The following is a 144,179-nucleotide window of genomic DNA, read 5'->3' as shown; positions in this document are numbered from 1 at the left end:
TTGGCGTACACCCACCAGCACTTTGCTTGTTTCGTCTGCTTCTCGAGACCATAGCAGAACATATCCAGAAAGGCGGAGAGCAGCCGGCATGTTGAGCTCACAGATCACTATCACAGGAAAGCGGTACTTCTGTACCCGCTGTCGGAAGTCACTCAGCCGACCACGCAGGCTTCGGGTATTTCATTGCATTACTACACTGCGGCGCAAGTGCATCGTCACAGAGGTGGCGGTAGTTTGTTTCGCCATTGTGAATTATTGCAATGCAGCCAAGAGCGGCTCAAATGCGTCTAAAAACTGAACAGCAAACTTCGCTGTTTGCGTGGTGATTCTAGAGAGCAGCACCCGCATTGAACGAACAAGCTGTTTCAGCATTTCATTGAATTGTTGCCTGTCGGGGTGGTCGGACGTTTCAGCACGTGCGGCAACTAAACTGGGATGAGGCCTGAGGATGGTCTTTGGTGGTAGAGTAGACCACTCAGCATCAGAGGCGGCAGGTAATACAACAGCTTCTGTCTGATCCTTAGCCTGTGATTTTGCCTGTGACATCACAGCCAGAGTATTTTTAACGGGTATAAGCTCAGTCTGCCGTGGCACCTGAGCTGACGCTAACTGTAAAGTTGTCTTATCCAGGCTAGGCTTGCCTTCCGATTCTTCGTGTCGGCGTCGGGAACGGTACTTGCAAAGACGAATAGACGCAGCCGCTTCTTGATGAGTCGAATTCTCTCGCACCATCTTCTTTAGTATACGTCTTTCGTTCTGAATTTAGGACAGTCCTTAGCCGTCGCTTCATGGGCACCCGAGCAGTTCTCACACTTGACAGTCTCCGTCTGGCATGTGTCATGAGGGTGCGTACCGCCGCATCGACGGCAGGATACCTCGTTTCGACATACGGCACTAACATGCCCGATCTTGTGGCATTTGTGGCACTGAACAGATCTTGAAACATACATCCGACCTGGATGTCTCACAGAGCCCAATTTAACGTGGGATGGTAGGGATTCAGCTTCAAAAACTAGCTTACAGCCCTTTGAGCGGCCGAAACGATCAACATCTACAATGCGCGCCGTAGATTTGATCAGTGTGCAGAGATCGCTTTCACTTAGCTCGGGGTCAACGTCAGTGATTACACCTACAGTAGTCTTTTTTCATGTGCAAGAAGGAACGTACCGGGATGTTGCCAAGCGCACCAATTCCTTTCAGCTTTTTCACTGTAGCCTGGGACTTGACAACCACGGTGAGGAGATTCTTCCAGGGATTAATTCTGACCTCGTCAACTTAACCGGGAACCAGCTAGTCGAAAAACTGGGTCAGGTGCTGTCTGTTTATAACATTCAAATTTGCCGTTGCCGTTGTTGGAACGAAGGCCACGGAAAAGATCCTTTGCTTGTCAGCATTCTTCTTTTGTGACTCACTCGTTGTTGATGTTCGGCGCAGCTTCCTTTTCAGGCGACGCGACTGTACACGCATCTAGCTGTTGTCAGAATCCATCTCAGTCACTGTGCAGTCATCCGCCGAGTATGGAAGCTCCACGTCTGCGACGTTGAGGTGACCCGTCGAGTATGCCGCAGCCTGTTCGACTGTGGCGGGTGGGCGCAGGGGTCATGCGCCCGCCGTCCCGAAGGATGACGAGATCACAAAAAGCTTACAGCGACAAAAAACCCAGAAAGGTGGAAGAGCGTTAGCTTCAGACGTTCGAAAACCTCCACTTCTTCTTCCTTACCCAATTAATTAAACAAAATTATTCCTGGGCGAAAGGCTTACAAATACATCAGGACCTTTCTCAGCACTCGGTGGAACTGCGAATTCTCTGAATAATATTATTCATTATGAATAGCGGTCGGTCGGAGCGGTCCTGTCCATTGGGCCACAGCGGCAGGTTTAATGTTGTGGTCTCCTGAGCTCAGTAGCATTTGCGAGCGAGACTCTGCGTTCTCGTCAAGTAGATGATCGCGTTTATAGTGTATCATCTGCGAGCTTCAGCGCAGTGTGCTGGCTGTATGACTGTCTTATTTTATCGCGCCTTGCTCTGTGATACTCTCCTAGTGCACTCGCTTGTTCTTAGATTAAAATGCGTTGTATTGTATATTTATTCAGTTATTTGCTGATTTTTCCAGTTTTGTATGTTGTGTGTCATCTGCATAAAAAGTAAAAAGGATTGAGGGAGAGACTTATTTCGCAAGCCGAGCCAACGTTTCGGTAGGGGAGGCGTCTTCGTCTGGCCCAGACGAAGAAAAGTGCCCCTTGTTGAAACTTTGGCTCGGTTTGCGAAATGAGGCTCCCCTTCGAGCCTTTTCATTGCTACCCACTTCTTTCACTCGTACTAGCACAGATCTACATATAATTGTATGTTTGCTTTGCATGGACCATAAATTACACCCCAGTGGCTCAATAGGTGTCCAAGTCCATACATAAATACTGCCACACATTAGTGTTCGCGCATATATGCGTTTCATTTTTACTTGGCTCCTAGAGCGTAATATTTCATCATTTAGAAAGTAAGAAAAGACCTATTGTGACGTCTAAAGTACTTTATAGGGTGTCTTGTTCTAATGGTACAGTGCACATCTAAGAATACAACAATACTGTTCATATCAACACAACGCCCTTGAATTCGAAATAGGTGCGAAATATGTACCTGTTTTATATAGGGCCGGAAGAGTTTAAATAAGTTTCACCAACCTATCAAAGGCGAACCTCATATACATGTTAGCAAACATAGCCTTGGTTATTAAGCTCTGCTATGAGGGTTGCTGCAACGAGGCCTTCTTATGCATCTTTCTTAGCATTATTATTCAAACAATCAGAGCTCGTTCATATGATTAGGTTTTGGGGTTTCAAGTCGAGAAGCGATTAAGGCTATAAGAAACACCAAGACTCCAACAATATCGCATACCTGGAATTGCTTAATGTGTAGTGACATCGTGCAGTAAGTGGCTCATTACTTCTCGCCTCCATCAAAAAGCGGCCGCCACGATCATTATTTATCCGCGCGTCCTTGGATTCAGTTGTCGAACACCCGACCCATTGAGCCACTGAGGCGGGTTAATCGATCTTTGCGAGTTACCTTTAGCATTGTATTTATTTGTAATGCTGTTATGACCATGTACTGTATGATTTCTCATTTATAAGCTAGTGACAGGCGTAGTTGTCTTAGCTTTAGACTGTACAGACTGCAGCCTCCATTTTTCTAAGGGGTATACATTGTGTAAGTAAAGCTACTTTGAACCAAATGATTCCAATCTCTTCTTGCTCCACGTATATGCCAGTCTCCAAAAAAAAAAAAAAAACTAATCTTCCGGCTGTATGCTTTATCCCTTTACTTCTAATTTGTTGTTTTTCGTCTGTCGCTAGTACACCCTACGTGCCCATTTCTTTTTTTCTTCAAATTGAAATAGATGTTGATCATGCTACTATAATCATATTTAGGTGTTACCGTAATCATATCTGAACTTATAATCTCAAGGTAATTTTATGATACCATAATTATTTAAACGATAGCAGTATTATTGCACACCGTCTTTTGGAGTAGCCTGTACTAACGTGTTTACTGCTGCTGCTAACGTCTTTCTACATAGTGCAAATGTCTTTAAGGGCTGTTGTATGTAGCAATACGTAGACGGCAGCGTCCAAGAATTTTATCGTATTCCAACTATGGATGAAGCTCATCACTGCCGTCGTTTGAATCCCGTCAATATTAACTACCATCGGCGTTTCATTTATCATTACAGGGCCGGCTTGCACGATAAAGTCCGAGCTAAGTCTGGACTTAAGCGGTGTCTTTAGTAAGACCAGACTTTTAAGATAGCTCGGGTTCCGAACGCTTCTTTTCGGCTCCTGTTCACCAGAGTGGCTTCCCTGAACGCCCTCAGCAACCACTTTGGTCATTTTACCTCATGACACAATCTTAAGCCGCAAAAAATCAATGGCACGGTTTTTACGCAGCGCAAGACTGACGGAATGTTTACATCTTACAGTGGGGACAGGGCCAGCGTATCCCTGTATTTCACCAAATTTTCTACTTAGGTACCTGGCGTCCTTGTGTCTTAAGTAAGAAGGCACTAGAGTCGTAATCGGACAAGCAACTTATTCAAGTCAGGACTGAAGCGCAGTCTCGACATCAGTCTTAAGTGGCCATGCTAGCGGCCTATCCTTTAGACTCAGTTAAGCCTGGACTTAGCTAAGACAGTCTTAAGATCGTTTCGTGCAAGCCGGCCCAGGTCTTCTTGACATCGGCTCGTGAAAACCAACGGCATGGCGCATTAAATACCACTAGCTTCATGAGCCAAATTAGCGATCACGATTTCACACGCACTGTATACCTAATCGAAATCGCCCTTAGGGTATCATTTATTTTACTGCAGATTTAGAGAAGTCTTCCGTTTTTACAGGGCGCTGAAACAAAACGCTTTTGTCACGCATTGTGGAATCCTCGTTATAGGCATAGCACAACACTGCAAGCAGTCGCAAAGGTCTTCGTTTGATCCACAGGGCTTCAAGTGCAATCCTCCTATGCTGCTCTCAGTGTTCTCCCTGGGTATACAAACACTACGCAATCTCATGTGCCTTCTACGGTGTATAGTATAGTCTATAGTAATATTGTGTGTATAGTGTAGTATAGTGTATAATTAAGTGTATAATAGTGTATAGTATAGTGTATAGTAATGTATAGTAGGTAGATTTTCTTTACGACAACCAAAGCAACGAAAATTTACGACATTTCGGCGTCGTCCAAATTAGCATGACGCATCAAGAATTACACGTAGGTGGCATTTTACATAGAAACTGTTTAGTCTCGTACATCTGTTGCGGTATACGGGGTTACCTACACATTTAAATGTGCATGGTATTTGGCTCGCGCCTCCTTCGTTATTAATTAGTTCATAGTTGGTTGAACACAAACCAAAGCTATTGGATGCCGTTTTCAGCAACCGCAAAAATTAACGATGGTGAACAAGCGCCTAAAACAATGTATCTGAATAACTCCAGCGCGAAATCTTGACCTTTTAGAAAAAAAAAGAGATGCTATGCTTTAATTTAACAAGATATACGTGTTCTTCACCAAATCAGCAATCAATGAATTCTGTGCGGGCGAAAAAACACGGTCATGGCTCCACGGGCATCTGGCTCTGCCAGGTAGTGCAAAGACGGGGACATCGCCATTCTGTCTCTGACTGTCGGGTTGTAGGACCTAACGGACCACGTGACATGGCCGAGTTGGCAGGCGATGCCAAATCAGTCTCTGCAATGGGAGCTTAAGATCGGCACCCAGGTAATAACGAGCTACCATTGCATGCCCAGGTACATTCATATAACCAAAGAAACGGCACAACGACACGATCATAGGAAAAGAGGAGCGATAGAAAGAGCGCCCTTCGTTTCCTGTGATCGTGTCCTTGCGACGTTCGTTTGTCAGTCATCATCATCATCATCATCATCAGCCTGATTATACCCACTGCAGGGCGAAGGCCTCTCCCATATCTCTCCACTTAACCCGGTTCTGTGCTTGTCAGTACGAACGGACTAACCCGACAGCAAGTACTTCTACAGTCGTATAACAAGACTAAGGCAGAAATTTATACGTATGGCGAAGAAGTGTTCAGATAACATTTCATCTATGACTGCAGGGTATTGAGTATTAGTGGGACAGCAAAGGTATAGAAAATACTGTTTACGACAGTGGAGAAGTGAATGAACGCTAAGCAAGATCAAGTGCCGCCAGCAAAGAGGTAACCGTAACGCTTTCGTATAATAGCTCCAAATGTTGAGCTTCTCTTTTCTTCCAGGTTTTTAGTTGCACAGGTCCTTTCTTTAAAAGCGCTAGCAGAGCAAGGGATTTTTTCCTTAGCTTGGAAGGAAGCTGATTGCTTTGCATGTCGTATGTACTTCAAGGTATATAGATTTGTTGTATTGTACCGTTACGGGCACGTGCAGCACATTCATTGGCTTTTACATTCCGTCTAACACCCACATGACTAGGGACCCAGCAAGACTTCATTACCTGTCCTTTCTTGCAAGCTTTAACTGAGTTGTTTATATCTCCACTTAAGGGCTTTTTTTTACGCAAGCAAGCCATAAGGCATATTGTAACGGGTATTGCGCAGACGTCCAGACAATGCCCTGAGCCTAGAAGACTGCCGAAGCCCGAGAGCGGTCCGAGCAGCGGTGTGATCGCGGTTCCAGGCAACCAACTTCGTCGTCTATACCAACCAGCAACCACTTCATCGTCTACGCCAACTAGCCACTGACTATCTCCGCTTCGTCGTCGACTATAGCTTGTATCACTGCCCCCCTCCTCTGTAGCATCGACTCGATGCGACGCGGTGCTACCAGGAAGAAGTTAGGCAAAGGGTGCACTAAAGTGTCACAAGGACTCAGCGGCGTTGACGAAAAGTTCAGTCATGCACGATCATGATAGGGCTTCAGCCGAACCACGTGCACGACTTCAGGGCGCTGTGGCCTGCGGGATGGAGCTGAAGCGGCGGGAACAACGGCGTAGGTGACGTCAATGATACGGCGAACAATCTCGTAAGGGCCGAAGTATCGGCGTTATTTTTTCAGATAGGCCGCGATGACGAACAGGTGTCCACACCCAGACGAAGTCGCCCGGCTCGTAAGTGACGACTTTTCGGCTGAGGTTATACCGAGCAGCATCATAGGCCTGTTGTCGGTGGATTCTGAGGCGTGCTAGTTGCCGCGCTTCCTCAGCACGCTCAGCAGACTACCGTGTTAGGTAGTCTGAACTCGACGACTACCCAACGGTTGCCAGACGAGGACGTCGAAAAAGGACCGAGAAGATCCATGCACACTTGATGGAAAGGGGTCTTCGGCAGAGAAATAGGCTGAAGAAATATAGCGGGTTTCAATGGTGGAGACTTCTGACGTTGGCAGTCACGACATGAGCGTACATAGGCCCGCACCGATGGGAGTAACCTGGGCCAATAATACTTTTGACGAATTCGTGCAAGTGTACGGCTCACCCCCAGGTGGCCGGCGGTTGGTTCATCATGACAGGCACTCAATATATCTCGGCGCGACTCGGAGGGCACAACAAGAATAAACGTCTCTTCACTGTTAGCAAAATTTTGCTTGTAGAGCACGTTACCACGCAGAGTGAACATTTGAAGCCCACGATGAAAAACACGGGGAATACTGGCGTCGACGCCCTGCTGATAGTCGATAAGTGACGCTAACTCTAGGTACATTCTCTGCAGCTGCGCCATTTGGGTTGTATTAATAGCCCCCAGAAAGGGAAAATCATCGGCCGTTTCTTCTGGACATATGGCGATGGGCGAGCGCGACAGACAGTCAGCATCCTGATGCTTCCGTTCTGATTTGTATACGACTGTTACATCATACTCTTGTAATCTAAGGCTCCATCTAGCCAATCGTCCTGAGGGGTCTCTGAGGCTCGCGAGCCAGCATAATGAATGGTGGTCGCTTATAACGCGGAAAGGTCGGCCGTAGAGGTATGGTCGGAACTTGGTGAGGGCCAATATTACCGCCAGACATTCTTTCTCAGTTGTTGAATAGTTGGTTTCGGAGCGGGTAAGTGTTCGGCTCGCGTAAGCAATGACCCGTTCTGCACCATCTTGCCACTGAATTAGTACTGCACCAACCCCAACGTTGCTGGCATCAGTGTGAACGTCAGTTGCGGCGTTTTCGTCAAAATAGCCTAGTATAGGGGATGCTGTAGGCGGCTGCGAAGCTCAAGGAAAGCGGCCTCTTGTTCACTTCCCCACAGGAACGGCGTGTCATCTCGAGTCAGCGTGGTTAGCGGTTCCGCGATGTGCGAAAAGTCTCGTACAAAGCGTTTGTAATAGGAGCACGAACCTAAGAACCGTCGAACAGCTTTCTTGTCAGTAGGGTGCGGAAAACCAGAAACGGCAGCTGTTTTTTCAGGGTCCGGGCAAACACCTTTTACACTGACCACGTCACCAAGGAAGCGAAGTTCCTCAAAGCCGAAGTCACATTTCTCCGGTTTGATTGTCGGGTTGGCGTCTCGGAGAGCTTTTAACACAAGGCGTAACCTTTCTAGGTGTTGGTCGAAGGTGGTCGAAAATATGACCACGTCGTCCAGGTAAACCAAACAGGACAGCCACTTCAAACCGGACAGAAAAATGTCCATCATGCATTGGAATGTGGCCGGTGCCGAACATAGGCCGAACGGTAGCACCTTAAACTCATACGAGCCATCGGGTGTCACGAAAGACGTCTTCTCCCGGTCTCTCTTATCCACTTCTGTTTGCCAGTACCCATTTTTTAGGTCTAGCGACGAGAAGTACCAGGCATCTCGCAGTCGATCGAGTGCGTCGTCTATGCGGAGAAGTCGGTAAACGTCCCTTTTAGTGACGAGATTAAGCTTACTGTAAGGGACACAGAACCGCAGAGTGTTGTCCTTCTTTCTGACGAGAACAACCGGCGAAACCCACGGCCTTGTAGACGGCTGAATGACATCGTCGGAAAGCATTTCGGTGACCTGTCTTTGAATCGCTGCTCGTTCCGTTGGAGAAACGCGGTATGGACGTTGGCATACGGGTCGCATGGTCTCGTCTGTTATTATACGGTACTTGGCGACCGGAGTTCGGCCCACTTTGGAAGACGTTGCAAAATCGTTGCAGTCTGCAAAATCTGCCAAGACATCCGAAAGCAGATCCTTCTGAGCCGGCGATAACTCGGTGTTTATTTCGACAGTTGGCAGAACGTGGCGAGGTCCAGTGTCGTCTTGAAGGGCTTCTTCCACGGTGCACAAATATGGTCACTCCGCGACGTCTTGGAGGAAGGAGATCACCGTGCCTTTCACGAGGTGATGAAATTCGTTCGAAAAGTTGGTGAGCAGAATGGTAGTGCAGCCATTCCGTAGGTGGACGAGACCTGGGGCAACAATGAGGCCCCTCTCAAGCAGCAGCGAGATATGACCCTCCACCGTGCCCTCAAAGTCATGAAATAGGTCATTCTGCACGTGAATTACGACACTGCACAGTGATGGCACCGTGACGTCATCCTCCACAATACGCAGAGCATGGCTACATGGATCGCGGGTGTCGAAGCGTGCCACTGCCCGTTTAGCCGAGAATGTGACTCGTGCCTCGTGTATGTCGATCACAGCACCGTTTGCCTGCAGAAAGTCGAGCCCCAGTATCAAATCTCTCGAACATTCGCGCAAGACAGCGAATTCCCTGACGTAGACGAAACCGCGGTTGCCAATTCGGGCTGTGCACCTTCCGGCCGCGCTAATAAGTTGACCTCCAGCCGTGCGAATGCTAGGGCCCAACCATGGCGTCACAACTTTGCTCAATTCCTGGGCGAGGGCGTGGCTCATTACTGAATAGTCTGCACCGGCGTCAAGTAAAGCAGTCGTGTCAGTTCCGTCAAGTGTCACGCACAAATCAAAAGTAGCGCGTCTAATGCTGTCGCTACCCTGCCCCTGTGAGAAATCAGCGTATCGGTGCATCGGCGAATCTTGAATTTTTCCGACAGCAGCGGCCCTGCCTGCGGAGACCGCTGGAATTAGTTTTCCCGGTGTGGACTGCGAGAACGCCGCTCAGTATTGTTGGAGTCTCTGCGAGGGCTTGGGGAACGGTGCCGCAGCGGAGATGACGATCCTGTGTCATAGCGCCTGTATCTCCCAGGCCTCTGACGGGCCAACAGATGAGCTTCAATTTCGAGCAGCCGTTCACCGTTCCATGGGCAGGGCGCATCGGGTTCGAAGCCGCGAAGTCTCACTCGGCGATACGGGCATGCACGGTAAAGGTGGCCGGCCTCCCCGTAGTGGTAGCAGATTGGCCTGCGGTCCCGCGTGCGCCACACGTCCGACTTGCGAGGGCGTGGAACAGGCACCATAGCTTGAGCCGATGCGTCATACGGACTGATGTGGCTCACCACCGGTGTCGAGTCAATAGTACCACAGACAGCTGCTTGACATGCAACGAACGCGTACGTTCGTTTGTCGTCGACCCGTGGAGGCATGGTAGCGACAGGATCGTAGGCAGCTGCCTGACGAGCAACGGATGTCTGCGTGGGCATTTCATCGACGCGCTGCAGAAAGTTGGTGACGGGAATTCACGAGCAGCCTGGCGTACTTCATCTCTGACGACTTCGGTCAGTGATGCCACTGGCGCACTCTGAGGCAGACTGAAACGTTGCAGTTCCTCTCGAATAACCGACCGAATGAGGTCACATAAAGCGTCTGCATCGCCTCCATGGCACGACAAAAAAACATCTGGGGCCAGGCTGCTGACATCTCGATTGTACTGCCGGGGCCGTTGTTGCAGCGTCGTTTCCATGGTCGTTGCCTCCACGAGGAATTCAGCAACCCTACGCGGTGGACTGCGAACGAGGCCCGCAAACAGCTCCTGCTTAACTCCACGCATGAGGTGGCGAAGCTTCTTCTCCTCCTTCATATTGGGGCCGGCGCGCAGGAAAAGACGGGTCATGTCTTCACAGAACATGCGCACACTTTCATTTCGCCGCTGGTTTCTGGACTGAAGTGCAGCTTCAGCTTTCTCGCGGCGGTCGGCGTTGGGGAAGGTGGTCAGAAGTTCACGGCAAAATACTTGCCAGGTGGTAAGGGCGCCCTCGTGGTTTTCGAACCACGTACGCGCAGACTCTTCTAGGGCGAGGTAAACATTACTGAGCTTTCGCTCGTCACTCCAGCCGTTGTACCGAGCCACTCGCTCGAAGGTCGCCAGCCAATCCTCAGCGTCTTCGAAGACGTCGCCGTGAAAAGATGGTGGTGTTCGCGGCGGGTGGCAAAGGATCGCAGCTGAGAGCCTGGGATCAGTGGCCATGTCGACGTGGCTCGAGAGTTGCGGCTGCGTGATCCTCGTAGGGGTGGAAAAGGACCCAACCTCAGGTGACTGTCCGCGGAGGCGGCGATTGAGTCGCTGGTGGACCGGAGTCAGATCCGTCCTGAAGCGTGTAAAAGTGGGAAAGCCTGCCCAGCGCACTCCACCAGACTGTAACGGGTATTGCGCCGACGTCCAGGCTATGTCCTGAGCCTAGAAGACTGTCGAAGTCCGAGAGCGGTCCGAGCAGCGATGTGAGTGCAGCTCCAGGCAACCAACTTCGTCATCTACGCCCACCAGTAACCACTTCACCGTATACGCCAACTAGCAACTGACTGTCTCCGCTTCGTCCTCGACTATAGCTTGTATCAATATTATAAAAAACCGTGTAAGTTATTATCTGTAAAGAACCGAAGAAGGCTCCTCTTATTGTTGTCGGTGAGCCATTTAGAGAAGTCCTCTTCCCTTGTTGTGGTTAGTCCCACCTCCTGCAGAATCTTTATCCTTGATGCCCTCGTCCCTGCACAAGTCCACAGTAGGTGGCGAACATCCACTTTTGTAGCTGGCGAGGAACACTTGGGGCATGTTGTGGGTCCGATGCCTGTTTCAGAATCCCATTGGCATGTTACCGACGGGGTAAAGGCTGCCCCAGCTCTTATCTTTCTAAGGGAAACCTTCATCAATCTGGTTAAGTTATGAGGGAGGGGGAAAGTGGACGGGGGAATAAGAACACGTGTGTTTTTCCTTAAAGAGGATGCCAAGATAGGAATAGCGGAGCGGGCATAAAAAAAAGCCTGGTGGGGGGTGCATTGGTGTTTGGAACTTCGTGTGTGAGGTGGTCAACTTTTTTGCTTTTCTGCTCAGCGTTCTGAGCATCGTCTTGTGTCTAGTGCATCTTTTTTTTTATTCAGTGCGCGGATTTTCTGGGTTACACATAGAGTCTTTGTCACTTTCTTCAGTTGTTTTACGGCGTCTAAGGAGTCTGTATAGAAAATTAAGGGCTCCGCTGCAATTCGCAGTGCAGCGCTGTGATTACACATAAACAGTTAGAATATATAAAACCGTATTTAATAGTATCTATTAGCTGTTTTTCTACGGCTACTGAGACGGCATAACTTTCAGCGCTAAATATTGAAAAGAACTGAGGCAATGTCACTATTTTCTCACACCTTTATTAGATTGCCGCACTTCAAACGTAGTCTGCCATCTTTGATCAACCTGTATAAAATGCCTTGTGTTTTCGTATTTTTCATTCGGTGAAAGAAATTCTTGCAATATGTGTTCTCGAGAAGTTTGCTTTTTATGAAAGCCTACTGGAGCAAGGTCACACATAGGCGGGAAAATGTCCCGTGGTGGCAGCGAATTCGCTCCTAGGGCAATATTTGGAAGGACATTTATTAAGTCTAATTATCGACTACTTTCATCAAATCGAAGAATTGGTTTGATTTCTCTAGTTTTATTACTTAATAGAGTTCTGGATAATGAAGCATTAACGGTAGGATGACAGACGTGTTTCGGAAGAGAGCTTGTTTTCTGAATGTATGCAGTTTTTCTCAAATACCCAAGTAGCACACATTACGTGGCCCACTCGGGGCCCGTATGGGCAAGTTGGGCTTGGGTAACCACGATAACACCCATGAGGGACCAATTTAGGGATCAAGTGGGCAAGCCCAATTTGGGTTTGCCTTTGCTTTTCCATGTGGGCATCGTATAGGTAGGTAAAGAGCTAACTGAGTACATTTTCCCACATCTGGCCCTCAAGGGTCCCGCTCGAGAAATTTTAGGACCGAAGCAAAGAAAATTTGGGCTTTGTGTAGAAAGCGCCTGGTCTAATCTAATTGAGGCTTCCCATTCAAAAGCGCAATAGGTCCCACATGGTCCGCTGCGGGGCTAAATACGGGTATGCCCGCGCATTTCCTATATGGGACCCTTGAGGGGTTCTCGAGGGAAGGTCAAACGGAAATTTAGGCATCATGCAGAAAATTCCTGGGCTGCCCCAAATGGGGCTGCCCATCAAAAACCTAGATAATTTCCGCATGGCCTGTAGTGGGGCAGGAAAGTGGTCCTTACCGCTTCTGCCCGCATCGGTCTCTTGCGGGACACTTTTGGGCACATCCGATGCAAATGTGGGCCTAAAGCGAATAGCAGACGGGCTAGCCCAAATGGGGTTGCCCACTCAAACACTGAATAGGTCCCGCGTGGTTTGCATCCGAGCTGAAAAGCGGGCATGCCTCCGCGCCACCCACATGGGTATTTCGTGGGTTAAATGGGGAAAAGGCAACATATATTCGTACTCCATGCGCTAAAATAAGATAAGCCCAATTGCGGCTGCCCATAGAAGGCCGCAGTGGGCCCCAAAGTGGCCTTAGGCGGGCTTACCGCTCTGAAACGTATTCACCTTATTTTTCAGGCACCATTTTATTCAAGTAATTCATCTTATACCGGGCGGTAATTGCATCTTCTGGATTTTTCACAAAACCATTCTATGCATATCCGTGGCATGAATAAATACTATCCAATTTTACTCTAAAAACTACAATAATTATGCAGTATTGGCAGCAAGTATGCAGCTGTAGCTGTTCCGCTTTATGAGTATGTACTGAACTACCTAAACATATTTCCTGCGCCAATATTATTCTACATACACCACCGAAATAAATATTAAGACCAACATTTGGGGGGTGATGTGGGCCAGCCCACATAATTCTAGTGAATTGGGAATCAATTTCTTTTATGTTACTGAGTGCCGACTACAAGATAAATAAATTGTGCTCAAAGTTTCACACTTGATTAATGGAACTTGGACAGCCCCGAAAATACCAGATTCAACACATGAGGGCCGCCCAGGGGCGAGACCGAAACGGAATGGCCTCCGCAAAGCCCGCGCCGGAACAATTGAGGTATTGGAGGGATTAATCGACATAAAAATTAAAACATTGATCAATGGGGCGGCACTGCCTTCATAAACGTAGGACTCAATAATGATTCTGGTATGCTGCCCATATTCAGCTATCTGGGCTGAATGCGGGCAACCCTATTTGGGCTGCCCACACGGGTACAGATTGGGAACAATAGCAGCAATATTGAGCAGCCCACGCGGGCTGCTCAATATTGCTGCCCCCCACGGGTAGTCGCTTCGAGCAGCTCGAAGCGACTGGACGTGCCAGCTCGGCGCTCCCGGGACTCGCGCAGCGCTCCCCGTGCCTGGCTCTGCTTCATCTTCTTTCGCAGGTAATCTGTTCCACCCCTAGGCCTACCGGTCGCCTTCTACGACTCCTCGGCCGCTCCAGGGCCAGCGGATTCCACCTCTACGTGTGACGGCGGCCTCCGCGGGCGGACCGCTAGGTCCGCTAGCGGTTTTTGGCCGCTTTTTGCGGCTTGGGACTTTGTCACCAGCGACCAACCCTACGAACATCATCTGTGCCGGCCCTTCAAGGGGCTCTCGTGCGGACTGAACAGCCTCGACACTTGAACTGGGTGGGTTGTGCGCCTTCCAACCAGCGGACGCACCCGGTTCTCGGGGGTGACCTACGCGGGTCACTCCCGATTTTGCGGCCGCTTTCCGCGGCCTTCGGACTTAGCACCAGGCTGGCCTCGCTGACCTTTGGCGAGGCCTAACTCCGGCCGCACCCTGCAACGGTGGTGGCCGGGTAGGCGGTCCCCCGCCAACGCGGACATGGACAACGCTAACCCGTCCCCCGCGGGGTCGCCTGCGGGAGCTGCATCAGGTGCGTCATCGCCACGCGGATTATCGCCCGACCACACATCGCAGCCGGGCCCTTCGGTGGCTCGAACGCTGCCATCCCGGTCACCGTTCTCGTAGTACGGTGATGCGGTCATGGCTCAGGTGCCTCAAGGGGCTTCAGATTCGAGTCAGAGTGCGGCGCCTGACACAGACAAAGCAGAATCATCAACCACCTTGCGGCAATCGACCTCGTCGTCACGAGACCGCGGTCTTGACGAACGCGTCTCGGACGAGACGCGCCTTCGCGACCCGGAGTCAACGACACCTCCTGCGGCGGGTTCGTTCCCGCAAAACATCTTGAACTTGGGCTTCGATGCGATGCCCCCTTTCACTACTGCCACGAATCTCCACGAGTCCTTGGTCGGCTACTTGAATGCGCCGGAACATAAGATCGGCGTCCAAGCCAGGGTATTTATCATTAACCCTTTTTCCAAAATGCTTGACTGCTGCGCTACTTACCAGGCACTGGCGTCCGACGCCCGAGGCCGTACGGAGATACTCCGAGCCATGTGGTACTCCGAGAAGGACTCCGCCGACGCCAGGTCTCGAGCGGAATCTGCGGAGGCCCGACTCAGGGCTATGTCGCCTAACGCGTCTCAACCCACGTTTGCGGACGCAATGCGCTCCGGCACTGCTATCACCGACACCCGGCTTCCGACACACCAACCGACGATGACGCAAGTTCCACCTGTGCGGCAAGTTAATCACGTCGCATACTTAACATCCGCGGCACCGGACTCTGTGACGCCAGCTCAGTTAATTCAAACATTAAAATCGAACATAGTTCCCGAGGATGCTGGCATCGGGCCAGTAACACTGCGACAAACCGCTGCTGGCGTCACAGTTTTAGCGCGCGACCGCCAGACGGCAGACAATCTGCGAGTGACCGTTCAGTCTAACGAGGTCACTAGAAACGCATTAACCATTCGCGTAGTAGACCGGCGACGACCTCACGTGAGAGTCTGGGGTGTTGACCCCGATGTCGCCGATGACAACATCATTGCTAACATAAATACTAAAAATCCCGGCATTGACCTCAATCCAGAAACGACCACTCGCAGATACACGTTCCGGTCGCGCGACGGAACAAAAACACACGTCTTGTGCATGGCGCCAGGCGCCTTTACTAGAGTTATCACGAAAGGTAGACTAACAATCGGTTGGTCGTCAGCATTAGTAGCAGAGGACTTGCACATACCAATGTGCACCTTTTGCGCCACTTACGGGCACTCTAGGCGCAATTGCAGAGTTAGTGCGGATGCGACGCACGCTGTCTGCACGCGATGTGCGGGTGCGCACACAGTCAATGACTGCATCGCGCGCGACGACTCGGCAACGGCCTGTGCGGTGTGTCGTAGGGCGGGACGTGAGGGACGGCCGCATAGGGCGGGTTCTTCTGACTGCCCTATCCTAGCTGCACGTCTTGCCCGTTTGCGGTCCCGAACAGATTATGGACAACCTTAGCTGCTTACCTAAGGGAAGGGGGGACCGGGGAGCTGCTCCGTTTTCCATTCTTAGCCTCAAAGACGGGTGCTTTGCAGGCGATTGCATGCACTCGTCGGAGAGCCTCTTAAATACTGTATTCTATGAGATACCTTGCGTTAACAGCACTATCTTGTCTGATTACTCTTCCTAATCTACCTTTCCTATACCCTACCGTAAGCCTTTTGACAGCTTCTTGTTTCCTAACACAGCACTGTGCTGTTACATTCTCCCTCTCGCACTCATATCAAACTTTTTTCAAAGGGCGGCTCCCACGTTTCCCCCACTTAGGCTTTTCCTTCATTTTCCTTGTTCACAGTTTATTAAGAAATGAGTATGGGTATGGTTGTGATGGCGCATCGTGGTATTCCTGGTTGCCTTTTAGTTTAGGTTATTGGTGCGCGACTATGGGCGGTTCGGCTGGAAGGGGTTATTTCTTTTCTTTTAATTTTTTCTCTTCAGGTTTTGGCGCGTCCAATTTGACGGCCACATTTATTTTTAGTGCATTCACCTGGGAGGGTATAGCCAAAAGTGAGGGGAAACTAAAACTTCAAGCTGATCATTCGACCCAGTCGTACATAGCCTTGGCACGCCCAGAGGCCATTCTTCTTTCTTTTTTTTTTTGGGGGGGGGCGGTATATTTGTTTCATTTTTACATGCAGAGGGTCGCTTCAGATGTTCAAAATTTTGATTCTTCATTCCGGTTCCGTTAAACAAAAATGAGAGCTAATCTTTTATTCTCATTCATTCAAGCTAACTGAGACCATAGTAAAAACGCGACCCCTGTATTAATAGACAGCATGATCAATGGTAATTACGATTATGCACTAATATCAGATCCATATATCGTTGCAGACAAAATTACGGGTATTCCTACAAATTGGATTACATTTGCATCACCATCTAAGCCACGCTGCGCCATCATTGCTACGCACATGACCTTCAACATGTTTCCCATACTCATTACACGTAGAGTTGTTGCGTTAGTATGTAACACAACTACCGCATCATTCCTCTTTGTAAGTGCCTATGCGCCACCTCATTTCCCAATGTCTCCAACATTACACGACATTACACACGCACTAACACTAACGGAGGATATGCCGATGATAGTGGCAGGAGAATTTAATGCTAAACATGTAGTATGGGGCCCAAGCCAATCCGATGCGCGCGGAGGCGAATTATTGCAATTCGCTATGGCTTCTGCTTTAGTGATCATGAATAACCCGGCATCTCCTCCAACATACACAAACGACTACACTGACAGCTGGATTGACGTCACCATGGAACCTCCGGCGTTGATGCTTTTGGGGGCGTCATGGCAGGTGTCAGACACAATATTTTCTGAACATAAACACATAACAGTGACATTGGGAAACACACGTCGTAACACAAAACCTCGACTAACAAACTTGGGATTAACAAGATTACTGAAATCAATATCCAAATTGCACTTTTTCGATGCGGTAGTTGGCGCTTATTTGGGTTCGCCTGTGTCACTGGAATTAGTTGTCACTAAATTTTATGACATTTTTGAACGCCTAAGACGGAAGAATTTATCATCACGATCAAACAAACCAAATTAAACTACAAATTTCAATAATTGGTGGACACAAGAATTGGCATTAGAAAAGTCAAAAGTCAGGGCGTTGCGCCGCAGATACCAAAGAACAAAGGATTACTTACTGAGACAACAATTTGGCAAGGATTATTATCAGGCTTTAAGAATGTATAGAATCAACGTCGCACATGCTCGAACCTCCGAAATGAAAAACATTGCCAAGGATTTATTAAGATCAAATATATTCGGTCATACGTTCAAAATCGCGTTTTCCAAATTACAGGCCCCTCTCATCCTTCCTCCCATACAAAGGGAGGACGGATCATTAACAACGTCCACATTGGAAACCGCACAATTATTATTGAACAATCAGGTACCTTCAGATAATTTTAACATTGATACTCCATCTCATTCGGAGATTCGAGCACTTCGGCCGATCCAAATTTTGGAGGACCCGATGACGTTCCTTTCACGTATGGGGAGATTCATTTAGCAGTCTCCAGAGTGAAACAAGGTACAGCATCGGGACTAGACGGCGTAACTCCACGATTTGTCCAAGAGATATGGAAATTAAAACCCGATTTTTTATTATTCATATTTTCTTCCGCCTTGCGTTCGGGACATTTCCCTCTAATTTGGAGAAAAGGCCACATAAATTTTCTCCTAAAGCCAGGCAGGCCGTCAGAGGCAACATCTTCCTACAGACCCATAGTGATGAATTCAACACTGGGCAAAGTGTTGGAGCGCCTCATGTATGGGAGGTTATATCATTTCATGGCGAGAAGAAATCTCTTGCACACAAACCAATTCGGCTTCACAAAGCAAAGAGGAGCAGTCAATGCTCTTCACACCCTAATTTCCAAGGCTAGAGAGATAAGGGCAGAAGGACTCCACGCCTTGCCGATATGTATTGATTTCAGAGGAGCTTTTGACAGTGTCTGGCATCCCCTAATCCTTGCATCGCTTCAACAATGGGGATGCCCGAGAAATCTCTGTGCACTGCTCAGGTTATTTCTATCCGACCGTGAGGTGGTGTACCGCTCTAAAGCGGGCGACGCGGTTGCGCGTCCCACCTTAGGCAGCCCACAGGGTTCTCCTCTGTCACAGCTCCTCTGGAATATAGGGGTGCATGGACTGCTGGAGCAGCCGATGCCGGATGGAGTGTCGCTCCAGGCCTATGCAGACGATGTTGTCGTCATTGTGCCTGGGCCTAGCAGGAGAGTTTTACAGACTTTGGCGGAGGATACACTCAGACGAGTGACGACATGGGCGAAGACGACAAGAGTCACTATCTGCGCACAGAAGGCGGTGTGCGTCCTGATCTCACCCCCTAAGGGAGGCATGGGGCGCACTCCACCAACCGTTCGCCTGGACGGCGTCTGTCTTAAGTTCAGACCAGCTATTGGGGTGCTCGGCGTCTTCATTGATCGCACCTTGTCGTTCATAGCCCATGGCGAATATCACAAGGAGCGTTCTGAGATGCTTGCCGAGCGTCTTGCAACTCTTTTGCGCATGAGCGGCACTCTCCCACCGGAACAGCTCAGAGCATTGTATAAACAAGTCATTCTGCCCACTCTCACTTATGCGTCCCCTGTGTGGTGGACCGAGGACTTCGTGCTATATTAATATCTGTGCAGCGGGCTCCGCTAATGGCGTTGGCGGGAGCCTACTCCACAACGAGCACACGGGCGCTCCAAATTTTAATGCATGCCGCTCCTCTGCAGTTTGACCTAGACAGGTTAAACGCAGAGTTTAGATTATTCGTAATAAGATCAGATACCACATTCGGACAAAAAACATTCCTTGCTTCTGAAATGGCATCACCTTTTGACGAGGCTCTTCAGCATCCGTCGGAGGTAATTTCTTTTGAGCACGTTCGTTTGGACATGGCTGCGGCGGCGGCGATGGCGTTGCGGCCGGCGCTTCATGTCTTCACGGACGGCTCATATACCTCCACGGCTGCAGGTGCTGCATTCGTGGCTCTTACGCAAACCGGCCGAATATTAACAGTAGGCCAGTTTCGGGTCGAATTGGCTAATAGCGCGTATTGCGCCGAAAAAATAGCACTCGAAGAGGCATTGCGGTATTCGAAACATCAGAGAGGAACATCACCTGTATATATTTATACAGATTCTCTCTCGGTACTGAATGCCCTTTCGAATTATCTCATATCGGACCCAAAAATCTATACCATTAAAACACTTTTAAGAACTGTTGCCTCTGACCGCCCCGTAAAACTATTTCATGTTCCTGCCCACAAGGGAATTTTAGGAAATGAGATAGCTGATACCATTGCCTCTCAGGCGTATAAATCTACTAGAATTAGATATTCTTCTACATCCAAAATTTCTGTACGCAACACCTTTAAACATTCTGTAAAAGCGCAATGGCAGTCCTGGTGGCGGGAGAACAATCAGGGCTCTGTAATTTATGATTGGATTCCGAATGTTTTTAACATTCCTAAAACATTTCCTCCGGCGAAACCACTGGCGACACTCCTGTCAGGGCACGGCCGATTTCCGGCTTACTTCCATAGTTTCGGAATTACCACTTCGTCTCAATGTCCATGCGGTCATCCTGATGGTACCGTCCATCATTACATCACACATTGTCCACTCACATCTGATATAACATCACGTTTACCACACAACCGTGCTGACGACCAACCGCCATTGCATTGGAGAGGCTGGCTAGACGATAAAAAATGCTGCGCCCTTCTACTAAGAGTGGTCGCAGTCATAAGTGCAAAATTACAAGATTACAGGCGCACGAGAAGGAATTAACGAATCTACATTTTCTTTTTCTGGGAGGGGCCACTCAGGCCAATTGAGGCGGACATTCGTGTCAGCCCCTTCCAGAATGGAAATGTAGTTTAGCTTGCAGTATCTGAAAACGTCGTTTTCCTTTCTACATTTCTGCTTTATTCAATTTTGTTCTTTCCTCTCTCTTCCTTCTCTTTCTGTACATAACCGTTCTTTCATTCTCTGTATATAGCTAAAATGTACATAATGTTTATAATTTGTATATATACGCCAAACCTTTTGTATTGTATAATTGTAAAATATCAATGCATGCACTAATTCTGCTATTAGATATTGACACAGCTCTTTCTGCACAGTTGCTTCATACCTATATACCACTACTCATTTCATGACAAATAAAGGCACACCTTGTTTCGTTTTTTTTCTTTTTTTCTTATTTCTTTTATAATTTGTAATTTTTTTTATGTTCACCTATTTATTTACTATTTTTATTATTTTTTCTTTCTTCTTTTTTCTTTTTTTCCCCTATTTGTCTCTGTGTGATTTATTCCTTTACTTTCCTTCAAGATGTGTACATAAGAAGGCCACCAATTGGGCACCTCTACTGCCTTTCACCTATACGATGAACAATAAACCAGCTCTGCGAGGCTCAGCCACCCTCTGTGCTCGTTGAGCCCTTAGGATGCAGATGTGTTACCATGCTCACTTTTTATTTTTTCAATTGGCTCTTTCCACTAAATCAAACATTTTGGATGACTGGGCCCTTTTCATTTATTTGTGATTGGTTTAAGGCTGATAAAGCTCAGCAGGTGCAGGCTCTTTCTCATTCCGCTTTATTTTTGATTTTATTTTCCAACATTGTCAGGAATGAGACTTTGGATTCGATTGGATTGGATTGGGATTGGGGTAAAGGCTGCCCCAGCTCTTATCTTTCTAAGGGAAACCTCCTTCAATCTGATTAAGTTATGAGGGAGGGGGAAAGTGGACGGGGGAATAAGAACACGTGTGTTTTTCCTTAAAGAGGATGCTAAGATAGGAATAGCGGAGCGGGCATAAAAAAAAGCCTGGTGGGGGGTGCATTGGTGTTTGGAACTTCGTGTGTGAGGTGGTCAACTTTTTTTGCTTTTTTGCTCAGCGTTCTGAGCATCGTCTTGTGTCTAGTGTATCTTTTTTTTTTATTCAGTGCGCGGATTTTCTGGGTTACACATCGAGTTTTTGTCACTTTCTTCAGTTGTTTTACGGCGTCTAAGGAGTCTATATAGAAAATTAAGGGCTCCGCTGCGATTCGGTTTGCAGCGCTGTGATTACACATAAACAATTAGAATATATAAGACCGCATTTAATAGCACCTATTAGCTTTTTTTCTACGGCTACTGAGACGGCATAACTTTCAGCGGTAAATATTGAAAAGAACTGAGGCAATGTCCCTATTTTCTCAGACCTTTATTAGATTGCCGCGCTTCAAACGTAGTCTGCCGTCTTTGATCAACCTGTATAAAATCCCTTGTTTTTTCGTATTTTTCATCCAGTGAAAGAAATTCTTGCAATATGTGTTCTCGAGAAGTTTGCTTTTTATGAAAGCCTACTGGTGCAAGGTCACACATAGGCGGGAAACTGTCCCGTGGTGGCAGTGAATTCGCTCCATGGGCAATATTGGGAAGGACATTTATTAAGTCTATCTACTTTCTTCAAATCGAAGAAGAATTGGTTTGATTTCTCTGGTTTTATTACTTAATATAGTTCTGGATAATAAAGAAGTAACGGTAGAATGACAGACGTGTTTCGGAAGAAGCTTGTTTTCTGAATGTATGTAGTTTTTCTCAAATACCCAAGTAGCACACATTACGTGGCCCACCTGGGGCCCGTATGGGCAAGTTGGGCTTGGGTAACCATGATAACACACCCATGAGGGATCAATTTAGGGATCAAATGGGCAAGCCCAATTTGGGTTTGACCTTGATTTTTCCATCTGGGCACCATATAGGTATGTAAAGGGCTAACTGAGTACATTTTCCCACATCTGGCCCTCATGGGTCCCGCTCGGGAAATTTTAGGACCGATGCAAAGAAAATTTGGGCTTTGTGTAGAAAACGCCTGGGCTAATCTAATTGAGGCTGCCCACTCAAAAGCACAATAGGTCCAGCATAGTCCGCTGCGGGGCTAAATACGGGTATGCCCGCGCATTTCCTACATGGGACCCTTGAGGGGTTCTCGAGGGAAGGTCAAACGGAAATTTAGGCTTCATGCAGAAGATTCCTGGGCTGTCCCGAATGGGGCTGCCCATCAAAAACCTAGATAATTTCCGCATGGCCTGTAGCGGGGCAGGAAAGTGGTCCTTACCGCTTCTGCCAGCATCGGTCTCTTGCGGGACACTTTTGGGCACATCCGATGCAAATGTGGGCCTAAAGCAAATAGCAGACGGGCTAGCCCAAATGGGGTTGCCCACTCAAACACTGAATAGGTCCCGCGTGGTTTGCATCCGGGCTGAAAAGCGGGCATGCCTCCACGCCGCCCACATGGGTATTTCGTGGGTTAAATGGGGAAAGGCAACATATATTCGTACTCCATGCGGTAAAAATAAGATAAGCACAATTGAGGCTGCCCGTAGAAGGCCGCAGTGGGCCCCAAAGTGGCCTTAGGTGGGCTTACCGCTCTGAAACGTCTTCACCTTATATTTCAGGCACCATTTAATTTATATAATTCATCTTATACCGGCCGGTAATTGCACCTTCTGGATTTTTCAAATAACCATTCTATGCATATCCGTGCCATGAATAAATACTATCCAATTTTACTCTAAAAACTACATTAATTATGCAGAATTGGAAGCAAGTATGCAGCTGTAGCTGTTCCGCTTTATGAGTATGTACTGAACTACCTCAACATATTTCCTGCGCCATTATTATTCTACATACACCACCGAAATAAATATTTAGACCAACATTTGGGGGGTGATGTGGGCCAGCCCAAATAATTCTAGTGAATTGGGAATCAATTTCTTTTATGTTACTGAGTGTCGACTACAAGATAAAAAAATTGTGCTCAATGTTTCACACTTGATTATTGGAACTTGGGCAGCCCCGAAAATACCAGATTCAACACATGAGGGCCGCCCAGGGGCGAGACCGAAACGGAATGGCCTCCGCAAAGCCCGCGTCGGAACAATTGAGGTATTGGAGGGATTAATCGACATAAAAATTAAAACCTGTATCAATGGGGCGGCACTGCCTTCATAAACGTAGGACGCAATATTGATTCTGGTATGCTGCCCATATTCAGCTATCTGCGCTGAATGCGGGCAGCCCTATTGGGGCTGCCCACACGGGTGCAGATTGGGAACAATAGCGGCAATATTGAGCAGCCCACGCGGGCGCCCTCTGGGTACGTATTGCAAATCCCCCATGGGGCCCGTATGGGCTGCCCCCACGGGGCCAACGTGGGCCCCCACGTCATAGCCCATTTTGTGCTACCTGGGTATATACACCCTTTTAAGCACTCTAACTAGGCTCCTGGAAGCAATACTGGTATGATAAGTTAATCATAGAAAAGATTAAAGACGCCATTTCTCGTCTACGAGATTTCGAGAGCTAGAGGTATGTAACTAGCCTCGTTATGAGGCTTAGAAGCATGATGGTTCTTATGTCGCGGAGGGGCGGTTCATTCGTTTCGAAATAGAGACTATTTATGGGTGATTTTCTGTAAGCCACTGTGGAGAGACAGAGGCATGTGTTGTGTATTGGGTATAGTCGTTTCAAGTACGATAGTCTGGCTTAGTCGTACACTATGCTGTATTACTCTAAAAGGAAAGTGCCAATGAGCGATGCTTCCGAAGATGACTTGTGCTGTCAGATATCCACCTTTTCCGTGAGAGCAGTTGAAGAATATTTAATGCTCGCCATGCTTTCTCTTTATGTCATTTATATGGAGTAAGATTGTAACGATTTTATCAAATATCAGGCCTAGAAGTTTTGTTCCTGTTTTACCTGGCAGTTTAGATGTAAGTAGGTAAGGTGTGGCGTAAGCTTTAGACCTCTTTTAAGGAGAAAAGTATGGCTACTTATTTTGTGGAGGACATATAAAACCATTACTGTCTGCCGAAGCCGCGAGTTTGTTTAATGCATTTGCATTTGCCTCTCAAACACTGGTATGCTTGATGCCGTGCAGGCTATTTGAGGGAGGTCGACAGATATTGAATACATGATGAACTTTGGGATTATTCTTGCCGTAGAATTTATTTGTAAATTGAAAAGCGTAGTGTTTAAGATACACACCCGATGTACCCCATTATCCAGAATGAAAGCATGGACATGTGAATATCGAACGCTGAATTAGCGGTTGGCAAGAAAGCCGCTAAAAATGTTCAGCTTCCTGCACGGATGCCAACGTGTGCTAGGTCACATAGTATGTCACGCCTCCAAGTGGTGTCGTAAGCCATATCGAAATCAAAGAATAATGCGAGACAGTGCTGTGATGTATACATGCCTCTCGGGCTACAATCTCGCGACAGACGAGATGATAGGTTGTTGAACGTGCTTTCTAAAAGCCACACTGATGTAGTGAAGGAGGTCTCGTGATTCCAGAACAAACAATAGAATAATATTGCGTTTGCTCTCAAACGATTTACAAAGGCAGCTCTTCATGGCTACTGATATATAACTCCGTGGAGTAGTTCGTGAGTTTCCTGTTTTGAGGAATGGTACGACAGTAGTGTTTTTTTATGCATTGAGTGTTTGTCCCAATGCCCATAGTTTGCTAAAACTAAAAGTGGCTCTACAGATAGTTATGATGAGCCAGCATTTTATCATTTTTCTCTTCGTGGCCTGGTTCTGTCTGTTTGCCAGCCAACAGTGCCGGACAAATTTCTTGTAATTAAGCTATTAAAAGGTTCGTTATCTCACTCACTTGTTTGATGTAGTTTTTTAGCTATTTTCTTATATTTCAAAAATATTTCTGTGTAACGTAACAAACTGAAAACTCTTCATCAGTGCTCTCCAAGTATTTCCGCCGACTCCTCTCTACTAGTCTGCATGCCCGGGATGGTTAGAAGAGGAATAGTGAAGAGAGAAAATGTCTCATTTAATTTATGAGCTTTCTCCCATAGGTTTTGGACGTGAAAAAGCTCGTTATCGATGAAACGTAACGTTCCCATGAGGTCTTTTGCATGAGGTTTTTAGGGTTTTGTTAAGCATATCGTGTTTAAGCTCTTGTTTTAAAACTCACAATTCCTCTTATGTTTGGTATCTGCGACACAGACACCATGGTTTATTTTGCTGGTTCTTGCCATCCTACATTTAAAATGGCATATAAAATGGTGTGTTATTTTTCCACGCCATTCCTGAGGTGCGACAGATGGCAAAATGCGCGGAAGAAAACATACATTCTGTAAACAATTAATTTTGGTCGGTCGTCATGAGGCCTCAGAATATATATTGTTCAGACTGACTTCCGAACTAAATAGATACCAGTCAACTAAGTGTAACCTCCAAAGAAGTGGCTTAATATGAGTAATTGATGGAGAAGGTAAAACACAGATAATACCGGGCAGATGGTCACTTTCATGCGGGTTATCCAAGACGTCCCTTCTAAAGTGGGTAAACCTTGGTGGTGACCAGAGGAATAATTCTAAGGAACTCGTAGTTCCAGAGCTTCGACAGCAGTATGTCTGATTGCCTGTGTTAAGCAGACATAAATTATGCCTACAGTAAAATCTTCTAAAATGCACCCTCTCGTTCTAGTTAGTCTGCTTTGCCAAAATGAGTAGTGGACATGAATATCGCCAATTAGCAGATATAGTACTTGTAGTTCTTCTATGTTTTTTTTATGTCAAAACAATTTTTGTTAGGCTCCAGATAAACAGAACATACAGTGATCGTTTTAAAATTCATAATCGTGAATGAAGTGGCTTCTAATTTAGGTTTCAGTACCACCTTCGAAATTGCAATGTAAATTTGCACTATTATTTTTACATTTCCTGTTACCCTGTTTGTCTGCTCACGATCACATAGAAACACTTGATATTTTCTTGAAATATTTAAACGTCTAGGACCTAAACTTGTTTATACTAAACAAAGAACTGTAGCGGAAAGTGTATTTAGGAGATATTTTACATCAGTGTAGTGTGTGTGTAATTCCCGACAGCTCCAACGTATGAGGAATACCATGTTTGATACTTTCGGGGATATTGTATAAACCAACTTCTAGGTCCGTGCCATTTGAGGGCCTGCAACTGGATTTTATCCTCCCTTTTTCATTCAAGAAAGGTTTGCGTCCGTTGCAGAGGAGGCAGACTGGAAGATCAGTACATCCCCTATTCGACGGGGCTCTATGTCCGCGACATGGCTAGCATATGCGTTTCAGACCCCTGCGGAGGAACTGCCTTGTGGCAGTGAGCTCGGGAGCTGGCGGGTCCTTTTTCACAGATGACAGGGCCGCTTTAGCAGCGTCTGAGAGGGGCGCGGATGGCCTTGTCTGAGAGGTGACCTCAGCTCGATGCGCTGCACCGCCCCTGGGCACCGCATCAGAAAAGTATGCAAAGCCCGTTTTTGGTGTGTAGAACATTTGGGCTTTGTTAGATGTTTTCGTGCTTCTTGGCAAGTAATTCTCTTTTTTCCTGAAGTTTTATTACTTTTTTTATTTTCTTTTTTTGTTTTTAAACGCACTTGAGGATTCGGCATGGTCCTGTTAGCACTTTTCGCAATTTGGCACAGTACTGCTGTCTTCGGACTGGTGATCATTTGCTGCACATATCACCCAAATATCCTGCACGGCAGCCAAGAACCATAGCCAAATTTCTGGCAGTTAAAACATCGAAGGGGATTGGCAATGTAAAGTCGGACGTCTACGTGATGTAGCCAACCTCACTTGCGTCCGGTAGCTTACTAGAATTGAACGTCAGTCAGCACAAGGTCCTTCTTGGGACTTTTCTTGTTTTCCGTCTTGATATTGTAGCCAAAGCTACAAAACCGTCGGAATTGTTCCGTGGAAGACGAAGAAGTAAAATTAAAAGAAAAGGAAGAGGAAGAAAAAGAAGAGGAGGAGGGAGAAGAAGTAGACGAAGAAGACAGATAACTTGGTGGAGGCGAATGACCACAGCGAGTTTTTATGACAGAATGTTTGTTCGAGCGTTGTGACGGCGGCACAATAAATCCAGGTTTCCGAAGAAAAATTCGCTTCGAAAAATTCTAAACATTCTTGGTAAGACTCTCATACTGATACCAGTGAAGCTTTATAACCAAGAAAATTATTTTAAATATTTTATCCTTCTGACATCGAAATGGTGAATACAATTCAGTAGGGTTCACTGTCAACATTGTTTGTTATGAAAGCCACATTAGTTCCCTTTTTCTATGTAGCAAGTGGAACTGATGTGCGGACTTCAATTCTCAATTCATTTGGGCAGCTTGCACCTAATGTTTCTACGCATGTCATCTGCTTTCCATGATGACACAACTATGCACAGCTATATTCGCATCTTGTAGGTGTCTGGGTGTCACATGTAAATGCTGTCCCAGAATGGTTAATGATAAAGATGTCCTAAATATTTTTTGAAACTTTGCATGATCGATGGTGATCAGTACAGGAGATAGCTATGGATTTAAACTTTTTTAAAAGGTCTCCAAGCTGGAAAAACAGCAAGGCAAGTTCTGAAAAGTAGGGCGCCCGTATACAATGCGATGTCAGTTCACGCTAAACAATGCCAGTTGGTCGAAATTTCAGAACTTCACGCTACTCATTCGTAATAACGATAGGCGTGTTGTGTGAAAATTTAAAAACAAGAAATATTTTCAAGGTTGTTTTATAGCTATGCATTCAATAAGATCACATCACAAAAGAAAAGTTTTGTATTGGGCAGTTTTTCTAGAGCTAATTGAACTGCGATTTTAATCCCGTCATTCTTTATTATCTGCTGAAAGCTCCACTATAAGGTGTAACAATATATGATTGACGAATTTATTCATTTTCTAACATTCAATATGCCGCTTGTCTTTTGGCTAATGTGGATGCTTGTGCATCCAAGTTAAGCTAAATATTTCAGGGCTGTGCAGCTCTATTTTAGAGGATGTATAATATTTTACAGTATTCTCCTAATTCTTCTTACCAAGAGCAGGAGTGTTGCAACATGATCTCTGTTCTCATTAAATTGTCTCATGAACTATGCAACCTGCAACAGTCAGCTTTCTTTTTCAATGTAATGCGAATAAGCGTTATGTTGATAAGCTACCAGAGGAGAGCCAACCAATTAAAGATAGGTGTACATTGGAGGAGAGGCCGGCGCTATCACATTGCGATACAAAACGCGCTACACCTTTCTAGTCAAAAGGTGTCCGAGTCGTTCTCCTCACTCCACACTCGATTACACTAGTTCACAACACGACAACAGAGCAACATGAGCCAGAGGGAACAATGTCAGAACACAAGTGGCAAAGGCGCATGGAAGCAGGAAGGAAGGAAGATGAGGAGAAGGAAAGGCAGAGAGGGTAACCGGTAAAAGAAGCCGGTTTGCTACCGTACATTGAGGGAAGGAGTTTAGTCGGTATAAAAGTGGTGGGTAAGAGAGGGATGGTTGATGTCAATATAGTCACATCAAAGCCATGTCACCTCAAATTACATCACGTCTCATAACAGCAAAATGACAGCCTATCAATTAGGCCCATGGTTTTCATGAAGCAGAGCAGTGCCTGGGAGGCCTTCACCGCCGATGATCGTCAGGCCCTTGAATCTCGATTTCAATCAGTGTGCGCCCATCTATATGCTCGAGCGCACGCCAGAGACACTGCATTTCCTCCCTGTATATGGGATGAAATACAGTGTTTATGAGAAATTTGTATGAGGTTTTGTGACTCGTACGGATTTTTCGCTAGGGTGTAGTCTCGTCACACCCGTAGTTTCCACATGCAGGGATTTTCGCCATACCTATCACAAAAGAATAAGAGTTTGTGATTGCTACCCCAGCCAACAGGAGGCACAGCAAAGTTTCTTCACGTCAGAGTAGACCAGGTGGAAGCCGGCGCTTCAGGACAGGGTCCAGGGAATTTAATTAAGCGGCAGGGTGCATTGATCTACGCATTAAACCTACTCAACGTGCTTTGGCGTGAAACTCTAAATCTCTAACTGGCTTCCAGCTTGTGTTCGCAGTTTCTGTCGTCACTCGCCGCCATGTTATCAAAAATATTCAACATATTCTATTACGGCGCCCTTCATAGCCTCAAATAGTTTGTGCCTTCAACCTAACATTATAATACGAACAACGCCAAAAGGATACCATACTCATCGCTAACATTAAAATTCTTTTAAACATCTGGCTCAGTGCCAAGCCTCACAAATTAAAATTTTGTAGGCACAAACTTGGAGTGTATAATTTCTGAGCAGCTGCATCTTCCGGGACTTATGCCTGACAGTGCAAAAAATGCCACGCACAGCTTGCCTATTAATATGCGCTCTTGTCGATTTTTATTTACGCTCAAATTATGCACTTGTATTCTTCATTAGATTTTAACACCTGAAATACATGCCCTATGATAGTACCCTGAAGCAGCGCAGTTGATACTTTCTCTAGACTTCACGAACAGATGTCTCCATTACCTATACTGTCTGTTAGCAATATATATTATTTAGAATAATATTGTATCCCTTCATACTCACTAACTATATATATATATATACTCTGAGCCGTGTGCGCCCGTCCTTCATATGACGTTCACCTGTATTAAAACCCTTTCATTCGTTACATTTTGTGCTAGGCGCTCAGTACAAACGTTCTGGATCCGCCATCGTCGCAGCCGTCGTGTAGCAGGTTTACCACCTTTATCTCCTCAACTGTACCTTTCAAGGGCTGCCACCCTGCACCTTCACCAAATGTAACGAATGCAATGGTTTTAATACAGGTTCTTCAAGTGGTGCAGCGCAACGGCACGAAGTCTAGACAAGAGAATTGGACAGACACAACGCTGAACTGACAACATAAGTTTATTAAGTGTGCCAACGCTATATATACCCTGGCGCCGCAGAAATAACATGAAATGGAAACATGGGACAGCACCGTCAACCCGTATCACTCTTGCATGCAGATATTTTTTCAAGTCCGGCGATTATAGGATAGCAGATAGTTGAGGTCTTTAGCTGATATGGCAACAGATGTGCTGACACATTTCGCACCAAGCTGCTTAATTTCCGATGCGTCAGTATCTCCCTTGTCAGCTTATCTTTGTGGGTGGTGACAACCTGGCTATTGTTCAATAAAGGATAACACGAGCAGTCACGACAGTGAATTCCTATGTGGCAAACAGCATCCTTAACATTAGTGCGATGTTCCCTAAGTCTGTCATTCAGACAATGGCCAGTCTGGCCGATCTACGAAGAACCGCAGGAGAGGGGGATCCAGTTAACAACATTATTCATACAAGACACATATTTGCTGAGATGATATTTCTTGCAATTGTTAACATCATCTTCTCTATTCTTACCAGTTCTATTCATACGCGAGCACATGTAACTTAATCTGACAGGGGCTTAAAACACCACATCAGCACCAGCGCACTTTCCTATTCTTTTTAAATTATGGGACAGAACATTGATATTTGTTATAATGGCCACATTCCTTTCGACGTTACTTTGTTTGACCCTGTCACCAACTTTTAGCTTTTTCAATATTCCTTCTGCGACTGAAGCAAGCATCTCAAGAGGGTATCCTGCCTGAACAAGCCTCTCTACTTTACCTGAAAAGCTGCAGGTAACTTTGTGGGTGCAGGATGTTTTCACACCATTGCTTAAGCATGACGTCACTATGCCCCTTTTAAGAAATTATGAGTGAGCTGAGCTGCATGGAAGCAATGGCGTTTTACTTCTGGGCTCAAATGACCAGCAACAGTGAAGAGCGGTAAAATGTAATGTCAGGTCCAGAAACTTTATAAGGCCGTTTGCTGGTACTTCGTCCGTTATTTCAAGTGGCGCCATAAGATCAGAAAAATCATAACAAAGCTAATACACGTAGTTGGTCAAACCTGCCGAGTCACATTCTACTAAAACAAGATAATCATCAACCTAAACACACGTTTAACATTTATACCCACAAGACGTTTTTCGAGTGCCTTGTCAATCATTGCAAGATAAAAGTCGCTGAGCAATGGCGCGATGCATGAACCAATGCATATCCCTTTTTTTGTATAAAAATTTTTCCTTCCCATTTGGCATAGGTAGATTGAAGGTAAGCAAGTAGTAGACCTAAAAAGTTATCTGCCGCAATGTTAGAGGCATTCTGAAATGCTATCACTCCAATATAAGAAAATTGTTGCAGGAAGTTTATAACAAAACTGCAATAAATGTATTTTGCCGACACTGCTACTTCCTTTTTATGGTGCTTGTCACATTTCTTTTTAGTAAATGTTTAGTATTCTTCCCCGCAGAAGAGGACTTAAAGTTTTAGACACGGTGTTTAAATGCCACAGTTGAAAACTGAGCGGACAATAAAAGAAATTGAAGAATATAAACGATCCATAGCACGTTTAAAAAAGCGGATACCAAAACATTACTCTGTGCGAGTAATTATGTTTAAAGTCCGAAAACGCAGCTCAGAAGAAACAGCTGGCGGTGGTCATGATTGCACTCATTTAGTATCTTTCTGTGTCTAGTAATGCAACCACACAACGAACGTCAGTTTCAAAGCACGAAGAGATTTTTTGAAATTTCAATTTCGTTCGCCGCAAACAAATTTATCCTGTGTGCGCTAAAACATATATTGATTTTTTTATTGCGCTACGCAATGTGGCTCGCTTAGCAACTGCAGGAAGGTTCAACGTAGTACTGGAAACGTTTTATTTATATCAATTTTCTTCTAATCGTACTGTACTTGCTCATATTTGCCATTAGAATCCCGGTTTTTAGGGATAAACGACTGTCTTCGAAGAAAAAAATTCAACTGAATTTCGATAAACCCATGATGCAAGACACTAAAGTACTGCATTATAATTAAACGAACTTACCGAAATCTTGCTCTACGACATTCTGTGTTGATTAGGGACTTCAAGCCTCGCATATCATATCATCCGCCGCTATTTAACAAGAGCCGACCTTTCCCGCATAAATAACTCTCCAGGAATGGCCTATTTTCGAAACCATATCCAACATTTCTTTTTTATACGTTACAAAATATTACGGCAACACCGATTTCCTTAATTCGAGAAAAACCAGAACTAAAATTGAACTTATCAATATGAGCGGTAACAGGAACCGGCTCGAGGTAATAAATAAAAAAAAAATAATTATATAGTCCGCCTATGGGCCCAATATGATCATTCGTATGAGGAAATTGCATACCTTGCGACATGTGTTTCATCTAAGCTGAAGGGGTGTCTTCGTTCTCTCGCTTTGTTGGAACTTGTTTACAGCAATGAACAGTCTGAAAAGTGACACTGTCTCGAAAATATGAAATTAATATGAAGGCAGCATTATATCGCTGGGCTGTCGATAGACCTGCAGCGTATTGGAGTTGTTATTTAAAAATATAATTTTTTGTTTACACCAAGACACAAAGATACAAATTTACCATTCAATTGCGTGAGAAGGGTTCATTTTTACCTCCTGGCTCTAAAGTTATAAGGGAAATGGTATTTTGAATATAGTGAATCTAGTTGCACAGCGCCCTTTGAAAAATTGAAGAGCAGTACAGAATCTATACTGGAGTAATGCGAAAGCACGGATGCTGCTGTTGGTTTCTTGTGGTTGCTTCTAGTGGCCTAATGCACTTCCTGTTTGAACATTTTAGTAATTGGTACTTTCAAATTGCGCGCCAATCTCTTCCTATTCCTTTTTTTCGACTCTGCTTCCGGTGGCATGACGTCACATCTTCTACCTCACAATAATTCACTTCCACATCCTCTACCTCACATTAATTCACTTCTTGTATACCTCGTTTAGTCTTTGGTACCTTCCAATTTCGCGCCAATCCCTTCCTTTCGCCTTTTTTCGCTCTACTTTAGGTTGCGTGACGTCAAAACCTTGACGTCATATCCCCTAGGACATTCGCTTCTCTCCGCTTTCACTCCCTCCTTCCACCATTCCCTTACGGCGCGGTTTAGGTACAGTGAACTGTTTAGGCGTCCACAGAAGCATTGTGCAGATACTGCGCCTTTCCTTTTCTGTGAACCAGTTATTCTAATTATTTACCTAAATAACCGATTGGCCTAATTATTTTTTCTCCAGACAAATAACGTCAGCCTCTATCTATGGACACCACTCATTAACCTCTACCATTTCTCAAAAACCCACAACTACTGCGGAAACGGTTTGCGGGCACGGTCTGCGGACAAAAATCTGTGAACATTGCAAAGTAATGCTTTCGCTTTAAAGGTGTTGTCAGTCCCTCTCATCTCAAACGCATCACTTCCTCAACAAAATATGTGTCTAATTTCATAGTCTTTTGATATATATGAGATATAGAAGGCCCAACCAGCAGCTTGCCCATTTCTTGGACATGCTCGGTGCTGATGGCGACACGCGGTACGGCTTTGGCCTATCGGATGGGCAGGTCCCATGTCAACCATATGGCGTGCGTGAGACAAAATGAAACGTTGCGACCCATCGGACAGCGTGAAATCAAAGGCGGCGGCCTGCTTTATCTTTCTCAATAATCCAGCGGTCGACGGTCTTGCACAGCTTGAGTATTTATTGCCTCGTTATAGGTGGCGAAAATTTTCTTTCTTGGCTGGGCTCTCTGAGCAAGTACCTGCTCGGCCTGTTTCTTCGCCGCTAGGTCGCCAAAACCTTCCTTAAAGACTTCGGAAAAACTCTCCCCTTCTCATACCACATCAAACCACACAGTGTGAAGACAACATTGCCAGCTTAGACACCGAATTTGAGCGGTTATAGCGGCTCACACGTTCATGAGTGAGCCAGTCATCACCATCTTCGCCTGCTTGACCGGCAAAGGAGCGAGGCTAACGAAACGGTAGCGTCGCATTCGTGGCGGTCGGCAGCAAATCCCCAGACGGGGCAGAAGGTTCCGCGTTGATGTTCGAGACTGCTGGGCAGACTTCTACATTTTTATTGAAACGGGAGGGACACCAGCGAGGCGACTGCTCCGACAAGGTTCCAGTGGATAAGGATGCGTCGTGAAGGTAGGCGTACCCCGTACCTGACCAACAGTGCGTTGCAATGGGTGCGTTTGACGTAGCAGCGCTTAACAGGTCGAGACTTTCGGTAGCTCAGCTGGTCAACGGCTGGGCATCCGGCACGAGAGTCTTTCCCCAAAGCCTTTCTTCTTGTATTTTGCTATCATCATCTTCTGTGCACTGTGCCAGTGTGCAGATGCAATAAAATTGATCAGAGGCGTTAAAGGAGTATACGTATGTTTTGAAGATGAAATAGCATAATTATTTATCTCCTCTCCATGTGTAAAAATAATGACAGAATTTGTAGGTATCATCATCATCATCAGCCTGATTATACCCACTGCAGGGCGAAAGCCTCTCCCATATTTCCCCACATAACCCGGTTCTGTGCTAGCTGCATCCACTTGACCCCTGCGAACTTCTTAATCTCATCCGCCCACCTAACTTTCTGCCGCCCCCTGCTACGCTTTCCTTCCCTTGGAATCCAGTTTGTTACCCTAAGCGACCATCGGTTATCCTCTCTTCGCACTACATGTCCTGCCCATGTCCATTTCTTCTTAATTTCTGCTAGAATGTCGGTAACTTGAGTTATTTCTCTGACCCACTCTGCACGCTTTTTATCTCTTAATGTTACCCCTACCATTTTTCGTTCCATAGCCTTCTGGGTTGTCCTCAACTTAAGTAGAACTCTCTTGGTTAGCCTCCACGTTTCAGTCCCATAGGTGAGTACAGGCAAGATGCTACTGTTGTATACTTTCCTCTTGAGCGATACCGGTAAGTTGGTAGTCATAATCTGCGAGTGCTTGCCAAATGCGCTCCATCCCAATCGTATTCTTCTTGTTATTTCCTTTTCGTGGTCCGGATCTGCGGTTACTACCTGTCCTAAGTAGACATATTCGCCTACTACTTCCAGTATTTCGCTACCTAATGTACACTGCTGTTCTTTCCCGAGGCTGTTGAACATTACCTTAGTCTTCTGCATATTGATTTTCAAGCCTACCTTTCTACTTTTCCTGTCTAGATCATCAATCATTATTTGCAGTTCATCCCCCGAGTTGCTTAGCAAGGCAATGTTATCGGCAAATCGCAGATTACTGAGGTATTCTCCATCTACCCTTATCCCTAACTGCTCCCATTCCAAGTCTCTGAATACTTCCTCTAAACAAGCTGTGAATAGTACTGGGGAGATTGTGTCTCCTTGCCTAACACCTTTCTTTATGGGAATTTTGTTACTTTCTTTATGCAGAACTATGGTTGCTGTGCTGCCACTATATATATCTTCCAGCACTTTCATGTACGGCTTGTCTACCCCCTGATTTCGCACTGCCTGCATCACCGCCGAGGTCTCAACTGAGTCAAATGCTTTTTCGTAATCAATGAATGCTATGTATAAGGGCTGGTTATATTCCGAGCATTTTTCTATCACCTGATTGATGGTATGGATATGATCGATAGTAGAGTACCGTTTCCGAAACCCTGCTTGATCCTTTGCTTGATTGCAGTCTAAGGTTGTCCTGATTCTATTAGCGATTACCTTAGTAAATACCTTATATGTAACAGAAAGTAAGCTGATTAGTCTGTAATTTTTAAGGTCCTTAGAGTCCCCTTTCTTGTGAATGAGGATAAAGTGTGCATTCTTCCATGGTTCCGGTACCGTCGATGACACCAGGCACTGCGTATACAGGGTGGACAGTTTTTCTAGCACGATATCCCCCCCGTCCTTCAGCAAATCTGTAGTTATCTGATCCTCTCCAGCTGATTTCCCCCTTTTCATAGTTTCTAGTGCTTTCTTGACCTCGTCCTTCGTCACTGGTGGAACGTCTGATTGTTTTTCCCTACCGTCAATCTCATTACGGGCGTGACTACTTTGGCTACTGTAGAGATCTGTATAGAACTCCTCGGCTACTTTGACTATCTTTTCCATATTAGTGATGACGTTGCCCGCCTTGTTCCTTATCGCATACATCTGGTTTTTGCCTATGCCCAATTTCTTCTTTACCGCTTTAAGGCTTCCCCCGTTCTTTACAGCATGCTGAATTTTCTCCATGTTATACTTCCTTATATGGGCCACCTTGCGCTTATTGATTAGCTTTGATATCTCGGCCAAATCGATCTGGTCTGTTGGATTGGAAGCTTTCATACTCTGGCGTTTCTTAAATTTTCGTCTCCTAAGACAGCTTGCCGGTATCCTCTCTAACTATCCTACCGCCTACTTCTACCGCGCACTTGTAGGTATGAATGGTATCAATACTCCATTCTCTTATTGGGTGGCGGAAAAGCTAGGTTATATTTCGCGGAGGTTCATAAACGAGAACAGTCACTATAAAAGCAAGGAATATATTTTGCGGTGCCTTTTATTGAAACCTAAGTATCAGCTATTCATGTACTTGTGCAGACCTTTCGAAGGAGACGATCGCCAATATATATTGATAACTTTAGGAAATGCTCGCCGCATTGATCGAACAAACCGGAAAAACCGTATTGTGGGAAATTGTGTTAACAAAAAAAAGCAAAAAAAAACATAAATATTTGTACCGAGAATAACCTAGGTCATCCTAGGAAATAAGTTTATATGAGAACTCGTTGAATTTTCACCGCGTTTTTTAAGCATATAACATTGCTCAAATTGACACAAAACAAACGGTAACAGAATTAGGTTGCACCAGACGATATCCCATCACAAACCTATTAAGTGGGAACTAAACAAATAGGCTTTACCTGGAAGCCACAACTCTGGCTGCATTATGTATCCATATTTTGTAATGTCATGTGTTTGCTAAGATATGCAATTTTTTACCTTCACTTTATTCAACAGAACGAGGAGCCGTCCCACTGCAAAGTCGTGACATTCCTCTCCGATGCTATTTTCTGCGATGGCTACTTCGGCTGCCAGAACGCTCCGAAGGTTTGTGACGAAGTGGCGTCCTTCTGCATCAAAGTGACGTCCCTTGGCCACCTCTGGTTTGGCCGCCAAGGCCCTGCGAAGATATCCCTCATGATTTCTAGGACCAAAGGTCGCCGCTGCGAGTCCCTCACATATGCTGGGTACTACCTTGCATAGTTTTTCGTGCTCCATATCATACCGAAGCGTCTACCACCTCTCCGACTCCAACCCTATGTGCCGAATGGATGGGTCACAATTTTAACCCCAATGATAGCTTTATGTGGCCCGGTCTCGGCACCACTCCAGCAGGCAATATATAGCGGAAAGACAGCATAGAAAGCAACTGCTGGTCCGGCGGCGAGCGCGCGTAACTCGTGGTGCCATCTTAACCAAGAATGCCCATGGGGTGGTCGCCATGACGTAGGGCAGGCCCTTAGGGTGGCGGCCATCTTGGGTGGCACTACGTCACATAGGGTGGACCTTATGGTGGAGGCTATCTTGGATTGATAGGGCGGCCAGCCACCATGGTGAAAATAGCTTCAGACTTGGGGAATTTTCTAACTCTAGAATTGAATTGCGACATAATCTATCAGCCATGGTAATTTCGAGCTACCGATGAACCGGCAGAAATCGCCAAACGTGTGAAGTAAAAGCTTACGCTCTTAAACGTCAGCAATCTCAAATATTGTTGTCAGACCTTATGAAGATGTGTTTATAATCGTGAATACTCCAAATGATGGGAGAGAAAAAAGGCGAAAGCAGCGCTGAAACGTTTTGATTCAAATTTAGTTTAGCCGACAAACACCATTCCTCCAAGTAAAAGTATCAGAAAGTCCCTGATCTCGCAAAACAATTTTTTTCGCATACCTAATCCTGCAAAAAAAAAAATGGATAAGCGCGATAACCTCTAATTTCTAAGAACCTAGAAGCCAGTGTTTTTGGCGCAATGTGGATTACTGGCACGCTAAACTTTCTCTACTCGCGGCTTATTCTGCTGACATCGCGCAAGTTTCCTAAGAAGCCAGCGGCCTGCCAGCGTTGCTGGCACAGCCTTGACCTTTATGCATAAGATCTTCGTTGTCGCGTGCAAAGCCGATAAATTTTCAGAATACGAGCCAAAATCTTGCTATCTCTGTGTTCTCCATAAAATATGCCAACATATCCTTTCTCTGTCTCAGAGTACATGCACGGCTAATGCAATGAAGAAATGTATTCCCGGATAATTAGTGATGTGCAAGTTATTGAAAAAAAAAAGCTTTGTGTAATAGGAACATCAGACTCTCACCCAGAAAAATTGTTGTCCTCCAAAGCTATAGAACAGAAACGGTATATACGTAAACGCGAGATGTGATTAAAATGATGTAGCAAATTATATTTTTAAATCAATATACAGCATTTACATATTTATGCAGGGGTCGTTTAATAATTATGCACATAATAGTATGATAATATATGGCCGATAATGCTGGTATATGCAAACATGCTAATATTCTCAGTATCTATGCCCGGGCAGGGAGGATATCGAAACCTACATTCTGCCTTGCGAAATGATTCAACTAAAGAAGACGACATCTTTTATATTCCGCACAGTTATAGCACAGAGATTACGATGTCTACTGAAACCATCAGATTCCAGTAGCGTGGAGGAATAAAACTATACCTTAACCGTTTTCTTTATTAGAATGCAGGCTATCGATAATATTCTTCACGAAAATGCACTGAAAGGAATACAAACAAAAATTGAGCTTAAAAACAATTGCCATAGTATTACACGACATCATTGCAAAAACAAAAGATGTATGCAGGAGCTAGTTCAACGTTTTTCTGTGAAGAAATGTTCCGTCCACAATAGGCATAGTGCTGTGATATGATGCGCTCAGTGAATTTGAGTCCTTAATTATTAAAGGCCACGTACGCACTTAGAGTTTGATGTCAACGAGCTATTCAGGATGAGTAGACTATCACAAATGCAACAATTCCGCTTGACACTCATGAACTTGGCCAGTGGTTCATGTAGAAGCGGCTGAAAATGGGGCCCTGTCAAGAGGCTTCTCATCGGTATTTGTGAAAAGGAGGCCGGGAGAACGTTAGATGGGGAGATTCGCTTAAGAATTTCGCAGGGATCGAGTAAATACAGCTAGCACAGGCCAGGGTTGATTGCGGAAAAGGGCAAAGATCTGCAGTCTTGTAGACAGGCTGATGATAATCGGTATTTGCCAATATCCAGAGCGCAGATCAACGGCCACGAAGAACGAAGCCGGGCGCAGCCAGTCGACAGTGTCGTCAATACGCGGGAGTGGGTACAGCAGTGGGTTTACGTCTTTGTTGTGACCGCATTCAAGAAACAATATTCAACGCAAAATCACCAATAATAGTCCGTCTTTCTCACTAGTATTACGGGCGTGGTCCATGGACTGGAAAACTCCCGAATCAATCCTTTCTGCAGCAAAGATTGGACTTTATCGTGGATTATTTTGCTCTCGCCTGATGAAATTCAAAACGATATCTGCCAGATGGAATTTGCTGCCCCAGTGTTAATTAGATGTGGCATGCGATAGTCTGGCACAGAAAAATACATCCTGTCCTGGCAAGGAAAACACACAAGCGTGAAACGCGAGAACGTCCTGCAGTGTACGTCGATCGGTCAAGGATAACGACTTGGTGATCATCGCTCCTAACGTATTAGAATAGTCCGGCAGCTTGTTGATTTCCGGGGGCAAACAGAAATGTCCGGGAGGAATGTAGCTTCGATAACGTAGGGTTCAAATGTTGTGAATTTGTAGCCAGCTGGCGATCGCACAGGTTGCACGAATAAGTTCAAGGACCACACTTGCGTGCGATCGTCTTCTGCATCGGCAACAACACGAAGCACCGACACATTTTTCTTGAACACATTGTAGGTGTCTGGTTACATGAAAAGTTGACAATGCCCCAGTGGAATCCCTTAAGATTCCACGGGGGACAAAATTAGCGATTGTCTGAGCAGAGAAGACCACATCTTGCGTGAGAAAAACAAATGATCGAGACTCTGGAACGGATTTTTGACTAAGGCTGATAAGATGCGTCGGCGAAATGAAATTTCGCCGACTCCGATGTCGAGTGTTGTTCTATACTCACGAAAAAATTGATGCCTAGAATGAGGTTATGAGTGGCACAAAGTAAGGTAACACAACCAATTCGATACTGAAACGTAGACCGCCTAATTCAGCAGAGGCCGAAAAAATACCGACGTGAGTTGAAGTTTCGCCGTCAACGCAGCAAAATCTAGTCGCTCGATCTCACTTAAACATTATTTCGGTCCGAGATGATTTCTAAATTAAAGTGTCATCACAGACGCCATGGAACCAGTGCCCGCCAAAGGAACTGTACAAACATTACTCATAAGCACACGCATTCCTTCTTGAGCATGACAACAGGAAGAGGCACTACAAAAATTAATGGGCCTACGACCTTACTACATCGGTGGCACCAGCTAGTTTCTCATGAGTGGTGGACTGTAGCGGTGACGTGCGAACAGTGAACGTCGCGGCCGGATAGGAGGCAGAGCTATACTGCGCTTGAAGGCAGGAGAGGTAGCGCGGCAGGTATGGAAATAAGAAGGTTGGCCAAGAGAAGCAGGCGACTGCCACAACGCGTCATCTTGAAATCGAGAAGAGCGTCATGAGGTAGCTCGCGTAGAGCCTTCAAAAATACTGTCACATGACTAGCTGTTATTTTAGATAATTTGCCATTATTTAGATCATATGCAAACGATCCATCAAAATAACAGGAAAATGTTGAGGATATAAAGATGAGCCGGGCAGTGGCGAACGTAGTCTATTCGCTCCCAAGCAGAAGTTGCACAATGATGATTGTGTGTCTTTCAAAGCTTGCTAAAAATAACAATGGCTATATTGAATTACTTATTTGCTTCTTCTATATCATTTATTCTGCAACGTGGCGAGTGCATTGGGCATGCTGAGCCTGTTCGATCAGAAAATTTTGTGATCGTCCCACCGGTTTTATCCACCTGTGCCGACACAATTTCCCACAACGTCAGTGCTCTTAGCCCACCTCGCTCCTCGTCTCCTTCATCGCCTTTGGCTACCTTCGACAAAGCCATCGACAGTGCTCTCGCTCCAGATCAACGCGCCAAGCTCCTCGACTTCCTGAACCGATTCCGAGCTTCCTTTGACATTCAGCAGCTATCCTTGGGTCGCACATCAACTGTTTCTCACCACATCTATACCGGTACGCACGCCCCACTACGCCAACGCCCTTATCGTGTATCAGCCTCAGAGCGCCGCATTATTGATGAACAAGTCGACGAGATGCTCAGTAGGGGTGTAATTCTGCCTTCCAGTAGCCCTTGGGCGTCCCCGGTCGTTTTAGTCAAGAAAGACGGGTCTATTCGGTTGTGTGTGGACTACCGATGCCTTAATGCGATCACACGAAAGGACGTCTATCCGCTACCACGCATAGACGACGCGCTGGACACTTTGCATGGAGCGGAATTTTTCTCTTCAATCGATTTACGTTCTGGCTACTGGCAAGTTCCGATGGCTGAGGACGATCGCCCCAAGACAGCTTTTGTCACCCCCGACGGGCTCTATGAGTTCAACGTCATGCCATTTGGCCTGTGTAATGCGCCCGCCACATTTGAACGCATGATGGACAATATTCTCCGCGGTTTGAAGTGGCACACATGTCTCTGCTGCTTGGGTGATATTGTTGTATTTTCATCCGACTTCGCGACCCACCTAACTCGCCTTGAAACTGTCTTGCAATGCCTTAGCAACGCCGGTCTGCAGCTCAATCTGAAAAAGTGCCATTTCGCCGCTCGCCAACTCACTATTTTAGGACATTTAGTGTCCAAAGATGGCATCCTTCCAGATCCATCTAAACTTCACGCTGTCGCTGAGTTCCCGAAGCCAACATCAATCAAGCAATTACGCAGCTTTATAGGCTTATGCTCCTATTTTAGGCGTTTCGTTCGGAACTTTGCGACCATCATTGCCCCTCTGACGCGAGTTCTCAGCGCTCACAAAGATCTTTCTGCCTGGTCGCCGGCTTGCGATGCTGCTTTTACGAAATTGCGCACGATACTTACCTCACCCCCCGTATTGCGCCATTTTGACCCGGCTGCTCCTATTGAAGTGCACACCGATGCCAGCGACGCCGGCCTCGGCGCTGTTCTTGCCCAACGAAAATCGGGTGTTGATGAATACGTTGTGGCATACGCAAGTCGAACTTTGACCAAGGCCGAGAACAACTATTCGGTGACAGAAAAGAAATGCTTAGCCATTGTTTGGGGGCTTCAGAAATTTCGGTCATACTTGCATGGGCGCCCATTCGATGTTGTTACAGATCACCACGCTTTGTGTTGGTTGTCTTCACTAAAATACCCCACCGGCCGTATCGCCCGCTGGTCGCTTAGACTGCAAGAGTATGCTATCCGAGTTATCCATCGTACAGAGCGCAAGCATTCCGACCGAGACGCTTTATCTAGCTCGCCGATGCCGCTTAACGCTCCGTTGACACCTGCCTCCAGCATTGTCCTGTCTTCTCTAACCATTGACGACATGCCATCAGAACAGCGCAAGGATCCGTGGCTAACATCACTAATCGATCTTCTTACGAACTCGTCACTTTCACCGGCTCCTCGCGCCCTTCGTCGTCAAGCGCAGCATTTCGCCCTTCGTGACCGCCTCCTCTATCGACGCAGTTATATGCCAGATGGCCGTAAGTGGCTGCTCGTCGTACCTCGCCACCTCCGTAGTGATATATGCGCTTCTTGCCATAATGATCCGCAGTGTGGTCATTTGGGTGTATTTAAGACTTATGAACGGTTGCGACAGCGGTTTTACTGGTGCGGTATGTACACCTTCGTCAATAAGTATGTGTGTTCATGCAATGCATCGATTGCCAGCGTCGCAATCCTTCTCTTCTCCATCAGCCGGCTCCGCTACAGCGTCTTCCGTGCCCGTACCGACCATTCAATTGTGCTGGCATCGATTTGTATGGACCTCTGCCATATACACCTGCAGGAAATCGTTGGATTATCGTGGCTGTCGATCACCTTACTCACTATGCGGAGACAGCAGCACTTCAGGATGCCACCGGACCCAACATCGCGTCCTTTCTTCTTCATCATTTCATTCTGCGGCACGGGGCCCCTCGTGAACTTCTAAGTGATCGAGGAACGTCTTTCCTATCCGAGGTTGTCGAAGCGCTCCTACGCGAATGTCAGACCATCCACCGGACAGCTAGCGCGTACCACCCTCAAACCAATGGCCTCACAGAGCGCTTCAACGGCACACTGGGTGACATGATGTCCAAGTACATCGCCTCCGACCACTCCGATTGGGACAAGATTCTCCCATTTATAACCTATGCCTATAACACCGCCGTTGAAGCAACTACCGGATTCTCACCATTTTTTCTGCTGTATGGACGTGAAACTTCGTCTCCACTCGACACCATTTTATCATTTTATTCGTCCCCTCAAACTGAGAAAAAAAAACAAAAAATTGAGGGGGAGCCCGGACCAGCAAAAGCTTTGCCAGGCTCGACACCATCCTCCCCTACCGTCCTGATATCACAGAGTACACATCACTTTCAGCAGCTGCCAGGCACGCTGAAGAATGTCACAAGCTGGCTCGCTCGCTTACTTAGGACGAGCAAGCCCAGAAGAAAGCCCACAGCGACAGCACCACCCTGTGCATCAATTCTCTCCCGGTGCTCACGTATCGCTCTGGGTCCCATCGACACCGCTAGGTCTGACCAGCAAGTTCACTGCCAAATACCACGGACCATATCTAGTGCTCCAACAGACGTCTCCCGTCAATTAACTAGTTGAACCGCTAGCCGCTTCCACCGACCTTCGTCGCCGTGGGCGTGAGATAGCTCACGTGGACCGTTTGAAACCCTAATACGATCCCGCTATCCTTTCGTCTCCTTGAGTCGCCAGGATGGCTCCTCTTTTCTGCGGGGGCAAGATTGTAAAGAGGAAGTTCCAATCAGGCGGATAGATCGCCGAGAAAGAGGAAGTGCCTTTTTGCGGACAAGCTGTCTACAAGCTGAGCCACCCCCGCTCCGGTCTTACTCGCTAACAGCGCCCACTACCAGTGCCTGGATTCCCGCTTAACAATTCATTTACAAACGGCAAGTTGTTTGAACACCAACATAATCAGCCGGGCTATAACCGCTGCAGGGAGAAGGCATTTCCCTTGTTACTTCAAAACACTATCCTGTGCTAGCTGCATTCACTTGACCCGCGCAAACCTCTGAACCTCATTCACAAACATAACTTTCGGCCGCCTCCTGCTACGCTTTCCTTTCCTTAAAATCCAATTTGTTACTTTTAGCCATCATCGTTTATCCTTCCTTCGCACTACATGTCCTTCCCACTCCCATTTCTTCTTGATTTACTCTAGACTGCCATTAACTTGAGTCATTTGTCAGACCCACTAGGCATGCTTCCTATTTCATAGCGATACACCGATCATTTTTCTTTCAGTGACTCTGCGTTGCCCACAACTTAAGTAGAACACTTTAGTTTTTTCAGTGAAAACCCGCAGCTATAATAAGGCATTATTACATGGGATAGAAGTCTCTATAAGCCAAATCTGCCCTGATTCGTCTCACTATTACACTTGGCTGCGCATTCCATTCCTTGATGCTTCGTAAAAAAAAAAAAGGAATACTGAAAAATATTTGTCATTGAGCTATATGGCCGCACTCTGTGACTATGATCAATGCGTGAACATACATAATACGGCGGGTGCAAATATGCAGTCGATGAAACTCTTGTTTGACCCTGATCGATTGTACAAAAGACATGTACACGTAGAGCCCTGCGGCGCTCACTGAATGAAAGCCAGCACAATTCCTTTTTCATTTTACTTTTGCTGATGGTGCGGTAGTAGAGGTCAAAGACAAATCGCGCAGCGCCAGTTTCCACGCGCTCAAGCATCTCTACATGAGTACTGTAAACCGTATTTCACACAGGGCAGGTATACTCTAAAATGGGCCTGACGTACCCTCCCTATGCGCATACCGTGAATTACTCCGGAGAAAACTGAGGTATCTACCTGCCTTTCTTGCTAAACTATTGGCATGCGCCGACCATGTTTCATCGCCGCGAAAAAAGAAAAAACGTCCATATACTTACACTTCGTTTCTGATTGAAAACAATTTTCCATAGAGGGAATGTTGATATAACATTTTATTTATATTTTTCTGGGCCGGCTTGCACGATAAAGTCCGAGCTAAGTCCAGACTTAAATGGTGTCTTTAGAAAGACCAAGCTTATTTAAGACGGCTCGTGTTCCGAACGTCGAACACTTCGGGTTCATGTTCACTAGAGTGGCTTCTCAGAACGGCCTCAGCAACCACTTGGGGCATTTTTCCTCGTAACACAATCTTAAGCCGCAAAAAGCAATGGCACGGATTTTACACAACGCAAAATTGACGGAATGTGTACATCTTACAGCAGGGACAGCGCCAGCGCATCCCTGTATTTCCCTAATTTCTCTACTTAGACACTTGGCGTCCTTGTGTCTTAACCAAAACAGCACTAGAGTCGTAATCATACAAGCGACTTATTCAAGTCAGGACTGTTGCCCAGTCTTGACTACAGTCTTAAGCAGCCATGCTAGTGGCCTATTCTTTAGACTCCAGTTAAGTCTGAACTTAGCTAAGACAGTCTTAAGATTGTTTTGTGCAAGCGGGCCCTGGTAAAGCAAACGTAAAGCATGTTTTAACATTTAGGGACATTTGATTGATGCTGGACGAACTCTCAATGCCTCTGAGGTCATCCTTGAGTTGTGTGGAATCAGTTTCACATGACACTCTGGTGTACAAGGCACAATAATCCGCGAACAAACGCACTCTGGACTTAGTCGCGTATTTAACATCATTTTTAAAATGAGAAACAAGAGTGGTCCCAGGACAGATTCTTGGGCACTCCCGACGTGACAGCCATAAGAGTAGAGCGCTTTCCATTTACCAATACCCGCTGTTTCCTGCATTTTAAGTAGTCTTTGATCCAATTATACACGGAAGGGTTGATATTTAGGCGACAAAGTTTTTGTATCCTTAGCCGCCACACTTGAGCCATATAGGTCAATAGAGACAAATTGAAACCATTATATATTTTCCTCTTGAGCGATCGCGACAAGATACTAGTTCATAATGCGGAAATACTTGCAAAATGCACTCAATCCCAATCTTATCTTTCTATCATAGTTTTCTTTGCAGTGCAATTATTATTATATTAATTAAAATATTATGCCGTCCTTTCGGACTTTTTTCTTTTGCTCAACTATTATTTTTAAAACTGATCACCCGGTTCACTCAGCAAAGCAATATCAATAACAAATCGCAGATCACCGAGACATTCACCAACAACTCGAACCCCTAGCTGCTTCGATTTGAGGTACGCATATTCCCTCTACGTAAACAGGAAATATACTAGGGGGATCGCGTCTCCTTGCCTGACACCATTTGCGATGGGAATTTATTGCTTTCTTCATGCAGAAGGACAGTTGCTGTGCAGCCATTACAGATACTGTCGCGTGGTGGTGACAAGGTCGATGACAGAAATAGTTTGTGAGTAGGCTGAAGAAACTAATTGGGCTGGCTTGCGCCCGCAAAAGAAATAAGCGTTTCGGTCGTGGCGATAGCAACAATTGTGCTAGGTGTTCGTCGCACAAAGAAGGCCCGTCGCCCTCATCAGCGCTCAGTTTAAAGGCTGCTCAAAACCATCTAGATAACGTCGCACCCTGTTTCTGGCACAACCTAGATCATTGCAGAAACATACGCTAGTGGCCGGAATCTTCGAGACAGATCTCGGCGCATCTTGCGGGACCAAGAAACTTATAAAGTTGTGTCTCGCGACATCGAGCATTAACAAAAAATACAAAATTGATATGCGTGCTAGAATCAGAGTAATTAGGCCGCATGCTGGCGGCAGGTAAAAAACAACAAAATTTTGAAGGCTTCGCGGCATTACTGCCCCCTTAAAAAACAAAGCCTTAATGTTCCAATATAAACAAAGCAACTTAAACATTACAAAGAAAAAACGCCGCGGATTCTTTACCGCGAGTAATAAGGCTTGACACGAACATTATGTACGATTTCTGGGCGCGCGCGTAGCCGTTATGATGCTGTCGGGAATGATATCATAGTCGAGTTGTCCGGCGCGGCGAAGGATTTTGTAGTGCCAAAAGTATCAACGCAGTAACTTTTCACTTAGGCCACAGCGGCGAATTGGGGTCCAAACTCACACTTGGTTTCCTGGCTTGTACTGCGCGTGGCGTCGTAAGGTGTATCGTCTGGTGTCGGTGCGCTGTTGGTCTTTTGATACGCAGCCATGCGAGTTGGCGGGCTTCCTCTGCAGTCTGCAGGTAGGCGGCGACGCCAAAGTTGTCCTCGTTGGTTAAGTGCGGCAGCATTGCGTCGAGCGTCATCGTGGGTTTCCTGCCGTACACAGGATTGAACGGGATCGCTCTGTTCGTCTCCTGGACTACCGTGTTATACGCGAAGATCACGTACGGCAGGATGGCGTCCCAGGTCTTGTGTTTCGCGTCCACGTACATGGCGATCATGTCTGCGATCGTTTGGTTCAGGAGCTCCGTAAATGCGTTTGTATGGGGATGGTAGGCAGCTGTCATACGGTGGATCGTTTGACTGCGGTGCAAGATGGCCCGCGTGAGCTAAGCTGTAATGCAGTTCCTCCGTCTGTGATGAGCACCTCAGTTGGGCCGTGTCGCAGGAGAATTCGTTCGACGAAAAACTTAGCAACCTCTGCTGCGGTACCCTAGTAAAGGGCTTTTGCTTCAGCGTAGCGGGTCATGTAATCGGCTGCCACGATGATCAGTTTCTTCCCCGCTGATGAAGTTGGAAAGGAGCCGAGGAGGTCCATCCCAATTTGTTAAAAGGGCTTAATCGGCGGCAGTATCGGGTTCAGCAGACCAGCAGGTCTTGTCAGTGGTGTTTTCAGTCACTAGCATTCACAGCACGTTCTCACATAGTGAGGAACGTCGCCAGGCAACCATGGCAAGTGATATCTTTCTTGTATCCTGTGCAGCGTGCGCGTAAACCCGAGACGCCCTCCTCTCGACTTATCGTGCAGCGCTTGCAGAATGTCCAGTTTGAGGTTTTTGGGCACAACAAGAAGCTGAGCGTTTGTGTTTGCTGCGAAGTTCTTCTCGACAACATTATTGTACAGGGTGAACATGATAAATGACGCCGGAACACAGCAGGAGGCGAAGCCATCTTTCCTTCTAGGTAGTCAGTCAGGCCTTTTAACTCAGGGTCCGAGAGCTACTACTATGCAAACGGGGGCTAGTGGCCAGCAATCTGCATCGGTGTGCTTGCGGCTAGACTTGTAGATGACTGTGATGAGCGAATTAGTAGTATGAACCTCAGTTTCCTCTGAGGTTGTCCTATGGTACTTCGTCCGGACACCAATAAATGATATCTCTGAATGTATCGTCCATTGCTTCTGCACTTCAGTCGTTGTTACGCCACTGCTCTCTTGTTGGTTGCGGAAAAAAGCAGCTATTAATTTTGTAAGGAGCTGCGCCCCGCAATAGAGGAAGCGATACTGTCTCTTAGCGAACCTTCTTTGCGCGTCACATGGGTCGGAAACGGGGCCGGGTAATTTTTCACAGCGGTGCGCACCTGCAGCAACAATTCGGGCGGCGCTTTATTGATGGCTGTGGAATGCTGCAGCAGTTGCTTTGTCTAGGAGGGGCTCCCGTTATGGAGGAAGCGACCGTGTCTCGTTGCAGAGATTAATGTTGTGTTCCCTACGTGGGAGACTGCACTGAATATTTTTTTTGCAGTAACCATAATTCAGTAGTGCTTACGAGGTTCCTCATTTCTGAATGAAATAAAGCGGCGCCCGCCAGAGCCATTTGATGCAAACAGATCCCCCCTCCTAACACAGACACGTGCGTTAAAGGAAAAAACGAAAACAGGTTTTGTTTACACGTGCCTAGTTTCTCTTTTGCTGTGGAGGGTGGGCGAGCGGGATCGAAGAGGTCTCTAGAATTTCGGGAGCCACAAAAGTGTAAAGTGGGCGTCGACATTGAAGTAGTAAGCTAGAAGAAGACCCAGACTGAGGCAGGGAGGAACCTTTCAACGGAGATAATATCATACCTATAATTTTGATAGATTGTTATTTTCAGCGCGGCCCCGACGGTGAAGCTGAGTTCATCTCAGGGGGTTGTGCCCGCCTTTAATGACAATTTTTATTTTTTAACTGACGCATGAGGCAGGGCACCGAAAACATCTGCCCCTGACTCGTTTTCTATGAAGTAATTAGGAGCAGAAGGACCAACGAAAGTTCGGACTGGATTGAGGCTCCGTGCTTAGCTAATAAGTCTGTAAGCACTTGAGCTCTGTAGATAAGTAAGGCTTTGTACACAGTATCTCTGTGTGAGATTGCTTTTCTTTTTAAGTTAGAGTCGTGAGTTCAATTGTGTGGCTGCTTCTGTAAATGGTAATTATAGCCTTTAGATTGTTTTCTATACAATTGTACTTTGACCATTATCAGCATCATTGTGTCATGTGTCGCCCCTGCCGAATCACCAATATTTGAAAAGGTCTCAACCCCTCTGGTAAGAAATAACAATCCTAAAAATTACGGTCGTCTTCCTCTGTAAAAGCTGAGTATCGATTTTATAGTGACATCCTCAATCTCTCTTTCTGTCGTACCGGTAATTCTTTACCACACTTCTTCCTTGCTTATCTGATTTGTACCCACTTTAAATCTAGGCTAATTTGATGCCTTACCATTTTGTAGTCGCCGCATTACACACCCATTGTCAAATGTTCAGAGACCAGGCGCCTACTTTTCAGCCATGTGGCTCATAATGCATCCCCAAGTTTCTCAAGTTGCTGAAGGAAAGAAGGCTTTTCATTCTAACCTCTCCAATATCTTTGACTTCCATGATTTTCAATGCAGTCGTAATATATGGCTTACAAGCAAATCCTCTGAGCTTTAAACTTTTGTCACAGGCTGTCCCTTTCTGATTACCTCTGCGTCCTGCATAATTCCAGGATTAGAGAACAGTAGAAAGTCAATTTTATTTTATTGCAGGAATGGTTTAATTGGTACATTTCACCTGTTTTCCGTTAATGTTTTGTCCGCTAAGACATAATGAAATCTAATGGGGACCTAGTGATTATTGCGGGACTTTCAAATGTCTCCTGTGTTCTTGTAGTGACTTCTAAATAACATAAACGGATACGAACTGTGAACAGCCTTTTTAACTCACTACAATCAAAAATCGTAACTCGAAGGCACAAGATTGTTATTTTTGTATAACTTCTTGTCCGTGCTCCCCGACGACATTACCTTAACAAGAGGTGCAACTGGAGCAGCCTCCGCGCACATATTCTTGTTTTAATTGCCCTCATGAATTCTAGATGGCAGCGCTTGCCCATCAAATGAACAGTGGCTTATTCAAAAGAAGAAAATGGTTGTTCACGCGCGAGCTGAGTATCCGGCCACGATGCCAATATGAATATTGTCACTCAGCTCTTACTGAATGACCATTTCCACCTCTTTAATATTCCATTCGCCAAACTGTGGAACCCTGCACGTGTGCTACTCCCGATCACAGAAAACGTTATCGGCTTCGGAAGCGGCCAGCAACAAAACTAACCACTGAAGAAGACAGACAATGCATGCCCCCATCTGTAAAAAACAGAAATAAAATTAAAACACGGGTCTTACTAGGCCACATACAATTCCGGCTGATGGTTGAAATATAGATAGAGAAAGCGGAAAGAGAGAGATACATCACAGTTCGCACAATAAGCCCCGTATTGGAAGCAATATACATAGGTCAAATATTGATTTCAGAAAGTGATAAAGGTCATTTTATAACAAGCTGCGTTCAGCTATTGCCATGACATTGTGGGGATCATCAATAAGGTAGATTGTTTCACTGGTTGAGCATGCTGTCTTGTCCTCATGCTAGAAAAGTGTGTCTACACGGAAGCTGCTGTATTTGCTGGCTAATCATAGCCCCCCCCCCCCCCCCCCCCGCATTGTAGGTTTTCCTGCTGCTCACGCTTTTTATTTTTTAGCCTACAGGATCACCGGATTCGTGCTGAGAATGACATAACAAAGAAAATTTTTTTCACTCCATGACCTACTTTCTTCTTTCCTCACCCTCCTCTCTCCTCCCTAGCTTTTCTTCTTTGGAAGCAAAAGCGTATTTAAATACCTCTAAGTGATTATCACACTTGCCAGACGTAGACCAGTTCTTTTGTCAAAACGGTGGCTCGACTTGCAAACTAAGGATACCACCCTCTGCCTTTGTTCAATGCTCTTTAATAACATGTAGCCATCTTCTTTCATTCGATCTACCATTGATTGATATAATAGAGCTTTACGAACTGCATCATATAATGAATCTTGCTGAAAGATTCAGTGACAACACGGAGACGCGTTCGTTAACACAAACAGCAAAAGCTGTAATTTTTGAATTGCAAAAACGAAATATACGCACAGTAAAAAATGGCCGGAGCGTTTCGGTGTTTAAATACATTTCACTTTATGTCAAGCCCCGCAGCCGACATTGTGCAATTAATCTAGCAATCATTCATGACGACTGCCACCATTAAATTGTCGAGAGTTGTGATTAGCCGGCACAGTCTAAGAGCACTTAACTAGAATTTAAAGGCCCATGGTTTATTCCCGGGTTTCGGCTCCAATAGATATAGAGGAAGCAAAGAACACAAACTGGTCTTTGGCCTATAACACGTACGAAAGCACCTGCCCGAGCCCATGCGGGAGCGTCGCGTTAGCTGGTGCTAAGGCAGCGAGTCGTCTTTATTTTCAACATATGTATAAAGAACGAGTACCACTGCTCCAGAATAGCTTCGGCTGAGTGACGCCATGGCTGTCACTTGATTAGGCAGAGGCTAGCGGACAGTTACCATGGCGTTAGTCTCGGACGAGTGACGTCATAGCTGCCACGTGGTTTCTCATCGTTTCAATGTGGAAAGCGCGCACGGCTCAGACTGCAAAGAAGCTACAGAGTGGAGTTGTAAAAGATTTCGCTTTCAAAAACATGCCTTGCTGCTCCAGCCATGCTCACTGCTCAGGCATGAATACCTACTCAACGACTCCCCGTGAAGCGCAAATGTGGGGAGAAAAGCCATTAACGCAAAGCTAGAGTTAGGGGTACATGGTAGAGGCGACGACGCAGCTGGCATTGAGAATAGCTATTTGTATCGAGACTTCCAAATCTTTATTTGCGCACGGAAGAAAACAGGATCGAGGACGTATGTAAAATCGCAAAAAAATAGCGCCTCACATGGCGGCAGGAAAAATGCTAGTGGCAAAGGGGCTGGCCACAAGAAAAATGAGAGATAGTATTTGTGGGACGGTCCTGTCAGAAAAAAAAATATGAACGCCGTGGATTCTGCTAAGGCGGTGGCGATAGGGCAATCCAATATAAAAACAAAATCCTATACGGCGATCTGGGCTATTAACATCTGACGATGCGAAGATAAAAGCGGGAAGATCTTGCTCATATGAAGCCTTTATTATTTTTTTTTTACTATTGCTGTAATTGCCTTCTATCCTTATCACTAGTCTATATAGTTTTCTCTCTGTATCCATTCATTCTCTCATTCATTCTGCCCGCCCAGATCCCACACCTAAGTGCCTTATAGCGACTCCGTGACTCGCAGAAAAGAATCATTGCTCTTTCTTTTATTAATAAATATACAACATATTTCTCTTACTACTGTGCAGAGAAATCGTGCATCACAGCCATGCGCTGCTCCAAAAGCAGCTACAAGCACTCGGTTAAATGTGCGGGCGTGTCGTTCCTTGTTGGTTCATTGTGGAATAAAAAAGCATCTCAGAGATAGCAACATAACCAAAAAAATATCAAGAATAATAATTCAGATGCGCGCTGTTTGTCAAACTAGGATGTCAAACATCTAAACAGCAACTATCGTAAATCCATTCATTTTCTCGCAAACGTTTGGCAGTCCGGCCGGATATTTTACTTTATAGCCCGTCCACGCGTGAGAAAGCTAGCTAAAAATAGGGCCACGGTTTCTGCCAGACATTGATTACAAACGTAGTCCGGAAATTTCGACCGCCTGGCGTTAAAGAACCCCAGGTGGTCGAAATTTTTGGAGTCCTTCACTACGGCCTCACTCATAGCCTGAGTTGCTTTGGGATGTTACAACCCAACAAACCAAACATAGTCCAGCTATGCGCAAGAATAAACTTAGAAAATGATCCGAGTTACAACTCATAAATGCTTCGGATGATCTTTGTGATGCATATAAAAAATAAACACACCTAAAATTCAAACACATATGCAAGTGCAAATCAATTGAAACCCTGTTATAGTGAAATTAATTACAAATCAAACAATAATTTATAATACCAATGGTATACAAAGGAGAATTACCGCACCAAAGAACACAGTAATATGGACTGTCACATGGGTGGTATTTAGACAATTTCATTGCTTACAATAAGACAGTTCACCTTGCCAATCTCCTGAGATATAGGTGGATAGCATGAATTGCTGGAATGAAAGAAACTGCCTGGGTAGATTGCGCAAAGTAGGGTTCTAAGTTAAGATACTTTCAAACTACCGGGAATGCTGATGCTATGTATTGACTGAACTGTACGTTTTCAAAGACAACTCATTTTCCCATGATGAGCAATTAGGATGCATATTCACCGCTAGGCACGTCAAGTTAAATCCCATTATATATTTCAATCCGGGTATCATGCTTTTAGATCCGCAAAACGTCATCAATCTACTGACCGGCATATTCACCGTTAGGCAGGTCAAGTTAAAGCCCAATATATATTTCAATACGGGGTATCATGCTTTTATATCCGCTAATCGTCATCAATCTACTGACCGGTACTATACAAAAAATCAGACCTTAATCTTAGCACCGTTTTTACCATTATTTCTTCGAGCGTCGGCCTACGACGACTGTCGATCTGGCCAGTGAAGTTAGAATCACGATTCGCGCTTTTTGCTCAGGATCAAGTCCAAATGTTAACTAATCATGTGAATACCAGCTCTACAACAAATGAATGAAGAGGCAAAACCGACATTTGGTGGCTGAAAAAGTGCAATGAATGCTTTCAAATGCCATTGTACTCAAATAGTTTTGCAAGAAGTTCAATGTGGGTTCTAGCTCGCTTGTATTAAAATATGAAATTGTGAGTCCCTGTTTTATTTTTAAAACCGGTTGCTGCAACTACGTTCCAGCAAAAAGCGCCACTCACCCATCTGTTTTTGTTTCTTCATAACTCCATAGACTGCATTAAATTATATTCGATGCCACAGGCTGTGCGATGTGGATGTATGGTGCAAACGAAATGCTACTCAGATATATCTCAAGCAATGAGTAAAGTGATGTCAGATATTCCATGAATTGGCTTTTATTACCGATGTATAAAATATAGAAATACAGATTTCTCTACGAACCTGAGCAATTTACTCAAAATACTATTTTGAAACCAAATTACTGCAAAGAAACTTGGTTCATCGGCTCCGGTATTTCAGAAAGGAATGCCCACATCCCAATAACACGAAGCAAACTGGACCAATATAGGTAGGTTTTAAACCCTGCATGACTCAGAATGGCGAACAAAGAACAAGTTGGCTCAATGGAGCAAGTTTTTATTTACAAAATGACATGTCCGATATCGGATGAACACACAACAAATTGGTCCAATGTGGCCAGTTTCTTCAAACGGCCAGGCCAAGTTTGGTTGAATACAAGATAAAGTGGCCCGACGTAGCCAGTATTTCACAACAGTACTGTTGCCATTGGGGCAACATAAGAACTTGGGTTCATCATTGGATGTACTGCAAACTCGCATAGCCTATATTACGAGAACTCCAGCAATGCTGGCCTTTGTACTCTCCCCGTTTACACATGTGTTCACAATATGGGACGCTCGGCTTGTGGTACCTCGGTATACATGAAATGATGCCATGCAGGACCCAAATAAACACGTTTCGTCGTCGCTAAAATAAAGCTGCGAAGGTCCTGTTCCCTACGAGGAATCCGGTGAGTAACTGAACATCTTAGTCACTGAGCGACTGCGACCGGTAACAAAATTTTGTGTGCATCGGGCGTCTCCACGTCTTAGGGACGAGTAGCGAGCTCAGTGAATACGTATTCTATACATAATCGTAAAAGAATTGCTCTGAAAAATCTCACGCGTAACCATTGAAGGTGAATGTAGCGAAACATTCCTTGGCGATGCTAGGTGATTTACACAACAGTGGTGAAGAAGATAGACTTGAAAATGACACAAACAATGAAGTTGTCGTTCAGCTTGTCCGAAATATTTGAATGACATGAAAAGGTGTGAATGTGCAGCCATCATCAGAACAAAATGAGAGAAAAAAATACATTTTTTTCTAGCTAGCGATGCGGTAGTCGTACATTATTATATGTGCTTATTAATCTGGTCGCGTGTGATCTTTAGACATTTCCTATAGCTCCTATGTTCATTTAGCGTGGAATGTATCGAAATGCACTAGTGCCTTAACATAAAAACTTCACTGAGTATGGACGTTTTTTGTTTTATACGAACACAGTAGCCTTTGAGTTGAGCACAAACATGACGAGCATATTGAAGCGAGCTAGGCCACCACTTGAATTATTTTCAGTTTGCGCTACTAGGTATGTTATTTGATTTTTGTGAGCCCTAATAATCAATTTTAGGTAGAAAAACAATGTTCATGGAACGGCGGCCGTTTAGCCACTTCCGGTTTGGATTTTTTACACCGCCGCCACATTACCATGTTCTGATTGCTCTGGAAAACGTTTGTACTGCATGTGCCGTCTTTGCCAAAAGTAACCAGGCTGCTCCGAAGGCTGCCGGAGCAAGCGCGCGGCCGTGTGGCGGCGTTGCGCTCGCTGTGGCTTATCGGTGCTCGTTAGCTCCAAGGGTACAACAGCTGACGCAACATCGCACCCTCACCCTCACCCCCTTCGGATGATAAAAACTAGGCACGTATGGTGTGCGGGCTGCGGTTTTACGTTTGCGAAGCGTGATTGTGCCCAGCGAGGGCGCTCAATATACCGACGGGGCTATTCGCTCTTTTCGGCAACTGCCCTGAAGCAGATATTATGAGTCGTGTTTCTCGCTATATAATTATACGTGCTTGTGCTCTGCAATCCGCTGCTGAAACGCAAGAGCACAATTGCGCTTTCTTGCATGTGAGATGCGCCTGTACATTAAAGAATGATGACGCATTCAAAATTTTAATATGCTTTCTCCGAGGTGCCGTGCCTATGCCACTTTACGGGTCGTGACTCCGGTACAAAGATGTGGGAAAGCTTGTGAACCCTTTCAAGCCACCTTAGCTCTCTTTTAGGACTGGAAAATTATGTTAGCCCCTTGGGGTTGGCGGCTGAGTATAAATAAGTGCAATGATTGATTCTAACAAATTCTTGCATTTGCTTGTAGGTAAGTTTTGGTTTAAGTAACGAACTATATTGAAACCTTCCTCACGCTTAGCCATTAGATGCATATGATTACTTTCTCGTTTGCGGAATCCTTATTTCAGGGCAACACTGTCTGGCAAACCTAGTACATATTCGTCCTAAAAACGAACAAACCGGAGCTCACTGTTTCTACTATCACCTGCTTTTCTGTTTTCCGCAGTTGCCGAGAAGAACGAATAGCCCAGTCGCTATACTGAGCGCCCTCGCTGGGCACAATGAGGCTTCCCACACGTGCAACCGCAGCAGCCCGCACATCATACGCGCCTAGTTTTCATCATCCAACGGGCGAGACTGAGGGGACAAAGTTACGTCAGCTGTTGTATCCTCGGAGCTGAAGAGCATCGATAAGCCACAGCGAGCGCAACGCCGCCACACGGCCGCGCGCTTGCTCCGCCAGCCTTCGGAGCAGCCTGGTTACTTTTGGCAAAAACGGTACCCTTCTAAAATAGCAACCTATGTGGCTATTTTAGAGCATCAGTTTTACCTTTTAGGACCCAACTTTAAGCTAATTTCACGAAAACCAGAAGCTACTCTTCGTTATCAATTATTTGGCAAGTGAGAATAAGTTGACTGCCGTTCCGTGTTTACGGCGCTTCCTTATTGATTATAACCAAGTCGCGTGACCGCGGTTGCTCTTCGTATCTAAGGTGCTTCTGCTTTGTTTAAATATAATGTGCCGTGAAAAAAGAAAAGCACTTTTATCATAAACGAACGCGCTACAACTATCGTGCTGGTAGGTGGACTGGACCATAAAAAAAAGCAAGAAATAGTTTGTTAGTCAAGTAAAACATCTGCGCAGCCTCTTGCCAGCCATTGACATCAACCGTTTGGCTCTTTGTGAATTATGTTTGTGGCGGAAATAGCAGCGAAAATGTATAGACCACAACTGAACTAGATCTTCAGCAAAACGTATTTAAGGATAATGCATGTATTAACACATTTGCTGTTCTTTTTTAGATTACATATGACCGCCAATTTACAAGTTATTTGGCCAGATACATAAGTACTATAGTGGATTACGGGTAGCCGCCAGCTGCTCTGTGGCGCGACCAAGAAGAGTTTGTAGGATTAATCATCATATCGAGAGGCTGATATGCTGCACTTTTGATTTGTGGATACCATGGTAAGCAGACCCTAGATTCTCACACATAAAGATCGATTTTATGCCTCAGTTTATATAGCAAAACTTTGGAGATCATTTTACACCACCTTACTGGGAAAGCCACACGGCACTCCAAGCCTTGAACCAGCATTTAGGAAATTAAAGCGGCCATGAGGAATATCTCTTTCTGAGACCAAGCACATAAGTAATTATATTTTCTTTATTCACCACAAAAGTTGTTATGATGTGCCAGTAAAGAAGATATTAAGGCTCATTATATATGCATTCTCTGAAGTATAACGCTGCTGAAGATCGAATATATATCTAATTTTTATGCTTAATCACTAGCTCGATGAATAATGGAATAGGTAGGAACAGCGTCCTAAAATACTTATACGTACATTGCAATAATGTGTAAAGTTTAAAACGTGCAAAAAACTGGAAGTTGATTCCAAGTACTTGTGAAAACAGCCGACCAAATTGGCACGAAGGTTTCTAACTTCAAGGATATATAGTAAGTGGGACGCTTTCTTACGTTCTTGGTAGAAGGTATAAGCAACAAGAAATAACAATTTCCAACGCAGCTGCTAGGTTGCTTCGCTATTCCAGCAGTTCAGAGATATGTAACAATCTATGATAATTACCACTTGATTTCTTCATGCGAAAGCTGCATATTTAGGACATCTTAATTGATATAAAAGGTGGCGCGTCAGAACAAGGATTTTAACTGCGCTGCTGCGTTCAGGCCCTTGTCCATCGGAAGACATTAATTGACTTTCAGGTGAGAAAAATGTTGTGTGTCCGAATGAATTTTAAAACTAAATGTAATATTAAATGTATTTAAACTTCGCCGAATGAATTTGAAATCATTTTTCTTGCATAAAAAGGCTTTCATAATAATGTACACAAAATAACATAATTATATTTTATTCCTTAGGTTTTAGTGAAAATTTTATGAAAGAACAGTGTCTTGACGTTTTGCCTTAAAGAATATGCATCGAACTGTAGTGTACCAATGCAGAGGTAAGATAGTGAGCACGAAAAGTACTGTTGTTGTCACCAAGCCGGGCCTCCAGCATTTCGTTGACCAATATAATACCATCATTGGTTTAATTTAGAAATACATCTGAAGAAAGTAGCCCGACACATGGAGCAACAAATAATATGACTGCAAAATGCTTGGCTCCAATCGCGCCGGAGTGTAACTGCAAATGTTGCTGTTACACAATTTTCGCCCACTATTTCGACTATCCCGCTTGAATTGATCGCATTTAAAGGCCTTTAGCTCCTACTACCCACCTTTACAATTCTTTTCTGTCCGTCTCAAGAGTTCAAAATCAGTTGCCCGATCAGTTGCCACCTTGGCCCACCAAGCAAAATCAAATCACCAGATTGCGCGTCGCCATATCGAATACGATATGACGTCACCGCAGGTAACCCATCGCGCGGGCGCGGCCGCCGGGCTAGCAGTTACACATTACCGTGTCGTTACGCTATATATGCAAGCTGTATGGTAGCCAAAGGCTGGCCACATAGAGCCACGGTTGCTGTCAAAATTGTGTCTCACTTGTTTGGCGCAGAATATTCAGAGTGGTGACAAACAATTCGACACAATATGGGGTGCATACTTACAAGTCATGTTGAGCTCGAGCTGGTGGGAGAGATTTGGGCCGATGATTTTGTGCCTCGAAAATGTAAACGGGAGTGGGGGGGGGGGGGGGGACGAGACCCTTGGAGCCGCGCCTATAAAGCAGCGGTTTCAATTCTATACGAATCATAGCGCAAGAGGGAGCCATGGGATATGAAAAGGGGCACTCCTTTTGGGAGTTTACTCACAGTCCGCGTTCAACGCAGAGGGTCTAAGTGCGAGTCTTTAGCCGCGCTCAGGCTACACTCGCATTCGTTATAGATATTGTATTTAACGCAGTGCGCATAGATGCTAGAACTCCCGTTTACGTAGCTTGCGACCGCGTATGTTCACAAGGGGCCACTTCGTAAGATACGCTCTTTATAACCGGCCAATCACCGCTCCGGGCAAACTGAGTCTTGCATTTTTGAAAAGGGGCACCCCTTTTGGGAGTTTACTCACAGTCCGCGATGAAAGCAGAGGGTCTAAGTGCGGGTCTTAAGCCGCGCTCAGGCTACACACGCATTCGTTGTAGATATTGTATTTAACGCAGTGCGCATAGATGCTGGAACTCCCGTTTACGTAGCTTGCGACCACGTATGTTCACACGGGGCCGCTCCGTAAGATACGCTCTTGATGACCGGCCAATCACTGCTCCGGGCAAACTGAGTCTCGCATTTTTCAACATGGCGGCGGTTACCAAGCGCTGGTAGAGGTGGCCCACGCTCTTCAAGCTCAAAATGAGCTTATCGTCTTTGAGCTCTACCTACGCAGACGGACGCGTAATAGAAGATTAGAGTTTGTAAAATCTTCTTCGATAGCGCATGCCTATGCGCATGGTGCGATAGTGGTCTTGCTTGCCAGCTTCCGTCCTCACGCTGCCCCGAAACTTTCTTGGGAAGCGTCTGATGCCGCCACCCCGCAACGGTCGATCAAAAGAGCAAGGCGGCATCTTTTTTTTTTTTCGACAACCCTCACTCACACACAGTTCTGGCGTACGGTCCGTCTGCATCCCTGCTTGCGATATCCAGTGTACTAGTACCCCTTGTGATCTTGGAGACGGCTCGGTGCAGTGACTCAAAAGGTCGTATTACTGACTCCAAACGTCCGCGGCACGCGTCCCAACGCGTCTGCATTGGGAAGAAGCTGTTTACCATTTTTTATTTTATGGTCGGCTTCATTTAAACATTGATTGGTTCGTGCCAAATCCATTCTGGGGTCAGACTGCAACCTCGCCACGCATCGACCTTTCGCTTCAGGCTAACTGTTCCCTCTCTCGTTGTAAACGAAGCCGAAGAGCTGCGTGAATGCACTGCGACGAAGCGGGCATATCCTGCCGTCATAACCGCACTTTACTAAGCTAGGGGAAGCATTTCATCGTCCCGAGTTTGTTCGCACGTGAAAAAATATTCTGAACAGTATTTACGGCTTTGACTCAGCGCATTAGCAATTTGCAGCCAGGCATCATTTTGCATTTGTCTCGGTACAAATTGCAGCCCCTGGTCATAAACAACCGGCCTCTGCTGCCTTTCGTTTATGAGAGGCTTGTAATTACACAGCAAAGATTCCGCACTGCACATATACTGAAGCTGTGGGCAGACACAAACACTGACACAACACCACAAATACCGGCGAGTCGAGACAGTGCGGCAGTGCAGGCGCGTTTCATGATGTCGCTTGTAATCTGGTTAGCGGGCGAAATTTGTGAGAACCTTTCGGTGATTGGCCTTCAGCTCCGTGACCGGAAAGAGAAATCCGAAACGGCTGGACGTATTGCTTGCGCAGTACCTGACCTATCTGGGATACTCTTATAAGTGTCGGGCGCGCCTACATTTACACCCACGCTGGTTGCAGACGTTGTGCATCTTACGCTCAATGTGACAGCAGTCTGAACAGACACATTATGTTTCTTGCGTTTACGCTTACGATCCTATCATACCTTTTATATCCGATGCTAATATAGGTTATACTGTCGCCAACGAGCGGCGTCTAACAATCGTGAGAAACGTATGTATGTTTTACGAGACAGCTTTCGAGGGGATCGAAAAGCGAAACGTGCCCGCCGAGAAGACAAAATTGAGATGTGTGCTACAACACTCGAACTACACCGCATGAGGAAATGCCGTTCCCACCAAAAGCTGACAAAGAAGAGCAGCACGTCGCGCGATATGAGAGAGATTGTGAACAAAAGATAATCTCCGAAACGTAGAGCTACTGCCCGAACGTTTTCACAAACTAGAGAAGAATATCAGCATCAAGAGATTGAACTGATCAGGCTTGTTGAATGTACTGAATTTATTCGTACGCTTATGGTGGTTGAGGTCCTTTTTATTTTAGGGCGAATGCGTTTCTAGGCACATGAAACGAAAATCGTTGCGCGAAAATTGTGCTAGCTGTGCGCAGGATTTGCGCATCTGATCTGTGCGCTGATGTGTAACTTGTCTATCATCTTGAAGACGTCATCAGAAAAATAAAAATTCGGCCTTCCTCAAAAACCGAACCTCCATCGCTCGGATTCCCAGACACAGTGCTTTCACCAACAGCGCCACGCGCGGGATCGTGAAATGCACATTATAATACTCCTTGTCTACACTGAGGATAATAGTAGCGATGACATTGACGCTGTAATTAGTGATAATAATAACAGTAGCAGGTATAATGACAATGATGAGTGTAGCAGTTATAATGACGATGCATATAATTCACAATGATAATGAGAGCAAATGCGATTCACCCTGTGCAGCAGAAACACTCCAGTTTTCGCATAAATGGAGTGAAGATTCCACTGTGTTATCGAATTTTTTCTTTAAGTCTTTAAAAAATTGTGTCATAGAGAGGCTGTTAATCTTCATGTTGTCACACAGAACACAAAAACCAATATGCAAATCTTGAGTTGAACATTACCTCATTTATCATTCTCATTTCATCCAATTATCGCTTTTAAATGTCCTCTGAAACTCCTAAAGATTCAGCTAATGCTCTTTGTGGGGTGAACTAATTTCATCTATACAAATGAAATTACGGAACTCCTGTCCTCCAACATTTCGTCGTTCGAGGACGGCTGTGCAATCCATAATATTAACGAAACAAAAATATCCTTTTTATTCAAATTGACTATAAACCAATATTCATTATTTTTACACATTTATTAGAACTATACAATTCCTACTGTAAATTAATCGGTTTCTGCCGAACGTTAACTGCACCTATCTGGTACTAACTCGGTGTTCTTTGGAGACTGTTTCTTCATAGTGTTACCATGGTCTGCATGCGATAACTTAGTCAGAAGATGGCAGCGTATATGTTATCTCCGGTGTAACTTTTACCCTCGTTTGTACACTGAAACCTGTGTTCCACAAATTTTAAATTACCCCTAGTCTCAATTGGTCGAATAGATCTGAAGTTCCTTTAATGATAACTTGTTTTGGCCTATAATTATATGAAAACATCTGTTTCGTTATTTGTGGCTGTAATACCTGTAGTACCTCTATCCTTCTGTTTCAAATTATTTCGACTCTGTTTATTTTACCCACCGTTTGCAACTCTATTTTGCGTGATGACATTACCAGAGCCCTTCTTTATATCTTTAGCAATATCGAGCGCGCAAAAGGTGTTGACATTGGCGACAATGATTTTTTGTTGCACAAAAAGATTCGCTTAGTTGTTCAATCAGCGCACTTCACAAGACCAGGATGCCTTCTCGCATGTCTCTATTTTTATTCGCTTTTTCTAAGTGTCATAGTTAACATTATATTTTGAGACATGTAATAAGCTTCTAAACTATTTCCGCTAATGAAATATCGCGCCTGCAGTTGACATTTTTGTACCCCTCATATCAATAATATTCTTCTTCAGGAGGCAATCTTAAAGTACAAATTAGGGATCATCCAAACAGCAACACCAGAGAACACCTTTATCCAATGCAGTTCTCATTTCACATCTAGTGCTACCATAGAGTATTCTATATGCCTTAAGTGAGATGAGTAACAGAGACAAAACTTCAAGCACCAAAGATCGTTGTGCGAATTGAAGTGACTGCGGTCTCCATACTTCAGTTTTCTATCCTTAGAGCTTACGCCTGAGCAGTTGCAGATTTTCAACTAGGAACCAAAAAAATGAGCGCTTCAATACACTTTATTTAAATATTACATTCTCCTTATATTTTCCAAAAAACAAATGGACCCGCATCTCGCATGCTAAATTCTCCATTTGTTCTCTACATGCCTAACAGTTAAACTTGACGCAACTATGTCTTAAGGGAAACAAAAAGGAGCAAATTCTAAGAATATTTATGAAAGCAGCGCTTCCCATATAAAGCGCAATTAGGTTTACAAATTAGTGCCGAAAAATTGACAAAATGAAGCAATTGGCTTTCTCAGATTTAAGCAAAACCAATTTATAATGTTTATGCATGTCATGAATCTTTCTTCAGAGCAAAAGAAATTAGAATATCTTGGCTGAGATATCTGGAATTTAATTATGGCTTTTTGTATCATTAGTAGAAACGCCTTAAAGGAGGGTACAGGTGGATGATTTAAATTGACGTCTTTGGTTTTACCTTTAAGTGCATTTTTAGGTTGGTGCCGCAAATGTAGTACTTATACTCTCCCACATCAAAAATGCTCCACTGAACCCATTTCAGCAACTCACTGTTCACTCAGGAGCTCTGCTGATAAAATTCTTATCGATCAATCAAGTACATGATTATTCACCTAGTTTTATTTGCTGTTTTACTGCTGTAATCAGTTTTTATACTCGGCGTTTTGTTTACTGCAGCCAATAGCTGCCGTAAACAGAGGTGATCAAATGCCCTCATTTTGGCCTTTCCTCCCTCGCCCTCAGTCTCCAATTGGTGGTCGTCCCGCACCCTCACTTAAAAAAATTTTTTGGTCCTCCCTCGCCCTCACCCTAACTTAAAATAAATTGCTGTTCCTCATTCACCCTCGTCCTCATTTGGTCTGCCTTCCCTCACCCTGATGTTCAGCAGTTTAATTATTCTAGTTCTTTCTCATTATTTTCGATCTATGGCAACGCTACACTGAGTCATAGTAGGCGCAAACTATTCTCTGTGTCTGCTATCGGCCCTGTCAAGCCGTGTTGATCATTTAGCAATCTGAATTTCTCGAAGCTAGCAATAAACTTAAATAAATGACAAGGCTGCATTCTTGCTGCTGCGAACCACTGGCAAGAGCAGTCTGGTACTTTTGCCGACAGCTGCTGAGAATGAGATATACACTGCACCAGGAAACCAGGGGCTGCGCAGAGTGCAAAAAATCTCTATAAGAATCCTAGGCATGACAATCAAAGGCGAAACTTCGAAGTGGAAGGAAAATAATCACTTCCATAGTTAACCGGGCAAACTTGCCCACCGGTTCACACTCTATATGTTTGAAGGAGGTAGAGTAACGAAATACTCTACACCGCATGAAGAAGGAGGAGATTCGAACTTCTAGCCCATCGCAGACGGAAAGCATGAGGCATATACGATATATTGGCAACAGAACAATGTAATTGAAACTAACAGCAATACGCTATCACACAGAAGCATAAATGTCGAGGAAGTCAGGGGTTTCTGACCTTCGTTCGCTTCGCCAAGGGATGTGGGATGGGGGTACATATCATACAAGCCTGCCGTGCGCGACAGGTTCAGAAATGTACAGCTGGAAGAAATCTGAAAAGGAACACGGGAGCGCGTGGCCTTCGCGCTTTGCAAAGCGCTGCCACCAACGCAAGACAAGAATGGGTGGCACCAAAGGTATGCTCCGGAAGCCCAGCAGCCCGAGCTTACTTTGGATACGCCTTTACCACTGATTTTTATCACCTGTCAGTGATAGCGCATTTGAAAAGGCCACGAGCTCCCGTGTTCCCGTTCATATTGCTTCTAGCTGTACATGTGGTGTCATTTGGGAGACGCGGCATAAACATTCTGTTGTTAGGATACGGCGACGCAGATGCCATTGACCAAGTGCCCCCAGAGCATGCCCACTTCCTCCAGGAACAAGCAAAAAAGGAAAGTGAACCACGTAACTCTTATGCGCTTCTGATTTTTGCGAATGTCGCCTCAGTAGTGCCTAAAAACTATGAACAGATGCGGATGCCTTTTATGTCCGACTCTGATGTGGTCGCAGACAATAATTTTACGTGCGCAGCGTGACGCATGTACAGTTCTATGTAGGCTTGCTGTAGCACGTGAGGGAAAAGTTAGCGGTTGTTCTCCACATCAAACACATAGAGCAGAGTGGGCGAACTTGCTCCATTTCGAAGCGCCTAATTAGAGGACTACGACGTGCAAAGGGACCAGGTCAGCATTTCGTGCATAAGGTTTGATTATGCTTCTTGGATAGTGTGTGCTTACATCTAGGTTCGGTTATGAAAACAAGCAGCACTTAGAACGAAGACAGAAAAGCAACACATGCACCAACCTGCCGAAATCAACATGCTGCATTCGTTCGCCTAAGTCCACATCTCCTAGCTGATCTTGTTAATTCCGGGCAATACCTACCCGCATATGCAAAAGCTGAAAAACGGATTGCCTGCACTAAAAAGGCGAGAACCGCAAAAAAATGAAACTCGCCTCGAGCCGGTATGAACACACCGTTCACTTGGACCGCACATTTGTCGAAAATATCCGTGGGCACTGACGAAATGAAAATATAATTTGCAAAAGCGCACCAGAGTGTTGTTTTCAGCATAAGCTTCAACAACTTGAGTGGTCTGATCGAAAGCACACATCAACACAAACTAAAGGGCTTCGCCAGCCGTTCCTGCCGTGCACAGGTTTTTGTTGTGTTTTTGGAGACTGGACTGAAGGAAGACCCTTTTGGAGAGATAGAACGGGAAAGGAACAAACACTCCTGGACGCGTGGGTATTCTTTTGAGAGCACTGCTGCCACATGCACCCAAGTCTCCACCCGGTGCCTCACGGAGATAGATCTGATAAGACCAGCCACAGCCGCCGCTTAGGCCCGAGCCGTGGACCAGCGTGCGTGGTCTTCCCGCCGCGTAGAAGAGATTTTTTTTCAAACAGCTTTTCTACTGACAGCTGCCCTCGCTGTGAAAGGCGTCTACCCTGTTGTCGGCGCATTGCCACAGGGGGCAAAGCCTGGTGCACATTTGCATGCTTTGTGCTTTTTCTGTTGCCTCCCATGCAGCGCCGAGTCAGCCTTAAAACCAATCACCGCCACCCAAAGCTCTCGCGTGTGCATGCTGAGGTGCGCCCTAGCTAACAATGTTCCGGCTACAGCCTTTAAGAACACTGTACTGCGCCGCATGGAACATCTTCCAGGCCTAGTGCGAATAAAGTGGCTTTCGTTGCTTCCTTTTTAGTTTGTTTCAAAACACGCACATGATGTATGCGTGCGTTTGGCACAAGACACAAAAAAGGGACAGGGCGCTATCTGAAAGCAGGCATCTCGCTCACACGAGAAGCAAACAACTGCTTGCACAAAAACACGGGGAATCCGCGGAAGAGAGGAGACCTCTTTCCTTCTAGAGGAATGGCTAACCAGAATCAGGTGTACAAAAGTCATCATCATCATCATCACCAGCCTGACTATACCCACTGCAGGGCGAAGGCCTTTCCCATATTTCTCCACTTAACCCGGTTCTGTGCTAGCTGCATCCACCTGACCCCTGCGAACTTCTTAACCTCATCCGCCCACCTAACTTTCTGCCGCCCCCTGCTATGCTTTCCTTCCCTTGGAATCTCGTTTGTTACCCTAAGCTACCATCACTTATCCTCTGTTCGCACTACATGTCCTGCTATGCCCATTTCTTCTTCTTAATTTCCACTAGAATGTCAGTAACTTCAGTTATTTCTATGACCCACTCTGCACGCTTCCTAACTCTTAATGTTACCCCTACCATTTTTCGTTCCATAGCCTTCTAGGTTGTCCTCAGCTTAAGTAGACCTCTCTTGGTTAGCCTCAATGTTTCAGCCCCATAGGTGAGTACAGGTAAGATGCAACTGTTGGATACGTTCCTCTTGAGCGATACCGGTAAGGTGCTAGTCATAGTCTGCGAGTGCTTGCCAAATGCGCTCCATCCCAATCTTATTCTTCTTGTTATTTCCTTTGCATGGTCCGGATCTGCGGTTACTACCTGTCCTAAGTAGACATATTCGCCCGCTACTTCCAGTGCTTCGCTACCTAATGTAAACTGCTGCTCCTTCAGGCACTGTACAAAAGTAGTGCCGTCATAATATCAACCAGCGAGCTGGAGAATCAAGGGCATACCATGACTGCGCGGAATTGGATTTAAGTTAATCTCAGGTTTCTTCTTTATTGAGTCAATCCTAGAGTGGGTGTAAGACACTGAAGGACAGCGTTCGAGAGTAGGCATCACGCTAACTCTCGAAACTTAATTTCCCGAAGTCTTCTTTCGCTCAGACCAGGCAAGCGTTTTAAGAGTATACGAGACAGGCGCTCTCTGTTGCGACTCTAGCAATTGGCGGCATGCATAAAGGTACATCATCTCAGCTGGTCATCTTTGTGTTAAGAAAATGTAGGGGTACTTATTAAAACAATCTCATTAAAGGGACACTAAAGAGAGAAAGGAAGTGGGTTTGCATCGATAGAATACCAGTTCCTGATTACAAAAAGACCACTCTTACTGAAAACAGAGCTGTTATAAGGTAGTAAAGAAGAATAACAGAAATACAGGTATCGCCACCACAGCCAAACGGCCGAGGCTCGCAACTACAAATCACGTGACGCGCTAGGGATACCGGAGGCTGACAAATGCGAATTACGTTGCATGTTTGAATGCGGCAGTACGTTTTTTCTCAAACATGATAACACGCTTTTATCGTACGTAAACGACGGCGAAAAGACAACGTAAACGTTGCAAGGCAAATACATAAATATACTTGGAGGCGCCACAGGCGCCCACTTCAGTTTTGGTTATGTTTCGGCTCAGGCATTTCGTGCGCACTCGGATAGTTTGTTTGAACCTGCAGCGCCTGAATTACGAGCTTGGAGCAGCAGATGCGCCTTGATGGTTCCCATTTGAGCATCCGGAGGCACGAGCGAGCGAAATCCGCTACCGCCGACACACTCCTTCGTTCACACTTCTGCGCCAGCAAATCGCCGCCGTTGCCGCTTCGACTGCGACCTGATTGCTTGACTGCAGCTCGTACGCCACGAAAAGCATACATATGCTAAGTACCGAAGGAAAAACGCATTATCATTCACTTGTTCACTAAATCATGGCACATCTGACCAACATATACTGCGTCAACAAGACCTTCGACGTGCTATTTGCAGGCGTCGTAAACAAAAGGGGCATACTTGCCGCTCATACCAAGGAGAGCGTCGATATATTGCGCTCGTCGCCCGGCGAAAAAAAGGGCCTCGGGTAAAAAGTAAAAACTAAAAATAACGAAGCACCAGAAATACATTACAAAAGATAAAAAAAAATCAATTTGTAAAAAAAAAAAAAAAAAAAAAAAACCGCCAGAAGCGGTGAGACTCGACTCGAACTCGCTACTGCTTGGTACGCCGCCCCACAAGAACATTGGAAATATTTCGTCTTTATGTCATGGCCCCATTTACAATAAAGTGTTTCTGCTGCCGGTCCAAAAGTTACAACTTCTTGATCATCGGCGCATGCTGCCTGCTCTCGCGTCTTGCAACTAATGTTTTGGATGCCTATGCGCACTATATTGTGCACTGGATCCATTTTAACATGAGGAATTTCACAGCGCTGGCAAATGTAGTGGCGCCGGCACTTCGGTCATGTTCTGCTATCGTGGACGTAATTTTCGCTGAACACGGAGCTGTAGCACAAACCTTGAAGGAAAAAAAGTGCGACGAAGCTTCAAAACTGACAAGCGCAGCAGCGAGGACACTATTTTGCTGGTAACTAAATCTTATTTGTATGTAAACATGTCAGGAAGCGTTGCGATGACCGAGGGCTCGGTTTGTTTATACACAGTGCAAGAAGGAGCGCAAAACCTTGAGAAACATGTAAAGTATTGTGCATTACAAGCGCTCTATGTTTTTTTTTTTTCTTCCTTTATGGACCCATCGCTCGGTAAATTACTCTCTTCATCGTTTTATTTATTTCGGCTGAGGCCGTCATTGCGAGTACGCTGTTGCCAAGTTGGCCCTTGAGGGATGCGACGCCGCGGGCCGCGCCGGCTCGCTAGTTATCACGGAGTCTCCGCTTACGTCATAGTGTGCGTCACTCAACTCCAACTACGTAGTTGGAGGCCACAGTTTGAATTAGACCGGCGGGAACAAGAAAAAACCTCAACTTCTTATCGCAATATCTCAGCAATTATTCGATCTTTTGCTGCCGGATATGCGGCGACAGTGTCACCAAATGTAGTTTATTAGATTTTCATACCATCTTTGGCTGTCTTTAGTGTCCCTTTAAGTAGTAAGCTAAAATCACAGCTAGTTTTAACCAAACCCATCGAATGTGTCTGCATGGATTTGGAGCAGCGGGTCTTACTCAACTCCAAGCGTCCTGGAGGGCTGGACTTCAATGTCACCCTTCTCATCGCAATACGGAGAAACATTCTACGGCGGGTCGGGCCCAGCTCGTGCGAACCTCTATCACCGAGTGTGAACAGACGCTTTGTAGCTTTCCTCGATATAAAACCTACTTTGAGTCGTAAAAAATTCCACCTCTGCGGTTGCGTTATTTTTGCAGCATTGAACCAGCATCAATTTCTCCTTTTGCATCCTGACGTACCAATCACAGGAAACCATGCTTTGAATAAGAAGCCGTAGGAAGCCGACGTAAAAATGGTCCACCCCTACAGTGAAGCTGATCGCGGCAAAGTAATGGCAAAATAAGAAAACTGGCACGCTGACATATGTGGGATATCGAAACTCCTTAAGTTATCAGACAAGGCGATGGAGGCCTCATCTCTAACACAAGTGGTGAATTGCATCGTAATGCACTATGCTTCGTATATTTTTCTGCTGAATTTCAAAGCGAACGTCTTCAAGAATGTCGTTTCACGGCGACAGTAGCGACAATAGACGCCCAGTAGCTACCTCCCCCGCCCCTGCACCTACTCCTGCGTGCAGCACCTGAAGTGTGCCGTGTGTGCAACATCCAATTTGCTCTGTGTAGCTTTTGACACGGGACAGCGGTATATGGTAAACGAATGAACTCTCTATCTGGATGAACCTGCCCACGTGCTTGATGCTGCATCCTTGCTAGTGCTTTTCTTGCACCATAGTGCACTATCCAACCAGTTTTCTAAGTGCAGTAATGACAACCAGGACGTTACCTTTCTGAGCCACGTTTTTTTTTTATTCGATGGAAGGTTTGATAGTAATATCGAATGGCAGCAGGACTTGTACTTTGCGCTTCTTAAGCACAGCGATGCTCCTGCCCACGTGCTTGATGCTGCATCCTTGCTAGTGCTTTCCTTGCACCATAGTGCACTATCCAACCAGTTTTCTTGGTGCAGTAATGACAACCAGGACGTTACCTTTCTGAGCCACGTTTTTTTTTATTCGATGGAAGGTTTGATAGTAATATCGAATGGCAGCAGGACTTGTACTTTGCGCTTCTTAAGCCCAGCGATGCTCCTCTACATTCCCATTATCATTAGCAAGGTCTTCTAAACCATGGGAACCACCTCACAGCGAAGTCCTACACTGATCTAGGCGAGGTACTCATCCAAACTACTCATCCAAGCTACTCTGAATGAGTGGAAAAAAGGGTTGTGGCAGGGTCTCAGCAGATAAGATGACCCCACCTCGGTCTTTTGTGTTCAACGTTTCTACTGTGCATCCCATCTCTTTTGGACGCGCTTGGACCTGCTTTTGCCTAAATGGCAAAAAAAAACTTTAGTAGTTAGAAACAGCCGTCCAGTGTACTTTGCCAGTATCATCATGTTTCGTGAGCTGAAGCAGCGACATCTCTTTCGGTGACTCCGTGCAGCTCCGTAGTGTCGTTTTCAGACTTTTCTTCACCACGGGCGCTAGACTAATTTTGTGGCTTTAGTTCCTGCTTCTTTTATCTGCAGTGTCTGTGCCCCGTTCATTGCATCTGCTTCGATACAACACATGCCCACTGGAGGGCGTAGTTTGTGGTCACTCGATCCTTTCGTGTTTCCGCGTGGTTTTTCTTACTACAGAAACTACGCCTTTCGTGGAATGTTTGCCCTCGCTCTTCAACCTCTGTATCTTGTCCTCGCTCACCCTCACCTACCGCATCTACCCTCCCTCGCCCTCGTCCTCGCGAACTTTTCAGTCCCGATCCTCCCTCACCCTCGCCTCACTGAGTCAAATCCTCACAAGGTGAGGGTAAGGACGCCCTCATGAGCGTTCACCCTCTTGAGGGTGCCATGTCTGGCCGCCATGTTGTGTCAGCATAAATCAAATGTCGATATTTCTTGTGTAGATAAGAAAGACACGCGTTTGTAATACCTCAGGATTAGTTGTGATGATTAACCCGGTGGTAGGAAAAAACTCGAGTGCATCCATATCGATTTGCTTGTAACTGACATATGAGCCATTGATTTTTTCATTAAGGATAATATGGTCTGCATATAAAGCAAGAAATCAATATGCAATATGCTATTTGAAAATTAGCCAAAGTTAGAAGTTCGTTCTTTGTGCAAGCAACTGAGCTTCTAGCATTACACCTGTAAAACACAAAAGCTATGTCAAATGTTATTTGGAGCGTACGAGGCGACTCTTTAAGAGTTTCTGTGCTGTTGGCGAGCTTCAAATATGATATTTTTACGAAACAACCACATTGACATTTTCTATGCCAGGAGTAGCACACAGTGCTACATTATTCGTTTGGTGTAAACGACAGAGCAGTGTAGCGGTCATAACAGCGGTTGTCACATTTTGTGAGCTAGCTTTCGAGTTTCAACTTTAGTGACCTGTCATCTGATGATTTTACTGTCTCAAAAACACCACGGTGGTTTTATTGCAGTCTGAAATATTAGTTACTGGTTTATTATGTTACACTAATCTCCGTACATTTTTAGCATTGCAGCAAGTGATACACCTCCCCGAATTGTCATGGGTTTAGGGAAGGCACTATTACTTCTATTGCAAAAGAGTGGCGACAGCACCCCTGCGTATGGTTCCGCCTGTTATATTCATATTATTTTTATTATAAATTAGATTGCACCTCGCTAAATGCGTGTTACCACTTTCCGACGCTGTGAGCAGAGGAATATTACAGGGGGAGGCTACGCCGACGTTTTTGTGCCAAAAAGCGGAAGAGTCGATAGTTCGCCTCACGGTGGAAGCATAGCGTCTCGATGCATTTTAGTTAATTAAATATAATTAAAAATGAAGAGGTTTCATTCCACCGAGCTATTTATTTAAATATACTGGTAATCCTTCATTAGGACTAATATAGGGTTGTTTGTGTTTCAGGAGCTGAAACAATCAGGCATATTTTCCGAGCGAATAAAAAGAACGTAATAAAAAGCAGAAATTAAAAAAAAAACAATTGATCTGATGCGCCATACCAAGAAAATCAATCTTGGCTACTTGATAGCGCAGCTCTAGCAGGAAACTGCAGAAACATTGGCTGTGACGCATGTAACATGTAGAGTGTTTCATTCGCGATTTGCCCGCGTGTGAAATATTATGTACACAGTGGGCATTAGCGTAGTCTTGTAGCATAATTTTGTGTCTATGGCATGTTCCTCTAGAGTAGTTGAAAGCTATACATGCGGCCGTAGACTGTTAAATTTGCCAAGAAATAGCCCGTATAACAACTTGAGCTTATGCAAATTCGCGCAGTTCGTAGAGTCGTCAGCGGTCTTCAGATAAGCAGTTCTTCGAAGGAAGTGTCGTTGGGATTTACTATTGATTAAACGAACCAAATTTTGTTGAACTAACGCAAGAAAATCTGCGATTTAAATGCGAAAACTAAAACCACAAGATTACATGCATTCTGAGAATGGTGGGTCGAGATGTTTGTACAGCATGGCCTTGATTTCAGTAGTAGAACGTAAGGCACTCTTAAAACGACATGCCTGTTTGTTGCTTTTTTTTCTTCTACGCACATGTGTCTGAGCCGAAGTCTTTAGACATAACAACGACTAGGTATATCTTATTCAGACGATTTCCTGGACGACAAGACGACCTATTTTATGCCACTGACATCGTGACATTGTTCTCTACGTTTTGCCCACATTTCAGCAATTACAACGCTGCACTCATTTGTGAGGAGCCACATTTATCATTGCTTGACATTCTTGCTGCATTTTTTTGCTCAAGGCGAAGAAATCATATGAGACATGCGTGTATTTACATGCATGTTGATGAACAAAATAAATAGAAATCATTATCTGTCATTGTGCTATCGATTTAAGTTAAAAGGTACATCAAATGTCTGGTGCTTGTTTTAGATTGTCAAAAAAGACATTACCAATAAAAAAGCGTACTACTCAGAGGCTCTCGCAGCAGGATTATTCATAAATACTATTTCAAGACAGCCTCGCGACAGCATGTAGATAACTCTAAGTGATAGTAACAAATAGAGGGAAAATGAAATATGTCACACATGTTACACAAGTTGTGGAAGACGAAACGGTACGCGAGCTCCAGTTCGCATGTGAGCGCAATGCATTGACAGAAGGATGCGCGCACCACTGCAAGAATTAGTAAATTGCCAGCTGCCGGTAAACGTAGAAAAATTCTAGGTTGTTCAACGCTGCTAAACCCGCTTTTATTGTGGTACTGCCATTTGGTTTGCTGTAGTATTCCTTGTCAAGCGTAAGGCACGTACGTCGTTTTCATGCGCCAAATGCAGGCATGGGGACAATACGTATCCGTAAATTCAAAATGGTAGCACCTATTTGGCTTTAGTGTAAAACTTTCAGAGAATATGAAAGCGTTGAAAGGGCCGATATGTAGCACAGTCTGGCAGACCATCAATTTAGCACGAGAATAAAACACTATAAGATCGGGCAGCTCAATAAGGGGAATAAACAAGACTCAATACGCTAACGTGGAAGCCAGCGAAGCTCCTCTGTTGCCTCGTATTCCGTTCGAACATTCTGGATGCCAACAATAGCTGTATACTGCTGATTTATCTGGGAGGATGAAACAGCCTTCAGAAATGACCCGGCATATGTTGCGAATGCACTGGTTGTGTTCAATTTCTATCTCAAAAGGACGGTCCTCTCTGGGTTCTCTTGCCTATTAGGCTGTGGTATATAGTCTTGCGGCATCACACAAACACCAGTTGGCAATCTGAAATATTTATAGCGCTAGAAAAGCACAAGGAAAATGCAGGACAGGACAAATATCTCGGAATGAGTAGTATGAACCAACTGGCATAACCAAAAGCTTTACTGAACCATTTGGCAACATTGATGTAAGCGTCGCTACTATAAACGTCTTCACAGATTTTGGTGTTTTCTCGGTACGTGGGCAGTGGGTAGCAGTGTTACTGCAGTAAAAATAGCATTCTCTAGAAATATTCTTGTCAATTCTGTTAGCAGATACCAAAACCAGCTGCGGCGAGATGTCCGTCTATGGACTGGCGTGCACGTGCCAGCCGTTTTTACAGACGTAGAGGCTACCGACTGCGCCACCAGACGCATATACCACTGCAGCTGTTATTAGATAAGCGATAGGTAGAGTGATTATTCAAGAATTTAGAGAATAAACGGAAACTAAAAAGTGGACGTGTCAACAAAAGAAACAAATATGGCAACGCAAATTATCCAGGCAGAAATATCCCAGTCGAAAAACCTACAGAACTGTGTCAAAAATATGACAAATATCCTGTAGTTCTGTCGTAACCATCAAATTTTTCTGTAGTTCTGTAGTTTGTCTGTAGTATATTTATGTTGTCTGTTGTTCTGTAGCACTTTTTAGTTGTAACTACAGAACTTTCTGATGTTACTACAGAATATTCCGTTGTCACAATAAGTTTCCCGTCAAAAACCGCACAGAAATTCTGTCGTAACATCAGAAAAGTTTCTGTAGTTTTTTCCGACTGGGTATATTAACCAGTTCAGCTGTTTTATCATCCTTCTCTAACGATTCACAATTGATTAATGTTATAACAAGCTGGGAACGATGCGGATGGTTCCAGAGCCTGCTTCGAATGTTTTCCAAAATGTGGCACCTGCCGGTCATTGACCACTTTACCAGCCAAAGTGCGAAACCAGCAGGAATAAAATGGTAGAAAACACGAAAACGCTTGCGTTCGTATTTTTCATATATGTTTGGACAATTATATGAGGCTCATTGTTGAAAAAAACGTAGACCGTTTTAAGAGAAGCGGTATGGCTCCTCCTGCAGAAATGCCGGCATCATCTCAGTTTCTGTCCCCTTCGCAGTAATCCAAAACAAGAAAAATGGTCTAACAGAAAACACACATTTCATTTCTTATCATAAAGTGGCGCAACAAACTTGAGCTGCATTCAGGAGATCTCATACAATTTCCCTTCATATTATGCGAAGCATATTAGCGTAGGTTTCGGGCCTTCGCGCGACGCCCGGCGGTGGCCACCATTGACCCTGAAGTGGGGTCACGTGACATGACGTCACGTGGTGACGTCACACCGGCCGCAGATGGGGCCTCATAACGTGCCGTCGGTCGCCTCCCGGCAGTGGCCACCATTGACCTTGAAGTGAGATCACATGATGTGACGTCACGTGATGACGTCACACCGGCCTGCAGATGGGGCCTCATATGGCGCCGTCGGACGTCGCCCGGCGGAGGCCTGCACGCTTCGGTTCGCGCCGTCGCGCGCGAGGCGGCGGCGGCGCCACCATCACTGCATCACGTGAAATGTGACGTCACGCAAGGGATGAAGCGGCGCGCGCCCGCCGTCGCGTCAGTCTCTGTGCCCAAAACCACACCAGCGTCTTTGCGCCGGGCGTGTATGCGTAAGTGACGTGCAAACCAAGAGTCTTGCATTTACGGACCATAAGAGTGTGTTTGTCGGGCTGCAAAGAATAAAGCACGACGATTAACCTAAAACCACGTCTCCGTTACTTAGCCCTATCCACACTGAGGCAGCTGCTTAACATGCTTCGCATCCACTGGGCTTAACCTTGATAAGCCTCCAATTTTTTGTCTATTATTGAGTTTATTTACCGGCTAGTTTGCGAAAGGGAATAAATATGTATACATATGTACCTCTGGCAATTGTCGGTGAGGTAAATTGAGGTGCAGTAGCTCATTGGGTCCTCTTTCCGCAAAAGTCAACATAAACTACAAAATATAAGGTAATCTCGAATGAAAAAGTTGTGTTAAAGGTGCTTCGTATATACTCGCAAAGCGAAGCTAGAGCGTCCTCCCATTTTGTTAGGCATGAAGTTGGAAGTACTCATATAGAGACTTTAACACCTAAAACAAGCATTTATAGGCACTGAAGAGGGAGTATGTCTATTGTCAGCACACGATTTGTGTTCATATGTAAGCATCATGTGGCCGTGAAGCGCTGAAAAACAGGCAATTGTCTGATATTTGCTATCTATTCATAAGTAAAAACAACCAATGTCTTCCAGGAACAAGTAAACACTGCTCTTGAGTCGCACCCACAGGGCCATGTTTGAACTGTGCGAAAAGTAAAATTATTTTAAGTACAAAATGTGAAACGTGAGGTCAGCTTGTCTAAAGTAAGAGTTTAATGCACGATTATAAACCTGGAAGGTGGCTGTCGACCAATTTTTAAACTTCACCTCATGTGCCGTATTAAAGGCGAAATGCAGCTCGCTGCTCAAGAACAGACCATATTTAATTTTACCTTCGGTGACAATTTGCATAAATAGTTGCAATGAGCGAGCCTGCTTACTGCATTTGTACTTGTCCTCACATCTGCGGACTCTCTCTACCAGTCACGCAAACCAAAGCTCATTCTGGCGCCAATAAAAACAAAGATACAGCCAAAAATAAATGATAGTTTTAATTGGTACTGGATAGTGTGTACGCGCTGGACAGGCTATCAGTGTTTCTTTAAAACTACAACTACAAAGCGTTTTTTAACAGTTTTGCGTCTTTTTATCGTGGTGCTACTGCTTTAGCTTTCGGTGCATAGCCATGGCTATTTCTCTCTGTTCTATACTTAAAATTTCAGAGCTTCACAGGCAGGTTTTTACCCAAAATTGCACCTATTTCAAATTGCTCACAATGCTTTCTAGTACAATAGAGACTTCAACAATCATGCCAAAACCAACATTCCTGAAGTTCTATTGTGTTCAACACTCAATGGTATGGCCATTTCAGGTCTAGACAGGCCATTAGCACGAAGACACTAAAATATGGCGCCTTGGAAGACGATTCAATGGCCTTTTCTTATAGTCATTCTAAGCTCACCATGTATGCTTTGTCATGAAGCTGACAAGTCTCTTCAAACGGTATGCTCATTTTGTTCACTTAACCAATATGTAATAATTACGATCATATTGTACTTATACAAAGATAGTTATAGACATTGTTGCAGTTTTTGTTAAATGCAAAAAATTTAGATAAAATTAAAATTAAATTTCGGACCTAAATAATATATATTCACTAAGGTATACAAAGACGTGGATAGAGCGACCTCGTTCGCCTTTTTGCCTCAGAAGTTCTCCTTTAGACGCATTAGTTAAAAACCGAATAGAATGTCGAGGAACCCAACATTTGCATGCATCGTATACCGAAGAGCAGGTACTGCCCTTTTTAAATGTCATTTTACACGTTGTCACAAGGGGGTGACAATGCCGAAAGTAAAAAGTGAATACATTAAAGGCCCACGGACGCGGCCCCCAAGAAGCCACTGATAAACCTGTTTAGAGTGTAGAACACATCCTTTTGAGCATCAACGCAAAGTATAACTCCGTGGAACAAAGCGAGCGATTTATTATTAATTTTTAAAAACAGCGTTTTTTTGAAATTCGCGGACATAGAGATTGTGCTTGGCGGTGTCGCATGGAGCTATTTCCTTAACCCGTGACGTCACGGGTGAGTTGACTGGCAAGGCTTGCTAGAAGCTGCCGTTCGCTGCGGCCACTGCAGCCATGACGTCACGGACACACTTCCTGTAGCTGCGAACGTCGTCTGCTCGTGCGCTGCTCGAACTCTGTGCGGGCTGTTACACAGCTCGCCGCCCTTATCGGTTAGGTGGCCATTGCCCAATAAGTACAATAACCAAAGCGACGCAGGGATCGGAAGAATGAAGCTGCATTTACAAATATCTTATTTATATAACGTGGTTTCAGGAGTACCGGAGTGTCGTCCGACGAGGCGTCAACAGCACGGTCAAGCACCACACAATGTAGCACCTCCTCGACCGCCGTAAACACCGCCGCTGTGGCCCCTCCGCCCGCATACCGTTCGCGAACGACACGGCGGATAGTTAGCACCGATGTCCAAAATAAAGCGTGCTAAAATTTGTTGGCGTCTGGAATACTGAGCCGAATATCAAGTATGAAGGGATCGCTGACCAGCAGCAAATTGCTAGTAAGAGCGATAGCCGTGGTAAAAGCTAGTTTCTGCTCAAGCCAGCTGCCGCTGGTGCATTTCCGCTGATCCGATCTGCTCGCACTAGCTCTGCGATTAATGCGTCGGCAGAGTTAATCCTATAATTATTTTACTATGACAGGATAAGATTCACTATAAGGCCGTTTCATAAGTAGACGATTTACGACAGCGTTGATCATGTCTCAAAGCCTCGACTGCCGCGGCTTCGAAGCGAAACAATTTAGGCCTAGCGACGACTAGGGACGGTCACGCACGGCGTTGTCGTTCGCCGCGCTCGCGCGCCCCACCCCCGCGGTAATTGTGTAACGGACCTCAGCCTGCTCGCGGCATCCCGTGCTGCAAGCGTTGCAAACTCGTGTACTTTCATAGCTAAGGCCGCGCATTTTTTGACATTCCGCTCAGCAACAAGCCGTTCAAACGATACTGCAGGCAGGACAAGGCTTCTGTACGCAGTCGCTGCGCTGTCGGCCGTAATCGAAGACGTCGGGCGGCACCATATTCAATACATCGATCCTTAAACGTAATACAGTGGGCAAATGAATAACTTTGTGAAGAAGACGCGCTCGTACGTTTCGCGCACTCGGGCGCTGACGAGTAGCCTCCGTCAGCAGACGCCGTCATAACCTCGATTAACGACGCAAACCGAGGTCGCCAAGCTCGGTTTGCGATAATCGCGATTAGTGGTGTAACCATGGTTTGGTCCGCAGTGTAACATGGGCTAACCACGGGTTCGCGGTTACACTAACCGTCGCTGCGCGAACTGGCGAACTCAGGCGTGTGCGAGCGAGGACGGGCTGACGCGAGTACGCCAGCGAGCGAGCGCGCGGCAACCAGAAGTTCGTCGAAGTGACGTATGTCTGGGCGGAGCTTTGAACTTGCTTCTATTATTTATTTTTTTATGGCTCCCTTCGGCGTACGAGTTGAGAGGGAAAATTTGAAGGGTAATTTTTAATCGCCAATATCTCTGGTGTTGCAGAAGCTAGACCGAATTTTTTTGCGGGAGAATGATAGGTGGTTCAATAACTATCAATGTTATGGCATTGTTTACCCTTCTTGGTGACATCTTTCAGGGGACCTTTAAGGCTCCACAGAAATTAACTCTTTAGTGGGTTGAGCTGCGCACAAAAAAGAGCTGGTGGCAGTAACCATGCTCAGTGGTCATAGAACTATGAGCTACGGCAACACTCTGCCGTGCATAAAGTCAACAAATAAGTACGCAAAACTCCGGCAGAGAAATTAGCAACGCCTGTGAAAAGATTAAAGCAGCGCATCTTTCAATGCAGAGCAACTGAGTGTGAACAAAAAGGAGCAGAAAATCAGCTACGTGCAGCAGCCAGTGGGATAATGTTGCATGATGATGGTTCTTTGCAGCAACAATTAAAATGCAATCGTTGTCAGCATTATTTCACTTTAAAACAACATCACCTCGCCTTTCCAAAATAATAATGATAAGAAATTTAAATATCAAGGACCTCAAGCGCGCGTAATAGCTAAATCTTCAAGTGCACAACATGCGCGAATACTGGCTGCGCGCGGCACTGCTGGAGTGTTGTCGACCTGTCGGGATTGACTTCGCAGTCCGTTATCCTGACGCAGCAGAGGACTTTCTACAGGTTGAACTGTCGGCCTAAACGCATTTCACTCAATCTGAAACAGGGAATCAGCCTGTACACTCAGACTCGGCCTGCAAGCTTAAAATCTACATGTAGTCATTCCATGTGAAAGCATTGGTCTCGGTGCATTTTTGAATTTCATCGCACAGCCATGCATGCCGTTGTACGTTCTATGCACGCTGCAGGTAGGAGGCGAGGCCAGTAATTTCGTCGGCTGTAAAATGCGACAGCATTGCGTTGAGAGTGTATCGTGGGCTTCCCCCGCATGCAAGTTGGATCGAGATCGACCTAAAAGTCTCCTGGCTGGCGGTTTTTGTAGGTGAACAGCACGTGGGGCGAGATGGTGTCCCACTTGTGGTAATCGGCGACAGATGTTCATGACAACAACGACCGCAATCGATATGCTGACACGCTCCGCAATCACTTTAGTATCGATATGGCAGGCTTTTGTACGTCGGCGGCTTGTCTGACCAGCCTAAGATCGCATTGGGGACCTGAGTTGCAGACACTGTGCCACTGTGTGTTATAAATTTCAGGGGCGCCGTTACGCATTAGGATTCATTCGATGAAAAATGTTTCGACTTCGGCGGAATTGTCAGTTTGCAGGGCTCTCGCTTCAGCGTAGCGACTAAGGAAGTTTGTTACCCATAAGATTTATTTCTTTCTCATTGATTAACTTGGGAGATGAATAAAGAGAAAAAACCCAAATTGTTTGTAGGGGTTTTTCGATGCAGCTGTGGAGTTCAGGAGCTCAACTAGTCTTAACCAAGCCATCTTGCGTCACTGACACTACGGACGCACTTTTCCTGAATGCGCAAGGCGACCAGATAAACGCGGTCAATATTACCTCGAGCTAATTTGATTAACGGGCTGCAAGCCCGATGTGTCCTGTTGGCTCATTGTAGAACAACTGCATAATTTCCTTTATTACGCTTCCGGTCACAACGAGAAGGTGCGCGGTCCTATTGGGTGAGATCTGATTCTTCACGAAGACGTCACTGCATAGTGCGAAAAAAGACGACTGACGCCTATATGCAGCAGATGAAGAATTCTTGGCTTCCAGGTAACTCACTAGATTTTGGTACTCAGGGTCAGACCTTTGCTTCAGAGCGAAAATACTGGCGCTTGCTTATCCCCCAAAAGCATCGTCATCATTCTGCGGAGTTTCGACATGTGTTGGTGGCTAGCAGCCTGCATCGAAGTGCTTGAGGACAGACTTGCTGATAAAGCACAGTGATCTTGAGTTCTTGAACACGCTGACTCCGTCGTGCAACTCAGTACGTGAGACTTTGTTCATATTGGCGATTTATCGGCGTGCATGATGACCACTTGTACAGTCTCACACATAAGCACTAGAGAACTTCGAAGTGACTTTAGATGATCTCAAGGCAGTTCTCTCTAGTGGAGTAACTGAATTCGGCTTTTGGCAGTGAAATGTAGTTTCCGCGATATTATACTACTTTCCAGTACTTTCTTGATGCCCATTTCTTCTTCTTGATTTCCATTAGAATATCCGTGACTTGAGTTATTTCTCTGACCCACTCTGCACGTTTCCTATCTCTTAGTCTTATCTCCTCTTAATCATTTTTTTATCTGGACATGGGCAGGACATGTAGCGCTAAGAGAAGATAACCGATGATCGCAAGGGGCGGAGAGCAAAGGGTGGCAGAGAGTTAGGTGGGCGGATGACGTTCAGAAGTTCGCAGGTGTGAAGTGGATGTATCTAGCACAGGACCGGGTTAATTGGAGAAATATGGGATAGGCCCTCACCCTGCAGTAGGTATAGGTAAGCTGATCATGATGATGACTTTCTCGATCAGGACCTAATCTGGGTTCACACTGCATGAATAGCTATGAATTTCAGTCTCAGTATTTTCCCCAATAGGGCCGAGAACAAGAAGAAACTGCAAGCGAAACTTAAGCTCCTCGAAGCTTTCCAATTACGGTTTTTCTACTCTAACGACCGGCCTGCATGTGTTAGCTGGGTCAGTGGCTAGACGATATCCGAAAAGCTTTTGGCGAAACATCAGTAATACGCACAAGGACTAAGGAGTCGGCGCACAGATTTGTTGTCGCCAGGCTGCGGAAACCTTCTAATATCAGCTGCTTGTTATCTTTATAGACGAGCTCAATCCTTGCTCATTATGACCCAGGAAGCATAGCTCCTCAAAGGCAAATTAACATACATCTGGTTTCAATGTTAGCACGAATACCTTGAGTGCCCTTAAGCATTTTGGTTTGCAAACCTCGGTTCGATTACGTCGGAAACTCTCCAAAAACCGGAGGTAAATTTTTATACGTATGCATTCACGTGCCTTGCACGTAGAAGTCTATAAACACTTGTAAGTGAGGAAAATAAATATTAGGACGATAAGCAAGACAGGAACTGACAGAGTGACAGGAAAGGCACAATTCCTTTCTGTGCCCGTGCGCACGCATGTCGATCACCCCTGCACACACATAAACACGTGAGTTTGTAGAAGAAAATTCCTGAGGTCGCCTGTGCGAACGATGAACATCTTTGTGACAAAGCCCATCAAAACGGCAAAACCAAAATACTAAGGTAATAAGAAATGTCGAGATGTAAATATGAAGTGGCCTGATTTCTCGGGGGAAAAATTCAAACATATGTATTCGTTGCTACGGAGAAGCGCATACTGATTACGGACGAGAAAGGACGCCCAAAGCGCTGACCACTATCAACTGAATTTTATATAAACATTCATCTCGTTTTGAACCATTGCTTTGCTAAAGGTCACGTGATTAAACTACACGTGCCTCTGGTTATTCAACAATCTTCGCAAGCAGTCAATAAACAGGAAACATTTTTAATGCAAAGTCAATGTGGTGCTGCTAGCGCATGGGTAGTCCGCTTTCTGTTTCTGATAGGTTTCTGCCAGCTGTTGGGTTATTTTATCTGTGCGCATGAAGAGCACCACAGTCCTATCAAGAAAGGGCAAACACTATTGGCATGAATAGTAATGCTCGGAGAGGTTTCTGAAGGGCCTACTTGAGACGGAACAAAAAATGCTCCAGTAATCGTTTATTAAGGCGCCTACCCGTGGGGCCTATGCATGTTCTACCGCACTTCAGCCGAATGCTGTAAACAATGCCTATGACATATTTGACACATTTGAATTTGTTGCGAATGACACAGCCTGCAATGGCGCATGACTCAGCCCTTCTACGGGCCATGTGCTGATTTGGCCTAGCTTCTTTGGAACGGAAGACGCTATTTGTACACCGTCTCTCAGTCCTAATTTCGTCAAAGGATGGGTCATATTATTGATGTGCGGCATCAGTACACATTTTTGTTTTTCTTTTGGTTGAGGTCAGCGAGTCGTGCCAGATCTTTTTTACTACTTTGGAGCAAACGATCGCTTACTGACAGCAAGGTAGAGAGCGCAAAACTGGCGCTAAACAATCTCGCCACGTGCGATATAGGAAAGCAACGCTTTAAACAGTGATGCATATTCCAATGAAATTCAGTTCATAGTGTCAGCGCTTTGTGCGTCTTTTCTCGTCAGTCGCCAGTGTGCGCTCCTTCCTAGCAATGAATCCATACCAACTAGCCCAATTAGCTATTATAGCACAAGAGATATATGTTTTTGAAACGAAAATGTGAAACATACTTGGGGTCGAGGAAAAATTGCACTTTGTGAGAGGAACACTCTGGCGGTGGAGAGGGCAGACACTAGACTTGTAAAGGGCGAAAAGGGAACACTGTTCCAAGCTTTTACATTGCAAACAATGGTAGCAAGTTTATAAGTGAAATACGAACCGTATTTCTCGCGCTCCAAGGCTCTTCAGTGCTTGCGTCTTAACACACTCAATCTTTCCTATAAATGTTAAGTTTTAACAGAGACAAATTTGATAGAGATAGGTTATGAGGGCAATGTTCATTAGAGTGAATTCGTAGACATGCAAGCGCCTGTCCATTTGAAAAAAAACACATTTAAAACATTCCTTTTAGTCGCAAACCTGTCGCTGCTCGCGCTCTGCCTGGCTTTTCACTGCTATTTTTACCGCTGCTCTTCGGGGCCCAGTCCCTTTAAGTAAATTGTCATCTTACATTTGATGATTTATTGGAGCAGCAAGAATCACAACATCGATCCCTGAGCTTCGTAGTCGCAATCTCACGACGCCTACAATGCCTGTGGATCTTCCGGATCAAGCCGCGCAAGCAGGCCCTGCTGTCATCTATACCGGCTCAATTCGCCAACAGTATCCGCCTATTATCAGTGCGACTGACGAACAATATGTAAAAAATTGGCGTAATTACTACGAACGGGTGATCCTCTACTTTAGATGGAAGACGAGACAAAGTTCGTGACGTGATATTCATCTTACCGGCGTCGCTAATTGGTTGCATCGCATACGCATTGTAGACATCAAAAAACTTTTAGCGGAAGTGTTTGAACGGCCGGCAGTTGGGAAGTTCTATGCCCAACAATGCCTGCGTAAATGGTCGCGAAACTTATTCACAATGACACCGGTCATATGCTGTTAGCGCGTCACTTACTCACCGTTGCCAAAGTGTTTATGCTCGGAGCAAGCATATGGAAGTTGACTCGTCAGCAACCAGTTCAATATCTCTCTGCGGTTGCCGATAAAAGATTTCGTTCGTAAATTTGTGGTAGGTCCGATTTACGTTTTGTCGAATCATCAGTAGCCACCACCATATTTCGGTCTTGCTCTCCAACGAACTATTTAAGCTGAGAACTCTCATCCCCCATCCGTCATCACGGGTCGCGCATTCGTTGATTTACTTCTCAAACCTTGTCACCGTCCCCGTGAGTTACGCCGATTTCGCTCCAACCTGCGGCTAGCAGATGCATTACCTGATGTCGAACGTCCTCTACTATCCACATACCCTTCGAAGGCGATGCCTGTGCAAAACCCTGGCTTTATCTAACGTTCGACCGGCTTCCGGCCGCATAACTCTGGCAGAAAATAAAATGATCGTCCTATTCCTTACACCTGTGGATTTTCAGGAGAATTGCCTGCCATTGCCTTCGCCGTTATCAACTTCCAGCACCACCTCGCCTAGATAACGGGTTATTACATCCATCGCGTAAGTACTAAGGAGCTGTTGGTCACACGAATCCATCCTCTCAACCCTGACCCTTCACTGCACTTCAGCCGCCTTTCGTTAGCCGAGGCGCCGTTTCATCTTTCCGATTCTACGTCGCTAGAATTACAGTTCTAAAAAAAGGGAAACTAAGTGCCACACTATCTGATGCAAGAACACAGTCCAGATAGAAAGTCGAGATGACAGTTTCATAACTCTCGCTACTTACGGTCAGCGCTGAGCACATCTTGCCATTAGCAGCATGTACATCGCTTTCAATGACCCAAAACTCAGTGCATGTAAATTATTTCGTCGTGCTGCCCTATTCCACACGTGCTGTTACCATAGGCAGGAAATTTATATTGCGTAAAGCCGCTACAACTTATTACGCTCGAGCTAAATCGGGTTTTAGGTTAAACATGACACCTTGCGAGGTGCTACGTTTCCAGCACCTGCTCTGAAACACTCCCCGATGTAGACATCAACATGCGTCTCTTCTTTTCCGTGCTTTTCTGTGTAAGCTCATTTATTACTGTGTAGCCGATAGCATTTTCCTCTTCCCGCCAGCCCGTACTTTTATGATCCGCTAGTGCCTTCTGTTTTCCAACGCTGCCCTTACTATTTAAAACAGGTGCTAAATTTTATGGGTTTATATCCCATTTACCTGCACTACTGACTTGAGCCATGTTGAATAGCTCGGATATATAACGTCCATTGCATTTTTTTTTTCATTTGTGGTGATCTTCACGACGTTCCTCGTACCTCGATCTAACTTCTCTCAGCTATCCATCTGAGCCTGCTGGCTTCTCTGCTGCATTGTTCCTCCGCTCCATCGATGAAAATTTCCTGCGTAGCAGCGAATTCAGCTTTTTAACCTACTGCACCATTTCTGCTCCTCAATCGACTCTCATTAAAGATTTGAATTCATTCTGTCATTTCAAAGTGTGTTCTGGCAAAACGGGCTCTTCACCGTAAGGAATAGAATCTCCGCATTGTCTGCTGTTATGGACATAAGCCTCAAGACACTGATGCCCTTTTTGTTGCCCATTTCCAGCTCAGATCACAAGCCTATTCACTCTTGATAATTGCCCGCCATCGGCTCATACCATCACCTTGCCTTCAGTATAGCCAAAACATGCATGGGTCAAAAAGCTTCTTGCTTTCTTCTCCAACCCCGTAGCTATTTCAATATTGCGTGTTTTTTGCCGCCATGCGTCGAATTTCGCCATTTGTGATGGCCTTTTATATGCCCGCTACTGCCACGCCGATTGCCAACAGTTGTTGCCTGGAATTCTTTGGCAGCTGCGCGCACATGTCTGCGACCATTTTCACTCTGACCTATAGTTTGACCACGCGAAAGTGTCAGAATATACACTTGCACCTGGCTGTTCTAATAAAGGTGGGAATGTACACCTTTAGTCTCAAATAATTTCGCTTATGTTCAACCTAAAAACACTGCAAGCCGTCTCTTCACTGTACTTCCGCAGAGATGCAGCCATTACTGTGCGCAGCAGACCCCTTAACCCAGTCGGAACACACCGCTGCTGTACAATGTAGCCGGCATGCGCTGGGCATTTTTGCGGTCAATCAGCTCATGAAGTGTGCAGAAACCGCCGAACTTTTGTTTCCTACGGCATAACCACCATCAGTTTCCAACGATTTGTTCTTCGCCAGGTGAACATCATGGGCTTCTCCGCGGCAGAGAACGGTCTTCATATGTGACGTTGTGGAATTCCTTCATTTGGAAATGGGGATCTTCTTCAGTTTTATGTCACACTGATAATACAGCACAGAAGTCAACTGTTAGCTTCTCTCCTTTGTTTCTCCATTATTGCTGTCACTTGTCTGCTACAATCGATACCATATTCTAATATAAAGACTTATTCGGCAATACTACTCTTCTTCTAGCCGCCTGACACGCTGAAGGCTGTCGGTAAATCGTCACTACTCACGCCTAACCCTCAGTGCCGGAACACCCTACGACGCAGATTATGACAAGACACTTCCTTCTCATCTGACGCTCTTGTCTGGCTTTGGATACTGTCATTTACCCCCGGACTGTAATAGACATTTGTGGCTTATACCGGGTATTGGAACGCCACAATTCTAATAATTTCTTCGCTGAGGGTCTCACGCCGTGGCAGTGTTCAGTCACATTTGCAATTTTTATTGGTAATAAGTAGCATTTGCCAAAGTATGTATGAAAAGGATTCCAGTCGGCTCTAAGCGTTATCAATAAGCTGTTCCGTGTCTGACGTTTTGAGATGGAACATTATTAACAACGGCTCACACTGCTATTTTTCTTGCTGTTGATCTTTTTTATCACACCTTTCGTTTTGAAGTCAAAAATTTCAGTAATATTAGTTTCGTGTGTGGGGACTCAGAAATGTATTCGCTAAATTATAATTAATTCAGACAGTGAAGCAGTTTTGGTGAAAATTAGTTTTTTTTTAATTAGGAAACCCTGATACATGATTTAGCTAGTTCAGCTGTCAGTTTCTTGAGGGACTTCATTGTGACATTTAAGAATTGAAGTGGAATGAATGTTGATTTTACCTGCTACTTCGATCGACTCAAAATGTGACCATGATTTCACGAGTGATGTTCTAGTATGCTTGATGAACAAGGCAGTGCATACTCCATAAATCGATAACACAGTTGAAGCCTATCAGCAAATTCGTTCCATTTATTTCTTTCCGCGATATGTTGACAGCGTTCAGAGTGCTAGCATGCTGAACCTTAAATTACCTGTTTAAGCATGCAAGTTCATTTCTGTTTAAAGGCATCAAACACATACAGACACAAGCAAGACAGCCGGAAGTGGCACTCGCTACTTCTAGATTGAAACAAAAAAACACTGAAATATATAGCTGTTTTACAGAGGAAGGCCGTGATGATTAATTCACAATTATATTAAAAATAAATTATCTGTTATCCTCGAGGTTCTTAGATACGGACATGTTACTGATAAACATCACTTCTATTCAACAAAAAAGGTCGAGTGGATTCCCTAGCTTTGGTGTCTACTTGCCACAAAAACTGTGCTTCAGGGAACAAGGCGCACAAAAGCATTACGTGCATATTATATTCTTGAGCGAATTTAGCTGTTCCTTCTCTTGTGGAACGCTTTGTCCTCGATTTTTGATTCGGTGCTAACCGTAGAAACCCGTTTACCCAACATATGAGCGGCCATACGCAAGGGAGAGTCATACAAATCCCTTTCTGCGCACTTGTAAAAGGTCCCCCATTCTACAGTGCCGCAACTATACACTTCGTTTTCTCCTCTTTGGCTTCTGGGTAGCCTCAATAGGGTTGGTAGTGGCATGGGGACATGAAGCCACATCGTACCTAGGATGGCGTGGTGCGAGGGAAAAAGCACAACCACAGAGGTCATCTTTACATCGTCTACTTGGTCAAAAGCTCACAGAACCAGTCAGGTTTACCGCTCTCGTCTTCTTCAATTTAGAATCACCAGTAGCGACCAAGTTAAGCAGGAACTTCATAACTACGATTATGGCGTGTATAGGTTAAGGGAGTACCGTGAATTCTGCCGGAAATACTATATCTGCAAATTAAAATTAACACTACACACCGACATCTGAAGCATCTCACCAATGACTGATAACATATTAGAAGTTGTTTGACATACAACCATAACTTTCTCCTAAAAACTGTGTAAAAATCTAACACCATAGCTGAAATGTTAGTGTCCGTCTCTACTACCGCATTGCAGAGACGATGTCGGTCGAGCGGTATATTACCGTTGTTCTTAAGCAAGTTGAAATATCGAGAACTAGCAGGAAGAAGTACACATTGCCCAGCGACATCACCTCCAACGGCAAAACTGGCTGGTTTTGCGCCCAGAGGGCTGAGGATAATCGGCACCATGATGAAGTCAAACGGCACACATAAATGCAGAAGGGGTTGTCGGATCCGAACTCAAGCTCTTATTCAACATCCTACATGATGCATGGAGCGTGGTGATTGCAGTTGGAAGAGAATGGCAGCGCATTGTGTCTTTCTGAACAGACCCCTCATTGTAAAGTGGCATAAAGAATGATTGTCGCACTATAGGTTCAGACGGTAGGTGTGGTGAATGTATCGAATTATGTTACCTACAACACGAGGGGCTTTTCCAGTAACAGAGTATATAATTGGTTATATCACACCGCAGCGCAGGAAACAGCCCGGTCAAGGAAGGACGCGTGAATTGGCTCCAGCGTGGTAGGGCGAGAATTCCTATATTGTGGTTTGAGTCTAAAGTAGGTTTGATACGGTTTGCGCTATGTATGATTTGAGTAAGCGAAAGTGTTTGTGCACTGGTGAAAGAGCAATCATGGATAAGACTTGGCGTCTTGGTCGTGGAGTGCCGAGGTTGTTGCGACTGGCGAGGGCGGTGACACCGCCTGTTGTTATACGTAGCCGTCGTTGACTACGCAGGCGCCGCCAATCGAATATTATAGCCATCTTCTGCAAAACCGGAGACACAGCTGCTCGCATCGTAACAGATCATGGGGTACAAACTCATTGTTGGTGCACAGGAGATTCTGTGAAAGAGTTTGTTGGTCAATGCCCGACTTGATATATAGGCCAGCCATCAAAACATCGACTTCCCATTACGAGTCCTCAGGGTCTCAAATGTCTGCCAGTTTCGGACAACTCCTGAGGCCACCGCAAGTTATGCTTTGAAATAAATAAGTTATAGACAACTTCCTTTGAGCAGATGGCCTGCCTCATTTCCTTCAGTTATAAGAACTATTTGTTATCTACACAAGTCAACGAAAGCTTCACTGTCGCAGGTGTAAGAGTGACCTGCAGCCTTATATAGGTGAGCGTCTCGTAGGTTTGTTTCACTCGCAAGTAAGTGGCCAAAGCATTGCATCAATTCTACAAATATATCAAAATGTTCAATGCATCTTCAGTATTCTCGCAACACATCGGCAGCCTGTGTCAAGAACACCAATATATTCGCCAGCTATTCAGCTGAATCGCAGTGGTAGCCACGCACACGTTTGTAAAGAGGGATCCACTCATCAACGTGTATCTGTCCACGAAAGCAATGAGATACCTTCAACGGTTGCGTGGCTTTGTTCGCCGCAGAGGTCTGAACATTTCAAGACTGTTACAGAGGGCCAAACTTCGATATTCCCGACTACTCCATGGTTGGTTGCATGTCATGCCGTCATAGAAACGGGAGGGATACGAGCAAGGCGACGGCTCCGGCGACGCTTCAGCGGATGAGAATAAAACATGATTATAGGCCTACGTAGCTTCTGCCCCTAATTTTACGAAATGGTTGTTTACTGCCGAAACGCTGAAAAGATGGAGCAAGGCAGAGATGACCTGGTTAAGCGTCACCGCCTGCCGACACACACACACACACACACACACACACACACACACACACACACACACACACACACACACACACACACACACACACACACACACACACACACACACACACACACACACACACACACACACACACACACACACACACACACACACACACACACACACACACACACACACACACACACACACACACACACACACACACACACACGCACGCACGCACAAATACATATACTGTATTAAAAAATTAAAGGGCAATGAGGGGCGCGGTATTATACATAAAAAAAGAAGCCAACAGTAGGCGAGGCGGATGACATCAGAAATATTTTAATTTTCTTTTCCTATTTACCTGTATCAGCGCTCTAATAAGTTTATAGAAATAAATAAATACAAATTGGAAGAAAAAAAAGGCGCCCTTGGTGGAAACCGAAACCGTAATCTCCGGACTCCGCCTCGGGTGCTCTCGCCAAGTGAGCTGCACCGGCAGCTTTCCAACTTTCTACTTTCATGAGTATTAAAATTGCCTGTATTCAAAGATTGAGAGGAGACACTGGAGCTCTGATAGGAGATGTCATCTCCATATCTACCGCTCAACAGTATGCTCCGGTTTAGATTACGGGTGCGTGGTCTACGGGTCAGCACGACCGTCATATTTTAAACGACTGTACCCAGTACATAACCTAGGTCTGCGTCTTTTGACTGGTGCATACAGGACATCGCCGGGGAAAGTCTGTATGTAGAAGCAAACGAACCGCCCATAAATACAGGAGTACCATGCTTTCACTTTAATACGTTCTTGAACTTCGTTCGTTACCGAAACATATCTGTTACTCCATACTTATAAACTGCCCCTCAAGAACACTGTACATCAATAAACCTCGATCCATCAGACCTCTCATACTCCGTTTTGAAGAGCAGTGCAGGGAACTCAACTTGCTGGATGCATTTCCTAATATTGCACGGAGACCGGACCCACTGCCACCTTGGTACAACTTCACTGCTGTATGTGACTTCACGTTAACTCGCTTTCGCAAAGCACATACACCGCATTAAACATTATACAAGACTTCTCGGCATTAAATGAGAAATACAGTGATCACAAGGTATTTTATACAGATGGTTCGAAGACAATATTTCATGTAGGCAGTGCAGTAATAGACGACAAACAGGAAAAAGCAGTAAAGTTATCGCAGTGTGCCTCAATATTTACTGCTGAATGCTACGCTGTATCCCTAGCAATAGATAAAATATTCAACAAAAACATCAAAAACAGTATCATCTATACAGACTCTTTGAGCGCACTCGTATCACTACATCAAAAAAATGCTACAGAACCTTTAGTAAGGGGCATAGTCCATTACGTAGTGATAGCAAAAACACAGGGATCTAATATCAAATTTTGCTTGGTGCCAAGCCACGTTGGAATCAGCGGTAACGAGAGGGCTGATGCATGTGCCGCGGCCGCCTGCAATGCTCAAGTACAGAAAGTGAGAATTCCGCGCAATGACGCCATAAAATTCATACGAAGAAGACTGAGACAAAAGTGGCAGGATGCATGGGATAGTGACGTTAATAACAAAGCTACACCTAGCAAAGCCAGTTATAGGAGAATGAAAAACATGCAGCCATCAAGAAGGTTTAATTGAATTAATCTTATGCCGCCTTCGTATCGGACACACTCACCTGACGCATAACTTGATTTTAGCAAAGAAAGAGAAGCCCATATGTGAACACTGCGGAGAGGTTGCACCATAAACCACATCCTAATATCCTGTATAAAACTTGATCAACTTATAAAAAAAGTATTTCCCCCAGTTATATGGCAACTACATTCCCCTACACTCTAGCTTACTCTTAGGAGACAATTCACTGGTTAAAACGCCTTCTCTGGTTGATTTCTTAAAAGATGACAACATCCTATACTTACTCTAGTATATTAAAATAATCGCTTGCTTCCTTCACCAAACAGATATGTAAACCCCGAGTTTGGCGTATGAAGGTCTTAGCTGCCTATTTTTCATAAAACACAACACAGCACAACACCCAAAACTGAGAGTAATCACCAGCGCTACCCACATCTATATTGGCGGACGTTGAACGAGCTGTTTTTTCGGGAATGTCACGTGAAACTTGATCGAAAGAGAGGGCGGAAACTGTGGGAAACGTCTTACGATACCATGGCTTAAACACTGCCAACACTGAGACACTCGGAAATTATTAAGAAGACCATTGAATGTGAAATGAGGTACTCGTTATGATATGCGAAGGAAAGAAGACGAGAGTCGGTGAAACCAGTGAAAGCCTAGGAGAATTTTATTTTTATTTTTGGTTTTGAGGAGAAATAGTGCTGTAATCAATTTTGGGATAAATGTAATTAAATAAACAATAGACGGAAAAGCGAATGCCTATGCTGGCAACCGTAACCTGCAGCAACCTGAATGCTAGGGAGGTTGTAAGCATTGAGGACGTAGAAATGTGGCTCACTCAGAAAATGAAAACTGGACCAGCGCCTTCTAAGAGCATGCAGTTAATGGAATGTAGGCAAAGCTGTAGGGCAACATATCAATCAAGGAATCCTTAGATATTTTCGCCACCTATAATGAGACGTTAAGGCTGATCAATTACTTTTTGAACCACATTGCTTGCAACTTGATGGTCGACTACGATGTATCAGATGCGCCAATTACTTTGAAACCATGGTTGGGCAGTCTCTCTCAGATACACATATTCAAAATATTTGGCTAGTTCAATGTAACTTCCAACTAATACCTCGCCGTTACTCAACTTCAATTTTTACAATGTAGCGTGGTGCAAAAAGTCTAGTTACTGCTTCGGAAATTAGGATGAACTGCGTCGGCTGCTTTATTTCCCACTACATGCATCCTAGTTCTTTTTCAGCAAAGATCTCTCCCTCCACCTCTGAAGTAATTCTGTGATTTCATTTGCTTTATATTTGTAAGCATTGTTACTATTTTCATGCACGCATTGTGAGTCTGCTTACTCTAGAAGATATTTGAGCAAATTCCAAGGCTCATTATAGACAGTTGCTTTTAGAAAGCCTCTTTCTCCTCAAAATGTTTTTTTTTCTTCTCTATAGTTAATAACTTGATAGCCTGGGTAGCATCTATTGATTATGTTTCAATGACAATTTTATACTTTTGTAGCGATGTAGCAGTTATATAAGTAAAACAAAGTGTGGAGCCTGCTGATACACGTGCTACAGTTGTAAGCTTGATGCAAATTATTAGGATTTTTGATAATCATATTTGTATGCGAGCTAAATACACAATAAACGTAATTCAGGCCAATATATATGCTTACGCTTCCTTTTCCTCTTCTGAATGCAGATTTTACAACGTACGGAATCAATCTTTTTAGTTGGCTTTACTTTAGACTCAATACCTGATGTCAGCTGCATCAGATCTACTGATGTAAAGCAGTCCGACGGCGTCACAATACGAACAGTTCGATACAAGGACGACACGGTAAGCAAAAAAATGACGTATAACCAACAATTAAATATCATTCATGGTCAAATGAGTGAAAGAAGATGGCTGCACGGCATGAAAGAGCACTGCGCACTGGTAGAAGGTAGAGCCTGAGTGCTAAAGTCGAGCCTACGTTTCGACAAATGTACATTTCATCATCTGGCCCAGACGAAGACACGCCCACTTATCAAAACGTTGCCTTAACTTCCTCTACCCTTGTTCTGTGCCACTTCATGAACAAACATATATATAAATATATATATATATATATATATATATATATATATATATATATATATATATATATATATATATATATATATATATATATATATATATGTATATATATATATATATATATATATATATATATACACGCACACACACATAGCATATCTCATGTTTGCAGCTATGCTATCGTTCCATACCTTTGATCCTGATAATGGTTCATTCCCATGGATATGAAAAACGAGTGAGCTGGAGTTCCTCTTTTGCGCCGATTTGTGGCGGTTAATTCACTTATTAAACTGAACAAACTGACCCCTCTGAATATGTCAATTCTACAAGCGTGTATTTTCTTTTATTAAAAAGCAACCACTCATTACCATCAAAATCAGTTACACCTAAACTAAAGGTACAGTTGTAATAACGGCCTCTTAGGCAAATATATATTTCGATAACTATTTTTGTGTACTGTGCATAATCGTGTGGAGGTCGCCAGGCAAAGGCGACCACGGTCACTTTTGTTTCAGGAGAGGCTGAAGAGGTGGCGGCGGCAGCGTCCGGGCGAGGCGATGGGCCCGTGTGTTCCAAAGCCCTCGTGCCGGCGCTGCCTCCTCCTTTTCAGCACGTGCGGGGCGCCTCTTCTCACGCGCTAGCGCATTAGGTGGCGCTACAGTACATGTGGTTGCTCTGCCGCCTGTGGGATTCACTTCGTATTTCGGCTTGCGGCAGACGCATGCCACGCGAGTCGCTACAAGGCCCCTACCCTAGACGATTAACAAAACAAAAGAATAAAGGGAAATAAATTAGCAGTCTAAGAAAAAGGCACTGCTCTAAAAAAAACTAGGAAGACATATACATTTTTGTATGGCATGTTCGTATCCAAGTCGTAGTCCAAGGGGAAAACAAGTTTCATGAATGGCTGTTAAGGAGGTCGCGGCTGAGTAAAACGTAGGGACAGAGAAGGAGGTACTGTTGAGTAGCATGCGGAAACATCTTGAATCCCCTGCTTGTCAGGGCTGAAGTTGTGACTGGAAACATTAGGACCCTTTGCGAGCATTCAAGATCTGAAGCAGTTGCGTAGGCTATGATTCTCATGGAAGTTTGGTATGTTGAGTCGCTTCTGCCTGCTGTGAAGGTCAGCTGACAAAGACTGATTTTAATGCAGCGGGCCAGCTCGGGAAGTTTACCAGAATGTCGGTGGTTCATGTGACGGCACGAAGGGGAGGCGTGTTGCTCACAATGAACTGCCCAAATGGATATTTCAATGCACTGCAGCGAGCCAGTTTTGGCAAGGCAACGTGACGAAGAGCTATGCGCAATCCTAAGCTTGCAGCATGGGAGGGCTAAATTAGCCGTGGTGAGAACAGCGGTTGTGGGCTGTGCAGTGCCTACGTACGGGACTCTTGCGGTGGGCACATTTTGATAGGTTTCTACTGCCTGATTGGGGCTTGAAAAAAACGGGCGGTGAACAACAAAGGCAAAATGTGTGGCCATCCGCTTTTTGACATGAATCAGAGATGTTGCGTCGCACGGCGCATTGCGTTCGAGCGAGGTGGGTGGGGAGCCCACTGATGCGTCATATCGGTGGAGGACGACTGCAGACGATTGCCAGGGTGCTTGGTGCAAGGAATCAGGATACATGCTGAAGTCCGGTGCTTCTTCCTCAAATGACTCGCATGCCACCAATTGAATGACGGCAAAGTTTGTCACCGGTATTGAGAGTGTAAGTGGCGGCAGGAGGACGGGACAGCCAAGGCTGGGCTTCCTTTCTCGTAGATGATACGTGTAGGAGAGTATCCTGGCCTGATGCGCTGGGTAGGAGGGGCAGGGACCTGACCGGGTAGAGCTGCGGCGTGCTGTGCTCCGAGGATGCAGCCGTAGACAGGGCTAGAATAAGACGAATGGCGGCCCTAGCTTAATGCGCATGCAGGCCCCCTTTCTCTATACTGACTTCCTTCCCTTCCTCATGCTTGCTACGCTACTGGAAATACGCCATCTTTCATTTTATTTCCACTAAATAAAAAAGTACGAAGTGCGATCAACGGGATCCAAGCAACAGCATCGCATTAGCATTAATTAGTTATACAGCATACGAAACGCAACGCGATTCTCGGAACGCGCGATACGTGTCCGTCTGTGGCAGATTGCCAACGCCAGAAAATATCAACGTGGACCGACCAACAACTTGCGGGGCTGCGTTCTGCGCTCGCCGCCTCCTGTTTCAGTCGCGCTGTACGCAAACTGACAGACGGGTTTTCGTTCGGAGCAATGTTTTAATGGTAACGAATTAAAGAAAACCAGGCTGAGCTAGCTTCCTGCTGCTGAGGTGGCTACTCCGGCAGCGACTAGGAAATATGAACATCCCCCAGTTACTGCTCTGAAAGGGTAATATTAAGAGTTATTAAAATTAATCTCACAGCATGATGAATTTTTACTACTGCCCTCGTGCTTACTCCCTTCCCTCAAGGTGCAGTTGAGGTGTCCACCTAGATCTGAGGCAGTTACTGGGACTTTTATTTCCATAAAAGCTAAAAGTTTGAAATGCAAGCTTCAGTATGGTACCTAGAGCAGCCTTCGGCTACCATGCAGATTCTACCTTTTCAGCTCTTGCTCGCGCGAGGGCAAGTCATCATTATGTTCTTCGCTACGTTACTCGAGACAGTGAGAAAGGTACCGCATGTTTCGACAAGGGTCGCTAAGTCTCGCCATGAGTGAGGGTGCGACGGGCCCAGTACGTCAACTTTTCGCAGCATTTACGCTGTTTTTTTTCTTCTTCATTAAACCACAATGGTCGCACAAGAAGCTGTATTTCTGCGCTTGTTGCCCCGCAAGTAACTTATAATCCTTGCCCGACCTTGAACGTAGCTCAGATTTGAGGTTAGAAAGAAAGCGAGAGAGACAATTTACACCGATATGGACCTCGGGGCAGGGGCTCAGCCAGGGGCAGGGTCTCCTTCTTGCCGGCTGCCTGCGCCTTAGCCGCATAGGTCTTGGAGTAAGCCTCCTCCGCCAGGCGTAGGACGATCTTTTGTTCATCTGCATTTGGGCTGCGGGGGTAGGATTCCCAGGTAATTTGATCAAGCTGATCCCTTTCTTTAGCTCCTGGAGAATCGGGGCATTGACAGATCAGGTGATTTTGACTCAGAGGTACCGTCTTTGCCAAAAGTAACCAAGCTGCATGTTCCGCTTCTCAGTCGGGTAGTAGAGAATTCGTACCACTTCCGATGCTATAAATTGGTGCAAACTAAAAGCCAGTTCCTGTATTCACCTGTCAACAAGTTGTGATTCTCTGGGAATCCATACTGGCTTTAGAATACGAGCGAGAAGCAAAACATGCAGCCTGGTACATTTGCCAAAGACGGTACGTTGCAGAGATTGGAAGTATCTGGGTCACCTGCAAACTCATTACGCCGAGTAACATAAGAATAAAATGATTGGCCTGAATTTCCGTCAGGCTCTGCATTTAGAGGGTGTTAGGGACCTATTTGGTAGTGGATAGATCCTTCTGCTTAGTCTAGGAGTCTCAGAGACCTCCTTGTAGGTGACAGGGAGGTATTTGTCTCCAGGTAGCGGGGTCTCTACGGCCGCTCGGGTGTATACATATCTAGAGAGACGATGGGCAGCCTCATTGCCCGTAGACCCTCGTGAGCTGGAACCAAGAAGACTGAAGCCTCTATGCTGTTTTCGTTCCTTCTCATGAACCGGGTGCATATTCTTATAGGGATCTGTGCAATTTTGAATAGTTTCCGCGTCTCAAGCTTTAGGAGTTAAGCGACATAGGGTGGCTCACCTGTCTGAAGCTGTAGTTCTTGTAAGCTTTTTCGGCTCACTACAGTGAAGTTGATCCCCCAAATCTGGGCCTCCCTGAGCGCTTTAGCAATCTCTTCCCAGGTATTATGCATTCCCGTAGCTAGACGCTTCTCTGTCGACGAGTTGGAGGTATGCGTAAAACCCTTTAATGACGTTCTTATCACTTTCTCTAACTTCTCTGCATTGCCAGGATTCAGATTGAGAAAGGGGGTGGCATAAGATATCCTGCTCATTATGAAGGCATGAAGCTGTCTTATTAGGCAGTGCTCTCTGAGGTCTTTTGGCGGAATGCGAAGACGACGAAGTCGATGCGAGCGGACGCGCTTTGCTTCGGCTACAATTCAGATAATATTCTGACCGGATACAACCGCCCCATTCCCCCTATGTTGGTGCATTCTGCAAGATCCCCCTGAGCAAAATCCGTAGAGGCAAGTCTTGTATACGTGAGTGCCTTATTTGGACGCCGGCGGATTGTGAACTGCCAAGCGGGCATTGCAGAGCTAACCCTAGCACCGGCGGATACTTCTAGTCTATGCGCACTTGCCGGGCTTTATTATGATCCTTACGCCGCTTGGTCGTAACCACGGTGACCAAGATTCTGCTGCAGGGGAGCGCGTGGGTCGGCGCCAGCCACGCTGTCGCGCCCGACGTCATGCCATGCTTCTTCACAAGCAGCTATCGGAAGCCACTGACGAGGAAGGGCAGTCCAACTAGATGAATAAGGGCCCATCCCCTCAAGATCCCGGCGGCAGTAACAAGGCGAAAGGTAGCCGTGGTCAGAGATCGTCCACCATCGTCAGCAGAAGGCCATCAGACGCGGAACACCTGCGGATGAAACTCGACACACTCGACTCGACTCGGAGAACAACATCAAATCGAGAAGGAGGCTTCCGGCTTCGATGATTTCTTGATCCCTGACGGGGGATGCTTCACCGACGCCATAGAGGCAAATACCAACCAGAAAGAGGACTTAGGTGATTATCCATCGACGTCCTCGGACTCCAAAACATCGATTAGACCCCGTAACGATGACAACTGTGATCTGGCTCTTTCTAAACGCCAGCGGAATATTCAAAGGAGAGGATCGCGTGCTCGAAAGGTTGGCGGACATGCGGGTGCCACTACTTTGCGAAGACAAGACACCTCCGACAGCCGGCCTCGGAACCGACCCACGCGGAAACAAGAAAGGACCACAGGGGTGGCATCGACAGCGAAGCAAACGGCCGCCACTCTCCAAAAGAGATTTCAAGATCATCATGTGACCCCAGAAAGGCCTAGCAGTGCGGGCACTTACCACCCACCAGGTGTCGCGCGCTATTGTAGAGGCATGCGGTGACCAAAAGTGCTGGGAAGGAGATTTCATCGTACGGCTCCGCACCGGCTCAAACATAATTATCGTAAGCACGCCGCATGAACATACAGCACAGCTCATTCGGCATATCACGCGCATAAGCCTCCAAGGCAGCTTCTACGACTTGAACACTTACGTGGCAGTTCCGGACGGCGTCCTACGGTCCTACGTGGCGTCATACATGGCATAGACCCAGGCACGCCACCTGAGGAACTAATAATAATAACTGAAGAACAACTTTCGCGTAGGAACCCAAGGGGTCACTATTGTGCAGTCTAGAATGTTGCGAAAATCTAAGACTGCTGTCATCCTCTTCGAGGCGCCTGCTGTTACGAGATACGTTCTCCACTAAGGCGGTGAGGTAGCCTGCTACCCCTAGCGACCGAATAGGCAGGTTTGCCACGTCTGCCTACAACTAGGACATCGATCAGATGTATGCCCCACGCTGAATGTCCGCATGTGTGCCGGCAGTGCGGGACCCTGGGCCCACCTCAAGAACACACCTGCACGCTTACATGCGTGCTCTGTGGTGAGGCGCGCCTTCCTGGTGCAAAGGGGTGCCAGAACCACCTCAAGAAGCTTTGCCAACAGCCAGCACGAAGCAATGCCGGATCCTCTACTGGAGGGCGAGGACGGAGCAGCAGCGCCTAATGCGGACCGCACCAAGGTCGGCATATCAATTGGCTTAACGTCGAGGGAGAGACATCTCGGAGCTTTTTGCGCTATCGGTCGCAGTCCTTCCCCCCCCCCCCCCTCGGGGGATACGGAACACCTACAGCATCAGCTCCAGGGAGGCGGCATCAAGCCTTCTATATTGTCCTCAAAGTCGACGCACAACTGGCGAGCTTAAAGGAACCAAGCGAACAACAAGGGCAACAGCGTGGAAGGAGCCAGGAGACAGTGGTTCAGCTCCGAGGGGGCGACCTCGGTGAGCCGTAGTCGTTCCCGGTCGGTGTCGACATTTAGACGCCAGCCGAATGACAAGAACCCGACCCCGGAAAAGACAAATAACAAAACGAAGGCCGGCAATATGAGCTGGCCAGAAATAGTGGTCAGGGCTTCTGCTCCGGCAAACACACAAAACACGGAGACTGCGCATTATAAGTGTAATGAGTGTGCAGGTCTCAGGCGGGGGCTCGAACTTATGCGAGAGAAGTGTAGCTAGCTCACTCGTAAAGTCGATGAATTAATTAAAGTTTTAGAGGTATGGCAGCTACTGTAGTGTGCGAGGAAATAATAGACACCGGGGATAGAAAGAGCCACCGGAAGATTACATCTTCGCCACTGCCGAAATAAGTGAGGGTCGAACAGCAGTCGACCGACTTCATGAAGAATGGCACAATGCGGATAAAGAAAGTCAAGGAGAAGGCATACAGTGGGCCTTCGCTTACGGTGAGCAGCAGCAAATTTACCCAAGATAGTCTGGCCCAAGCATAATGGCCAGAAATGCTAGGGGAGATACATAAACACTAGAAATCTGGCAATGGAACTGCCGCGGCTTCCGTAGGGAGCAGTGCAATTTAAAATATTACATGAAAACAGTTCTTGTCAAGCCAGATGTTATAGCGCTGCAGGAAACTGGCTGATCTCCTAGCCTTTCGGGGTACGTTGCGTATTCTAGTCAGATCGGGGGGAAAGCGGGAACCCTGGTAGACAAAACCGTGGCGGCGATTCAACACCCGGCGTTCAACACAGATATCGAGCATGTGCTAATCGAGATCATACCGCACAAGAGAGGTAAGATGAGCATATTCGTCCTGAATGTATACAGCCCGCTCAGGCAGACGAATGCTGACTTTGAGCTACTATTCAAAGACGCAAGAAAGGCAGCCAAAGATAACTGTCTGGTCGTGTTAGGAGCTTTCAACGCGCAACACAAGAGCTGTGGATAGGTAGGAGAAACCACCAATGGAAAGAACTGGCGCAAGCTGCTGCGCAAGCGGACATGAATCTCGTAACGGATTTCACAAAAGTGACTAGACTGGGCAAAAGCGTCAACAGGGATACATGCCCAGACCTCGCTTTTGTAAAGAACACTAATGACGTTTCTTGGGAAAACACAAACGGGGGCCTTGGAAGAGATCACTTTATCCTTGTGATATCGTTGGCCACTGTGAGGGCCAGACGAAAGTTAGGAGAAGTGAAAATAACTGACTGGAATGCGTTTAGAGTACATTGCCACAAGGAATCAATTCAAGCTATTGAGGCGTGGAGCAAAAGACTCCCCGAAGTTTACGAAAGAGCCACAAAGACCGTGAAAAGGACGAGTGCAGTTCCTGAAATTGATAACTATCTACTGCGGTTATGTGGAGCTAGTAGGAGTATGACTAAGAGGTGGAGGAGACAGAAGGGCAACAGGAAGCTTTAACCGAAGATTGCTCAGGTCACTGCTGAGGCAGAGCAGTATGCGCAAGAGCTCTCTAGACAAGACTGAGGACAATTGTTCGACTCATTGAAAGGAACGCTAGGGACGGCCAAGACTTGGGCGTTGGTGAGGAATCTCATCAGCCCGGCCAAGTCTAAGGCCGAAACTAGCAAGACGCTTCACAGAATCCCCCACAAGTACCTGGGAGAAGATGAGGAGTTGCTAGACAAGATCCGAAAACGGTACGTGGGGGAGGTGGACATCCCCGGCTGCACAGAAGTGTATCGGGGAATTGAAAATGAGAAACTCGACCATCCAATCACAAAGGACGAGGTGTACGCGGCGGCCAGAATGGCTGTCAAGAGCACGGCGGCGGGAGCAGACAATATCGGCAACGCCAATATAAGGAATCTAGGGGCGGAACGGATTTCGAGCATCACAACATTTTTGAATGACCACTGGGAGGCGGAGACTGTGCCGGAAGAGTGGCTGTACGCAGAAATGATCACCATCCCCAAGCCAGGCAAAAAGCCATGTTTGGAGAATCTGCAGCCTATCTCACTGCCTCATGCCTAGGAAAACTGTATGAAAGGATCGTTATGATCAGACTTCAGAACTATTTGGAAGATGACAATCTTATGCCACACACAATGTTTGGTTTGCAGCCAAAGCTTTCGACGCAAGACGTCCTTCTTCTCAAAGAAGAGGTTCTTAGCAACATGCCAAAATATGGAGAGCATGTTATCATGGCTCTCGACCTCAAGGGGGTGTTCGACAATGTTAGTCATGAAGCCATACTATCGGGTTTGAGCAATCTACATTGCGGGCGAAAGATTCATGGTTACGTCAAGGCCTTCCTTACGGATATGACCGCGACTATAGGGATCGGCGACTTGCGATCGGACAAGATCAGGGTGCCTAACAAGGAAACGCCTCAATGATATGTAATTTCGCCACTTCTCTTCAACATCGCTATGGTTGGTTTGGCGGAGAAGCGGAGTGCCATAGACGGCATTTGGCATGCAATATACGCCGATGACATTACGATTTTGACGACGGAGGGCTCGCTAGGTGTCAAGGAGGAGAGGCTACAAGCAGCCGGGGACTGTGTCGACCGCTATGTAAGGCCTAGGGAACTTTGATGTTCGCCCAAAAAATCTGAAATGTTCAGAGTATATAGGCCCTGATACGATAGTAAAGCAGACCTCACCGTTATGCTAGCTGGGACTCGCATACCAGGAGTGCACGTGCTGAGAGTGTTGGGAATGGGAATTCAATCCAATCAGAGGTCGGACCACACGATCAGATTACTATCTGGATTTTCTGCCCAGATAACGGGAATGATTACGCGAGTGACCTATAGAAGAAAAGGGATGAAGGAGGAAGACACGCTCAAGTTAGTACGGGCACTTGTGGTAAGCAGAGTCCCGTACAGTCTTCCCTATGAACACCTGAGTCAGGCGGAGAAAGGGCAAGTGGTATCGATCCTCAAGAAGGCGTACAAGACAGCGCTGGGGCTGCTAATAAGAACGACCAACGCGAATTGAATGGCCCTTGGTTTACCAAACACATACGAAGAGCACAGGGAAGCGCAGCTTGTCTCTCAGAAGATGAGGCGACAACGCACTACGGCGGGAAGAGCTCTCCTCCGGAGAGGAGGTTATCATTGTCACGTGCTGGAGATTGAGGGAAGATAGACATATCGGACGCGATCCGGTCTACGGTTGTAGTAGCGCCAATTCCCAAGAACCTGCAGCCTGTCGATTAATAAGGGTAGTCGTAGGGCCAGGACGGAAGCCTTAGCCAAGACCTATCTGAACAAGAACACCGTCAATGTAGACGCGGCGATGTATCCTAACGAAAGAGATGCGGTGGTGATGGTTGTAGATTTCGAGCTAAAGGAGAAAAAGAGCGTCTCGCTACGAAACTGCACCGTGTCTGGCGCCGAGGAGGCCGCTATTGCTGTAGCGGTCGCTGAGGGCAATAGGACCGGGCGTTCGCTGATAGTAATGGCCGATTCGCAAGCCGCTTACCGAGGATTCACCAACGGCAGGATTGACAAAAAGGCGGCCGCCATCTTGAAGGCCGGCGGAATAAGTGACACAAAACAATTCGTACTTTCGGCGCTAGGGCACGGCGACATTGCCGGGAACATCCAGGCCGGTCTCATAGCTCGAGGTTATGCAAACCGAGGGAGGTCAGAGGCGGAAGAGACCGAGACAGTGAGTCGCACCTGCGCAGACATTTTGTGCACTACCGGGGAACCAGAAGACGGTATCCACCGCCCCACAAGTTGTTAAACAGGGAGCAGTCAGTGTCTGGGCGGCAGCTACAAACAAATTCTTATCCATGCTTCTCTTTATACAGCAAGATACATGCAACCGTATACAGGGACACGTGCCCTTTTGTGGACAGAAACGACAATTTATCATATCACATGGGCCTGCCAGGAAATAAATGCAGTGCCGATAATTCATAACGCCACGCCGGAGCAGTGGGAGGCTGCGCTGTCCAGCACGGCGTCAAAAGACCAGCTTTGGCTGATTGAACGGGCCAGCAGGGTAGCAAAGGCCACGGCAGTCCTGGACTGTGGACCCAACCACGGGAGCTCTAGGTTATTTGTCTTTTTTGCATTATGAAAAGTTTTCTCTTTCTCTCTCGCTCTCTGAGGCCTTTGTTCCTGAGAGAGATTTGCCTGAATACCTTCGTCACCTGTTCAAATTATGTCTGAAGCTTTTTAATGAAAGTGATGTTTTTTCTATTCTGATGTAAGTAATACCCCATGATCCTAATGGTGCAGACTCTCTGACTCTCGGTACCTAGCTGGTTTGTGTAGGTGCGGTAGGTGGGATTCTCGGGTTAATTGCGCTTTGCTGCACACTGAGAACAGTTCAGAGTTGTGAGAGTAAGATAGTCCTCCATCTAGGGCGTAGTTATCAACTATACACGCCGCTTCCTACAGCCTATGCGATATATCGGCGCTGGAGCCTCAATAGCTCCAGATTGTGATATCGTCTGCATCAATGGTATGTTTGATGCCTTCTATTGTATAAAATGGGACGAGAGATCTTTCATTGCCAATTTAAAGAGTACCGGAGAGAGGTCAGATCCCTGGGGCGTTCCTCTGCCCCCTGTACTCATGGGCTCGCGCCCAAGTCCCACGATGCTAACTTCACTTTTTCTTCGTGTGAGGAAATCGGTAACATAGTTGAAGCACTTGCCTCCCACGCCAACCGAGTTGAAGCCTTCGAGAACCGTTCTTTGCTCAACATTATCATACGCGTTTGTGAGATCAAATGACAGGATGGCTCAATATGATGCATCATCCTCGTGAGCGTCCAAGATGTCGTGCTTTAATCTGAGAGTGACATACACTGCGCTTAATCCCGGACTGTTCCCTACCATCTCCACTGGCCAGAGTTCCGTGGTTTCCATGTATCTTGAGATTTTAAGTGGGACCACTATTTCCATGACCTTATCCAAGACAAGAGGTTAAAGATATGGGCCTCATGTTGAATAGTTCAAGTTTCCTGCCCGGTTTAGGAATACGGATCAATCTGGAGATTTTCACTACTCTGGGATTTTGGCGCCTTCCCCAATTTTGTTCATTACTTCGCTAACGAAGTGAAAAGAGTCTTCATCTATATGTTTAGGCGTAGTATTTGAGATATTGTCTGGCCTGGAGGAAATCTCTTTTCAGATCAAGAAGGATCACCCTGACTTCTACCAATCCAATTGGAGCATCTATGGTCATATTCTAGGGTTCGGTATAGCAAGGTAGAGGGCGACGGGAATCCTTACATGTATTTTTTTGTCCCGACTACATCTAGCAGCTCTTCGCTCCACCTGTGAAACTTATGCTTGATCTTAATCGGGTCTAGCCTGGTCTGTCTCTTAGGGCCACACTCTGTCTTGTAGGGCCACACTCGACGCTAATCACTTGCAGGTGCGCGTCTCTGCATGTCGCCACCACCCGCCTGTTTGCTTTTTGCACAAGCTTGCCGTGTGTGGGGAAATCCGACCGGACCATTGGCGCCGGCTTTGCGTGACCTTTTTAGCCCGAAGGTCATTTATGGGGAGATGCGCAACTGAACGTGCTGCCGGGTGCTCGCAAATATGGCACCCTTCGTACTGGCCGGTAGCGAGCTTTCAAATGACCACGAAGCCTTTTTAACACTGCGACTTTGATCAGTGCGAAAGTCAGTCTCATTTATCTTGTCCGCAGATGCGACAAAGAGCGGCTGAAGAAGCACTCAGGATTTGACTCGGGCATTGTTCTCAGAGCGGGCAAGCCAGAAGCTCCCCTTTAATCCATCGCCGGGCCTTCAGCATGGCGGCTGGGGTGATCTTTCCCTTTCCATGTCGTTGCTCGTAGCAGCAAACACGGATGGCGCGGAGAAATGCACTGCGGAAAGGATTTAATCAACAGCGGCAGCGTGGATGGGACGGTGGTGTGCAGGTAACAAGTGGAAGGAAAGCCTCCCGACAGGAGAGGGTTCGACACCCTCAGTGGACAAAGAGTTTCGCTGCCCTTTTTGTTTGTTGTGATTTGCATTGCTAGTGGTGCCCGGGGTTAGAGGCTAAGGCCAAGCCACGGAGCTGTGCCCATCTAGCATAATTCCCTACTGTACAGTTGACGTGTGGGGCTGGCTTCTGAAAATGACCGCCCCTGTTTCTTTGTTTTGTGAAGGTGTACAACGGGACGTGATCCAAGAGAGTTCAAATCAGTCTGACCTGGGGCTCGATGCGTAGGCATGTAACACGGCTGTTCTGCGTAGGCTCTAACCAGTTAGGTCGAAGAGTAAAGTAGCGCAGAGTGTGCTTTTTGTAAATTCATTTCAACTTCCAGTTTTACTCTCTGTATATAGATGTCATGCTGTAAATATATGCGCTACCATCGTCATCTTCTGGTCTCCCCTACGCCGAACTGCATAACAGGAAAGGTTTAAAGAACCTTCCGAAAAGGAACGAACAACGTAAATTCTACGGTGGTTTTGGAATCGATGAGGTAACGGAGGATAGCCCAGGTCTTAGGAAGGCTCATGTTGAAGCTCATTTCATCACACACCTCGGCCCATCTCCTTTCGAACAGTTTGGCTGCGTACTGCTCTCAAATTCCTTTTGAGGTTAGCAACACCTATTCTGAGATTTCTGTCCAATTGTTTTTAGTTTTCCCACTCGCCTTTCAATTCTCTCTAGGATTTAAGAAGATGTAGGCGGTGTTTGTCTGATTTTGGGAATTGGAAATTTGTCGCCTATTCTTCTGAGTCCTCCTTTATATGCCGGTTAAATTCTTGTTGTCACTCAGCCAAAGACAACCAGGACTTAATACCTGCAGCCACTCTGATGGACCTGCAACAACATGCAACAATGAGCTCAGTACAAAACGCCTTCATTCCTCAATCAAGGTGACAACTTTGTGTTAGACATTGCTGCTTGCTACATGTGTTGTACTAGGCCCTTTACTAATAACTGCATTATTTGCAGGATTACAGTGGAGTCTGGAAATGGCAGTACGTATATTGCAATACTTTCAGTCCTTATTTCTACACTCCAGTCAGGGCAGCTATGTTAGCGGACGACAAATAAGGTTCTCTCACTCATGTTAACGTTAACGCATAATATAACTCTCAGTAGCCAATAAATAATGGCTACTCAAATTGATCTCTATTCTGAAGTAAGTTACTGCAGTATTATCTGCTAATTTCTAAAGGTTCTGGCTACTTTCAGATGAATGTTTTTAACCATAAGTATTCGAACTGAAAAAGGTGTTTCAATGCGGACATGATATGGTGCCGTAAACTGTAAGCAAAAATTATTTCTGCTTGCGTGTGTGCCTGTGTCGCTAAGAAAAACTTTTTTGTTGAGAACACCCCAGTCGTTGAAAAGAGAATCAACGCCTTGGAAATAACTCTCCCCAATAATGGTCATCCTGCGCGGCTTTATATATCTTTGCCAGAGCCGCGCCGTAATGCAGTCTTATACGTTTATAAGTACATAGTCAAATAACTAAAAGATGCTTCATGATGTATGAATGATGCGCAGATAATGTGCAGCATTATCTGAAATGGGGTTCGTTTCCTTGCTTTCGCAATTTAGTGTATATGACGAAAACAAGGAGAATAAGACTGGGATGGAGCGCATTTGGCAAGCACTCCCAGATTATGACTAGCAGCTTACCGGTATCGCTCATGAAGAAAGAATACAGCGGTTACATCTTACCTGTACGTACTTATGGGGCTGAAGCGTGGAGGCTAACAAAGAGGGTTCTGCTTAAGTTGAGGACAACTCAGAGGGCTTTGAAAAGAAAAATGGTAGGGATAACGTTAAGAGACAGGAAACGTGCAGAGGGGGTCAGAGAAATAACTCGTCACTGACATTGTAGTGGAAATCAAGAAGAAATGGGCATGGGCAGGACATTTAGTGCGAAGAAAGGATACCGGATGGTCGCTTAGGGTAATAAACTGGATTCCAATGGAAGGAAAGCGTAGCAGGGAGCGGCAGAAAGTTAGGTGGGCGGATGAGGTAAAGAAGTTCGCATAAGTCAAGTGGATGCAGCTAGTACTGGACCAGGTTGATTGGAGGAATATGGGAGTGGCCTTCACACTGTAGTGGGTATAGTCAGGATGATGATGATGATGAAAGTGACAGCACTTGTCGGGCAAGTCGGAATCCTCTACTATTAAGCCTGCCGCATAGTTAGACATGCTTCAGTTCTTCATTATGCATTTTCTTAAGAACAACCCAATGTGGGCTATAAATTGCTTACAAACTACTTCCGTTGCCCCGATTCGTGCAGCGTACATGCAGTTCCAATAGAAAAGTTTCATATAAGAAACCCTATCGTAAATTATCGCTTCCATTATGACAGCAAACAGGTCGCATAGAACTATTCGCCATATTTGAATAAAGCTGACTTGTTTCGTGGGAAAGAAGATTCTCATATATGTGTTGATATGCGTCAGCTTCTGTTTCTCACATCAGCAATCAACTGAATACTAAGTTGGATTTGACTACTTTTAAACGCATGTTTATTATGAGCTGTATTGAAAAGGGTTAGTGCAACAGAAAATATAGTATTGTGATAGGATTCGTTCAGTTCCCTATTGCAAAAACCAGCGTCTCCAGTGCGAAACCAGTAAGATTTTCGCGCTGGTTTTGCACTGGATCTGCTGGGCACGCTGGAGGTCTGCGATATTCACTGGAGCAGTAACGGGAAGACACTGGCTGCACTGGTGTGATGGGAGAAAAACGCTGGAGTTAGACTTTTGACGCTGGGTGTGTCGCTGGCATCCGCGATGCACTGGGAGAAGCGCTGTATGTGCGCTGGGCCGCACTGGTCCCAGTGCCCAAGTATAGCCGGTGCGGCCTGCGGCGTCAGCCGGAGTAGCATCCCTTAGAGGCCAACAGGGCAACAGCGTACTTTCAATCGACCATCGGGGGGCATATGAAAAATATGGTTCAAGCAAGCGCTTTTTGCTGCGAAGTCGTTGCGCATTTGTAAGAAAACAAAGGCAGTATCTTTTTTCTAGAGTTTCCATGTTTCGATAGGTCGTTTCGAACGTTTCGAGAGAGACAACGACCGCCGCACCTCGATCTCATGACAGACTGACTACTAACGCACTACTAAAGCTGGAATTGAATAATGTGGGCTACCATGCATAACCAACTTCACAGCTGATCTTAAGGGCACTCTAACACAATGATTACTGCCAAAATGTTCAATGCGGGCTCAATCGCAGGCGAGCGTAGCCTGCACCACGGCCCAGTATAAACAGCAGAAAGAAAAACTAAAACCAGGAAGAGAGTAGTTTACCGAGCGATGGGCCCATGAGAGAAGAAGCAACAACATACAGCGCTTGTAATACATAATATTTGGCGTGTTTCTCAAGCTTTTGCGCTCCTTCTTACTCTGCGTATCAAGCAGCCGAGCCCTCGGTCATCGCAACGCTTCCCGCAATTTTTAGATACAAATAAGGCTTAGTTACACTTAATTAGGGTCATCGATGCGGCGCTTGCCGGTATTGAAGCTTGGTCGCACGTTTTTCCTTGAAGGCTTCTACTAAAGCTCCGTGTTCATCGAAAATTACGCCCACGGTAGAAGAGCACCACCCAAGAGCCGACGTTGGTAAATTTGCCAGCGATGTCAAACTCCACATGTTAAAATGATTCCAGTGCACAAAATAGCGCGCATAAGCACCCAGAACATGAGTTGCAAGTCGTGAGAGCAGACAGCAAGCTAAAATGATCAAGTAGTTGCAATTGTTAGAGCGGTAGCAATGGCCTGTAGACTGCGAAACATGAAGTCCCAACCTTATAAATGCGGGTCATGACATAAAATGCATTAATGCTTATATCCAGTTCTCGGCGCGGCCGAGTGGTTAGCGTGCTGAGCTACTGATTGGCATGTACCTCGGCACTTACTTCGAGGCACGCTTGGTGCACTAAATTTTTTTTCCTTTTTTAGGGTTTTTTTTTATGTACCTAACTTGTTTCGTTACTTTTTACTTTTTAATTTTTATCCCACGCCTTTTTTTTCTCCGGGCGAACAGTGCCGCCAGTGCGGAGCGTCCCAGTATGCCGCGTCCTAGTGCGCCCAGTTTCCAGCGTCATACTGGGACCATAATCAGGTATGGCGCTGGGACCCAGTGGTACTGGTTTTTGCAATAGGGACACCAGTCAGTATACGTCGATCATTTCAGCAATCGTAAGGTGAAGTGGCTCCCTAGGCCAAGTCTCACCCGCCTTTGCTAGAAACAAACTATCTATAGCCGGAAAGTATTAGCAATATATATTTTAGTCATTAGGTCAAGGATGCTATACCTATTCTCGCATATGCTGGAGACGTGGAAATTGTGTGGCAGCCATCCGAATACACATTCGTTGTGTTATTTTCGAATAAATCTAAAGCTCCCAACCAGCGCCCCATTCATAACAGCAAGAGCTCTTCGTTATGTACACAAAAACCTAGTTACCTTTCGGAAGGCTATAATCCCCTTTTATTAGTACTTAGCCCTTAAATAAACTTTACTCGGTTCACGTTTCTAAATTGTACTCCATAACCCAGTATCTCTTTTCAGCTCAGTTGATGTCAGCTTCACCACCGTGAAAGGCAAAGGAACCACAAGTAGTCTGAGCATTACAGGTGAGAATTTATGCAAAAATGGTAACACAGCTCAAAAAACAGGAAGAGAAAGAGCACTAATACATAATGTGGCTGTGTAGTCGTGCGCTCTATTCTAACGTTGTTGTTTTGTTTTTTTTTTTGCGCCGGTAGAGCTTCTTATATATGTTGTACCAATTTGCCCACCTTTCTCGCTTAAAACAGTTACAGTAAAAATTATTTCAATACATGTCTGTTCGCCCAGTGAGAAGTATTGTTAGATAACCCATCACAGTAGTAGCAAAGGAAACTTATTCAGGCGTGCGTTCTAAAGGACAGCCATAATATGTCCTTAAAAACAGTGCGAACAGCATATAGATATAATGCAAGCAGCTTATCCCTAAACTGGTATTTCAGCATAGAAGGTAACTGATTAAGTTTCATGGATGATAGGGCTTATATACGTATAATATTGTAGGTTGTTAGTTAGGATCCCGAAATTAGGGAAAGAAGAGACTAGCCTTGAACTGATTAAACTGTTTATTCGCCTGACCTGCACCCACTAAAGTACTTAGTAACTCGGCGGCGGCGATAACCCAAGTTTGTTCGTCGGTCGTCGAACGATGAATGCCCGTTGCCTTCGTCAGTGCTCAATTGAAAGTGGGTGAAGATCCATTCAGATAACCGGTCAATGAAACCTGGAAACGTCTCGAATGATGCTGGAACAGTTGTATTTCGCTGTTGAGACAGGCGAAAAATCTCGGCGGATCTCGCGCTCCAAAGGAAGGTATAAAACTGCGCCTTGCGACAACAAGCATGAACAAACAACCATATTGATTCGCGCTATACAATCACAGTGATATAAGGCACCATTTTGGCAACTGCTGAAGAAGAAGAAATGAAGATTGTAATGATTCGCAGAAATATTGCACCAAGAAAATCCCTCTCATAAACCATTGCTTATATCTACGTCTTCTAGGGACGAGGATGACCGTTCTCCTCATAATTTTCACGTCGGTAATTTTTCCAATGCATTAGCTGCGGCATCAGCCTCCAGAAATAAATAACGTGGCAGTGTATTTTGGACAAGAAGTGGCTCTTCAGGAAACAGGCTGGCTGAATTTGAGGAATTCTATGGAGGAACTATAGTCCCAGAAAAACAGGGTAGATTGAAATTCCTTGTTTGAATGCGGAAATATCACGTAATGTCGTATACATGCGAAAGCAAATTTAAATGTCATTGAGATCACAGACAACTCAGAAATCATAGCGGTGCTGATTATCCTCTATTCGGGTGAAAAAACATGATGTGCTCCTGAAGTGTAACTGAATAGCGTCGCTATATGGCAAGATAGCGTTCATTTTGAACATTTTGGTATCTATTGTAAATTTTATAAATTTTTGTCAGTGAGCAAGCGAAAGAGGACATGACAATAATATCCTCCCTATATACAAGGCATGTTATTCACGAACGCGAAATTTCCGGTGTTTTCCGAAATTTCCGACACAATAAAGGGTATGCATAATTAATTATCCTTCAGGATACCAGAAAAAGACGACATATTTTAGTCCTCAAATACAAATATCACTTGTCAGTAGGGTATTTATGTATCCGATAATATTGATATATGTGTATATGTTGTTCTTACATTTTTTGCTTTGCATGTACGCTCAATATAGATGATAAGAATAGACATTAAGACGATGAAGACAATGCACATTATTATTGTGCGTGTCTTAAGTCAGTGCCACATGCTGCTTGTGGGACAAAAATGCTACCTTTAGTTCTCCATTATTCACTAATTTATAGCTGCATGTCGAAGAGCGAAGAAAATGAGTGCATAAATGTTTGAGTCTATTTTCAGGTATAAATCCGCTTACAACAGAATACTTGGCATACTTGGGTAAATTTCCTATTGTATACACAAGCGGAGAGTGCCTAATATTCGGAGATGGTGTTCTGAATGAGGACAGTGAGTATATCGCACAACTAATCCAACATATATTATTAGCGCTTTCTTCCATTTATACCAGTTTATCAATCCTCCTACTTGCGAGCTGTCTTCGGGAGTTTAATCCGCAGAGCTACAGACCCAACAACCTTTGTTTAGAATAAAATATTCAGAGCCACCTAGTGCAACCTAAATGATGACCTATATTTCAGTTCATTTCAGTTTACTACCTTAAAGGTCCACCGTAGGGGCATTACATAAGGGGTGGGTTTTTATACAAACAGTAAGTATAATGGTATGTAATTATGGACAAAAATGGTCAGATACAATTTTAGAATAAAATATTCGGAGCCACCTAGTGCAACCTAAATGATGACCTATATTTCAGTTCATTTCAGTTTACTACCTTAAAGGTTCACCGTAGGGGCATTACATAAGGGGTGGGTTTTTATACAAACAGTAAGTATAATAGTATGTAATTATGGTTTGCGTACGATTAGACAAGAATTCCTTTATTCATGTAAGAACGTTAGGGTCCAGGTTTAGCAGTTGAAGTTTTACTAGTAAGCGCTGGTGAGATACTTTATCGAAGGCGTTTGGTAAATATAGATAGATTGCGTCAGTTTGCACATTTATGCCCATGTTAGTATGCAAGTCATGAAGCTTACGCTCAAATAAATGAATCGAAATGGTGAGCACCAAGAGCAATAATTCAAAACGAGGCAAACGGCGCAATATGTTAACTATTGCAAGTGTAAGAAAAGGTTTATTCTATACGTCGAGGACGGCGTCGAGATCGGCAAGGAAGCGCACGATGATCAAACCAGCACGATGATCAGCGCGATCACAATTGCACAGACTGCTTCCTCTTCATCAGCGTCCAGCCAAAAAGGGCTCATCTTCTTCAGAGTGCCCCCCTGAGAAAAAGGAGCCATCCTGGCGACTTAAGACTTAAGGGGACGAAGGTACACTTGGATCGTAGAACGACTTAAGACGCTGAACATGTACAGTCTCGCGGCTACGGCGTCGCAAATCAGAAGATGGCGTAAGCGGCTCAATAATATAGTTCACTGGTGAAGTGCGCTCGACGACACGGTAGGGCCCGTGATACCTTGAGATCAGCTTTGCGGAGAGACCGGGGCTACCGGATGGAACCCATAGCCACACAAGTGAGCCGGGCTCAAAGTGTGGTGCATTCTCCTGATCGGTGTCATGGCGATATTTTTGGCGCCACTGAGAGTCGGTCTTAAAGGTGCGGGCAATCTGGCGGCATTCTTCGGCATACTTGGCAGTTTCTGTCAATGTAGTGTATTCTGATGGATCAGGGTTGTAGAGGAGGTCAGTATCAAGGGGAGCAGATTGATGCCGACCGTAAAGCAAAAAGAACGGAGAGAAACCCGTGCTAGATTGCGTTGCAGTATTGTACGCATAGGTGATATAAGGAACGACAATGTCCCAGTTCGTGTGGTTCGATACGACGTACTTTGCGAGCATGTCGCCGAGGGTGCGATTAAATCGTTCAACAAGGCCGTTCGTTTGCGGGTGGTAAGCGGTGCAAGTCCGGTGAATGAGTTTGCACTGATCGAGCAGGGCTTCAACGACTTCGGATATGAAAGCACGGCCTCTGTCGCTGAGCAATTTACGAGGAGCACCGTGACGGAGAATAAAGTTCTTGAATAAGAAACCGGCCAGATCTCGGGCTGTTGCAGCTGGGAGCGCGGCGGTTTCGGCATATCGCGTCAGGTGGTCGACGGGGACAATGACCCAGCGATTCCCATCGGGTGTATACGGAAGAGGGCCATATAGGTCAATTCCAATGCGGTCGAAGGATCTAAGCGGGCATGTGAGAGGCTGTAACTCACCAGCCGAACGGGGAGAGGCAGGTTTGCGGCGTTAGCACGTCAGGCACGATCGAACGTACCCGAGAATCGAGTTGTACATACCGCGCCAATAGTAACGAAGACGGATTCGTGTGTACGTCGTGAAAACTCCCGCGTGTCCGCACTGTGGATCGGCATGAAAGGCTGTACATATTTGAGTCCGTAAATGGCGTGGAATCACGAGGAGCCATTTCCGTCCACTTGAGCCGGTAAAGGAGGTTATCCCAAATCTCATAGTGGGAAGCTTTGCGGCGAAGGGCGCGTGAAGGGGTAATCGCTTATTGGTTTGAAAGGTAGTCAATAAGAGAGGCGATCCATGGATCCTTCCGTTGTTCGGCAGGCATGTCACTGACGTCGATCTAAGAGGCCACGGAGTCTACGACGGAGAGGCTGACAAGGTCGGCTGGAAGCGGTGAGCGAGATAAAGCGTCGGCGTCTTTATGTTTGCGACCAGATCGGTAAATAACGCGGATATCGTATTCTTTCAAACGCAGAGCCCACCGTGCCAAGCGGCCGGATGGGTCCTTGAGCGATGAATGCCAGCTTAGGGCATGATGGTCCGTGACTACGTTAAAAGAATGGCCGTAAAGGAAAGGGCGAAACTTTGTGATTGCCCAGACAATGGCCAAGCACTCCTTTTCCGTTACGGAGTAGTTCGCTTCGGCTTTGGTGAGAGTACGGCTGGCGTAAGCAACTACGTACTCACCGAAGCCAGAGGGGCGCTGAGCAAGCACTGCTCCGAGGCCGACACCACTCGCGTCTGCGTGCACTTCGGTTGGCGCCTGGGGTCAAAATGGCGCAGGATAGGCGGGGCTATGAGGAGGCGACGAAAGGTGTTGTAGGCGTCGTCGCATGCTGATGACCACAGCGAAATGTCTGAGTTATTGCCAAGGAGCTCAGTCAGCGAGGCGACAATGGAAACAAAGTTCCGTATAATAAGCCAAAAGTATGAGCACAAACCCAAAAAACTCCTCAGTTGCTTGATGACAGTAGGTTTCGGGAAAGCAGTCACAGCTCGAAGTTTGGCGGGATCAGGACGGATACCATCTTTGGACACAACATGGCCCAAAATGGTCAGCTCACGAGCAGCGAAACGACACTTCTTCGTGTTGAGCTGCAGGCCAACGTTCGCAAGACATGTCAAGACCTTCTTCAGCCGAGAGAAATGGGTCGCAAAGTCCGGCGAGAACACCACGATGTCGTCAAGGTAACAGAGGCACGTCTTCCATTTTAGGCCACGCAGAATTGTATCCATCATAGACTCGAATGTAGCAGGAGCATTGCAGAGACAACGGCATGACGGTAAATTCAAAGAGGCCATCGGGGGTGACAAACGTGGTTTTAGGGCGATTTTCCGCAGCCATGGGCACCTGCCAGTAACCGGATCGCAAATCAAGGGAAGAAAAACGTTCAGCACCATATAAGCAGTCCAATGCATCATCTATTCGCGGAAGAGGGTAGACGTCTTTCCTCGTGATTTTGTTTAGGCGATGGTAGTCAACGCAGAAGCGAATAAAATCGTCTTTCTTCCGCACTAGGACAACAGGGGAGGACCAGGGACTATTAGAAGGCTCAATCACTCCATTCTGTAACATTTTTTGAACTTGGCCTTCAATACCTCGGCGCTCAGTGGCCGACACTCGATAGGGGCGCTGATGCAGAGGAGCATGGAAATCGGTGTCAGTGTGGTGGGCAACAGTTTATGTGCGGCTCAAAGCAGGCTGGTGAGAGTCCAATGAAGAACGGAACTGATGAAGCAATGCGAGAAGTTCAGAGCCTTGAGGGGAGGCCAGAGCGCGGTGAGGCCAGCTGACACAGAGAGTACGGCGTACGGCAGGATAAAATTTTGGCTGCTTAGAAAGATAGGCGATGGGATGAAAAGTACATCAGTAAGGCGGGAAAAAGCACAAGCGGTGGGCACAAGAGCGAAAGAGCACGCAGGGAGATCAGTATCTTCGGCAACAAGGACTTTGGGAAAAGGCACGTCCGGCGACGCTTCGTCTAGCGCAAAAAACTTCAGTTCGGCACGTGCACAGTTGATCACCGCATTATGACGCGGCAGAAAATCCAAACCCAAGATAAGATCATGAGAGCAGGAAGGCAAAACTACGAACTCTATTGTGTACAAAACTTCTTGAATGATGACTCGAGCGGTGCACACCGCTATAGGCTCTACAGACTGGACACTTGCCGTGCATAGCGAGAATCCTGAAATAGGTGTCGTCACTGCGCAAGGAACGGCAAATACTTGCAGCCATGGCAGAAACAGCAGCGCCGGTGTCGACCAGAGCCAGTACTATAACCCCCTAAATAGAAACTTCAAGCAGATTTGCAGGAGATACGTGAGGCCTGTTACAGTTCGCTCATTGCGCAGTTCTCGCATCAGGAACTGCGGCATTCAGTTTTCCTCTTGCGCAAGATTGGGATGCTGGCGCAGAGGAGATAGGGAGCGGCGACGCGGCGAGGTTGTGCGGCGAGTAGAAAAGGTAGTACGGTCATTCGCAACGGAACCTGCAGATGAATCGGCGGCTGCTTACTGATCTTGGGTTGGCTGCCAGGAAGGTGATGTTCGGTGCGATAGAAACCCATCGGGAGTGCGATTTCGGCAGTACCGGGCAATATGGCCAGCACATCCACAAGAATAACAAATGGGACGGTTATCACTTGTTCGCCATGGATTGCGGTGCTGAGGTCGAGGTGGGACGAAAGGCTGTGGCGCCTGAAGATATTCCTGTACAGGCGCTGGAGGCGTAGCGTACACCACAGGGTAGTTAGGTGGCCGCGGTCAGGCAGCGACAGCAGCGTACGTCAGCGGTGCGACAGGAGCGGGAGCGCATGTCATTGGTGGAGCGACAGGTGGAGCGACTTCGGCGTATGCGAGGGTCTCAATGGTTTGTGCGGGTTGAGGAATGGGCGTTGGCGGATGGACAGGGGGAAGGGCGTCCGCCACGCGGTCGGCGATGTCCTGTCGAAGGGGCGCCAAATTGCGGGCAAGCTCGCAGTTTGTTGGCAATAGTGATATTTGGCGAGAAACTTCCTCTCGGATGAAATCTTTGAGCTGCTGCAGCAGCGATGAGGTCTCAGATGTAGCGGAAAGGCCAGAAAGTTATTCCACAGGCGCGGAAGGCTGTCAAGGGAGGAGTCGCTGCTTGCGCAACTCATCGTAGCTTTGACAAAGGTTGACAACTTGTGCAACAGTTGTCAAATCCCGGGATGTCAACATGAGGAATGTGTCATATTCGATGCCCTTCAGGATGTGCTTGATCTTTTGTGCCTCGGGCATCTGGGCGTTTACGCGACTGCATAGGTGGAGCACATCTTCAATGTAGCTGGTAAGCGTCTCGCCGAGCCGCTGCGTTCGATCGTGCAAGCGTTGCTCAGCGCGGAGCTTGCGTACAGTAGGACGACCAAACACGGTGGTAAGGTTCGCCCTAAATGAGTCCCAATTCGTGATTTCGGCTTCGTGGTTACGATGCCAAAGGTTGGCGACTCCGGTCAAATAAAAGATAACGTTTGTTAACTTTGTTGCATCGACCCACTTATTGTACGAACTCACTCGATCGTATGACGCAAGCCAGTCGTCACAGTCGGTGTCGTCTGTCCCATTGAAGAGCGCAGGGTCTCGCTGGTGCAAGGAGCCAGAGCAGACGACCGGCGGGGTCATCGGGGCCGTTGGTGGGTGTTCCTCTTCGGCCATGGGAATTACCGGTATCGTACGGGTGCGAAGCTCCTGCGTGAGGCAAGGGTATCAGGCCGCACCTCCACCAAGTGTAAGAGAATGTTTAATCTATACGTCGAGGACGGCGTCGATGTCGGCAAGGAAGCGCACGATGATCAAACCAGCCCGATGATATGCGCGATCACAATTCCACAGACTGCTTCCTTTTCAACAGCTTCCAGCCAAAAAGGTCTCATCTCCTTCACACAAGGATATTTTTTTTTATCAGAACGAGCTCCGCCTGAGAATTACTCTGGAATAGTTGAGGGCTGAGAAGGCAGCATACATACGTGGTATAAGTAACACCTGGGCGAGCCACGTTTCAGGACGCAAGTTAGTGCGGAAACTACTCATATTGGCGATGCGGAAATTACACTCCAGATATTAGTTGACCGGATAGACATATCGACCATCTAAGCAGGATTTCTTCGTAAGTTTTACTGTGAGGCCTACATTATCCCTGCCTTACACAGAGGTGCGAATCTTAAGCGTACTCTTGCTTTCTGTAGAAGGGTAGCAAACCTGTTAAACCAAACTTTTTAGCGCACAGAAAAAACTTCTTAATTTTTAGACAATACTTAGGTTCTCTGGGCGTCTCTCAAAGCCTGAGTCGCTTTGGGACGTTAAGCCCCACCAAACAAAACGTAGGCTCTTAAAGAAGGGAAGTGGTTTTCCCACGTAACATGGCTCTTTGTCAGGCGTAATCGTTTCTGAATGGCGATCGTAGCAGGTGCGCGTTTTCAGTCGCAGCTAGCCTAAGAACCTGCAATAGACTTTCATCGAGGACTTCGCGCACTAAACACATATAATCTGAATACAAAGGGGATATCTGTCTACCTGCTCACATTAACAAACTTACAAAAGACACCGTCGCGGTTATCAAAGATCAAAACTTTATGTGGATGGATTCCATTGAGCTTTTTACGAACATTACTTTGCTACGCTAGCTATAGGAGCTGAATAAATACAAAAGAGGCTTACTATGCTGCAGTTTGACAATTAGGGCATGCTTAGCAAATGTTTCAAAATGTGCTGTAAAAGAAGATTTGTGCAAGAACACTTTATATCACGTTTCAGTTTTTCGTGCCTGCCATTCTGGCATCTCTACTACAAAGGATAATATAAACTGCATAAAAAGTATGAAGAAAACCTTATGACCGTTTTAATATTCATAGTAGAGAGGCCTCTACCTGTAATTTAGGATTCATGTAACTGAATACAAGAAAAACACATAGTAACAATTCTGGTGATACTGAATAAATTTAAAGCTTAACGTTTTTTCCGAAATGCACACAGTGTTAAAGGCTCTACAGCAAGAAATTGGTAGTCTGTTCCTACTGAAATCCTTCGTACGTCTAATGAATTTTTTTTAAAATGAAACTCGCTATTTTTTGTCACCTACTCCTTCTCTCGCATCAATGTCGGACTGGTGTACTATTGTTCTTTTGTTTTCCTGTTTACTTTGTCATGACTTGGCTAACTCTCACCACCTTTCTCTTTGTTTATTTTGATATGTAGTGTAAACTCTGAACTCTGTCTTCGACATACTCACTCCTGCCTGGACTGCTACGAGCTATCTAGAAACAACAAATTAAGTAAATGTATACCCTGAGAGACAAGGTGAACATTGTCAATAATAATATTGACAGGATAGTCCAAAAATACATGGAATCTTACACCAGTGTGTACAATAGTCAATATAACCAGGAAGATAATGGGAATGCCAGCAGCAGATAACAATCAAAATTAAGTAGGTATCAGGTAATGAAGCAAATGAATCATTACAAGCACCTAAAATAAAAAAAATAACTTTGAAGGGGCTATTAGATAGCGCCAGATTTGCTGAATGACTGGGCGAAAGTGTGCTAAAATACTGACTACCGCTTGCATCCATTGGTTCATGAGCTAACAATTAACGGAGCATTGAAAAATGCTTTCCTATCTTAATTCATAAGAACGAGATGTCAATGACACTAAACTTTATAGACCTATAGGCATGTCATTTATTACGTACCGGTGTGGACATCAAATTCTAAAGGTAAAGCTCGGCTACTTTGGTCATCTGATGAGAAGAGAGGAGTCGCTGGAGAAAGATTTGATGTTGGGAAAGGTTGAGGGTCGCCGGAGAAGGGTTAGGCGGCGAGCGCGATGGTTAGATGGCATCCTCGAGGCACTGCCCTACTGAAAAATCCTGTATAAAATTGGTACAGGAAATTGTATATAGGTTTACTGTACAGGATCTGGGATACAGGATTGGGGGCTATTTCAGCAAATTCCTGTACTGCCCTGGAAAGTCCGGAATGAAACGCACGGAGCTCTGATACCGGAATGGCCTGTATGGTTGATGGCCCTCGTTTCCGGAAAAAAACGCGTCGCCAGGGTGGAAAAAGCATGCAACAATATAAAATAAAACGACTACATTTAAAATGAATAAAATTTAAAAAAAAATAAAAAAATGCACTACGGAATGTGGAATCGAACCTCGGTCCTCGTGGTCTTCTGACGGGCACCTTAACCACTAATCTACGGCGGATTATGGTTACAGTGGTTATTATTGAGTATATGTAGCTACTTTTGCTCTTTCGTAGTGTATGTTCCTTGGCAGTAGAGTTTGTGGCCGTAATTCACCGATCGCCCTTTAAACAGGCTGAATATTTTTGCAGGCTATCACGAGGGTTCACAAATGTGCCGTATCTTTATAATGCGTCGCTTTATTGAAGGCAAACCTCAAGATATCATAACTTACTAGTACTGATGTGTTTTTCATCGTCTACCAACGCTTGTATACAGAGCTATCCGGTGCACTAATACTTGTAATACTGGGCGTTTTAGCTTCACGTGCTACCAGCGGAGCATCGATGTCAATGAACACACTTCCGACTGAGCGGTTTCAATATGTAAACATTCGAGAACGCGTCGCCCGCTGTGCGGCTATCTGCGCATCTTTCGATGGTCAGCGATGTTTGTTTATTTTTTCTCGAACAGTTTTTTGTCATCGCTACCGAAACGATACGTTCGTGCTTCTACTTTCGTGTTGTAGGCGGCAGATCTTCAGTCGCAGATATGAAGACGCAGCGCAAGATCGTACGAGCTGCAGCGACTGTTGTACGCGCAAAAGCGACGCGACGCGCGTATATGCTTGCTAGCGCACACTTCGACGGCTTCGCGTTTTCGAGGTATTTGGGAAACGAAGCGTGCCCTTTATATACAGAACAGTGGTATAATATGTTTGGTTTCATGCTTATTTAGAGCGCTGGCGTGTCCGGCATGGTCATTCTGGTTGAGCTTCGTTGATCGGCCCGGCTTCTGTTCAGAAGCGGAATACTCTGCCGGGTATCAGTTCCAGAAATTACCCGTTCGTCCAGTTTCTGGTTAATTGATACAGGCTGAACACTACATAACACCACTACATTTGAGAAAGAAAAAAAAAGAAAAAAGAAACAAAGAAAATAGAAAAGGAAAAAAAATTACACGTGATTCGAACTTTTCAGGCAGCAAGCACGCACTTTAACCACTACACCACGGCAGAACATGCTGACGGTGGTTATATTTCTGCTTATGTAGTCTAGATTGCTCTTTTGTAGTTTGTGTATTTTTGTAGGCCGTACAATTTGTGGTCGTAATTGAACGATCGCCCTTTAAACACGCTGCATCTTTTTCCTGTCTATCACGAAGGGTTGTCCGTGTCCCGCATCTGTACAATGTATCGCTTTCTTGCAGACAAACCTCCGAATGTCACTGTTTACTAGTCCTGATGTGTTTTGTCATCGTCTTCGAACGCATGCAATTTTTGCTACATATAGATATATGCGCTGTACCAACACTTGTAAAACTGCTTGTTTTAGCTTCACCTGCTGCCAGCGGAGCCGCGACGTCAATGAATTTACTTCTGACCAAGTGTTTACCATGCGTAAACACTCGAGGAAGCGACTCCCGATGTCTGGCTGACCTGTGCATATTTCGATGGTCAGCGATGTTTCACTTATTCTCGAGCGTATTTTATCCGCGCTAACGAAACGCTACGTACTTGCTTGCACTTTCGCGTTGAAGGTGGCAGATCTTCAGTCGCAGGTTATGAAGATGCACCGCAAGATTGTACAAGCTGCAGCGATTGTTGCACACGCAAAAACAAAACGCGATGCATGTATGTACTTGCTAGCGCCCACATCCACATCTTCATATCTTCTAGGTATGTACGAAACAACGCGTACTACACATATACAAAAACGTTTTAACGCATATTATGTATGATTTTATGCTTATTTAGCGTGAAGGCATGTTCCGACGTGGTCATCCTGGCTGAGCTTCACGATCCGCCCGAGTTGTATTGAGAAGCGGAAATACCCTGTCCCGTATCAGTTTCATTCATATCGGATTTTTCCGACATGACATGTCCTGTATATGAGCTCAATACAGGACTGGTCCACCCTGTTTCATATTCATACAGGACTGGGATGTCATGTATAAAATGAATACTGGAAATTGTCTGCCCTGTATTAACTCGATACCGGACTGGATCGTCCGGAATGAGATTCATACCGGACATGACCTGTCCGATATAAACCCGTTTAAGCTTCATACAGGACTGGTCAGCCCTGTTTCATATCCATACCAGACTGGGATTACATGTATAAGATGCATACTGGAGATGGTCTGCCCTGTATTAACTCTATACCGTTCTGGACCGTCCAGATTTAGATTCATACCGGACATGACCTGTCCGATGTAAACCCGTTTAAGCTTCATACAGTACTGGTCACACCGGTATCAAATTTATACGGGATAACACAGGACCGGTTCAAACCCGTTTGTCGCGATACGGGATTTTTCACTAGGGTGCAGATGAAGTTATGTGATGTTAGGAAGATAGTGAGAGACCGGAAAGCGTGGCGTGATATGGTCCACAAAGTCACGAGGCGTCGGACACGACTGAACTGAACAGAACTGTGGACATAGGTAAACGGAGCCCGCTTTTCCGTTCAAATTACAATCTTGACTTCTGTATTGAAAATAACAAAATAGTATATGCTTAAGTGGGTACGTACTGGCATCTACTACCGGTTTGCATATATCATGACTCCCACTTTCAATTATGCAAGGCGCGAATATTTTTAAAAAGAAATGGCATGCTCCGTTTACTTTTGTCGGCCTCGGTACTTGGTATTCCCTGAAGCACTAGCTGATATATTCAGGGACAACTTAGAGTTCAACCGATCAGAGATCTGGCAGGCTTTGTTAGGGCTTCTCTGCAACATATCAAATTCGTATTATGAGCCAAGTTAAAGTTAATTGTAGGATAATACACAACCTTAGTAATTTGTCTTCCATGTTTAGAAACTGCATCTTACTATGTAAAACAGGCCTTTGAGCGAGTCTGTGCATTTTCCAAAACTTTACCAGCCCTGCGATAGGGGAAAAAGAAGAGAAGGAAGGACAAGAGCTTGATCTCTTTCTCTCTCTCTTCACGTTTTATGTTCTCTCTGCAGCCCTGTGACAGCGGTGGTAAACATTTCTAAGTCATCTGGCAGGCTTTGTTAGGGCTTCTCTGCAACATATCAAATTCGTATTAAAGCCAAGTTAAAGTTAATTGTAGGATAATACACAACCTTAGTAATTCGTCTTCCATGTTTAGAAACTGCATCTTACTATGTAAAACAGGCCTTTGAGCGAGTCTGTGCATTTTCCAAAACATTACCAGCCCTGCGATAGGGGAAAAAGAAGAGAAGAAAGGACAAGCGCTTGATCTCTCTCTCTCTCTCTCTCTTCACGTTTTGTGTTCTCTCTGCCACCCTGTGACAGCGGAGGTAAATATTTCTAAGGCATTTGTTAAAATCTAATGAACAGCAGTCATGAAGGCTTCGCAAAATCGTGATTGAAATAAGACACATATGAATATTGTGGAAGATATCTCTAATGAGTGCACATGAGGTGAAGTTCGCCTTAAAGAATATAATAAAATTCTAATACAGAAAGGCAGTTTAGAAGGAGACATGATGTCGCCAGTACTTTCCACTGCATGCTTAGGGAAGTATTCAGATACACGAAATGGAAACAGTGACAGATAAAAGTTGCTCGAGAATCCCTTAGCAATCTGCGATTTTGTAATAAAATTCTTTCACTCTTTAGTATTACCTCGGACCTAAATTTAAACACAAAATTAGAGGTCTGGAAAGGCATAACAGCATGGCAGGTCTACAATGTAATGTGCAAAAGATAAAATAAATTCAACAGGCTCGGAATAAAAAACCGCTTAGGAGTTCTAGCGGTATGTCGAAAGCGACAAGGAAACCCTCTGCTCAGTAAAGAACATAGCTCAAGGTACGGACGAGGAAAATAAAATAATTTGACTACCCAGATCGGTATGGAGCACATTTGTGAAATACCGTCGTAACGTGGATGCCAGCTTACCAGTACTCCTAAGGATGAAAGTAGATAACAGCTGTATCTTACCTGCACTCCCCTACGAGGCAAAACATGAAGTTTAAAGAAAAGTATTCTACTACAGTTCAGGACAATGATGGGCAATGAAACGGAAAATGGTAGGTACAGCGTTAAGGGATCAGGGAGCACTCAGAGTGGGTCTGAAAATAATTGTGAGGTATTGATATTCAAGCCGAAGTCAAGACAGGAATTTGGGAATGGGCATTATGTGTAATCATAGGAACGACACAAGATGGGCGCGTAGTGTAACAAATTGGATCCTAAAGGAAGAAAAACGGAGCAGAAGTCAGCAACCTTTTGCAGCGTTGAGTAGATCACGAATTTTAGGGGGCCATGTGATGGCGGCTTGCACATTACTGTGATAATTGGAGGAATCTGGGGGAAGCTTTCACCCAGCAGTGGCCACATGGAAGAAAATGGGTTCAGGGCAAATATGGTCTGTTAATGTATGTATGGGTAGCAAAAGGGAGAGAAAAACTTTAATGCATTCTTTATTCCTTATTCAATGATTACCCCGCTTAGGCCGAGGGCGCTACAGCAGGGGGGTTACAGAGTGGAAAAAAAAAACATCTTCATTTATGGAGCACACTTCATGATTTGAAAGCCGATAAAATATTCCTAAAATATTCCCCATAATGAAGTCACGGGGGTGAGGTTAGCGATATACTAATAGAAGTTGTAGGTTTAGAGATCGATAAGCAATCACAGCCCTTGCTTTGCTGTTGGAAAAAATGCATGCCAAGATGGGTGTGCAGAGGAGAGACAACAAACTTGATAAATAAAACTAAGTCAGCTTCTGAAGAAAGGCCAAAAATTACATGTAATAGGAGTGACATGCGCTTGCCCTCGCTGTATGCGTATAAACTCAGTTCCGAAAATTGAAGTGGCTTGCATCTTTCAGCAAACACATGACTGTTATCGCCTCTCCAGATGGCAAGCTTCTGTACATTCATATATTCTTTATTTTTTAACCACTCCACAGGTTGAGCATTTTTTTTTCTGCTCAAAAAAGTGTTGCCTTGCGTGTCAGAACGCATACTTAGTACAGTGTGCAGCGACAGAGGAGGCAAAAAATTAAACATCAGGAACGTTCTAATAAAAGCTTCTATTCTATAATCCGATCTAACCTAGTGTATTGTTGTATGTGCTCTTTTTTCAGACAAACAGAGGTGCATGGTATGGGGCTTGGGGAAAACGTATACCTCCTTGCCAGAAGACTGCCAGGACAAGTACACGGAAAAATGCATTGAGGGAATGAAGGTTGACGATGACCTCCTTTCTGACTGCTAGTAGGAGAATCTTCTGCACGTATCATTGAAAACTAACTACGAAGGATGCAACCACGTGTTTATACAAATAAACAGTTGAACTTAAGAGCTACCTCAATGAGCAAAACCTTAACATGTGCGAAGATAGTAACAAGGACCAAAAATACTGGCCTTCTAAATTTGCGAATAATTTGCTCGCGAATACATCCTCAAGCTGTGGCTCAGTGGCTCTGCCCTTCGGTTGATCAAGTTATAAAGAAGGTACATTGAAGTTAACGCTTTTCTGTCCGCGGGAAAAGTGGTCATTTTGGGGTGGTGTGATTATATATTGTTTTCATTAGCATAACCTACTTGGCACAGGCATATCTAGTTCCTGATACATATAAAACATAACACATTTTAAAAATGTATGAGTTTCACAACAGGGACCAATGCAACATGCAGCAAATGCTAGCTTTCTGTGTAAAGTTTTCGCTGAGTTAGGAAAGAAAACAGTAGTGCAGCTCGACTACGCCGAGGTTAACATCTGGCTGTCCTCTAGCGGAAACCACGCCTATTAGTACTACCCAAAAGGTATTACTATCCAAAAGACGTCGTCACCCTGCAGATAGCAATTGTGACCTTCAGAACAGTGATCTGTTCCAATCAGCGCGCCGCAAAAGCGGAAATATGTGTGGAGCGAACTCGAAACTTATTGAGGCATGTCTTTAGACGTTCCGGGTCGGTTTGACGTAATTTCGCTGTCAGTGTCGAACTCTGAAGGGCTGAATTCGTTTTTTGAGTCATCACTGCTGCTGTTTGCAAATAAAAACAATCTCTCCGATGCCCCCGAAGTCCGCGGATCAACACCGTTTCTGACCAGCAGGAGCGCGCGACGTCAACGCCATGATGTAAACAAGGACCGCCGATCACGTGACTGCGGAGAACATCTGGACGGGCGCGACATGGCGAAAAGAATAAAAACAAAAGCAAAATCCAAGGAGGCGTTCTTTTATTTCCGACTGCATGACGCTACTTGTCAAGAAGCGCTGCGAAAGCGGGAAAATTCAACCATCGATAGCGGGCGACACTTATGAGGGCATGGCTGTCGACGTTCCGAGTTGGTTTGACGTAGTTTCGCTGTCAGTGCAGAAACGTCAAAAGAGTTGAATTTGTCTTCTGAGTAATCGCTGCTGCTGTTCGCATCCAAAAATTATCTCTCTGATGCGTCAACTTTTGCGCAAATGCCCGTTTCCGTGGAGCAGGAGTCCATGACGTCGACGGCATGATGTAAACAAGGAACGCCGATCACCTGACTCTGGAGATCATCTGGATGGTAGCGGCGCTGCAGAAAATTTAAATGAAAAGCAAAGCTGAAAGAAGGATTCCTCTATTACCCATCGGATGGCGCCACTTGTCAAGGACCGCGTCGAACAGGGGAAATTGCGAAACATGAAGGTAGCGCGCTATCGATGGGAACAGGCACGCACAGGACTAATGTCCCCCCGATGACCTCAGTTAAATAGCACAAGGCACAAAAACATACGCCTGTTGTGCATTGTTACCAAATGTTAAAGAACTTTATTTGTTTTCATGCACAATGGCACCCTCTAGGACATCTGTCCTCAAGCCAATTAAACTCTTAATTTTAAATTCAGTAGGGCACTAGGAGAATGAGTCATAGCGACTGTAGTCCATCTGCTTGTGAGCATAAAAGGAACATTACTATCCCTATGCGCAAACATCTCACAATACCTTTTACGGGTGCATAGATACCTACCACAAAATAACACTGCATATTTGCGGCTACTAGCTGGTCGTTTCCTAAATTTATGTAACATATACCTTAAAACATAAAAGTCTGCATTTTATACAAAACTACTGTGGTGAAGGCAGCTATAGCGGAAAAGATAAAGTAAACGCTGCTCCTTCGGCAGGCAGCTATCACAGCGAATATAATGAACTCTTTTACCAGTGGTTGTGGTTGATATTATTGCGGTATTCACGTCAAGCTATTGAGTCTCTACTGGAAATTGTGGCAAGCATAACATAACATCAATGGGAAAGGATGAGAGATAGAGCCCCTACAGGGGTTCTTGACGCCGGCATCTGTGGAATGTGAGCAAATGATACACGGCAACACGGGGTACCAAACCGTCTCAGATGCCCGAGGAGTCAGAAGCCTCGAAGTGAGTGGAGTGTACTCGAATTTTCCGGCAGCCGGCAGACCTGCGTCCCAACCTCGGCGGTTGCTACATGCTCTACGAGTCGTTAACCTTCTTCTCTGCGTCCTCTACAGCCGCAACGCAGGGTCTACAAGTGTGATGTTTTGATAAAACGTGTGTGCTCTTGGAGTAAGCAGTGATCAGAATCTGCGCAGGTGTTCACAGTAGTGACGTCTAGCCGAAAGAGCCGTTCATAGCGCCCCATTTCAACCTCCAAGTGAAAGTGACCGATTTGTGAAATCTTTGGGTTAGTGCCCCCCCCAGCAGTATCGGTAATAGTTTAATTTTATTTGAATAATGTGACCAACATCGACGATACAGCAGCCGGAGATCTTGACACATTTTTCTTGGGGCTTGTAGATTGAAACCGCGCAAGGTTATCTCACCTGCCGCGATGCAGAGGTGCCAAAACCTGCTGCACCCTAAATCCTTTAATAAATAAGGTAAATGCACGGTTGTGCCTTAATTTGGGCACCGGAAATTTTTGTCAAATTATATAGAAACAGCACAAATAAAAATACGTAGGAAACAACATAAATTGAACTACAACATCATCATCAATGTTTTAGCACTAGAATGGCCAGCGATGGGCTGGTTGCCTGGTTCCCTGGTTGCTTGCACTCGGTATCTGCTGTGAGAACGAGTTATAGTTAGAAGGCTGTGGCCTTCCGCTTCACGTTGTTTGTCGAAAAAAAATCTTCGTTGTAGACATCTGGGCTCTTTCCTAACCCTCTTTGGTGCAAACCATGGACACAGTAACAGCGAACACCTCAAAGTCGGGGTTCGTGCATATATCAAGCATATCATGCAGGATGAATATGATTATCTAAGGATTATCTAAGGTGTTTTGCAGGAAGCAGGTTCATAAGTATCTTTGGTTTAGTGTATAGTAGGAAGCGTGCTAAAGCAGCTCAAGGATTGAGGGGAGGTTCTCATGGGGCTCCGGCTTCGCTCTAAGAACCGAACGCTTCACCGCTAGCTCTGACCACAGCCGTGGCCGTGAAGAACGACACACCGAGGCACAGCCTGCGGGCAAAGTTGTTTATTGAGAACGTCTTCCTCGCTGTCGTAGCAGAATCCGCGTGCTCCAGTGACGCGGCGTCATCTCTCCCGATGCTCCGCTGAGATGAGAGGGGGAAGAAGGCGCCGCCCGACGAGCTACGCCAGTTCTCTCACCCCCGCACTTTCTGTCATGGCGCCGGAGGAAGGAGGCCACTAGGGGAAAGATGAGGTGTACTCGGTGAAGGAGATAGAGAGGGTGTTCGCCGCGTTGTGTGAGTGAGGGGAATGTTGAATTCCCACACCCTTCTTCCCTTAGTCGTGACTCCACCTGGGTACCGTTTTCCCCTTTGAAGCTGCACGGACAATACTTCTGTAGGTCCATGCCGCAGGACAGGAGTAGATACTCGGGTTGATAAGCTCTGCCTCTGGCGCTGCGGCTACAGACAGGGCGACCACCCTCCCGAGGGCTGGTTCCGCGTGCAGGCCACACGTTGAAATCGTACTGCTGAAATCCCTGCCGCTGCCGTCACGGGGATGAAGAGGGGGCAGAGTCTGCTGGCCCGCCATCCGGTCGCGGGCCGCCGGCACGCCCGCAGTGCATTGATCGCCTACGACCACGACTGCGCCGACTCCCCGCATGTCAAAAATCAGGGCAGTACAGCTCCGTCCCTCCGCGTACAGAAACCATCCTGGCCTGCCTATCTATACTCGGGCCGGGTTCTTCAGCCAGGGTTGAACCGGCGGACTCGAGTCTGGGAAACGGCGTCGGGAGAGGCCAGAGTACACTGGTATCACCTCATCCTCCCGTTAGTTATTCGTTCGAGCTCGAATGCGAGCTGCTCCCAGAACATTTGTAAGCTGGCGCAGCCACAGGGTGCGTCGTCTAAACATCACCTTTCAAGCTCTCGCCGACTGAACGCAAATGGCGTGGCCCATACTTGCACTTGGAGTGCCGGTGTCGTAAATAAGGCCAGTCGAGGGGCTCGGTCTTTCTGAACGTGCTCAACACAGTCCTCGCGTAAAGGAACGTCGCCGGCTTTTGTATTGACATATGCCGGATAACTTCAAACAAGACCTCTCCTGGACTTGCGGTTGACATTTGGCGATTTCGCCTCTATCTGCTCGCGCGCGAACTCAGGCTTCTGGCGTTGGTCCGTCGTCAGCTCGAGCTGCACAGGCAGTCGACGCCGCCGGCACTGCTCTGCGTGCGTGACGTCCACGCTTTGAGCACTCTCCCTTCCTTCAGCTATCGCGCTGACTGAGGGTTGTTATGGCCTTGCCTCGTTCGCACTGGCGCGCTCTATTGTTCGCCTGTGGGCATGGATATGTGCTGCTGGTGCAAGGGCGCTAAGTGAGCCTGTTTCCAAGAATCCTTTTGTGTAAGCCTGTTTTGCTTTGTGGAGACCCTGCAAATGCCAAATTGGCCCTGTCAAGGGAACGTCTAGAAAAATACAAAGAAATGTCCCCCTGCGAAAAATAGCCGGAAGTGCTTTCGTTCAATTGTTCAACCTTCCCGTCGAGAAGCGCTATCGTCCAGTGAGGAATGTCTACTGTCCAAAGGCGACGACAGAGTGACACGTCCGCTGACGTACAGGACAAGAAAGGAGCAAGGTGATTACGGCCATTAGAGGATTTCCCGGGAATGCAGGAAAGATTTGCAATTGCTGGAAAGGGACAATGCTGGGAGCAGTATGCGGCGCGCACGTGCTCTTGGGTTTCGGAGAAGGAAATCCACTTACCGGAACCAGCATATCAAATCTTTGCTGAAGAATAGAAATGTACATCCTCGCCGTTCCCAAGCTCTTCCCGCCAACAAGCGACCACGCCCAACGAAACAATGCCGGACCAGTCAGTGCATCAGACCATCAGTGCAGTGATGTGTTCGATTGGATGCCGATATCTGAGGGGCGTGCCCTGGAACTTGTTGGTCAGCATCTTCAGAGAGGGGCTGGACTTAGGGGGTTTTAAGGACATTGCAGAGCACGGAAAGAGGCTCTGAGCCCTGGGTAAACGGCTCATCCAGACGCTTCTCGCTATGAACTCTTAACGCTTGCCATTTTGCTGATGTACCCTTCTTTTTCATGTAAATAATCATGTAAATAAGTTTTCTCAAAGTGCCATTAAACCTGCTTGTATATATTTTACCAAACTTCGAAGATTCAATCCTTCATGAACCCGGAGTATCTGCACGCTACCAAGTGAAGGCCGGGTCGACTTAGCCCTAGCGTCACGACAACTGGTGACCAGCGTTGGGATCTGAATCTACAAGCCACAACATCTGGTGATTGGAGGTGGATCTGAAGCTACAAGCCACAACATCTTGTAATCGGAGATGGCATCCCAAGCAACAAGCAGGAGCAGCAATCGGCCAACAAGAGAGCAGCTCGGAACATCAATCGCATGTGTGGGTGAGTGCATGGCTTTTCTTGTGATGTGGACCAGGTTCTAGAACAGGGTTAGATTTTAGAACTGGTAAAAAGAGTGTGAAAACGCCTTTAGGTTTGGTAGTTTGCACAGTTGTTTTGGAAGTAGCCGACACTCGGAGCGATCATGGACCTACAAAAGCTGCAGAAACCGGAACTGTTGCAATTGTGTGAGGAATTGGGAATTGATACAAGTGGTTTGGCACGAAAAACCTTGATTATGAAGGCAATCACTGATTTGGGAACCGATGATGAGGAGCTCAGTGACGCATGGAACCTCATCGGACAAAAAAAAGGAGGAGCAGCTCAGACAGCAGAAAGAGCGGTAAAAAGAGGAAAAGAGGCGTGAGCGAGAACTTGAGAGGGAAAAAGAGGAAAAGGGGCGTGAACTTTTGAGGGAAAAAGAGGAAAAGAAGCGTGAAATTGAAAGAGAAGCAAAAAGGCTGGAGCTAGAAATTAAGCTCCGGAAATTAGAACTAGAATTGAGCAAGAGGTCGGGCAATTGTCCCCAGCTAGCGGTACCTCTTCTCAACAAGGAGGCAGATTTCAAGATGTCAAAGTACATGCAGCCATATGTGATATCAGGGGATATCGGTCTGTATCTGGCTAACTTTGAGCGAACCTGCGAAAAACTGTCCTTCCAGCGAGACACCTGGTCTCAGAGATTATTGACGGTTCTGCCCTGCGAGGCAGCGGATGTTGTCGCGCGGCTAAGCAAGGAGGACGCGGACAACTACGAGAAGGTCAAAGCTTGCCTTCTGAGAAAGTATAGGCTTAGCGCCGAGGCGTTCAGACAACGTTTTCGGAACGCTACTAAGTCCAGGGACGAGAGTTACCCTGAATTCCTGAACAATTTAACAGTCAATTTGGGCGAGTGGCTAAAGAGCACATATTCATACAGTGATAGGGACGCTGTAGTCGACCGAATTCTTTTGGAGCAGGTTTATAACTGCCTCCCAGAAAAAGAAAGAAATTGGTTACAGGACCGAGGCGAAATTAAGTCGGCAACTGAAGCTGCCGAACTCATTGAGGAGTATGCTTTGCGCCGACAATTCAGCAACCCAGCAGTGAATAGGCCCCGCAATCCCAAGTTGAGTGTGAATAACCGTCAGAAAAGGCACTTTGCTAGATTTGCAAACGAAGAAACGAAGGCTTCTTCAGGCAAAGGCCCTAGAAAGGACGGCAGTGGGAAAAATGGGGAAGTGGCCAACGCGCAGAAAACAAAGAACAAGCTTGGGGCTAGGAAGCCGCTCACATGTTTTAGGTGGTATGAGCAGGGTCACATTGCCGTCAACTGTCGGAAAGAAAAGATTGCTTTCTCGTATGTCAGTGACTGCGCTGAAAATATGCAGCTTTTGGAACCCTACCTGCATGACCTAGTAGTCAACGGGAAGCCTTGCAAGGTATTGCGCGATTCGGCCGCAACGATGGTTGTTGTTCATCCGGCGTATATGTCGTCTTCCGACTATACAGGGCAGTGTGCATGGATCCGCCAGGTAGTGGAGGAACAGAGTGTGTGCTTGCCAATCGCGAACGTGATCATCGAGGGCCCTTTCGGCGAGTAACCGAGGCTGCGTTTCAGGAAAGCTTCCTAAGTGCTATCCGTATTTGTTTTCCAACAAATCGGACATGCTACTGCGAAAGAGGGGCATCCTTTTCGGAGACACAGTTGTGCAAGCCTTAACACGTTCAAAGGCGCGAGAACTAGCTACACTGCTCATTCCAGAAATATCCACAGCGGAGGAAACGGCAGTTAAAACAGTGGTCGATGCGGAAGATAGCGGGTAAGAAAACTTTGAGAGCGAGGCATCTGAGATAAGTCAACTTGAAAGTGAGCTTGATGACACGCGGAATGAGGACGTTCTTGAGAGTAACCTCTTGCCGCCAGTGTCTAGTAATCTCACGAGACTTTTAAGTGGAACCCGAGAAGACTTAGCTATGGAGCAAGCCAATGATCCCAAGATACAGGAGATAAGGGAGCGCCACCGCGCCACTAAGACAGCAAAGAATATTTCTTTCGAGATGAGAAAGGGAGTACTGTATCGCTTATTCAAGGATAAGCGCGGAGTAGAGCGGGACCAATTAGTCGTTCCCCAAAAGTACCGCGAAGACTTACTGCGACTTTCCCATGGCAGCTCGTGCTCATGTCACCTTGGAATAAGGAAAACAAAGCAGAGACTGTTGCAAGAATACTATTGGCCTGGATGTTTTAAGGACACGGAAAATTTTGTACGGTCATGCGACACGTGCCAGCGGGTTGGAAAGGCGCAAGATAAGTGGAAAGCTCCGATGGTGTTAGTACCAATCATTACCAAGCCGTTTCACCGGTTAGTACTTAGTACTTGTTAGTACTATGTACTTGTTAGTACTTGTTTTGTACTTAACTCAAAACAAGATATTTTATACGTCCACCGTCTTTCTCTGGAACCACCATCTAGTGCATACGCCACTGAGCTTGTAGCGTTTAATTCTGCCGTTGAATATGCTATTAATCAGCCTCCCTCTATGCCTATTCATTTCTACACTGACTCAATATCTCTTCTTTCTGCCCTATCTTGAATTACTTCGTTTATTTCAAAAATAATTGCTATTAAGAAAGATCTTTGTCGCTTGTCTTCTTTGGCTTCATTTTTTCTGTTTCATATCCGGGGCCACTCTGGTATTTATGGAAATGAATTAGCAGATTTGGCTGCCGGATGTGCCGGCCAGTACGGCCAGGTACATGCGTCTACTCTGTCGCGACGCTGCGTACGTTCACGTTTACATCATTCATCACTTAATTTATGGAGCATTTATTGGCGAGAAAATAATAGAGGCACAGAATTATTCAATTGGACCCCAGATACTCTCAGTATTCCTATCATTTGTCCACCACGAAAACCTCTCATAGCTTTAATTACTGGGCATGGTAGATTCCCTTTATATTTTAAAAAAATTGGCCTATCATTATCTTCTCTTTGTTCATGTGGGCTATTATGTGAAGACGTCCATCACTATTTCCAAGATTGCTCCATTACAGCTCCTTTTATTTCTCGTTTAAAGACACTGTGTTCGTCAGAAATTACACCGCGTAATTACCCCTCTCTTCTCAGAAATCCCGCTGCTTGTGCAGTTCTGATCCAAATGGTGCATCAAATAAGCAACACTATTCCCAATTATACACGCTGATTTTCTACCTCTCCCCCTCACCCACTCCCCCCCCCCTTTTTTTTTTCTCTGAGGTTTTTTGAACATTCTTCGCTATCTTAGGAATACTCTGTTCATGTTAATAGTTTTGTTTGTAATTTGCAACACACCCTCAATTTTGTTCTTCTATTTATAGTTTGAATAATTAAGAACTCTTTTGTTGGAAAATGCGGTTTATGTATATACAATTGGTGTTTGTTCTAAGGTTGTTTGTCTTCTGTTATTTTCATCTATATCCATCCTTCGGTTCCTAGCAGAATGTGTTCTGCAACTTCTCTGTTTGCTTCGTCTGGCAAGCTGTCTGGACATTATCCACGACGTGGCTGGCATATTTGCCGCAGCCTATTTTCTGCTTCTGTTGTTCAGCAGCACCAGCGGAGACCCGTTGATCCTGTGCTTGAGCCCGACTGTGGGAGGGGCGAGGGTCTCGCCGGAGGGTCCACGCTCTGCTCAGGGGAGGGCTCCGTGCTCCTTTGTTGAGCATGAGTGCTTTGGGCATGCCCGCTATGCTCGCCTTTAGGTGCAACACTATGGCGTGGAGCTTTCAGCCATTTATGCCGAACGGCTATGCTCTTATGAGGCACTGTGTTCACTTGCCTGAGCAATACATGAATATGTTGTGGAGGTCTGAGTCACTCCCGCCTGACGGATTTGCCTTATTACGGCAGAGTCATACCGGCACCACGCACCTTTGTTCACTAAGGCTTGAGCCCAAGAGATCGACAAAGGCTCTTAATGGGCATGCCCTTTACAGCACATCTGCTGTCTTCCTCTTTCTTATGCAGCACTGGACTATTTTCTGATATCAGCTGTATTGCATAACATTTTTCTTCTGTCTTTTTCTTTTCTGTTTTCTTTTCCTTTTAAATCTGTCACTTAGTATTGACTAATATATTTACTAATTACTTTTCTTTTCTCTGTTCACCTCTTTGTGGCCAATCTTTATGTATACATTTATCCGCATTTTCCATTTTCATGTTACCTTAATTATTTTCCATAGACCCGTATATTATATTTTCAGATTTCAGAATTCAGTTTTTTTTTCCTGTGTTTACGTAATGTACAGCTTTCTCCCAACCGATTCGGACAGAATTTTATTCTATAATTTCATAGTAATGGACGTCTTCTCAAGCTGTCAAGGATTTTATGCGTGATGTTTTGTGTTTCTTTGTGCCTCCATTAGTTTCGTATTCGCGACGTTTTTCAATACTATTTTTTCTCATTTCATTGCAGACTTTGGTAACCGCTTTATATACATATATTTATTTTTTCTAGGCGGAAGTGTGTTTCGCATATTCACTTTAAAGTTATATTTTTTTGCGAATTGGCTAATCCTTAATGCACAATTTTTTATATTTCTATTCTCTCTTCTTTTGCAGTTTCTGGCTACCCACGGACATTTTCTTCTCTGCTTCCTTCTTTCCTGGACTTCATTATCTTTTTGTGCTTTTCTTTCGCTTTTTCTTTCTTTCTTTATCCTTAATGTACATTTTTTACATTTTTATGTACATGTTTTTTGTTTTTTTTTTTTTGTCATCTAAATTATTATTTTTTTATTTTGGGCGTTTAGCTCCTTTTCTTTTATTTTATATTAGATTAAGCCTGGCAAAGCTTTGCTGGTCCGGGCTCCCTCTCTCTTTCTTTTACATTTTTTTTAATCACATTCTGAGAGGAATAATAAAAGGTAAAAAAAAGGTTAGTAATAGATGTAGTTGGGCCACTTCCTGTGACAGAGTCAGGGTACCGTTATATCCTCACTATGTTATGCCCAGCCACAAAGTTTCCAGAAGCTGTTCCGCTGCGCGAGGTGACGTCCGAAAGTGTAGTGGATTCGCTGCTGTCAGTGTTTGCACGAGTTGGATTCCTTTCCGAGGTCCAAAGTGATCAGGGTAGCGTTTTCACAAGTGTCCTCACCACCTCATTTCTCGAGCGATGCGGCATTAAGGTAGTGCATAGCTCGATCCACCATCCGCAGAGCAACAGCGTAGAAAGATGGCATTCTATTCTCAAACGAGTCCTGAGGGGACTGTGCTATGAAAACAAGCGCGAATGGGATACCTGCCTGCCTGCAGCACTTTTCGCTTTGCGGTCAGTGCCGCACGAATCCACTGAATTTAGCCCAGCTGAGTTGGTGTATGGAAGGTCACTGCGCTCACCTTTGCGAATGGTGCGCGAAGCCTGGGAGGGGCGCGGAGAAGACCCAACAGTAGTAGAATTCATTCTGAACCTCTTGAATCGCTTACATAACACTAAGGAACTCGTTGAGGCCAGCATGAAGTCAGGCCAGGTTCGTTCCAAAGTGTACTATGATAAGTCAGCCCGTCAAAGGACGTTTCGTATCGGGGACAAGGTGATGTTGCTGAGAGGTTCAAGGCAGAATAAGCTCGAAGTACAGTGGGAAGGACCTGCTGAAGTCGTTGCAAAGCTTTCTAACATTAACTATGCTGTGAAAATCTCCGGTAGGCGTAAAGAAGTGCGCATTTATCATTGCAATCTTATGAAGCCTTATGTGCAGAGGGAAGCCGTGGTAAATCTAACGTTAAACCTTCCCGAGGAGATGGGGGACAACTTGATTTGCCTCAGCGGAAAAGGAAGCAACGCTCAGGAGCTTCTCAAAAAATCGGAGCAGAGAGGAGAACTAAAGAAATCCCAGCTGTCTGATCTGGGCGAGATAATAACAGAGTTTGAGGCCTGCTTCGTGGACAGGCCAGGCAGGACTGATTTGACTGAGCACGATATTGAGCTGACTTCAGACGTGCCAGTGCGATCAAGGTGCTACCGATTCTCTCCAAGGCAAAGAGAAATTCTGGATAGGGATGTAACTCGCATGCTGGAACTGGGAGTAATAAAACCCTCGGAAAGCGATTATGCTTCGCCTATGATCTTACACTCTAAAAAAAAAGGTGTGATCTTAGTCTTTTTGGGGGGTAAACTGCTTGTCGCTGAGCTAACGCCTTTTTGGGGTAAGGTTACGCTGTGTCTTGGAAGACTAAGTATTTACACCATTGCATGTAGTGTAACATTACGCTTCTGGTAGCATAAACTTGCACCTTCACAAGCAGTGTAACTGTATTCTACCTAGGCATAACGTTGTACCTTTCATAAAGGCCTATGTTTTAGTCTGTCGATGGCATAAGCATACCCTTGCATCAAAGGTGCAAGTTCGCACCTTGACAACATAAACTTATCCTGTATGTACAGGTGCAAAGTTACCATTTTAGAGTATAAATTTATATTACGACAAAGAGCGCAAAGTTTTGCACCTTTATGGTGCAAGCTTATACCACCAGGAGAAGGATAACGTTGCCCTCCAAGCAGTTTAAAGTAATGCCATATTACATAGGGTATCTAAGCATCATCTTGTGGTATATATATGCTATCCACACAAGAGTACTATTACCAATCTGCATCGTAAACTTGGTCACTGGAAGCAGGAATAAAGCTAACCAATACATTTCAAGATTTTCTGGAAGGAAAGATTATGTTGAAACATTGCAATATCTTTGTGTCGTCTGGAGTGTGACAGTGAGCAATGTTTCAGGTGAGGTAGGCTGTGTCATGTTGTGTTCAAGCCGTAAGTTATGTTGCAGAGTGAACAAAAAGAATTTACAGAACAATCTGTTAAGATAACATACCATGGTGTTTATTTCACCTCATTATACACCGAAGTTGCAGCAAGGGACTGGATAATCTTCTCCGCACAGTCAGGGCAGGGATGTACCACGTATTTGACCTGCATAGAAAAGAGAACTTGTAATCGGTTACTCACGAAGAAAGTCTCACAAAACATGCTTATGGAGTAATTAATTCACATATAAAAATAACACTGCACAAAGGGCAAGTAAAAAGGAAGACAGATGGAAATAGTGCACCAGTACAGGCTTCCAAGTGTTTATATAATGAGAATTGTGAACTCACACAATATATAGATCAATGAAAATTCTCCAAATCTGAGCTTTACCTGTGCCACTAACACACACATAGACAACTAGCACATTGCAATCTCAGAAAAAAGTTGACAATATGCTCAATAAGACACAATATACAATGAGACATATTCTTGTTAGGAGCAGGGTCAAGCCATAGGCATCAATCACTGATGTTGGACTACCCAGAGGGTCATTTAAAGAAATATGAATGAAAACATATTGATAAAATAGAAGCTAGCCTAATAAAGGCAAAAGATGTGATTTAAAAAACCCCTCCCTCTACTCGTTCATATGTGCAGTTCTCCTTTTTTTTATCATTAGCTTTTTATGTTAAACTTTGTTTTATCACCTTCACTTTCACCTTTGTTGTTTGCTGGTTTCCACTCCAACACCCAAACATTATAGTTTGCTTTCACACCTGACCATACCAGTGGTCTTGTTTCTAGTCACTATGGTCTCACCCTCCTAGAAAACACTGTCTCTGGTCCTTCATGACATTATCTTATGTTGCCTATAGTGTTAATGTTTTCCTGAGACTACACTGTCTTTAGTCATCTGATCATCCATCACAAGTGACAACTGCAAATCTCTTCTTCTTTTTTTTTTGGGGGGGGGGAGGGATGGGGGAGGTTCTTTTGTTCTTGCATTCGTTGTCATTTCTCATGAATATAACGAATGAAGCTTGTTCCTGCAGAGCTTGCTCCTGCAGGGGTATGTCTAAGGCCATTCTATTGTTTCTGCCTTTAATGCAGTTTACATTCCTGGAAAAAGGCATGGATATACCACAGAGGCTATGCCTTATAAAATGCGGGATACCACTTCTGAAAGATGGAACATTTCATGCTAAAAGAGCAATGACAGCAAGCCACATCCAAAGCACCTTCTGCACATGTGCATTACTGCAGTGATGTCACAGATGCAGAATTATGTAAAGCATGGCAATAAAATGCAACTTTTACATAAGTTCATTGCTAGTTTCACACCACACATCAGCTTATGCCGATGCCAAAAACTTCTCGAGACTGCCGTTTCACTTCAAAACTACATTATCTTGCTCAGGAGGCAAAAAACAATACACTTCAATACCCCTATAATTCCTTGAACAAACCACAAAGCTTGAGATTCTATGTATTGCTGCTTCATGTAATGCTCGCAGCACATGCAGCAGGAATAAAACTTCTCATAAACTGCAATTTGCCAGAACTGTCAACTGCTTATCTCTTTAGATGCCTAACTAATGAAATTGTAAATGCTGACCAATATTATACAAGAATGATTATTAAAAAGTGTTTACAACAAATTTCTTGAAGATTATGTTCTTTACCTTTACAGATTGCAAATCATAAACTATGAAGAGACACCCGTGCAGTCTCTGCCGGTGGGTTGTGCAGCAATGTGGACTTTGGGTACCCGGTACAGCTTCAGGATTAGACTTAATTATCTATTCTTTTTGTTTATAAGAGGCAATATGAAAACTGCAAAATTGAAGGCTATTAATGGGTGAGCCTAGGCCTAAAACCCTCCTAATCATCTATGTGGTCTAACATAATGAGCATCAAAAATATTCCTTTAAAAGCTAAAAAAAGGTGTTGCTGACATTTTTTATTCAGATAATATAGACATATTTTGTGTTTTTGGTGATGCAGAAGAAGCTAACATGATTCTGGCAACAATACCAAGTGCAGCAACATTTTTTACATGCAATGTGGGAAAGCAAGACAATAGCTTTCAAATATGCCTTTCCTTGTTCAATATTCTGAACTACATTGCTCTTTCAGAAAAGCCTCACCTATAATATTGGGGACCCTCATTTTTGGTATATAATACTGTCCCCTAAAATTAAAATGCGAAAGTTAAGTCAATTTTGGTTGATTAGCCATTCAACCATTATCCTCTACCACAGACATGTCCACTGTGCTGCACAATCCAGTTCTAATTGTACTGCAAATTTCATTTCATTCATTCTCCCTTTATAGGCCCATGGACATGACATAAGGGGTGGGGGCATATATATATATATATATATATATATATATTTGTTAAATGGTAGTGGTGGAACACAAGGAAAATACGCTGAGTACAAATGGCACAAAACAATATAAAGAACACAAAAGAAACAATAAAGCTGAAAGTGCTAAAATACCGTCCATTACATATCACCTGCAGTACTTCATTTTTAGTTTCATTCTATTGTGGACATACCTAGCAACATAAGAGCATGTGAGTTGTTCAGAATTACACCCATCAGAGAACATAACCTTACTGCTGAGAACCAAGTGCAAACAATTTAAATATTAGGTTTTGAAGAAAAAAAGAAAAGAGGCATACATTAACAGCTCACTCAATAAAAAGAAGTCAACATGTTCAGATCGATTACATACTGAAAAAATTCCTCCCTTGCTAACTTGCTCAATAGCACTGAATGGTTCCAAAATCAATGTAATGCCAGGGCTATTGCTCCTCAGCATAGAAAAATATGCTCTTTGATAGACATAAAGCAACAATGAACAGACCACAATGCCACAGCTATGTCGAAAAATACATACCACACAAATCTTGCCGTAAGTAGTCGTCCAGCGCTGAAGAAAGCAGGTTGATCTTTAGAAGCAGGAGTAACAGCACTTCTACACCGTATTCCTCCTACTGGCAGGTACGCTGCATCAAAGGTATCATTCATAACATTAGCATGATACTCGTAACTAGTACATACATAACTATAGTACAAAAAGTAATGGCACCACACATGCCAAAACAATGACTCAAATATTTTGACAATGAGCTTAAAAGCTACAACTCCTGTTCCTAGATATATCTGTAACAATATCTGCCACCTCTTTACAGTCGAAATAACGGCTTAAATAAACTAGAATAGCAGATTTATGACAAACTGCTAGCACAATGACAATACACATTAACTTCAATGCGGGAATGTCTCAGTACCAGTGAATTGTAGTAATGAGTATAACACAATGTCTGACAACAGAAACTACAGAAGGAAAAGAATGTGTTGTTATTGGTCAGGCATAGCCTCCTTTCTATGGGTCAGGAGGCTGAAAAGTTCAGAATGGAAATAGCTGAGTAGAAACTATAGCAAATCCCCAAATGAAAAATATTAGTGATATAAAAATTTTCCTTAGCTCGCTAACGAAAATTAGCACATTTAATCAAAATAGCTGTTTGGGCCAGTTGGTTCATACTTACACCCTAAAAGACCAGCGAAAAAAAAAGAAAAAAAAAAAGAAAACAGGTACAAAGGAACATAAAACATATTTCAGTGCCCGTCCTGTCATTTTTTGTTCCTTTGTCCCCGTAATTATTTTTTTTTGCGCTGGTCTTTTTGTGTACCGATTACAAGAAGAAAGTCAGTCTTAAAGCAGAGAAGGGGTGACACATGGTTTGCTTCAATGCTGAAGACATCTGATCACCAGCTAACCCAGATTTTTTACTTGTTAAGTGATTTGATCGAGTCCAATATTTATTATCAGTTCTTAACATAAGTGATCAGCAAGTTAAATAACACTATTTACTCGCACACGCCCTCAAACACAATGAAACTCAATTGATAGGTCACTGTCTGGGCGTGCACCATATTGCACGGCATGAGCGAAAATGGCAACACGCAAGGAGACACACACATGGCACGCGACATAAATATTCTCCGACGAGAATCCCAAGCAGTATACATTGAGGCAGATGTCAGTGATCAGCAATATGTGCCACAAAAGTGCGCGTGTCAATTTAAACGCCCCTTTCTGGACGGAAACAATGCTTTGGACTTACCAGCACGGATAGCAGAGACCAGTTTCAAATTCTTTGAAGAAACGACAGTCTACGTTCTTGCGCAGACGAGACGAAGGACTTGAGCCTGCAGCGAAAAAAAAGCGTGAGAAATGTCTTTCCTGCACATTGCGTCACTGCGACAGTATACATGTACACGAATCGGCTCGGTCCCACCTCTGGTCTCGACGCCATCAGCTCAAAACTGCGGGGTTAAATCGGCGTTCTGAAAGCGTGACTTTAGGATATCAAGCGCGCTGCCTTCGAACGTACAGGTTGCTGGCAAAAGAACCGTAAACTTAACCCATCACCCTGCATGCTCTCCCGCATTTATGGCAACGTTCCCGTAAAGCAGCAACAACAGACGATAAAAATCGATTGTAGGCAGCGAGCAAAAATAATTCGGCATGCAAACACGTCAATGCGTATCACCGGGACTGCATTAGCGCTCGTCGACACATACTTTCGACCGCGGGATATGCTTGTGAGCGTCGTAGACGACTAAAAATGCACCATTAACATCCCGCAAAAAGGTCGTGACCATCTGAAAATTTTGGGATGCGCCGCTCCTCCAGTCTGAACTGAGGAAATAGTATGCTCAGGTTGGGATCCAAGACGTCGTGCTCAGAGGCCGTTTCACAGACAAACAAGCAGCGTCGCGGACGTAAGCAATAACAAAACATGTTCAGGCCAAGTTAAATAGCACAGAAAAACACGTAAAACGAAATGTAAAACGTCACTTACATGCGCGGCTGAAATTTGGCGCCAAGGATCCGTTGGAACACCACCACCGCGACGACCAGCCATCCGCCGTTTCATTCCGAAGTTCACTTTCACGAAGTCGTTTCATAGTGAGGCATCGATGAGCGCACTCGATGAAATAATCGCTGAGAGCAACCGAACTTTTCTAAAACACAGATGAGTACCAACGACAAAGCACGAACGCTTACTCGTGCGGCAATCGCCGTCGTCGTCTTCTCGGACTCGCAGAGTCGCAGGGAACGCAGGCAGGCTCAAGCAACTACG

The 144,179-nt window shown here is 45.4% G+C and overlaps 1 protein-coding gene and 1 long non-coding RNA gene across 4 annotated transcripts; one reads left to right on the top strand and one right to left on the bottom strand.

The window, feature by feature from the left end:
• The first annotated feature begins 58,349 nt into the window (after window positions 1-58,349).
• On the top strand, window positions 58,350-126,738 carry LOC146188627 (uncharacterized). Of its 3 annotated transcripts, none has more exons than XM_084603156.1 (8): window positions 58,359-58,457; window positions 58,535-58,724; window positions 77,754-77,884; window positions 94,379-94,516; window positions 107,758-107,783; window positions 111,351-111,415; window positions 113,239-113,346; window positions 126,524-126,738. In XM_084603156.1, exons 3-8 carry the CDS (start codon window positions 77,789-77,791, stop codon window positions 126,652-126,654), a joined length of 564 nt encoding a protein of 187 aa, XP_084459282.1. In that variant the 5' UTR covers window positions 58,359-58,457; window positions 58,535-58,724; window positions 77,754-77,788; the 3' UTR covers window positions 126,655-126,738. The 3 variants fall into 3 exon arrangements, with proteins under 3 accessions (XP_084459280.1, XP_084459282.1, XP_084459281.1); XM_084603155.1 differs by having other exon boundaries at window positions 58,360-58,457; window positions 58,528-58,724; XM_084603154.1 differs by lacking the exon at window positions 58,535-58,724 and having other exon boundaries at window positions 58,350-58,457.
• Window positions 126,739-139,068: 12,330 nt separating this feature from the next.
• LOC146188626 (uncharacterized) lies at window positions 139,069-143,976 on the bottom strand. The gene is made up of 4 exons (XR_014707247.1): window positions 143,898-143,976; window positions 143,157-143,241; window positions 141,923-142,031; window positions 139,069-139,180 (listed from the first exon to the last, which is right to left on the bottom strand). It is a non-coding gene; the product is annotated as an uncharacterized LOC146188626 (long non-coding RNA).
• Between the last annotated feature and the right edge of the window lie 203 nt (window positions 143,977-144,179).

Source organism: Amblyomma maculatum, chromosome 5 (assembly GCF_055883805.1).
Source record: "Amblyomma maculatum isolate TAMU_Amacu chromosome 5, ASM5588380v1, whole genome shotgun sequence".
NCBI lineage: Eukaryota > Metazoa > Arthropoda > Arachnida > Ixodida > Ixodidae > Amblyomma > Amblyomma maculatum.
This window is presented reverse-complemented; position numbering and strand designations above follow the sequence as displayed.

Coding starts and splice junctions, on each gene's coding strand:
- LOC146188627 (XM_084603154.1), top strand. CDS start 77,789: ATGGCGCCTTGGAAGACGATTCAATGGCCTTTTCTTATAGTCATTCTA. Junction 107,784..111,350: donor AGTGGAGTCTGGAAATGGCA/GTACGTATATTG, acceptor ATCTCTTTTCAG/CTCAGTTGATGTCAGCTTCA. Junction 111,416..113,238: donor AAGTAGTCTGAGCATTACAG/GTGAGAATTTAT, acceptor GTCTATTTTCAG/GTATAAATCCGCTTACAACA.